The 144,179-nt window shown below is 26.6% G+C and overlaps 1 protein-coding gene across 1 annotated transcript; it reads right to left on the bottom strand.

Moving 5' to 3' along the window:
* Positions 1 to 40,282: 40,282 nt before the first annotated feature.
* Positions 40,283 to 138,017, bottom strand: LOC132931625 (protein O-mannosyl-transferase TMTC1-like). The gene is made up of 15 exons (XM_060997514.1): positions 137,233 to 138,017; positions 118,139 to 118,316; positions 114,528 to 114,601; positions 107,746 to 107,886; positions 107,107 to 107,179; positions 106,385 to 106,488; positions 95,309 to 95,498; positions 92,594 to 92,715; positions 91,884 to 92,057; positions 91,447 to 91,560; positions 72,705 to 72,848; positions 72,213 to 72,412; positions 70,203 to 70,338; positions 66,976 to 67,153; positions 40,283 to 41,764 (listed from the first exon to the last, which is right to left on the bottom strand). The coding sequence occupies exons 1-15, from the start codon at positions 137,601 to 137,603 to the stop codon at positions 41,726 to 41,728; spliced, it is 2,238 nt and encodes a 745-aa protein (XP_060853497.1). The 5' UTR covers positions 137,604 to 138,017; the 3' UTR covers positions 40,283 to 41,725.
* Positions 138,018 to 144,179: the final 6,162 nt, after the last annotated feature.

The following is a 144,179-nucleotide window of genomic DNA, read 5'->3' as shown; positions in this document are numbered from 1 at the left end:
GTAATATACGTACCTACCATAGATCGGCGTTAACGAAATTCTGGAAAACAAAAGTACATATACATTTATCTCTATAATAGCTGTTTATTTCAGTCACCTTTCGTATAACACCCAACGTGACTATACTAAATAATATTATTATCGTGTCATGCCCGCTCGCGCCCACCGTTCGGCTATAAATTACTATACACCGGAAGCAGCGAAAATAACTACGGGCGAAAATCGTTCATCGATTTTTATTCCGCGTGATTCGACAAGGCGGCGTACGTGTGTTTTGCAGATTCCCTGATCTGTGCGCGCCGGCCGGGTAGACGAACGAACGCGCTTGATTTATTTCCATTTGCTGTGCGCATATAAGGTACGCGCGCGGATTATATTATTATAAGTTCTACTATATCCGAGCCCGTCTTTATTCCGAGGGGGCGGGTGTGAACCGGAGTGAAAAATCGGCCCAAACGATCGTGAAATTCGCCACCCTCGGCTAACGGGACACATCGTCCAATCTCTGTATCAATCCGTGTACTACACAAAAAGTACCATGTAGGTAAGTAAAACGTACAGATCTAAAATTAGAATCATATAATATTGAAAATATTGAAAAATCTTAACGGTTTAGTCGTATGATATAGCTCCGGGGGTGGGTTTTTCGCCCGAATTCGGCGAATGTAGTAATATTATATTCATGAAAATGGTGTAACGAAATCAAGACAAGTCTGATATGGGTATACGTCGGATAAAAGGGTTAGACGTAATATATATATATATATATATATATATAGGTATAGCTAGTTTTGTGAGTATAAATCAAATTTGCATTCGAATAAAATGATTCCGAGCGGAGCTTGAACATTGCAGTCTGTATTATAGATATATCTTGTCCAGCGGCAGTCGACCAAAAATTTCAGACCCGTGAGTGATTTTGTGTTCGAATAAAACTCATACCGCAACTATACGATAACAATTATTTAACCGGATAATACGTGTATTATAACAAATGACACCGGCTGGATTCGCCGCCGTGTTCGTCTATACGAAACTTCCTTCACAGATATCGTTGCTTTTTTTAAAATTTTTTTTTTTTACTATTTTAAAATTGATAAAGCAGCTCGTTCTGTGTTCTATTTCCACATTTTCAGCAGCCTACATATAGAACAGAACCATCGTAATGTTTTTTTTTTTTTGAAAACTTCGTCGTCGATCACTCTACCTCCCGCTAATTGAATCTGAAACCGTGTAACTCGTACTCACAACGTACGGATGTATATTACATAGTAACTAGAGTACCTAGTCCAAAATTCCTGCAGACGACCAAAACTATAGTTTTTTTGTCGAATCTTTATCGTTCGTCAGCCATTTCACCCACCACACGACTCGAGAACTGGCACAAAAAGAACACAAGTCACAAGACATATTATATAATAATTGTGTACGTTATTATTTTTTTTCATTCGACGAGCTGAAATAATTTCGCTCACAAATATCTCTCCGAAACGTAATAAAATATCACGTTAATATTTTATCGATTACTTCCGACAACAGGTTTTATGATAAATTAAGGTGTCGCCATGTTGGGCACAACTTATGAGCGTACAGTATATCGTATCGTATAATATGACGTGTTTGCGTAACACGCATGCGGTCTGGTGGAGAAATGGTCGCGCGTTTCCTTAAATCATCATGTTTTGAATGATAAAAACACCGTTCACGGTACATCGTTTCATCCCGACATAAATCAAACAGATATACATATCATTCTCGTGGCTTAACCTTTTTATAAACGATCATAATATATTATGTATACGTGCATGTATTCGTCATGCACGCATTATATTATATAATACCCGAGTATCGTAATGAAAAATAATGATGTTTTGCTTGCCCATTATTGTAATAATAAATATTCTATAATAATATTATTTATATAACAGCGATCGAACCGATCATCAGAAATACCTAATGCGTAAACCGAAAACAAATAGTATTATGCTCAAATTTAAAGTAAACATATTATTATTTTTTTTTTCTATAAAATATGTACGTTATTATACGTTTAACCGATAACAATAACAATATTATATTACAATAAAACATTGTCATCGCGTTTTACTATTTGGTTTTTGGAGAGGAATATTGCTTTAGTCGTTTATAGTTTATTTCTTGTAAACTTGTGTAGAACGAACGTTGCTGCATATTGCCTAATGGCCTAATGACTGTATTAAAATGTAAATGGTAACTAATGGTTGACTAAAAATGATTTGTTGAACTATATACAGCGAGAAGGGGGAGGTGGAATAATTGTCACTCAGCATCTTTAAGTTAGCCAGTGAGTCGGAAAAAACTAGACTTATCGTAAATCAAGTTCGTTACCAAATTAAAATCTATTGTTTTAACGGATATCTCTGAGTATATTGGTCAAAGATAATATCATCATAAACAATTTCAAACATCTATGATATTATAATAAACTTCTATGTGTTAGGAATTTATGTTTAAGCGTGTTATTAGTTACAGAACACGGTAAATCAATATTATAATATATAGCAGGGATAGGCAACTCAATACTACTAGAGGGCCAATTTTTTCAAAGTAAAAATCTAGAGAGAACGTGAAAAGCAAAAAAAAAAATTTCAATAAAATGTACGTTTGAAATTTAAAGTTAAGTCCAATACTAGATGCACATTTTACGATAAACATTATGTCGGTTTTATAAATTTAATAATAATAAAACAAAATACAGAAAAATCCTAAAATTTTATACTTTTATAAAGTAATGTGAAATGTAGCACGGGCCACCGAGCCAGTTAAAAACGGGAAACGAGCCGCCAGTTGCCTATTACACATTTTATGAGGCGTTTAATATAATATTATTTAATTAAAATCAATAAGTGATTAATAAGTAATAATATTAGTAAATGATAACGACTAAACTATAAAATAAATTATGTTTTTTTTTTTATATTTAGTTTGATGTGCGATTATAATAAAGTATTGTTAATACAAAATAATTTCTGATTCAGTATTGTTGGATTACGTGTAATCGTGTTTTATAAAAATGCTGTCAATTCGATTTCATCAAAATTATTACACTTATTAATTTCGATAAACATGAATATTAATATAATATTCCGAATAGGATATAATAATATTATTCATTAACCGAGGTTTTAGAATAAATTATTATTATTATGTACGGATTTGACCTCATAACTACCCGACACATTGTTACTTGTCATAATATTGGTAAAAATAATAATTAATTTATATTAACTAAGATTTACACAATTTATTTCATATGATTTAAAGATATTTATATGTCTTGTTGTCACATAAAACTAGTACCTATACTGTACACAATATAAATGTACGTACAACGTCTTGATGGTGGTTGATTATATTTGAGATAATTGGATAATACAAGATGTGTACTTATTGATAATTATTAATTAATAATTACTAATTAACATTTAACGCTTCAGATTGGTGAAATGGAATCCAATTTGTATACTCCGAACACTTATTGTTTTGTAATATGTCATACGATTAATTATTTTTAAACATTTTATTTTATTTTTATTTTTTCAAAAAAAAAAAAATAAATAACTGAGAAATTCAAATTTGAAACATTATTGAAACACGTAAATATTCAATTAGTTTAGTCAATAATATTACTCAGTAAATATGTATATTTTTTTAATTACAGTACACTGTTATGTATTTATTTTATACATTTATACACTTTAGGAAATTAAATATTTTGATAAAAACTATAAATACATATTACATATCGCATTGCTTACTTTTACAATTTAGAATAGGTATCAGTATTTCATTATGTATTTAAAATCAAAATAAATTATCAATAATTTCATGAAACATATTATCATTTTGTAATTATTATATATTTTATTTTAAATATTATACGCTATGTCTATAGCATTATTTCGCATTGTAGTAAAACTATGTAAATTTCTTAGTTGCACAGTCAAGTCAAGATATAACTCTAAAACATTGATAAGTTTAATTTATTTTCTGTCCTTCGTTCCCAACTAAATGTTCAATGACTTAAAAAATTTATGCCTAATTCATTTTTATCCTGTCAAAATTATGTAGCATTTAGATCAATTAGATATGAATTAAAGCAATAATTGTTAAAATATTATGATTTCATCTAACGTTCCGTATAAATGCGTAATTTTAATATAAGCTTCATAACTATATTAGATAAATTTTAATTTGTTTAGAATTATATACCATATAGTATAATAGTTCCATATTAATAATGTTTTATTGTTCATAAATTAATTAATACATATAATTATAATATACTCACAGCAGTGAAGCTATTCTCACACACTAGAATAAATCAAATGTACATTTTCTATGATACAAAGTTTTTTTTATTGTATTATTAAAATGTATTGAACTATTGTACACAAGTGCACAATATATTATATAAATATAAAATATATATTACGTATACCGTAAAAATTGATTTCTTACTGCTATGAGTTCGAATAAATTTCATACACAACAACAGAACAACAGAGTACAATTTGCGTTGTTTCATCGATACTCTTAAAATATTTAAACATAATATACTAGTGTACTGCACACACACACACACACACATACACGTACTATGTGCACAGTTCTATATGTGCTTGCAATTTATCTAACGTTTCAATAAATTAGTTGCCAGTTCACACACACACACACACACATACACACACACATGCATATAAATATATTTACTCGTCTATATTTCAAGTGTTTGATGTCCGAGTCGAGTAATGTACAGTGATATTGGAAGTTCCACATTTGCGAATGGTAAAGATTATTACAGAAATATATACTATCCACAGCTGTGTATTTACGTCGATGTAATTGAGTTGCAATTTCGCTAAAATGTTTTTAATACTATTTCTGTTCTGCCTTCATTAATTTAAGCTGGACGCTATAATATAAATGTATATCTACGTATAAACTGCCAGTTACTATATATTTTTCGTGAAACAATCGATGTCAAATTAATCTTTTCATTTAATTACTTACATTATCGGATAGACATCGTACAATATGATGATGCTTATAAATAGGTAATAATAAACAGCATTGCAAATTGTGTGCATTTTTAATAAATGTCCGAAGGACCAGTAATATGAAATATATTATTATACTATAACAATCGTTTAGATTTTTTTTTTGTTTTGTTTTCAGTTGTTTATTCATAAAATAGGTTATCGAAACAGTAATATTTTTTACATTTTGTAGAATTTCCAAGCCCATTTTGGCATTTAAGAATATAATAACCTATTATAATATTATTAATTAATATTATAATCACTAGATTTTATAAAATATCTAAATTTATATTAAGACAACTTGTTCATACTTCAAAGGCAACGGAATAAGGATAATAAGTATTATACTTCTACAAGGGGGTTCGTCTTAACAGGTTCTACTACGGTAATCGTATCACAAAAACCAACAAAATATTTTAATAACTAAGCACAAATATGAGATATTTTATTATGCAGTTATTTAATAGAAATAATGTTGACAATTTCATCATAAATAAACTTACAATGGGAGCCTTCTTATTAATTATAGAAACAAAATTTACAAAAAATAAATCGCACGCTTAGAGTACGATTAAATTATCGAGTAACACAAAGTATACACTAATCATTAAATCATTGTTTAGGTATGTAAAAATAAAAAATAATTTAAGTACTTATTACAAGAAAGTATTTTCCCTCACATTACAGTTATTTTAATTTTTACCGTGCGAATCGTTTATTATTTATTTATTTATTTATTTATTTATTGTTTGGTGTCTTTCCTTTAGACTATTCAGTAAGATAAACTCTTCTTTTTCTTTAACGATCTCCCTCCAATTGATTCTTTTGTCTACTCATTTTACATATAATATTTTCACATAATCTTATAATCACCATCTTATAGATATGCCATACCTAGTGGCCTTTTAACTGTCGGGTATTCTGCAATTAGCGTTTTTATGACGGTATCATGAATTTAATGGTAACCATCATGTCCGACCTATGTCAATCCGTTCTTCGTGATTTCCTGCGTAATTCTTAGCCACGTATTTTAGAGTTCCTCGTCTCTTATCACTTTCCTTCTTTCGAATTCTTTTCAAATGTTTTCAGTCTCAATTTTTCCGTTATTCTCAGGGACCGTATATTGGAGCAAAATACAATGTCAGGTCGTATATTCGTACTAAAGTCTTAAATATTTTAATTATTGATTTTTAGGTATGGTTCTGGGTATTAAGAGGGTTCCAACACCAAAATAACATATATTTGCCATTATTTATTCTTTCTGATGCCTCTGTTTATATTTCATTGGGTTACAGTCGTTGCCAGATAAATTGACACAGCAGCGGCGGGCTAACGAAAAACCAGGAGTTCTCCGTACTTGCGAATGTTATTATCGAAAATATATCAATAAACTTACAGTTGTTACAAGACATTTTAAAACTGATTTTACGTTATTAGTTTAAAATAAAATATTTTCGAAATATTCTTTCATTTTAAAACAACAAAAGTAGAAATTTTATTAATTAATATTGATAAAATAACAATGACATCTTTATACACACCGCGACTAGTTTGGGCTACACCCACTGAAAAGCGCCGCCGCGTCAATCTATCTGGCAACGACTGTAAAATGACTCCTAAATATTTAAATTATGCTACTCTGTAAAAGATAGATGTATTTCCGTGTTTCTTCTACTAAGTGAATAATATATTCAGTTTTGTTGTTATTAATTATATAAAGCCAAGTCTACCCGCAGCTTTCAACAGTATTTTACATTGTTTCATCGCCATTTCTATAATATTATCTTTTAAAATAGTTTATCACCTAACTTAGGACATGCTTATTTATATTTCTAACCACTGTCTTCAGTACTAGATACCAGGAAATTGGGAAAATTGAGTCTCCTTGTTTCAGCCCTTATGTCGGTGATTATTTAAATGTTAAAACAATGTGATGTTGAGTTTGTTATTTTAATTTTTCATATGTGTAATTTTCCATGCTAGATTCTACAAGGTATATTATTTTCTAAGGAAATTTGAATTCTTGAATATTATATTAAGCAGATTAGGTTTATAAAAAGTATAATAGTAGGCCTTATTAAAGTCAACAAAAAGTCGTATTCCTTTAATGTTTGGTATATCTGTATTAAACTTATAGTTAATGTTTAGCGAATGGTATATCTATTCGATTGAAAACCTTCCTAATAATCCACCTTTGGAAATTGGTTTAATTCTATACAGAATGCTGTAAGCCAATATTCTATACGTCACGTAACCAATTTGTGTAGTGTGAACTGAATAAAAATATAATTTATATTGTATTAATTTTTAAAAGAGAAAATTTTAATTTAAAGTTTCATATTTTTTTATTACTTGCTGTAACAAAATAATAATATTATTGAGTAATGCACTTTTTAGGTATAATATACATTTTATTTATAATTTCTAGTTATATTTTGCACGTTTATTTTGTTCCCAATTAAAGTTATAAAAATCGAGTTTCCACGAAATAATAGAAATGGCGCAGCGGCGAAACGTTGTAATTTATAATATTATGTATTAGACTATAATCATATTATATGAAACATGCGAGACGACTAGATTAAATTTTGATTAGAATAACAACGTGCTGCTTGGGCACTGCGCACATTATATATTCATATGTAAATGATACAAAATAATAATGCCAAATACATACGAAAACATCGTGATATTATGATTACTATGGATTCTTGGATATCTACAACCTACTCCTCAAATCTTAAGATTTAATCATAAACCAACCACTATGCGTACACAGTGAATATACATCGAAAGTATATTATAATTATTATTTTCTAAGAAATATAAAATTTATACCTACAGAAGCACAATACAATACCGAATACAATACATTATACATTATACATTTATATATTAAAAAAAAAAATAATACATATATTAATAAATGAATAAACGTCGAAGAGAGAAGCCACTTATTAATAATAATACTAATTATTAAAAATATAATACAAATTTATTTTAGGTAATTGAGGAATAATAATATACAACGTAAGATTGTTTTGAAATCGATTTTTATACACATTTCACATAAACTGAATCATTAAATATCTAAAGATATTATGAATAAATTACATAAAAACATTTTTATTTTTATTTTAATTATAATTAAAATTAACCGTCACCGTTTTTAGGTATACATTGTACTACACACAGCATGATACGAACTCTGATTTTTCAGGACCGATAAAACTGGAACTGAACTTTTTTTAAATTTTAACTAAACTGAAACATACTGTGGTTAAAATTTAATAACGAACTTGAGTTTAATTCTAAAAAAATGCTTAAAACTTTAATTTAAGATAATACGCGCTTTTAAGACAGAGACAGAAAATGCAGGTGTGATGGCGTCTTTGATATTATTTTTAATTATTTGTCATTATAAACCAATAAACTGATTCATGATCATAATTTCAAAATTGATATAATACAAAATAAACGGTTCTACAGACTACAGATATGACAACTGTCCAACCATTATTTGTCACATTATGTATCATAACAACAAGACTCAACAATTTGAAAATTTATAATTTAAATTTAAAAATGTTTTGGATCAGCACAACTATCCTCTCACCACCAACACTGTAATGGGGTCATAATAATTATATCAATTATTAATACGTATACATGTGTTTTCGGTTTATAGTCATTTGTGGTATATGCACCGTCGTTTGACTGCTGAATACAGGAGTATTATTGCCATCGATTTAATTTGGAATATTTCTGTCCCCATAAAACGAGGATACAAAATAGAACACACTAGAGAATACACACCATACAGTTAGAATTTAATGTTAGACGTGCGAACTCGTGGTTTCTGACAATTGTTTCCACGAACAATACGAGTAAAGGACATGTACGACGGCGTATCCCATTGTGCTGTGTATTACGACTTACAGCCGCGCGACGTACGTATAGTGTATTAAATTATTTTCGACTTTCGATCAGTTTCCGAACGACCCGACGTTGTAACCTATTTCCTAGGAAATGTTATTTTCTAAGTGATACAGCATGTCGCAATAATAATAATATGAAAAAAAAAAGGAACAAATTGACAGTTTTAAACGAATATATTTTCACGAGAGAGGGTTTCTATTTTTTTATTTTTTTTTTCCAATAACACTCATCCTAATCAAACGTTTAATTGACATTTTTAATACTGCAGAATGTGCCCTTTATAATATAACGTTTATACCCGTGTACCAATAAATAATAATAATAATAAAAATAAAAAAAACCTTGAAAATGATTCCTGAAAACAATTAAAGTAATTTTACAAAATTACATATAGAAACATCGGTTAATTGAAAATGTCGATGTATACAATAATTAAACGTTAGGCACACAGTTGTAAGTTTTAATTATAATTTTGAAGTATTAAATCGGTTGATATTCAATATTGAAGTGTTTAAAATGTTATTCTACTCGTTATAATACAAATATATATACTCTACGTCTTATAAACGAGCGCGAATGTACAAAATATTTTCATATTATTGTTATTATACGTATGTATAATATGTCATGATGGAAAACGTTTTTATTAATTTAAAATTTACACCGTGGAAATGTACATTAAAACGTATTTCGATAATTATTGATATAATATTTAACGATATATTATATTTTATAATATTTACGAGGCATAAATTATCATGATTTATTATATTTTTTGTGTAATTATTAAATTAAATATAACTTACTTATTTTTTGAATAACAAGTTATATGTAACTGTAAATATTAATGGTAAAATTTAAAATTTAGAGAAAAAAAAGATACAAAATATTTTATTTAGTTTTGAGCAAGAACTAAGACACGGGTTGTTCACATCCGTATTATATACAATTTTAAAATTAAAAACTCATTTAAAAAATGTTTATGTTATATTGTCAAATTTGAATAATTATTTATACATACAGTTTTTAACAGGTACTTTACAATTCAGGAATATCTACTTGATGTCGTTATTACTTATTATTATTATTATTATAGTACCTATAATGCGGTACCTATTCATTATATTATGTTTCAACGGAGACAATTTCGCAAATAGGTTAAACTGATTTAAAGGTTAATATCGATCTAATACTTACTCATAAATTTACTATACAACAATGTAGGTAGGTACACTTAAAGTTATAATATGTATTTATGCCACAACGACGGAACGTAATCACATGGATTGAATAGAAGAACACGTAAATCTGATGTAGTTACGCCTTTATATTATATATATTATAAAAGGTAATCCATTTAAGTGTCTACAGTCATTATTTCTAATAGTTTAGACTTTTTTGTTACTATTATAATCTTTGCATAATTTGGTCATTGAAAAACAACGTTTTTGAAAAAAATTTTATTTTTTACAATATAACGAATATTGATATGATTTTTTTTTAATTTTTTGAATGACAACATATACCTACAATTTTAATTTCATATTTTAAATCAGAACATTTTTTGGTGAATTTTTATATATATATATATAAATAAAGTTGCACACGAGTCGTTATAACACCATTATAATAGTTAAGTAGTTATAGAATTAAGTAAGTATTTCAAATATTGATGAGCAGAGTAAGTGTGTACAAGCTGTGCGGTACCGTCCAACATAATATTGTATATTATGCCAAATGTGTATCAATTATTAATATTATTATAATAGCGATTTAAATAATTAAGTAGATATGGCGGTCTTTACACAACGAAATTAATTTTGTGTTAATTTATATTTCTCGTTAATAATGTTGAATATGCATATTATTATATTCTTTCGGAGGTTTTCTTATGATAAACATCAATAATTATAGGCACACTTTGTTTTGATGAAAATAATTTTAATAAATGATTTGGTCTTTAAAAATCATTGAAAACTTGATATTTAGCACAAATCATTATGTAGCACAAATCAACGGTTTTTGTCCTGATTTAAAATTGAAAGTTTGTGTTTAGCACGCTCACAGCACTGTTGAAGTTAAGCCATGAATAACTTTGAAAGGGATTGAGTGCAAATTACGGGGTTTACTAGACGAATAAAGTTTCTGGTTTGACCTTGAAATTTTAAACGGGTGGACTTTGAACATAGAAATGTTGTAACTCTTTTCTTATTAAACAAAGAGCGCGCCTTAATAAAATATGTACTTGTATTTTTTTTTTCTTTAAATACATTAATTATTATGCGCATATAGAACACGAAAAAGTTCTTACAGTTAACGATTTAATATTATTATTACACTACCTAATGTTATTAAAGTTTTTGTGCGTCTCTAAGTGAAGTAAGTGATATACAAAGTATTGATGAGTGGCTTTTGGGTTAAACGGATTTCTACGTCTCCTTTTTTTTTTATTCTGAAAGCAAATGCTATTATTCCAGACTAATAAATTTCGAAACAAATATTTTTTGCATTTCTCATCGTTAATTAGATTTGCGATTTTTTGGTAGGTATCGGGAAAATAATAGTATTCTGATATTAACTGTTCGACCAAATTCGATAATGCACTTTTGTATAATAAAATATTATTATTTATAATTTTTTTCTTTTTAGTGTATAGATAATAATAGATATTAAATTTTTTATTACTGTTGTTACAGTATGTGTTATCAGGTCCCTACCACTCATTAATAGTATATACTATACTATATCTATTCTTCTACCAATTATCTGATAAATAGTAATTGTATAATTTAAAAAAAAAAAACAAATGCTAGCGTTCTGTATAATGTATTATAAATATTTTGAAGTTGGAATTTTTTCACATAAAAATAAACCATATTACCTAACCTTAATATCTATTATACAGTGCCAATATATGAATTGTGTATATGATATTATACAGGGCGTTTAAAATATTCGATGACTGTTAAAAATCGGTGTAGTATGACGTTTTTAATTTTTTTTTTTTTTTTTTTTCATTATTCGTCGTTAAGAATTATTTGATTTTGCCGAGTTTTTCTAATGACGTGAAAAGAGCTCACCTTTTATTTTTTTTCTCATCGTCAATTTGAATAATGGACGTAGTTCATATTTTCCTATTTAATCACCATCCACCAGCGGCGTCCACAGTATGCTTCGTCGACATTTTTCAGGGTCTGTTTCGTTTCTTTATTATTTATGATCTTCTTTCCGAGGCTATAACAATAAAACATTTCTCGGTTTGCCGACAATTTTATTTTTTTAAACTCATGTTTTTATTTTTTCGGAAGAGAAGGAAAACTTTGATTAAGGAAACAACGTTTTTCGTGTACGAACCGACGACTGAAAAAAAAAATGAGAAAAATAAGTACAAGAAAATTATTACGTTTTGGATACTAACATTAATACTCAAATATTAATTTATCTTCAACCCTCTCCCGTCAACGTCGGCCCGGAAACCTCTGGAGACTTTTCCTTTCGTGCGAATGAACGTTCAAATTTAGTACGACTGATCGTTTTTCTATAAATGAATAATGATATACCTAAGTCCTAAATGTATACATCACTTCCAATGCGTAGGTAGGTATATTACTAGATATTGCACAGTTAATCAAATCTTATGAGTCACACGAGTGTCGTAATAAAAGTGTACCATGTATTATTATTGCAATATTATTATTTGCACGATAACATTACTCGAACAAACATTGCGTAATTTAATTTGCTGATTATTCGTCCCAAAATAACCGAATTTATATTTCAATGACGTGGCGCTTTCCTCCACAATGGTACCGTTGATTGACTTTTAATTGACATTTGATGTTTTACAATTATTTCTAACCGATTTTATTGCATACATTTCACCAACCATCAGCCAAATAACTTTAATATATATATACAAATATACACACACACACACACACACACATGTATATATATACACACATTATGTACTTAAATTTCCAAAAGCTGGAATAAGCCAAAGTTTATTCAATCGTATATATTTATTCATTTTGATATAAAATAATCGATAAAGAACAATAAGCAGCATTCACAGTGTTGTAGAATTTGTTTGGTTATTTTTTAATGAAATACATTTTTCTTAATTCAAAGATTTTAACCCTAAAAAAAAGCTAGTACAACTGATTATCATTCCATATCAGCCTAAATATCTGAGAAAATAATTTTATTCTATAAAAGAATAGTTTCAACTTGTTGACTTGTTGTAAAAAGTCTACATTAACGGAAATTAGTGTGAGTTTCAGTTAAGAACAACATTTAATGTCAAAAATATGTTTCTTATCAAATAAAAATTGTTATTACCTATAGTACGTTGATTTTCTAATTTCTTTTAAAAATGTCATATCTTAGTACCTTACCATTTTTTTCCCCATTAGTGTAAAATACAAGATATAAAGAAAGAGCGGAAACTCACCAATTAAAATTTTGATCAATACATTATGTATATTGTGTTTTATTGTTGGTGTACATCACGAATCATCTAATCGGTTTTGAATTTTTTTTTTTTTCTTGATACACATTATATTATATATTAAAAAAAAATCATAATTACATTTTTAGATTTGAGAATATTATAAGTAGATACCGATATTTTTTTTTTTTTTGCTACATTGCTTACCTATTCCTGAAATATTATAATAATATTATAAAATATTATGAGTACCCATAGTACCTATATTAGTATTGCACAAGCATTTACAATTTTTATTTTACAAGTATGTAGTAATCCCATGCTAACCAGATACCACGTATTGGCCAATTGAAAAAAATTATATAAAAAATAGTATTGAATAGATTACACATTATTAAGTCTCTATTTTAATTAAAAACCACAATATAAAAACACTAACTTATGTCGAAAAAGTTAAATTAATAAATAAAAATAATATAACACGGAAGTGCATACCTAGCTCAACCTGAAGCACTATTAGTACTGTATAATTTGACAGGTATTGAGTTCCGTATATTCTGCGTGCACATGTAGTTTGCAACGTTTTATAAACACCAACCATTAAAAATAAACATATTATTTTATATTTAACTCTAAGTGGCCAACATACGTATATCTAGTCTATTTCCATGTTTAAATTCAATCAATAATGTGTATTAGATTAAGTTAATTTAGGAGTTGAGTGCAATGTGCATATAAATACCATTTTGATTAGCATTATAATGTGCAATCATTATTAAATACGATTGGCGATCGTCGAAAACGAATTAACTCCGATGTTCATTAACTATTGCATATAAACTTTGTTAATATCATAAAACCAAAACCACGTTAATGAATCAACCCCAACTTCTCTCACGCACTAATAATATTCAGCATAAAAAAATTAAAAATTAAAGTAACGAATTCAAATGTAGGTCATTTAAATATTTTTACGAGTTATTGCACAACATTTTTTAATTTTTAATTTAGTGTAATTTATTATTTAGTACATATATAATTGTATTTTAAATCTATTTTAATGTTCTATATCTAATATTGTGTATTTATTATATATTTTTTTAAATTTATTGATATAATTATAGTTATTGTACGACTAAAATATTTTTTATTGATTAATCAAAACATTGTTTACGAGGAATCGCTAAGAATATTGAACCGTAGTGTTTATTGATTATAATATGTATTTCACCATTAATATATAAATGTATTTCAAAAATAAATTATAATTTTTTTAAATTTTGTTCTTATTTATGTAGACTTTACTTCTCATTATCATAATATTATACTCATAAGTCATGATTAATTTTTCTTGTGCTCAATAACTGTCAGCACTCAACTGTCGTAAATTCTTATTCAAACTTCAATGTTTTATAATTAACGAATGAGCAACGGTACAATAGAATTCGGTGAACTGAAATAATTACGCGTATACAAAACAAGTCATCGAGAGAACAACAATATATCATTGCATCAATGACCGTACGAATTATTTCCAACAAAATGTACAATATTGATCGTTATGTTGTAAATCACAAATTATCGCAATTATATTATACAAAAAATACATAATATTTTGATATTGGCTGTAATTCCGAATTTTTCCGATGGCAAATATCAGTTTTTAAATATTTGAAACGGAAAAAGGTTTTAAAAGTATTTAAAATACTATTATGGTAATTTAAATATTTCGTTAGGAATAAAGTTTTCAAGTATTTGAGTATTTACATCAAATACTTTTAAAATGTATTTTATATTTTTACCCAAATCTTCGTAACTTCCATAACTAGCCACCATCGACACAATCGATCAATATCGTATGCCCACGTGGTTCCGTTTCTCATGTATATTATAAAGCCACCGTCGTCGCGTACACATCTATTGCTAAGTACGGCAAAATGTATTATATTGAAACGGACGCTCGAGCATCGGTGCATAGTTTGAAATTGATAACATATAGAAAATCGTGGAAACCCCGAGCTACGCATTATATCGGAAATTTGCGTAGTGATAGTGGTTCGAAATAAAATATCAAAATTGAAAATAAACGAAAAAACCCGTTGTTAACAACCTGTAGATGATATGCTGTTAATATACAGTGTTTTAATTTGTATTAACTGTTCGACTATCCTTCCATCGCGTTCTGCTTCAAACACCTAATTTCCCCTTCGTCCAATTCATTACTATAATGTTTTAATCTCTAATGGATAATGATATACCTTTCCATCAAAAATTGCCATCTTCTTTAAACTGTTAATTATTTTTTATCGGTATACCGTCTTTATTATAACTCGTCTTCTTTATTATGCAATTAATAAAGACTTTTTTTTTAAAAAAAAAAGCATAACAAACCACATGGATGTTTGTATTATATTATATTATATTATATTTATGATTACCAACACTTTAGTACAGCTATTTTTAATGTGGGCACATTAAAATTTTATCAGCTCTTTAAAATTGAAAATACCTTATTCTGATTCCAACCTATGCTGGCTTTCATCTTCAGTTCGGTTAATAAGGACAGATTTTATATTATTAATTTTTAAGGTTGTGTGAAATATAAGATTTAAAAATAAATAATATAATATACATATTTTTTTGTTTACACAAACATCGAAATAATTTATGTAAACTTTTTCAGATTTAGAGTGGTGTTATCGTATTGATTTAAAAATTATATATATTTTTAGTCAATTATCACTTCAGAAAAACAAAAAACAAATTTACGCTTAACCAGTTTTCCACAAAATTAATTTATTAATTTTGTTATTATTCAAAAAAGAATAATCCTAGTTATTTGAAATTTTAACTATATGTTTGTGTTATCATTTTCTATACATAAAGTAAAGTTTTAAAGAATTTTTGATATTTATATTGAGCTATTTATAGATATGATAATTTTTTTTTCTATAAATGTGGACAAAAAAATATTTTTTGGTTCAAAGTTCTTGAACATTTAATAGAAAATCCTACACAAGTTTTTCTTGTATCTATTTAAACATTTTAAAAATACAAAGTTGCAATTATTTTAATTTACATTTGACGTTTAGATTTTGATAAAAATCGTTGAAATCATAACAATTTACAAACTACAAGTATTTTTTTTTATAAATTCTTCAATTTGTTTATCTAAGATTTGAAAATGTATTTGCATTTTACTCACGATTAAGGTAAAATTGATTCAAAAGTTAATAACAATAATATAATATTGCACAAATTGTATTTATTTTAATTATAATAATTATGAAACATAAATAATATTATAAATGCAAAATTTTTGGCAAAAATTAAATCAACCTATAGGTCAATAGTAGAATAAATTACTTTAATATCAATATTAAAAACATATCATGATGAAATTTATTTAAATGATATAGGCCGTCAGTCGGTCTCCACTCAGAATCGTTTTACGTAGAGAATGATATATCATTGAATTAAAATTTAACACACTCATTATAATGACCCACTCGACACTTAATATACTATAGTGGTATTCACTTAACCTCCTTTTATTAAATTTATTAATTTCGGTGTTCATGGAAACCACTTTATGTGGCAAATGGATCTGGTCCCAACGTTCTCACATTAAGGGGAATCCTCCGTATTCTGGTTATAATTGAGTAGAGATTTTTTTTTTTAATTACTTATTCAACAGTTCATAAAAAATCGCAATAACTACTAATTGAAAAATTAAAGTTTTAAGGCAATTTAATAATTTAATATTATTAATATTATTTATCAATAAGTTAGTTTTATCCGTTTAATTTTGTTTAAACAAATAATAAATAACCGTATATTATGTTCCACTTATTACTATGTTAGAATATCATAAATTTACATTTATACAAGTAGACTAAAGACTGTCATATTACGAACCAACATTCAAATATATTGATCCATAGTTATTAAAATATTATAAAATACAAATTTTATAATAATTACAATTTTGAATAATAATTAAAACACTATTAAGCTATGTTTATTTTCAAATGTATAAAATTACCAAATTTTATTAGATGTTCTTATTGAAAAACTATTCATAATATAAAATAAAACACACGATTTTTAGTAAAAGACATTAGTCCTTATTTGTGATGAAAATCAGTGAAATATCTATATAGGGTACAATATAAATATGTTGGTGATAAAGCTTAGTCCCAGATGACAAAATCATAATATAATAATATTATTATGACATTTCACTTCGAATGAGTAATATTATTTAAACAGTATTAAGTCATTACAAATTGAGTACAAAAGTGTGATAATAATACTATAGAAATGATGACGAAACGTACCAAAATACGAGTTAGAGATATTAATATTATAGTCCGTCGTAACAGCGTATAAGATAACTTGTGGCTTGTATAGAAATAGAATAAACACCGAAAGGTTTTGTTTTCCGCCGTCATATTAACTGTTCTGTTATTACAGTGGAATTGTTTTATTATGTTTTTTACAATGTTCATATGGTGTGTCTACTTCGAATTATTCTGACAATAATAATGGTTGTGAACGCTCAAATTAATTGTTCATTTATTTTATTCCACGGTGGTGATAAAAAACACACACAAACACGTGCTGCTTTACTGGAACTCCTAAAAAAAAAAAAACCACGAACAAATGACTACCTATATTTGGATGCAAATATATGAGTTTCACTCGTTACAACAGGCTGCTACACGCCTCCAAAACACGTTCCGCACGCGGTTTTAATACAAAACCGTTCGCGAAAGCTTTACAAAGTATGTATAAGTACATCATTTGAATATTAGTTTCGTTTGGCAAAGATGTTTCTGTACACATGGTGGAAACGCGCGCATTCAGTATGTTCCATATCGTGAGCGCCTGGGTAACAGCCTGGATATTTATGGGGCAAATGAATATTTTATTTGGAATGTGTTTGTTTTAACGGTGATCTATCGGCAATGGGCACGTGGGCGATATATTAGTATACATTTATATTGATTTAAATGATATAGTTTACAAAAAAAAAAAAAATCATAAAACTGTCATTTTTATGAGTAATTTATCGATTATTTAATACTGAAAATATTGTGGGCATCGAATAGAATTTGAAAAAAAAAACAATTTAACTACTCATAAAAGATAAATAGTTATATTAAAATTAAAATGTTGTATATTACGTATATTTGATGTCGTCGAGGACTATTTATTTTAATAACTACCAATACTGTTTAATACTAGCAGATAGTAGGTATTTACTAAAAGTACGAAAATACGATTGCATTTGCTACTTTTTCAATTCCAGCTTTAATCCAGGTATTGAATATTAATCAGCAAAAGAAAATCTAACTAATGGTAGGATTTAAAATGTTAATTTAAAACGAATCAATTTTTATAATCCAATACTTAGTCAAAGTAACGATTAAATTTCCAAAGTTATACATTTTATTTTTTAGTGCAAATCGTGTTTGAATGGTCCCGAGAACGTTTCAAAGCTGTAAAACTCTTATTTAAATATACACTCCAAGCTTTAATAAATTAGCTGGCATAAAGTTTGTAAATTAAAAAGTACACACCACCTGTTAAAGAAAAACGAATGGACGATGGGGTAATAAATAATATAATATAGATCAATACATACCGCTTGTTTGTAAAATCATTTCGGTACACCAATGAAATTCTCTTATAATCGCAAGAACATCATTATAAACATATTCCAGACATTGTTCTAACAATCATATCTTATACAAAACGAAAACAACAAAAAACACCCGTTCACTTTTGACGTTAAAATTGTGAATAATATGTTATTGACACGCTGTTCTGCGGACCTATATGATGGACTCGTGTGTTTAAAGCAAATAAATAATATGATATTTTTATATTTGATTTTTCACAGATCATATACTTTGATACTTCTACTAAAAGTTAGTGCAGCCCAGTCCACGACTTCAGTACTGGTCGTTATACACAGTTATCTGTCAGGCAGGTATAGCAGTATCGACGACATTGATTGGATTCTCGGTCGGTCCTGTTATTGTATAATGCAATATTTCCGATAGTACATTATATGGTGTCGTAGTTATTCGTCTGACCTAACTGGACTAATATTTTTGCTTTTATTGCAGCTAAACTCGTTAAAATTAAAACCGACACACTCGCACACACCATTAAATGTACACCATACTCGGTACTCGCTGCACATGCCAGTCGTGACCGAAAGAGATCTGAAAACATAAATCATAATATTATTATACGGCGATGATGGCCGAACGCAATGTTATAATTTTGTTATATAGCTTCGAATAAAACGATTTAATTGGCACGGTAGTGTGGACGAACTTAAGTGCATCGTAAAACAAACGAAACGCAAAGAAATTTAGCTGATAATGATAGATATTCTCCACAAAAAAATGATTGCAAAATATTCAAAATATCTACGGAATGTACGCGTCGCCAGGTAATACAATTAGAGATCGCCATAATTTTTCTGAAATCGTAAAATCTTGTTAACGAAACAAACAACGTTCAATTGTATGCTGTCTACGCATGTATCCCTCGAACGCATAATATAATATTAAATCGATTTTGAAATGGATTTAGTACCTATTACAGCTATATTATGCCTAATAATAATATGCATTTTACTTGCGTTTATTACTTTGTAGGTATTTTATAATCGCAATTAATTGCGATAGTATTGGTATTGCTTTAGGTGTTTGTATAATAACACTTTACTTAGTCTTTAAGGCTTAAGCACTAATATCATTATATGTTTTAATCGCTGCACAAAACAACATAAAAAATAAATATTGTCAGCATTCGACAATCCTCAAATCCATTTCCTCTGGTGATATATCAAATATGACATTTAAATATAAACAATAAATATCACTTGAAATTAATAAACTATTTTGAGTTTTAACTGATACGTGTTAATCTGTTAAAAAAAAAAAAAAAATAAACAGACAAAAATATAAGCTTTGCTTATAAAAACTAAAATAAAAATAAATTTATTTACAATACCAGAAAGAAAATATTGATATAATTAATAACACACAAAAATCTTAGGTTTATTAAAATAGAAGTAAAGTTACGTAATATTGTGATCATAATATACTACATTTTACAAATAACTCTTATTTGATATGTAAAGAAAAATTAGTTTGGGCCCGGGTTGTAATATAACATACATATTATACACAAGTAAGTAATGAAAATATGTATATTATATTAAGATACACTATAACATAATAATGATAATATAAATAATACGCGATCGCTCGTTATTGTATTAAACGTAAAAAGAATGAAAAAAAAATATGTTTGTTGGAAAGATGACGTGTCTATTTACAGTTAAAACGAAAAAATAAAATATTATATTTAAAAAAAAGGTCCTCGTAAGGTACTTGTCGCTGGCTATAGTAATAAGTGACACTGTATCCGACGTCTGGGAAATTTTCGATTTTCCCGGCGACGGCGTCGGACTGTATTTCAATAAAGTTCATTAGCGAATCAGAGTCTAGAAATGCACTATTATAATACGCCTACATACAACACATTTACAAAAAGTCGCGATAATCGTACAATAAAACGTAGATTCGTCGCCATCTAAAATGCTACGGCACATCCGATCCGACCAAGTCTCGAACAAGGAACTGCCACGCCGTAGCGCTTTGCACGGTCCGTTATTTTAAAGACCAGGCCGGACTTAAAATTTAAAGAATATAGAGTAGACCGGAACTGGACTGCTGGTTCCATCTTAAAACATTTTGGATCGTTTATGGACCGGACCGTAAGGTTCAGTAAATATCGTCCCAGACCGGACAATGATGTGTTTTGTATATTACACTGGACATATTTTATTTTGAAGTGAGTTATCTATAGTATTTATTATCAGTGGTATACGTAACAATAACTTATTTAGATTTCAAGAACCGCGATTGGGACCGAACCGAACCGGACTGAACTAGGTTAATTTTCTTTTTTTTTGAAATCAAGCCAGACTGAAAATAATGCATTTTATCTGAGGACTGGACTAAATTACTACTAAAAAATATTGAATCGGACCAAACCGACGATTCAATAGTTTTTGTATGTTATAGAACCGTACTAGACCGGACCATGCAGAGCACTAGGCGATGGTAAAGGACGTCGTGCCGGTAAAGGGTGCAGGAATTCGTTCGGGGACCTGGTCGGTTGGCTAGAACCCGGTTTGAAACCATATACCTACCGCCGACGTAGATTTACCGCGGTACGGAAAATCGCGCGTTAGGGGTGGGTTTCGCAGCGCGTGGGCACAACCCTCACCTCTCCGCCGGAGACGAAATCGACGATACGACGATAAAGAGCACTGACGAAGCGTCCGGCAAAAGGTCATACGTTCTCCGGCAATTCGCGACGGGTTAGACCCACGCGGAGTTCGACCCTCCGGCGATGGCTGTAGCAATACTGCCGGCGTGGGGGCATATCGATTTCGCCGCGACGACACGACGATGACGACTCGTCACGACGGCGGCGGAGACTTTGGCTGGGGGTGAGTGATGATCGGGGCCGCTATAGGAACGTCAGCGCCGCCGGACCCGCGGGAACTCGACTTTTCTACTCGGCGAGCGGACACCGGACACGGGTCGCCGAGGCAAAATCTACGGCCGAGAGTATATTACCAAACTCTATTTTTCGTAGTCGCGCGGCTCCGGTCGCCGCTGATTGCACACCGTCATAATTATCTTCGTTCGCCCCGCGCGTTTTTTTTTCTATACCAAAATATTATCGTGTTCGACATCGATAGCCAATCTCGCAATGATATAATATTTTCTTATTTTTTTTTTCATCGTTCTCAAATATAACGATGTTGATACGGTTTCGTGTGCCACAGAGTCACGTTTTTTTATTCGTTTTTTCTTATGGTCAACTTGTTCAAACGTTTTGATTTATTTCTTTTTTTCCTATCAAAATAAGGAAGGCGACGAGTGAGCGGTATTGCTCTGCTCTGTAAATTAGGTTTCGAGTGGGTCGCTGTCCCGGCGGGTATATTAAAAAACAGGTGTATGAACAAACAAGAACCAGATCATCGTCGACGTGCAAACCATGCAAAACGATAAATAATTAATAACGATACGATATGGATCTATAGTATTGTGTATAACGTGATGAGTCGTATGGCCTTAGACGGCCGTGTACAGTCTATTCGCGAACGGATATTCAGAACAATACCATTATTATGGCGATGTATATACATTTTATTGTTTTAGTTGTCATGTGACGACGCAAATAACCGAGACATAACTATAATAATATTGTTTTGCATGCGTTTAAACTTGACGGAGAGAGACAGCCTCGTGCGATTATATTATAAATATAAACCAAATCGTTTGTATTTTATTATTATTATTATTATTACTGTTCATCCTAACATCATGTCAATATAAATAATATGTGCATTGTATCCGCACAAACGAGACGTTTACTTTGGCGTTTGCCAGTATAGGTTTTACGACGTTGTCGCAGTCTTCGGAAACGGCTTCTTTATGTGCGTCGACGGCGCTATAGGCTACAAGTCGTTTATAAATTCTGAGAAACAAATTGCGCGGATATATTATTAAAAACAGAGAAATAAAAGAGGTTTAAACTTTCTACGAGTCGGTCGGTCGGTGTAATTTCAAACGAAACGTCGCGCGCGTAATGGTGAATTCGTAATCGGAGAACACATATCGTCGTGTATACGCGCATATTACTCGTATATATATATATATATGTATATATATGAATATGTATATATATATATATATATATGTATATATATGAATATGTATATGTATATACTATATATATATATATTATTATGTGTGCGAAGTTAAATCGCCTCGAAAACACGTGGTTGGTCGAAATCCTCTTAAAGTGTTACATCGTCTTGTATTATTATTTTTATTATTACGACGGTGGCGTATTGGCAAACATTTTCCCGAGCATTGGAAAACGTCGCGGAAAAAGTACTCGAGTTCTTAAACAGGCGGAAGGTTTTACAATTGTTTTATTTATTTTACTAAGTTATATAATATTTATATATATATATATCACATTTTGTATACAAAACACATATTATATTATTTTTACAATGTTTTGATTTGATCTTTTACGAACGATAAAATATATTAGTTATAACTTATATGAACCTATATTATTACTTTATAATAATATATACATGCATATATTTTTAAATTATTACTTACAAAACAACATTTGGTTCTATTTTTTTTTTTTTTACAGTTCCGCTAATCAGCGGAATTCTTTAGTTTTAGATTTGGGTCGATTTAGAACTACTTTTCTGTCATTTTAATAGTGTTTCTATATGTTTTTACCACAGTTTTCTATCTTATTAAGTTTAAAATCAAGAATATTATGAAAATTGGTTATTATCATTAGGTTATTTGTTTATTTTTACTTTTAGTAATAAATGATACGGAAGTATGCAAATATTAGATAGTGTATGAAAAACTTATGTTATAATATGTAGAAGTAGTACAATTCTAAATATTTTTTTTTCAAAACATTAATAAATTTAATATAATGGTTATTAAACAATGAACATTAAAGTTATATTCTTGTACAGTTATAATTTACTATTGCCATATAACATATTATATTTAATACTATTATTGATGTTTTCGGTATTATACTACCGTCTTGATATTAGATAAAATAAATTAAAATTGTGTATAAAAATGTATTTGTATATTCTATTCATTTTTTTCAATTTTATAATTAATCTACATTCTATACAATATACATTACTGAAGTATATAAGATGTATGCAAATATTTACAGTTTTTTTTCTTAGAATGATTATATATAGATGATGACGATGCAGTGAGTTATTATTGTAATGTGCATGCATTATATTATGAGAGTTCTATATTCTATAATTTTATCATACGGAGAAAACTCCTAATTGCAAAAAAAAATAAAAATGAAAATGATGAAGTACACAGATTTATATATGAGTAATTTATTGAGTATTGACGAATACATAATAAATAGTTGCTTAACTCGTTAGTGACAATCAACGATTTATGTTTAGAAATTGTTTTCTTTATATAACTCTGATTTTTAAAAATTACATTACTGTAATGGATTATGAATAATGTATACCTAATATAAATTATTCCTTTTTTTTTCTCGGACTTAATTTATTTAATCTATAATAAACGATTATTTCAAAGCTTGATTTTCACAATTCTATTAATTTTTAAAAATTAAACTTCTTTACATTTTCACCGAATATTAATCTAATATAGCTAGTAATTTTGAAATGGATCGTAAAATGTTGCACTTAACTGTTGGTCAATACACAAAAGCGTGGTCATATAAACGACACATGGTTACACGGTTAACAATATATACTCGTATATATATTATATATATATTGTATGTATAGATAGTATCAGAGATCGTATCATTCCTACGTAAAATATACTATGGAATATTTTATTGCCGTGAACGTTGAAACGCGGTAACCGGTAACGACCCGGTCCCGGCTGTACCTCTCGTTTTTAACTTTTTTTTTTTTTAATATCCTAGTTTTATAAGCGGGTGTACGTGCATAACTGCTCGTATATGCGATATAGAATCTAATCGTCTTTAATAGAGGAACATTATAATAATAGCGTATACTATGGAAATATACGCCTTAATAAAAACTCAATTTCACATAGTGGAAGGGACACGATAATTAAAAACGACAAAAAAAAAACTCCCAACCCAACTATTATACTATTATCTCTAATTTTAAAGACACTTACAATATAAACACGGTGTATTCAACGTTCGCGTGCACACTACAGCTGACAATCGCGCATTGCTCGGTGGCCGTTTATAATAAAGCACAAAAAGTAAAGATCAGCACCAATCGTCGGTAGGAAACTAACGACTTTTGAAATAAACAACATTGAAGATATTTAGGGATAACCTCGTTGTCACAAATCACTAGTCAAAACTATTGATATATATATTATATTATTATGTATTACGACATAAAATATCCACTTTAACGTTGATGGTGGATGATAGTGTGGTAGAGCACGTTGTAATAAAAATAATAATATTATGACAATGAAATGACAAAATAATAATATCGATTGGTGACGTATCTGTTAAGTGCTTACTGTGTAATACTTGAGTAAGATGTGTGTATCGACAAGAACTGTGACAGTGTTTAAATTGTTATAACATTAAAATCGCAGAAGGCTCGTTGCAATGTTGTCTGCTGATTTTTTTTTTTATTTCTCCCATTTTTTGTCTGACCTGCAATTTTTAAACAATAATACATTGGTATCAAACTGTAATATCACTAAATAATTCAATATTGTTCAATACTGAAATAAAATGCATGAAACAACTCATTTAGGTACATTAATGGTGTCGTGATTTGCTTATCTAAAAATAAAAAAAAACCTGTAGATTACTATAAACTTCTATCATAATTGATTATTATTTATATTATGATCATTCCTATTAATACATTTATTATTTTAATAATTAAGTTTATTGTTCAAACTTGAAACAGATGATATAACAAACAATTTTGAGAAAAAAAAAATTAAAATAAATGGTAAAAATCATAACATACAAAGAATGATATTGAGTAGAGATGGTCCGTCAGTCTATTATTCTAAGGATAATTGATAGTTCATTTAACATTTATATTATTCATTTATTTTTCTATTACCCATACGCTGAGTTGAATTCATTATTATTATTATTATTATTTTAAAATAAATTACATATTTAATACTGAGAGATAGAAGGTAAAATAATGTTCAGTTTTTCAAAAACTATATATTTGTTTAGTAAAACAGAAACGAGAAATGAAAATTACCCCAAATTAAACAACTTTCACTGCCGTCCTATAAGTTTGGCAAGGGATGCGACGCCGACTACTTATCGCCGACAATTACGGTACCTCCAATTACGTGTTGACGTTGGTGAAATGCTCTTGTTTCGTGTAAAATGTATTTTACTATATTATAATATAATAATTATTAACTGTGTAAAATACTGTCTTATTATTTATTTACTTACCTTAAATATTGTAATTATTACGACAATATCACGTAACTGACATTATTTTCAAAATCGACTTTTTCGTAACATTTTATAGAAAATCATGGCTCAAATATTTTATATTCTTTGGAATAACGAAAGAATATCATAATATTTTAGATTTAAGTAAATTTTCCAATGTCAAACATAACACAAAAAAGTAATTTTTTCCAGAGATAAGACGTCGACCTATTATAAATACCTTTAATTAAAAAAAAAATTAAATTGGTTAAATTTTGAAAGAACAAAATAAACTTCTATTTCAAAAAAATGTACTCGTAAGTACACATTATTATATTTAATTAGAGATATTAAATAATAATAACTATTCCGTAATATGCCGATCGGTTATAGTTTTACAATAGGCATGATGTGTTGATTTGAAAGTTACCGTTCGTGAATAGTATTCACCGTAAGTAGACTTGTATGTGTGATATTATAATAATATAATGTGTATCGTATTGGACAAAATACAATTTATACCTATAACTTTTCTGCAATCATTACATTTCAAAGATCATGATCTGTTGGTATTTTTCTGGTATTTGAGCAATTATTAAATTTCTAATCTATAGAATATTAATATTATCACGTTTTAATTTAAGTTTTATTGTTCAAGAATATAATCGCATCAATTTTTGCATAAATATAAAATATTATACTATCATAATTGATTTTTGATGTTTTAAATAATTAAGTGCCATGCCACATCCCATTGGTTATTATAATTTATCATTTCACATTAAACCATATTATTTTAATATATATTTTATTTAAACCTCCTTTATGATGTTGAACAGAGTGATTGTTTTGACGTTAATTTATTGTTCAACATATTACATGGACGTAATTGTCATTTTGGTGTATTTTTTTTTTTTTTTGAAAATGTTCAACACCTTTCCCTTCTAACAAACAATCATATTTTAATAACACAGTACCTATAAACTTTAAATTTTGAAATAATTATGCATTCTTTTAACTAGGTTTTTTTTTTTAAAAAACGTTTATACGTACATATACCTAAATTAATGTTTCAGATAATTATGGTCATCTTAATAAACATGTACACTGTAAAGAGTAATTCTTTTATCATGAAACATTTATTATTTTAAAAACCATTAATGTCTTTAAACATTTTTTTCTTACATAATTAATAATAGAAATAAGATAACAGTTTTTATAAAAAATATATATATTTTATCGCCATATTTTTTTTTAAAGGTAACCTACGTTTTTAATTTAATATTTTGAAATAGAATACTTTTTTAAGTATTACGATATAATAAATAAAAATCGAAATTCGGATAAGTAGTTTTTAGTTTTTAAGTTTATACGAACGGAGTAGTACACTAGCATTTTGTTGAATATTCCCGTACCACTTCACTCAACTAACCTAAACTTTACATACTTATAATTCAAAAACCATTTTTTATTTTTTATAATAACTTAGTTATTATTTGTTCGCTATGATTGTTATTAAATTCAAATCGTTCACAATATTTACTGCAGTTATCTACTAAATGTTGAGATAATTTTAAAATCTATACTGTACTGCAGACAGACATCCCTATTTTTTTTTTTAACTTAAAAACTGACTTATAGTGTAAAACATATCATTTATGATTAAAATAATACACTGTAGACATTATGATGATTAATATTTATGTCTGTGAATAATGAATCAGTCATCATTAGACAATATATGTATATAATTAAAATTAAAATTATAATAGATATCCATCGGACATATTAAGTAATGAATTCAATACTCTAATTTATCATTTGTTTATAGATACCTATTTATCCTCTGCCCAATGGAAGCTTTAAGATAAATTACACGATCCATTAGTCACAATTGCGGTGCCTACACGATTAATGTCAGCTTAAAAAATATTAAAAAAACATTAATATTCATTCCATAAGTGGCACACATTAGAAGTATCGTATAACCTATTATCTAAGACTAATATTTTTTGTTCATTATTCTTAGTTATTATTTTTTTAAATCTGTATTTTTACAGGTACACTAAAATAAAAAAGAACATTTTTTTGTAATTATTTAATGGTAACTGAATATTTTTATTAAAAACAACTATAAATATTAAAAAACAAAACATGAAAATTGATCCGATAAATGTATTTTGGTATACAATAATAATGTATTGTATTATAATGTACGCATATAAGTAAGACATATAAAAAAATTCAATATTATAGTTATAGTTAATAACGTGGAAGTTTTTATAAGTACCTATACACAAAAATTCTACTGAAACAAAACTAAATATTTGTAAAATACCATCTAAAATTATTCCAATTAAATGTATTTGAGCATAAGTGCAAATGTATACGTATATTAATACATTTAATAGTAATTTGTTCTCGTTGGTTTTTTGGTATCTCTCGATATTTCCACGTACTACCACCATTAAGTTAAGTTTATGAAAATTACCCAACCCGGCGGTGTAGTGGATCAAACTTACTGTTCTCTTTCACTAATACCAGAGACTTTATTATATGTATATTAATATCGCATATTCATATTATCAGAATGCGATGAACCAGACCAAGACAAAGTTTAATTAGTAAATTGTTTTAAAGACTCAAGTTGATTAACAGCCAACAGGCAGTTATTCCGAAATTCTAAAACCATGCATTGTAATTAAAGGGGTATTTCAAGGATTTTGAGATAACAGGGGTTAAAAACTATACCATGTCAAAATTTGAAATAACACTAGGAAGGTTTTAGGTTTGTTTTTTTTATGTGTTCAAAATCATTTAAAAATCCACAGTAGAATTTTATTTATTCATTATAATATTATATTATACCTAATTAATATTATTATTTTTATAATACAAATATAACACGTATATTATTCATGTTATTGTGTATTATTTAAACTTTAAATTTTAAAGTAGAAAACGGTTGTTTTATTTATCTAGGTTTAGCTCCTCCGAAAATTTGTATTTTAATTTAAGTATTTAGTCTTTTATTAATTATCTAATCTTTAAAACACAGTTATCGTTATTTGAAAAATAATTTTTAAAGTTTAAACAACGATTTATTATTAATTTGTTATCTATATCAGAACACCCGCAGAACAACATTATTTAATATGTAACCACATTTTGTTATTTATTTAAAAAAAATATTTTTCATTTTAGTAATACATGTACGTATTATTAGATGTGTAGTAAAGTGGATGAGAAAAATATGATATTAGTATCTGAACAGGTGGCGTGGGACGCAAAGCCCCACACGGGTCTGTTTCATTTAACTACGTAAATCCCCTCCAAGTAAAAAAATTTGAATCGTGCTTATGTTCTATACATTTAAGACTTATCGTTACCTACAATCTATTCGTCAATAATAAAATTAATGGTAATTAAATATTTCGATGAAATTAGTAACATAAGTAACAGGTGGCTCGTATATATAGTCTTAAAAAAAACACGTACACACACGCACGTGTCCGAACGACCGACGATGTAGATCGACGTCTGACGAACCCGGCGCACTACTGCATGCCGAATATAAATTATTATAATTGGTCTCATTGAATTATACCATAATAATATATACACACACAGCAACGACAAATATTAGGATTACACGCCGCTGCGTTTTGAAAACCCCACGAGTATTGTATAATCCTTGAAATAACAATAACAACTTACCCCGAACGAGCGATCCACCGGTCGCCTCGTCGTAGTACTACAGAGGATATTATAGATTATTCGCGTATAGACGAACAGACGTTTCTTATCCGAGTAAGTGTTCCGCTCGCTGCCGGGGCAGTTTTAATATACAAATTGATCTGGAGATGCGTACAGCGTTCGGTCGTCCAAACATCTGCGGACGATATAGCGCATTAAAGTCGGTTTTAAATTATTTATGACGGTCAAGCGAAACCGTTTTGCGAAAACGTTTTATAACGCAGTAACAATAATAACAACAATAATAATAATAATAATAATATATGGAAACGAACCGTACGCAATAATTAAAATATCGATTGGAAACGCGTGCGGTGTATCGATTCGTCTGCAAATCGAATCCGATCGCCCCCTCGTCGGCGCAGCAGCGCGATACGAGTACAAACCACCGACTACAATGTTTTGCCATCGCTGTCCCTGCGCATTCATCACACACACACACACAAACACACGCGAGTAAACGACCGCTATGCCGCAGCCGCATACGTCGCATTAAACATGTACGCGACTTTATAATAATATAAAATATATTATTACAGTGTGCTGTGGTAGTACAACGACGCGATTCGTTCGGATCTTATAAACAATTTACCGAAACCCATTGGCGTATAATATTATGCAAACCGGTGTTTTTTTACAGAGTAAACTTCCAATGACCCTCCCGAGCGCGGTAAATATAAAATGTTTATTTTCGCGTACCCGCAACACGATAATATAATATACGCGTTTCGTTTTATTTTTTTTTGTTGTCCGCGACGAATTTACAAAATAAACGTCGTCCCCGGATAATTTCACGGCGGTCGTTTAAAAAAGGCGAAAAAATAATATGACAAATCCGACATCAGTACCGACGTGTTTTGTAAAACCGTTCCAATGCGGCCGCGTTATTCACACTTTGCCATATTTTATTACAAGTCATAAGTATTATACGTATAATATTATATGGTGGGGGGGGTGGACACGATTTGTTTTCGGACAGCTAGTGAAACACGTCGTATACTCGTTCTTAAAGGTTTTTAAGTATTTTCACCGCGTTACACGATATTATAATATTTTATGGTAAAGGTTATTTACATCGAAACTTCGATTATTATTCTTACCTGACACCATTTGGGGTACGGATAAAACTATGATATATTATTTTTGTCTTAAATAAAATATGTGTTTTACATGTTACTAAAATTATAAAAATGTACTAACAATACTTTTAAATTATTTAATTAAATGAAAATTCAATTGTTCACAAATTATAATGTACTATATACGCTTATGACAGTCGGTGGACGGGTTTGATACAAGCAAATAAAAATGTAAGCATTTTCAAATCTATATATTCGCGCGTGTTATGTTTTGAACGTGCTTTATTTGAATCGGCCCCGAACTACATTTGTTCCGTCAACATTATTTCTCAAACTTTTTGAACACAACTCAAATTGTTTCAGCGATAACATAATATAATATATAACCGAAAAATCCTCGACTTTTTTTTTCAAATTTATATAGTCACGTGTTTGTTTTCGTTTCAGACATTGTATTAAAGGAAAAATGCACAATAATGTACACGCGCGAAGTTGAGTACTGATGACCATATAAATGTGCACAGTATACACGACGATAATATATGGTGGTTGTGACACGACGTATCAACACTATACATGGTTAGAATATAAATAATATTACACAATAACCATATTGTATGGTCGTGCAATTTCACTAGTGTTGTAGATAAGAACATTGAAATATGCTAATAATAATATGTGCCATAAATATTCTATTGATGTTTAATAGTACACGATAACGGCACGACGATAGGTGGCGTGGACGGAAGTTAGCATGGATGTCAGGATGATGGATAATCGCGGTTTCGCAGTATATATTATAATATCCCTATATATAGGTATTATTATAACGATGAACTTCGGCGGGACAAGGGCTTGGAAAAAAATCGGAAGTGAAGAACGGTGCGGCACTCGGGTTTTCGGCTGCACGGACGTACACTGCGTATACACGGATTTCAATAACATATTATAATAAATACGTTTCTAGATAATATTATATGGTTTGGCGTACGAAATTGGGGCGATTCCTACCATAACCCACAATAATTACTAATATATACTATATATGCCAGGGGTGGCCAACCAGTCGATCGCGAGATGAATTTGAGTCGTCGATCGCGACTCCCTTTAATATTTCTTGAATTTTTGAATTTTTTCTGTAAACTTGTATATCTTTATATCAACGAATATAAAAATTATACTTAGAAAATGCAATAAATAACTATGAAAAACGAGATTATACACATATATCGAATAAAACAAGTGTAACACGCATGTTCATATATAATATACATATTTTTTTTTTTTATTGACAACCTTTTTTTTTTTTTTTGGTCGATTGCGAAAACCTAGAAAATCTCGGAGGTCGATCGCAAGTCTATTAAAGTTGGCCACCCCTGCAGTATATGCGACGTCGACACGTCGAGTTACCACGCACATGATTTACTGACAACGGTCGGGTATAACACATATCCGTGACATTGTCCTGTACCTATTTGAAATGTATTTGACTTATTTTTTACCGTATTCACTTATTATATAATATTATATTATTATATTAAACTGCGAGACAAACTGCAGTCACGTGTGTGTTAAAAAAAAAGAAAAAGAAAACCGATTGCCATATAAAATACGACTCCAATCATATTCATGAAATCTCGATCACCCGCCGTATACGTATACGAATTTCGCTAGGTTGGCGTCTGATCTCGTACATTAAAAAAAAAAAAAACACAACACAAAGTCAACCGAGTAGAATACCTAGCCACGCTGTTTGCTCCTGCCGAGTTATTTGTTCAAAGTGCATACTCACGTCAAGTATATACATATATACATATATATACGAATAGATATATTCGCGCGAACGTGTGTGTATGTGTGTGTGTGTGTGTGTGTGTGCAAAGTCCCGTTGCTGCAGCTTTTACTCTAATAAGAACAAAGACACGTACTGAATAATGCATTCGTCGTAGCGCAGATCTCGGGACGCGTAGGTGGTGGAGACGGTAAAGCCCGAGGAAATAAATAGTGGTTAGAGAAACACTTCAGAATAATAATAATAATAATAAAAACGGAGCAAATCGCACAATCAAAGAGTGTCGCATTAAAAGCTCCGAAAAACAATAATAAACCTTCTTTGGAAGATTTCCGCTACGCCGACTCACTATGACGCGGCAAACCGACGTCGCTATCTATAATACCTACACCTGTTATAATATACGTAATAACATTTTAATTATCGTCGCATAGACACCGACCGTATTATATTATTACGTTAACACACACGAATGTCGTATATATTATAATATAATATAGTCTGAATATTCTCATCCGGTCCAGAGGATATAAATAAGCAAAGCGGTCCCCGAGCGCGTTTCAGCCGGTGCGTCATTTTCAGTTTTTTTATTTTTTATTTTTTCACTCCGACAACTGCAGCAGTTTTCTCCGCTAATAACAATACACTATAACAGTATAAGTCGGAGTATTTTTCTCGAACGCATCGCACTGACGCATTTTTGTTCCACCACTACGACTCGTCTACGTTTACGGTTTTATACGCACATATTATATTATTATTATACTTTACACGACACGATTCCTCGTGTATAATCGAGTTGCACACACACACAACACCGGATACGTCTAATCGTAATGCACTGTGTGTATATGTATACATGCACAATACGAGTGTTATACGCGCTCTCAATGCGTCCGGTAAACACGCGGGGGCGTGCGATATAGAGATGTTCAAAGAGAGTTAATTCGCGCGTCTTACTGCGTCGCCGGTCGTATAATTATAAAGATATCGCGACGATTGTATATTATAATATTGTGATACTGTTCCGCTCGTGCTCGACGCCGAAGACGACGACGGCGGTCGACGACTATCGAGTTCCCGGTAAATTCCAAATAAACCAGAATAGACGTGTTTTTTATTATTATTTTTTAATTAATTACGACGTCCGCGTCATTATACTTTGAGGTAGTTTGCGCTCTCGCAGCCCTTAATAATTATAATGATAATAACAATATAGTAACAGGTAAGAATAATAACACGACCCGTCCACGGGTTAGGTGTTAGACGAAAACTCCTGAAATGAACACTGACTTCCCCCCCCCATCCCGTCTTCCACGACTTCCGCCGAAATAACAATTAAATTACATTTATACGTCACCGCCGCCGTCGTCGACACTCGTAGTCGTTTATACAAACATTAAATGACGACTCAATGCTTATAATTAACGTGACAGCATCGCCGATTCCGCATTCCCGAGAAATATAAAAAGTCAGGTCAATTGGGGAGGGGGGGGGGGGTTGGGCAAAACGCCGCTCGTTGTCTACTGTAAAAACGCCATCAATTAGTGAGACTCGCGTTCATTGGCGTATGCACACTCGTGAATAATGCGTTTACACCTGTACCCCGCACATCGAAAAATATAATTATTACGTGACAATGCGAAGATATGATTTTTTTCAACCGTAGGACCCGTATTCGGGCGTGATAAATAAGTTAAATAGTTAATAACTTTTAATTTTATGGTGTATATTATTAAAATGAATACAATTATCTACGGTACAATAATAATATATTGTATTTGTGTATTGCACCAGAAACGTATAAGCTATATCACTTATAAGGTGCTACCTATATTTACCTTCATAAATTATAATTCTGTTTTAGTTATATTCAATATTTTACTCGTTATGTATTTCCACTAATCCGATAATATTATAACGTTAAGAGAATCCCTTTTTGTTTGAACATTTTTATTACAGATTAATGAATCGTTTTATGCACGTGGCCCCGTTTAAATCCTGCAAACCCATAATATTAAATTTAAATCATTTATGTTTTATACGTAGGTATAATATTATGTCAATGTTGAGATTATGAAACTAAATCGATTATTTTATAATTGAAAAACAAACCGTTCTGAAAATATATTAAACAATAGTTAATGTTTAAGAATACTGACTATGCAAAATAAATATTTGAATAGATAGAAAACACGACGATAACATTTTACATACCTACCGGCTGTCTTGTTACCAGTTACTGTAAAACCTTTGTGGTCGAGTTGTTGCACGTATAATTATCTACAATAAAAATGAAATAATTATTAAATCTATAATGTCTATCGTCATAAATTAAACCTAACTAATTACAGTTGTATTTGTTTCTGGAAAAGACCTAAATAACTAACTGTTGAGTCTTGCAAACTCGCGAATAATTCCGTTAAATGGTCGGGCAATAATAATATGATGAACATCGTCATTTTTTTAGCGTCTTGCGATAATCGTTTCGATGCCGCGGACGTCATACCGAAGATTGTCCAAAGTTTAATACTCGCCATCAACTGGAATATAATTACAGACGTTCCGAAAAAGAGAATGGCTAGTATTTAATTCCGGTCACGCATTGGGGAAAAAAAAAAAAATCACTGATCGCTCGCGCACGTGATGATTTACTTGCCCGAGGTGGCAGCTTATAAGCGCCAAACGGACAAGTCGAACGCACGTCAAAACTCAAAAGCCACAACGAAAACTTTTCTTTTTGTTTCTATAGTGGCAGTCCGAATTTTTCGAGATCTCAATTTTTGGAAATCTCTCCATCAACGATGCGTGCAATCGTCTTTGTCAACGGCCGTCCGATTACTGCCATTTGCCGGAAGCATAATATACATCAGCTCTTATATTTTGTTAATCGTATTATAAAGGGTGAGTGGTATATATGTAATACAGTTTTTGTTCGTAAATATAATAAAATGCTCTGTACGCGTAAAATACGGTGTAGTAATACCAAGTAATTTGTTGGACGTGTCTCGAATTCAAATCGCTCAATAATTATTATTATAAGATGATTTTGTGAAAAATATTAATATCTACAAAATCGTAGAAAATTTCATCGACGAGATTACAGTGAGTTTGAAAAAACCATAATTGATAATATTGAAACGTTATTTATAAATACGTTTTTAAGTGAAAAAATAATGATCTCGTGATAGTTCTCAACGTACAAAAAATAAGGTTATACTCAATAGGTATAAAGATAATAATATACTCATAATGACGATATATCAATACATGTATTGTTATAGTGGGTATAAGCAAAATACATTTTTAAAAAGCTGTTCAAAGATTGCTTATACGCATTTAGAGTAGTGTCATAAGCGACAAGCCGACGACTACAAAAATATAACGATTATCATAAAATTGAATGAGTAGAATATCCAGAGAGATTTCCCGAAAATCTACTTATGACGAACACGTCATGTAAAACTTGTGCACAAATTCTTTTTTCCGAAGAAATATCCATAGAATATTATATTTACATCAAACCTCATTTCGCAGTACTACATTTTTTATTCAATTATTGGGTGTGTACTGTTTGTATTTTAAAAAAGGTTTATTTTACAGGTGAGATGAATTTGACACGTAGCGTTTGTCCCTCTTTCTGAGATGAAATCCGGCTATTTTATTATTATCGACGTTATCCTTTCGAATTGTCCATGTTCAATATAAATCGATATAGTTACTTATTTATCCATTTATTATACATCAATGTATTTTTTTAATTAATATTTTGAACTTCACTTTTGATTTATCATTATTTTGTTTTACGTGTGAATCGAATCAATGAAGAAAAATAAATTATTAAATAAAAATATATTGTCTAATACTCTAATATATATATATATTATATGTTAAAGTTAATATAATGATTAGCGTTAATCCACAAAATAATAAGTTAGTTTATAAATTAACCAAACAGTATTATAGTAGGTATAATACTTCAGTTAGTTATTTTGTACACTAATATAATCATTACATTAGAATATCAAAAAAAAATAATACACACATTGTCTTTGTTAATTGTCATTTCTCTGTACCTACAACATAAATACTTAAGTCTTTAGGTAAGATTGACACATGGTCGTCACACGTCATACATATAATCGGTTATAATAATATAGGAAAAGTATACAAATATAATATATTGTCTATTATTTGTATTATATTGTGTTAAAAACGAGTATATATACCCACGTATTTAATGGCAGTCGTGACAAAATTACAATCATTTTAAATGACTATAGATCTAACCTTCAATATTTAGTTAAATTATAATAATCATAATTATTTTGAAATAATATATTCATTTAGGTATACAACTATAGAATACAAGGAGATGCACTATTAAAAAAAAATAGATAATAGCATTTATTTTCATATTATTATATTATAGTCGTATTATTGATAAAGTGCATTCAAATAATCGATTTTTTTTTTGTTTTAATTTTAGTGACGCAACTATAAGTTATATAAAAAAAAAGGTATACTGAGATGCAAGTCAGCAATCACCTGGTTACGACCTTTTCTTTTTTTTTTACCAGGACTCGACTTACCTATTAAATAAAATCCTGGATGTAAGTAGTGTGCACCGGAAATATTATGCAAAATAGAGGTTTTTTTTTAAAAAAAAAAAAAAATGTGTTTGTTCTTTAACACTTCATCCCCTTCGCCGTAGTTTGTTACGTGTACACGGCACGGTGTATGAAACGTATATTATGTAGGCCAAATGTTAAACCTATTCACCACACGTTAATACGTTGTTGTTAGGTATAGTAGTGGTCACGGTAGTAGTTTAGTAATTAGTAAAAATAGGTATTTGGGAGTAATAAATGGGGGCTCGGAGAATTATAGTAATAATAATTATCGAACGGCTTCCGTGCACACGCGTAACCATGCGGTTATAAACAGTATAACGCACTAATCGATTCACGAACAATAATAATGATAATAATAATAATCGGATACTGTTAAATTTGATCCGATGATACCGTAGTAGTAGTAGTAGTTTTGCTATGTACGTATTATAATGAATAATTGTACGAGGTATATAATAATATTATATACATTAGACGTATAGCCGCGTCCAATCTATAAACATGTAACTAAGATGATTCCATCACCTCTGCTCAGTGGCGGTTTTGGGGGTGAGGCAAGTTAGGTGCCGCCTGACCTACAATTTTAAGTAAAAAAATACGCAAAAAGTATCATTTTTGGCCCACCGATAGCATATATTTCGATATTAATTTTTAACGTTTTTATGATTTTATTTGAGAAAAAATTCCTCTTTGCCATGTTTAATAATATGAAATTATCATATTTTATTATATCGTAAATGGTAAATCATATTATCGTTTAGTGTTTATTACCAAAAAAATAGTGACAAACCGATAAGAAATGAATGAAATAATTATTACGTAAACAAACGCTGGTGTTTCAACCGGCGGCAATGTTCCGATGACGTCAGCAGCTGAGGCTCCGTTCATTCCGCCTCGGAGTATGGTACTATTGTGTACACGAATTATTACACACACAAGCGTATGTACGCGAATGCACGCGACCATTAAATAGGTAGAGTTGCGCATGCGCAATGAACATCGGAGGCTCGACTCGACATTGCCTTATGTACTAAAAATAGACGCGGTATACGGAAATTATGGTCAGCCGGCATTTCAACGTAAAAACACATTATCAGTAAAGTTGTTATTGTTACAGTCGAGACACGGGACATTCCTAATTAAACCGTTGTAAATTGTAATATCTGTTGATAATAATTTTATATTTATCATTAGTCATTTGACATTTCTGTATTGTTCAAATTGTTGCTACTCACATGGGTCTTACGTTGGTTCGTTAAAATTATTTACGAGTGCTGCAGTTTTTTTTGTTAAACATTACTTTAATTACTGTTGGAGTTATGTATCCAGTGACAGACGTGGTAGTCATGTTGTTGGAGACGCCGTTTCGACGTTGGAATTCTGATACTAAAAATGATTTACTAAAAGTTGGTAAGCCTATTCCGATTTTGTCAGCCTTGGCTCCTGACAAGAAACCAAGTAAGGTATTCTGTAGGTCATTTAATTCAAATTTATATCAAAAACGCTCTTGGTCATGTGGAAGTCATTATATACAAAAATTATTTTGTTGGCCATGTTTGTTGTTGGGTAAAATGAAGTCTGTGTGGAATACTACTGGGTATTATGATTTAAAAAATTTATCTAGGGGTATTTGTATACATCAATCATCAAAAGAACATATTCATAATCATTTAAGATTAAAAAACTTAGAAAAAAATTGTTTTACTATACTAGATGTTGTTAATGAACATGGTAATTTGTTTAAAAAAAATTATAATCATTTTTATGTTTTTAAATTACATTTATTGTGAATTCTAATGTTGTATGGGGGGGGGGGAGGGTTGATACTTAGGTTGCCTCACCAAAAAAATACTACCAGAACCGCCACTGTCTCTGCTGCTATTATACAAATAATAATACTATAATATAATATTATATATACGCTTACCTACCGCGGTGTAGATTTCACAAACGTTTAGCAACGTCGCACGGTCGACGGAAGTCCACATAATGATGGTATATCTCTGTCTCTCGTCCAACTACGACGGTCAATCGTGTTTAATATTATTATTATTATTATTTTAGACGCGTTACAGTTTGAATTTTATTTTTCTATTCGGCGGAACAAAAACATATTCCATTTCCGTACGGATATATCGAAATAATTCAATAATAATAATATAATATAACGACGTTATTAAAAACGTAAATATTATTTCTTAGAATATCATGCGATAAAACAAAAACGAGGAATTTATCCATTCCACTAAAACATCTTGTTTCGATAAAAGTATGCACATCGACTCGTGCATAATAATATGGCTACACTATTCGTAGGTATAGTAGGTATTTCGTAATAATATCGTCTACCTGTAGTATAGAGTCTGCCGCCAAACCTTAAATTCATATAAAAACGGAAAAACATAGCGTACGTTTTGGACTGCACTTATGTTTTATTAGATTTTCGTATTAAAATAATTTATTTATAATATAAGTCATAATGTTAAACGTATTAAATGTATAATATTATATGTAATAATAAAATGTATAATAAATGTATTTAAAATACCTATATATTATATATAGTATTATGATTTATATGATACAAGTGTGTTATTAATACAATGAGTTTAGAACATAATATTTATAGGTAATATTATTAGTAGGTATAATTTATTTAAAAAATATATATAATTCAAAATAATAATTATGGGTTGGTCGTCGTACAACATTTCGTACCAACATTTATGTATTATAGTTTATATTTTCGAATATTCGTTATTATTAAATTTTAAACGCGCAGCAGAATCAATATACGCCCAAACAATAATTGCTTTTTTTTTTCTCATAGAAACGCACGAGTGCTAATAAAGAATTGACTGATAAAATGCTATTTTCGTTAATACAAACTCGTCCTGTAAATAATAGATTTTAATATGTTGACGTTTCGGCGTAGTTGCGAGTATTTGTTCAGGGCGCGCAAGAGACCGATGAATCTCGTGTCTGGAAAACAATAACGGTTTAAAAACTAAAATACATTAAACATAAAAAAAAAAAAAATCAGACGGCTGGCAATACCACCATGTGGGGATTTATTTATTTTTTTAATTTATATTATAAGCCGACTGATACGAAATCAAATGTTTACAAGACGGTACGGATACTAATTTTGAAAAGTAATCTGTCGGAGAGAGGAAAAAAACGATTTTCGTTTTCTCGTTTTATGCGCTACGGCGAAGAGTCTGATATTATACAGCCATCATATTATATAGAAGTGGAAAAAAAATAACGGAGAAAAATAATTCTGTCGTGTTCTTTTCGCCGCAGAGAGGATATCACTGTTTTCCCCGGCACGAGAGGCCGTAATACGCTTTGTATAATATCAGAACTCCACATGCGCGCCTCAGACTTAAGTAAACACGTTTCTTGTTTAGATTGAGTTACATTTCCATTATCAGCAGATCTCCCTGTCCCGGCCATATTTGTTTTTAACTTCTCGTGCTCAGCGGCTGGTGTCGGCGGTAGAAGTGTCTGTCGGATGAGGGTGGCGGCAGAGTACGAGGGCTGCTGTGAACTTTGAGTCATAATGCGATTTATTCGGTAGCAAATTTCAATTTTATATAAATAAAATCACTATATTATTATACAAGTCCATAATAAATATTATTTCAGTATACAATGATTATTATTTTTTTTCTTATAACATAAATTATTATTATTATTTATTTTTTTTTTTTTACGTCGGCTACAGTTTTATTATTTATATAATATTATTATAGGATAATATATAAATATAAATATAAATATATATGTATATATATATAATGAACGTTTATTTTATTTCGTATGCCCTTTCCTCGTCCACAGTCCTGGTCGACTGTTTTTCTCCGCCATCAACCAATCGAAGACGACGTTTTCTTTATGTGTTTTTTATTAATCCAATATCACTTTCCCGGAATCATCACGTGGGATAGTTGTACACCCTGCAACAGTGACAAGAAAAAAAGATATAAATAAAAGTCATAACTACAATTTTATAAACACTGTATACAATTCGTTCATACGGTGTTGAACGGAGATTTCCCTATTTCGAACCGCGTGGGGAGATTTATCGCTGACAAAACAATTTTTTTGTATGTTTTATTAGTTGTACATTAATAAAGTTTGTGAAAATGCACCACCTCACGTCGGCGAGGTATGCGACAAAGAGGCCTATTAATTTGCAAAACCAATAATCGAAACAAATGTAGATTTTCAAATCGAGAAATATATAAATACAAAAAAAAATAATACTAATAATAACAACATCATATATAACTGACATTTTATAATAGTGTACGATAGCGTGCAAATAAAAAGTCCATATCGATATGTAGACAATATAATATACAACACTTTTAACATTTTATACGATATCGTTTACACGTTAATAACTTTAACGATATTGGTATTATAGGCAGAGTAACTGTCGAGTTCCGAACGATTTTATCTTCGGTATGAATATTATAATATTATTATTAGACTCACGCGTTATCATACGACATACACCAATATAATAATAATAATAATAATAATAATATAATAACAATAATGATAACAATACGAGCTGTCACTGCGGATATCCGATACAGAATACGTGTCCGTGAATCGAGTGTAATATACGCATATTATACATATTGTACATTATAATAGTAATCGCGCATATTGTTTCATAAAATCGATACCTTTCAATCAAAATAGGAATTATACATAAATACAATGCGAGTGACATGTTCGTGTTATGTACATATAATACATATTTTGTATTCCATATTATTATATAGATATCATTTAACATGTAAATTACATTCCAATAATAAATTGTATATAAGAAGGAAAACAATTCAATTTACAGAACTCAATTTCGCTTAGTAAATTACCAAGTAAATAAAAAAAAACTGCAGGTTACAAATTTCAGTAAACAATTAATAAGATATTGTTTTCACGGAGAATTATAATAACAGAAAAAAAATCATTTTCAAAAATAATACGTCTGTGGTTTTACTTAATTATTTATTTTAAGTAGAGATATTATTTTTTATTTTACCGGTGTACGTAATCTTTTCTACGTCACACCGTCATTTTTTTGACCACTGTAACAAAATTGTACTTAAATTTCATTGTTTTATCATGTAATCGATCAATAATTTACTTCCCTAACGTTATAACGGTTATCGTAGTTTATAAGGGTGTAGTATACTTTTTACTTTTTAGCGTTGTGACTGTCTTAAGAGAGTGCGCGCAAAACAGTATGTATTTTTTTGATTAATAATAATTTTATTCATATCTGTTGGATGGCGTATTGTATAGGCAATTTAGGTGCACCGATGTGTAGGGAAACAAAATATTTAATATAGGAATAATAATATTCATCACGACGATAATAACGTGTCAACAACCGTGCAGCGTTAGTTGTATACTACTTTTTAAATAGTAAGCGACAGCCAATCGTCAAATTGAAATAATAAAAAAAAATCACGAAAACGGAGCGACTGTTTCAGTAGTTATAATAAATTTAACTGTTCTTAATCAATTCGTCGTGTTATAAAATATACAACCGATTCAGTTGTTTTAATTAATATTATTTTTGAACATTTCATTTATACGTTTGACTTATTTCAATAATAATCTTAATAAATGTTTTAATTCGATAGTAGCAGAAACATGGGGATTATGACGTGTATTAAACCACTAAAAAAAATAATACACATTAGGTACTATTCACTATAGAACTAACTACACTATATAATTGCACACATTTTGTACGAAAAAAAAGTATGTTTTTATTTCAAGTACGTAAAATTGCGTCATTTTGAATAACTATTATTCCAGTCTCCATAGCTTTATAATGAACCGAATGATCGATCCGTTCTAGAATTGTGTCAACGAGTATTTTTTAATGCAAATTTAAAATTACATTATATCGATGTACACGAATTCGAGAAACGATATTATACTCATATACGAATAACATTTATTTCAGACATTTTTTTACTATATAAAGTACACCCGTTTGGTATTAGTTTACTATGATATTCTAACGGGCAATAGAATACTATCAGCGTGAGTGTAAATTGTATTATTACAAATGAATTTAATCTTTGCCTGAGGATTTACGAGTTTCATAGACATTATGTGTTGTAAACCGAAGATAATAATTTAATACAAGTGTCACTGCGATGAAACTTAACGCACATAAAATAGTTCCAAGTGTTGTGGATGAGGGTCGGTTGTCATTGATTAATTATTAAAAACCGCCGGTCTACCTGATGGGGGTGGTTTTTGACGAACAAAGGACGTGCAAGACCGAATACTTTTCAATAATTTATCGGGACGGCTTTTGACGCGTTTCTCTAGCTACTTCCGGAATACCATTGAGTACTGAGTGGGTTACACTTTTTGATCCTGTATATGCATTAAAAATGTTGTTTTATTTTACGCACACGTAGATACCTTGTAATCGGTAACTGGTCGATATTTCCATAATACGTACTATTCGTTGAATAAATATACAAATCAAGAACGGTTCTGTTTTTTTTCTTCGGCATATTTAAAAACTTCGCAAACGTATTAGAAATTTAGAACACAGCGTACAGTTAAACGTACAGTTTTAAACTAGAAACGTACTCTACGTTTGCAGAATAATCGTCAATAATAAATCATCAAACAGCCCGGAGAGTTAATGTTAAATAATTTACAATATCGGCAATTTTAAAATATTAACTTGGTAGTTCAAATGCACGTATAATATAATAATATACCTACATCACGCACTATTTGGTAAGCTTAAATAAAATAAAAGTAATAATAAATCGATTTGATAAAGGACGAGCGTTTGAATCATCTTCTCATAGTTCGAAGCGTTTCTTTGTACACCATACTATCGATATTATTCTCTCTTGAAAAAAAAAAAAACTACTACGACGACGACGATTAAATCACTACCTTGCGGTCGACCAACCTTTCGTCGTCGGATTTATTTCGTCTATCCGCAGCAGTGGGTACGCATTGCGACGGAATTACACCGTCGCAATCATGGACGGCAATAGGCCACCGCATCGTCACGATCTATATAATACGCGCCGCGCGTAAATATCGATTTCGTAGTAATATTACTATGGTACGAGGCAATTTTACGGCAGAAAATAAAATTATATTTACGGAAAATCTCAAATTTCGATTATTATACAAAGGACGCATTTATCATTATTATTAATATTTATTATAGATTATAGTAGGATTTTTTCATCACTTGAAACTCTTCAGTAAATTTAATCATGATGGTAAACGCATTATATACCTACCATACTTATACCATAGTTGTATATAAATGTTGACGAGTTAATGAAAAAAAAAAAAACGACCGCCGCCAAGGTAGTCGTACTTCTTTATAGATTATAATAGGTTCTTAGTGTAAATCTTCATCGAATTCAGGTCACTGTAATGGATGTGTTCAAATTGAATGTTTTTGAATAAGAAAATCGATACTGTTCGGTGACGCTGTGTCAACGTCCAGTTCTAATGATATTTTATAATTTATTTATGTGACTGTTAAAGTAATTTATTATCATTTTAGTTACACTTTAGTTTTTGTATTTTCATCTATTTTTTAAAATAATAGTAAACGAAGTTGAAAGACCCCTAAAGTAAAATCCCTTCGATTATTATTTTTAAATATTATCTAAGATTGTTTGAGGTAAATCGGTATCATTATATTATGTCATAGTTAAAATTGAATTGAACAATTTTTATCAAAATTCTTCGAACATTCGAAAAATCTGAAATATTATTTAAAAATATGCAAGACCAAATTTCATATTCAAATTATTATATGTATTTCATTGGAAGGTAACTGTTTTGATATAATTTGATATAAATTAGTAATATTTATAATAAACACCTATTTTTTTGTTAAGTATAGATGTAATACGTACTATTGAGTTATCTATAATAAAATAATATATTTAACTATTACTTTTATATTGCTGTAGACATAATATAGTTGTAGACCATCAATGATTGTGGGTGGATTTACGGTGCACATTTTTATTTGATAGGTTATGATATATTATATTTTACTCTTTCACACGATTATTTAGTGCAAAATAGAATCGCCGTACGTGCAGCATTCTTGGTTTTTCATTGTATATAATAAAAGATCACGTCCATTACTACTCACAAGTTCGAATATGTAATGTATAAACGGAGTGATTATATTTACGCCAACTAGGTAAGTTATATATTGATAAATGTGCATTATTTTTAAAGCTTTAAAAAATCATAATATTTTAAGTTTTCTATTGTTGTCTGCGGTTTTTATTCCTGAAATTTAAAAAAATTAAATACATCTCATATATGTCTAATGGTATTACGCGGTTTACGATAAAAGAATCACTCTGTACACAGTATATTTTTGAGGGAAAAAGTGTACAAAAAAGCTTGACGGGGTGGTTTATAACAGTATAGCTCATAGGGCGTCGTTGGTATTATTGGGGGACAGGGTTTCCGTGTGTATGATATAATATATACTTCGACCACTTACAAGACTTTTCACTTAGCCAGTTTTTGGTGTAGTCTATACATACACGCATTTCAGCGCTACAGTGCCGGTCGACGTGTATTATACATATATATATATATGTATTTAGAAGTTTTCACGCGAATTGTAGACCGGATGTAGTATATTAGAACCGTATACGCGTCGCTACTTCCGGATACAACGAGCACAACGATTTTGTGTAGATTATACGTATATCGAGAGTCGCTCAAACGTGTTTTGAGGAATAACGATAAATAGCGATTGATGAACATGTCTAAGTCGACGAATGTCCGCGACAACGACCTTCTTAATACTCTTTCATACACGTATCGGTCACTAGATAAAAATAATATAGCAGGAGACCAATACGATATTATAATAGTCGTGTAGTAGTGGATTTAAGTTTGTTTTTTAGGATTAAAAGTAATTAAAATAAAGAAAACAATTCACTATTCACATAAGCCGATTTCGAAAAGCGGTCGTCGCGAGTATAATATTATACCCCGGAAGAAGATATATACTTTATAAGTGCCTACAATATTATACATGACGTGTGCACCCCACACACACACGCCGCCGCGTGTTGTGCCGCACTGAATCCGATTTTCGTCGATTGTGTGTATTTTAGATTTATCGGTATCGCTTCACTTGAAATATAAGTGAAAACCGTTGTAGCTATATAATAATATAACGTATAATACGTACATCATACATCCAACACTAGACTAAGTAGGTACGCGCCTATAACAGAGTATTAGAGTCACACAAATCTATACGTATTGAGAGCTATTCAAGGTCGCCTCGACTGTAATTGAAATAACATACGACACTGTAGGTATAGTAGGTACTCTGCTGCCGGTCCAACGACTGGAGCAAGTTTATCCGTGAAAGTTTTTTAGAAAAGCGTCAAAAAAAAAAAACTAGCGAAAAACACGTAAAACAATGAACGAATGATTCACCCGTGTATGTTAAAAAATATAATAATATACGCTTTTGACGGGACCGTATACGTGCTGCAGTGTGCGCGTAGGAGGATATTATTATATGGGGCAGCTTCAGGTAGTATAAAAACAGTTTTTTTTTTCTCTCTTCTTTCATATATTCATTACGAACCTTATTCCCATAATTCATTTTTAACAACGCAGGCGGCTGCTCCGCGTAGCCCCTATAAATCGTGTCCTTTAATCCTTTTACAGCCATATTTCTCGTTGTTAATAGTGAAAAAGGTCGGAAGGAAGAGACCTGAGCTAAAGTCGTAGAAAAAAATTGTGTATACTTTAGTAATAATAATAGTAATAATAATAATAATAATAACAACAATAACAACAACAATGACACGGAAATAACACGTGTTTAGTTATCTTCTGAGAAATTGTTTTTACATTAAATACGTTTTCAATTACTGTTTCTTGCTGTAACAAAACCCTTCTGACGATAATGTGAAAATAAAATACTTGAAATCTCATACTTTTAATAGCTTTGCACTTTATTAGTTTCATTATATACATTTTTTTCGCTTATTTGAGTATATAAAATATTATGTATGTTGCATGTGGATATATTTCATAATAAAAAAATATTGGTTTTATTGATGAACAAAGATTAATGAAATCATTTAATATCGTTGAATTTGTATCATTGAGTTTTTTATTTAGTTTTTGAATTTTAATGTAAAACTTTAAGTATGTTCTAAGTGATCGTATCTGAGTACAATCAACGATTTAACCATAAAAACTTCAAAGTATCCATTACCATTAATGTTTTAAACTAGTTTTTTTTTTATATAAAACAATATTTTAAAGTAATTTATTACGCTCACAACTATACACTTTAAACCATGAACATAAATTTAGTAAAACGGTGTCAAGATAATTTCGAGTCTATAAATACTCACAAAAATTTATATTATATATTGTTATGTATAAAACTTACTTTAAGCAAAATATATGACAAATTTTTGGTCAATTAACGTTTTACAGTTCAGCAATTTTTCATAATTTTAACAAACAATTATTTATAATACTCTAAACACTGTAAAATATAAATTATTTGAAGCATCTTACTGAGATAATTGCAATCAAAATGGCATGATTAACTGTTAATCGTATAGGTAAGTAAATTTAAAATTAAACTAAAACCGACATCAATGTGTACTCGATAAGAAACAAACTACCAAATCTATTGGTACGATAGTATGGCGAATACAGCTAGCATACTACATAAACTATTTTACGTCAATCTATAGTCTATAGTTCTATACGGAATTTCATGAAATAACTCATATAAAAAAAAAACATAATGTGATACAAGTAACTATAATAATATTATATATTAAATAAGTTTAAAATAAACCATTAAAATTATTTTTTATCCACATTAGGTCAAATTTGTATTCCGTTAATGCGATTTAGTAGGTATATATTATGTCGCATAAATGTCTTGTAGAAATTTGTAGTCCTAATCACTGATTTCGCGTCAATGTTTTGAAATTTAAGCTTATGCGTTAAGTTACTGTTGGGCGGAGCCGCATAATTATATTACGAAGTACTATAATACCTTTACGGGTAAGATGATTATCGGAAATGTGACTTAAGAAATAACGGTGACAACAAGTTTAGGCGCATTTGTCAAGAACAGAACACTTTTGGGTGTAAATTTGTACAACGTTTGGGCGTAATATTTCCTTTTTTAATAGCATGTTTGGTCACATATATTTCTTTCCTTAAATTTGCATATTATACTAATTCAAGGCCTATTAGCGTTTACTAGAAGACACCACGAGGAGGTTGGCTCATAGTTTCCATTAATATGTTTTAAAACATTCTAATTTTATTTTTTTTTTATTTCTAATATATTATTTTTGTTTGTATGTAATTGTTTTATTTTTAAAGCAAAATATAGTCATAATAATTTTAATATGTAACTAAAATCGTTCACCGTGAAAACTTGCATAAGAGTATTTTTCAAAAAAGAGGTTTTTACAGTATTAAAAAAAAAAATATTCGAATTCGTCTTCGCAAATAAAAATTAGAGGGCTCAATTTTAAACTTTTTAATGTTCTCTTAGTAAAGCTTCTGTAAATAAAAGTATTAATTATGTGGATAGTATAACACTTAAGTAACTAGGTTAAAATACATACATTGTAAACAAAAAGAAACAGAGAGCATAAAATAATGCCATAATATGTTTTTATAAAAAGTCTTTTGATCACAGATTCTTGAATTTTCTTGGGCCTACAAACTATAATTCCTTACCTGTTGATATAAAAAAAGATACTTTTAAAAATGATATACAAGTTAAAATCCGTTCTGAAATGAATTCTTGAAACTTATGAGTACCTAGAATTAAGTCCCAACCTGTACTAGAATATATTTTTTTTGTATTTATTTACATTCCTTTTAATCTCAGGTCTGTAAATAATTGTTCTATTATTTTTTTCTTCATTTGTAAATAACAAATATCTGTGTTCATAATGTTATTAATATTAGCGTAATTAACTCTGTGCCTTCACCACAAGTCAAGCTTAAAGAAGATATTCATAATTTCATTCCTATTTATATTAATTAAAAATTGTATACATTTTTATCGAATAAAATTCAATAAAAAAAATTTTGTTTTTCTCTTTTAGATAAGTGTCTCAGCATTTTTATACACATTTTAATTTTTCGTCTGTTTCTTTTCTTAATTTATATATTATTTTTCTTTCAAAGCTGTTTATTTTTGAATTGAACTCCTCTTTAATTTTCATCAATAATTTTAATATTTATAATATTTTTAATCATAATTTGAATGGAAAGATTCTGGTTCATATAGTATTTGATGCAGTAATTTCTAATAATCAAGACATGATATACAGATCAGACGATTAAGCACTTATTAGATTATATTACACAAGACTTGAAATTACCAATTACAGTTTTGTGTTTGAACGTGTTATACATTTTTGGGTAATTTTTTTATACACCGCTCGAACGTGTTACTCCTGAAATAACAGGTGTGATAGGGTTGGTGCAAGGGGAGGCATTTGAAGATAGAGGGTAGTTGCGGACAAGGATATTATATATGCGCGTGGAGGGAGGCAAAGAAAAAATCTCAGTAGTTACATTAGCGTTTGACCATAAAATTCACGTCACGCGCACAGGTATTATGGTAGGTACTTGTGTCAATATTCAAAGCTCGGCCGTGTCGCCCCTTGCAACCCGTCAACACTGATGCGCCTTAAAAACGCCATCAGTATTCAACAACTGCAGTGGACTTACCCTCGTAAAAAAAATAAAAATATAAATCCCTGCTAGCAAAGGGGAAATATTATTACTGCGGTACGTGGATTGTGCAAAGGGCAGTGGGACAGGGAGCGGAATATGTATTTTGTCATGTATACAATTTTTTATATTACGACACGAGCAGAGCGGGACGGTTATGATGGAAAGGAGGATCGCAATGTCCGAAGATTTTTGTTCACGTGTATCTAGGATAATAAAAATTCCGTTTGCATAGTATCGCATCACGAAACTCGGTGTGGTCGTGTCGGTTAATATGTTTATGTGTGTCCATGTGTGTGTACGCGCGGTGTAAGTCGTGTACGTAATTTTGATTTATAAGGGTAATGGAGCGGGGGAGGAGGAGGAGGGGAAAAAATTTTGAAAAAGGGAAAACTCGTTCAGTTCGAAGGTTATTGTTTGACATTTTACGCCTTTCTTTTCTCTTTTTTTCCACCGCCGTAGCGCGGCAAACCTGATTACGTGTGGAAAACGTGAGAAGACATAAATAACTGACACGCCACCGGCCAAGGACTCTCAGCCTTCCAGTACCAGTGATAAAATTAATGACACTAAAACGGTGCACGAAGCGCGTACGATCGGATTGGACGAGTTTTCCTTAAAAACGAAAAATGTATTGTTATTTAGTCACCTGTCTGACTGCTCACATTCACACACAGCGAATATTTTCACTGTAGATTTCTATCATTATTATAGTGTGACCGACATCATTGCGCAAAGAACGTTAATCGCGAGAGACGGTTAGAGAGAAAAATAAAGAAACACTATTTCTGTAACTTTTTTAAATGTATATTCAACTACAATGATTAGGTACCTGTGCAGTGTACGTATACAAATATATATAATATAAGTTTTTTCAGTAAACTAAAACTGACTTGGAAATAAAAACAAATAATCAGAATTGCTTATAGAAGTACCTCATAAAGTATGCAACCGGAAAGTTGTAAAATGGAAAACGCTGCTTATTTTGTATTTATAGTGCAACTCCGACTGCGGCGGTGGACTGTAATTACAAGAGGATATCGGAATGGGAAAAAAGAAACGAGGGCGTATCGGTAATAACGAACCGATAATCATTATCGGGGCATTTTATTACCTAGATAGTATAGATAATAATATACTGTCTAACTGTCCAATCTCAATAACAATAATAACAATGAGAACGAGCACAGAATGATATCATTTATACAGGTTAATTTTTGTAAATCACGAGCACTCTGAATAATTAACGAATATTTTTTATGCAAACGTGTAATTTTTTTTTTTTATTACAAAATATTATTAATCACCATATTCATCGTTTTAATGATATTATAAACTATATAAATCGTATTTATCTATACAGCTAAATAATATAATATACTTTAATTATTTAAATTATTTATATTATTGTATGAATTATTGAAAACGTTTAAATAGTTAATTTTAAAAGACACTGTATTATGCTGTATAGTAGGCATCATGTGTTCTTTTCATTGATGTGTTAAATTTAAATTCAATGATAAATCATTGCATTCGAAAAATGTTTCTGATCAGAGAACGGTCCAATCGTCCTCTATTTCTAAGAAACACATATTACATATTTATATTTTACATGCGAATGCGTTTATATACCATGTTAAATTCTAATTAGTATTTTATTTTTTTTAATTTATCATTTTTCTATTAGTAATACGGCAAGTTTAATTTAAAATATTATGTTTATTATTATTATTATTATTTATGTGTATCGTGAACATTTTGAATATTTTAAATAAATTATTTAAATATGTTGAAAATGATGTCGATAAGAATAAGAATAATCATATACAGCAAACATTGAATATTCTTATCGTACTTTCAACGATTAAGTAAATGATAAAATGAAAGTTAAAAACTTCAGTCAATAACTTCTAATGGAGCTATATGAATATATCTTTTTTTTTACATTACCGTTGTTTTGTTTAATAATTTTTATAATTTGTATCCAAAAACTATTTTTGTTTGTACTTTTAATTCTATACTTGTATCTTTCAGATACAATTTTTGCTCGTATTATTTGAACATGATATTCTGAAGATCTGATTTTTTAGGTCTATCGAATTGTAAAAATGTTTACTCGCGAAATTTGACTAAAATCTGCAGGGCAGTAGAATACACAGACCCTTTCCTTTTTAACCACATTTCTCAGATCCCACGGGATGGAAAATGTTTGAGCATACCACTGAGGACGTTTATGGCTTTTGATTTGTAACATAATCCCAGGTCTTTTTATAATATTACTTATATCCATATTATATTTAATACATATTTTTTTCATTTTTTGTATTCCGGCCAACTTCGGACGGCCAAAACTCTGGGACCATAGAAAATATTTTAGGTTATACTAATATATGTACATCAAAGTACAATGTATAATATTATTATTACGATGGAAATAATAATTTTAAAATTAAAAAAAATAATTCTTGGTATGAAAAAATAACAGTTGAGCTTTTTTTATAACTAAGATGGGAATAACCAAACTACATAGTTGCGTTGAACAATTATTTATAGAGTTAAAATTTAATTAATTTATCAATTTGTATACATATGATATTTTATGTGTTTTTAAATAACGAAATAAATATTCATATTAGTATTGCGTTAACCCGAAGATAAAAACAATAAAAAAATATGCTTATAGTGTATATTTTAAAATAAATACATTTTACTCAGAAGAATCACAATTTTAAGTATTATAATTTATTAAAACTCTTATTTATAACAGTTGATATTCATTTTCATAGTAATGAATACTTACAACTTGTGAATTAGCAAAATTCTGATTTAAAGATAAATTTTAATGGAATTATTAATACTCCAACTAAAAATATAAAAGTGATTTGGTATTATATGTAATTGAAATAAAAAATTTCGAACATTTTAAATAAATTAAGTAATTTCTGAAAATGTGAATAATGAAACTTAAAATATTATTCAATTAAATGTATAATATTTATGTTAATGATGTCTTGAATCAAAATTAAATATAAATTTATATTTATTTAGACACGATTCAAATTTTGACGACGTTCAAAATAAAAATATTATATTTTTTAATGAAGTTGAATAATTTGTAATATTTCAAAACAATTTGAGAGTGTAGTTACAAATTAACTTGAAGTAAGTAAAAATAATATATAAATATTATATAACTACACCAATGTTTATGAAAAAAAATAATAATAATAATAATAACAACATAAAAGCCTATAGAAGTATTTATATTCGCGTTTATATTCATTTTACGGTCTAAATTCGATATATTATACATTATACACACCCATATATAATATATATATATCTTATATATATAGTAATAAAACGGTAGTTCCGGTTACGTTCGGCTCTGTTCCGACAAGCCGTATATAGTACTATAACAGAAATTGCTTTGTAGGCGAATAACACGCATTTTGTGTGTCCCTCCCATTCGATGTCAATTTCTGCTCTGGGCTTTGGGGCGGCAGTGGCAGTGGTCGTAAATTTTAATTTCAAATGGTTTTTGGACGCGCCTGGCTATTCCCACACCCCGATGTAAATAGCATCTTGATGCGACATTTTGTCTAGGTCACGTATTTTACCCACTGAAGTTTGAAAACATAATAATAATATACAACATACAGTATCGTTTGTTCGAAACAATATCGGTAAAAATGTTTGTTTTCAGACATCTCCCGACACAAAAATATCTCTGAAATAGACATTTCCCAAAGAAGAAGAGTACTCGTATGATATGGGTCCACCCTCTCGGCAACGCGAAGCCCTCTCAATAACGGTAGATTTTCTCGTGGCTAGTTTCGTATATGCATTTATATATTATATATATATATATAATATATGTATATAACTATAGTCATGGAGAATAATAAAAATAATAATATCCATATTTCCGTGAACCAATTCATTTTTCTTTTTGGAGAATAACGTTTATAAATTATTGCGTCGGCGTTTTTAAAATCTGTGGATTTCGCATTATGATTTAATCATACAGAGAGTATAAGTTTATAATTAGGAAAATATACAATTAATACAATTATTATAAAAACAACGAAAAAAAAGCGTTAAAAAATGGCGAAGTGATGTAAATTAAAAACCATTCTCGCTGTGATAACAATTAGGACGGAGTTCCTTTACACTTTTAAGAATGGCCCACGCGAACGATGGCCTTTGATAAAAAGATAAAAAATAGACCATTATTTATCGAATTTACGGCGAGGATATTTAATGGAGTTGCCCCGAGCGTATAATGGTCTCGCACTCAGCCCGCGCGCGAAAACTCGTTTTTGCGATAAGAGTCCCGAGTACCTACCCACCGATATTATAACGTTACAAAAAAATAAAAAAATAAGAATAACAACAAAAACACTTCAAAATTAAATATTTCGCTCCAATTAGAAAATAAAACAAGACATTAAGCATATTGTCTTTGGGGAAACGAAAAAAGAAAAAGCGAAAAATAATACGCGTTGTAGATAAATAGGTATGGAATATTATCATAATAATATACGCGTGACGTTAAATTTATTGTATTCGTATCGTATGTCGTGTTAATAAATTCGAAAACTCGGAAAGTGTTGTTAATAATAATAACGAAGTCAAATAGAGGCGTCTGTTAATATAACGCAGTACGTGCAGTGCCTATATAAAATAATACAATACCTACTGCATTAGTATACATTCACGAAATACTCATATTTCAAATGGTATTTAGTTTCGATGTAAAACCGTTCTTTTTTTTTTCTCTAAAATTATTTCCTAAGTAAACGATATGTACACCTATATGGTTTTCACGTACACGATTGCCGTAATAATAAAGACATTTCCAAATTGATTCACCGAGACAAATACGAAATTGTCAGATACCTAAAACAAGCGAATTTTGTTTTAGTGCACTGTGTAATGAGTTTTTGAATAGTCGTTTAGTTTTTTTTTTTTTTGCAAATTAACACTATACGAGTAAATACCATATTTTTGAATATACATCAGGGTGATTCACCAACAAGTTCATTTTATTCTTTATTTATTTTTTTTTATGGCATTTAAAGGTTGTATCAAAGCATAACAAACTGTTAATAGCTAACCAAATACTCGTTTAAATTTAAATTAAGTAAAATAAAAACCATCGTCTTAATAATATTTACAAAATAAAAGAGGGAGGTTTCGTCTGAAAACATTTTGTACTAAACACGATGTTTTAAAAGAATACAAGTATTTAAAAATATGATTCTAAGTGTACTCAAAAACTTAAAAATCAGAATTTAAATAAATGCATAATTAAAAAATACACTAAGGGTTATCATACTTAATGAATTTCTCAGTATCTATTTTATTTAGCACCTATTAAAATGTATACATTACTTACATTATTTCTGTAATCCATGTATTATGCAACGCACTATAGCTTTTAATTCACACCATTTGAGTAGGGAAGGTTGAAAATAGCATACTCTTTTTTTATTAAAAACGACAACTATATTAATGGAACTGCATATTAATATAATAAGAACACAATTTATTTGTCATTCTCCGGTGTGATATTATAGTAAACGTCTGCATTCGTGTTCGTATTTATTACTGTGCTAATGCATGTTTGTTAAAATATATATATATATATATATATATATATAGCGTGATATTATGTTATGTTGGATTAAATGCAATCTTATTAACTTTTTAAAAAACTCCATACATTATAATAATAATAGAAGTAATAAATTCTTTATGGCTTGTTGAAAACACGTCACTCAATTATTAGTCACTAGAGACTCAGAGTACTCGAATAAATTTCTAGGAGATCTAAAAAGAACAAAAGAGAATAATAATCGGAGGGTGGATATCAAAATTGTATGTTGGCATGTTGGCTTAAAGTTCTGCGGAAGCCTTAAATCAAAATAAAAACGATAATCGATGGGATATCAGCGAAAACTTGATAACCTATCTTTTAATCAATTAATAGTAAACGTACCTATATATTAATTCAAATATATTTCACATATCGTGGAAAAAGAATAATATCCTAAGAAATAAAATGTAAACAATATTTAGTTTTAGTTCGTTTTTAATTAAAAAAACGCAGGGATACAATGAAATAATTTTATTATTAAATCTTCCCGCATTGGATTGAGTGGTAACTGTTATACAGGTAGTTGTATTATATACATTTGTCTTTAATTATTGTCCATTACGCGCCCAAATCGTTAACAATGCTTATCACAAGTGTGCAGTAGGGAGATTATGTTCTTTGTTGATCGATATATTTATACTTATCAGTAATAAGTTATTACTATACATATGCATGCCACTAATCTAAACTTATCCAATATGCAATTATATGTTTATATTCCCAGTGGAGTGATGGATACCAGACGACGTAATTGAACAACAGTATGAAACGGCCCCGTGAAACTATGCATTTTTTACAATCGAAACTATGGCGTCCTATATTTTAAATTTTATTTTTATTTTCTACTCAAGTGGTCTTCAATATTGTACCTTATCAATCAAGGAGAAATGATGTGCAATACTTTTAATTCGTCGTTTTTTTTTACTTATACACATATATTTATTTATATTTATTATTAGTAACAGCTATAGTCATATTGTCGAAAGCAATCAAAAGAAAAATTATCAATCAAAGAAAAATATCTGATATAGAAACACATAGGTATTAAATAATACTTAATCATTATTAAGTTACCCTATAATATCATATAAAAACCATTTTGTGGGTGTGATACTTTTTTTCCGTTTATGTTATTTAACGTTAAAATACAATCGGATTGTTGTGAGTAGATATTTTTAAAATAAATAAGATTAATGGCTGCGGTAATCGGTAATTTTTGATTTTTTGTATCATAAAATAGATTAAAAAGTTTTTTTTGTTCAGCTTGATAATTTAAATTAAGCTAACTTATCCTCATTTATTGATAGTAAAACATAATAAAGCAATAATTGGTAATATTAAGGCTAAAACGCGAAGTTATTTATTTGTTTTTACGATTTTCTATAAAATATTGTTCATCCATGAGTATTAAGGTATTTTTATGCGTTGGAAAAAATAATAAAACAGACATTGCTTTATTATAAAATCATTAAAATAGTATTATGTATTGTTTTATTTTTTTATTATTTTTTTTCTGAAATGTCAATACTATACATTATAATTGCACTTTGAAAATAAAAAGTAAACAAATATAATAGATTTTGTAAACTATAATTATTATATTCGTTCATATTATGCATTTTAATCCAATATAAATGAACTGATTCTGAAAAAAAAACTATTGTGAAAAATTAAAATACATAAATGAATTATTAATTAAATTAAAACAATGTTTATGTCTTTACATAAATTAAGTTATGTCTTTGTTTGTATGTGAATGCAGCTAAAATATGTCATTGACTATGTCAAATGATTCTTTACTTATATTTTTTGTCTTCTTATGATTATTCATTAAAATATAATATTGGTTAATAATATTAATAATAATAAAAAATCTTAATAAAATATTTAAATCTTAAAAAACTAGAAAAATTATTAGTGCGTTTCTAAATCTATTTCAAACCTTTGATATCGTCTGGCAACAAAGTAAACTTTTAAACTAAAATTTATAAAATCTATTTTTTTTTTAAATTATTAAATCACTGTCTCAAATGACACTCACCACAAAGACATCTAAATTACGATTATACAAAATGTGTTTTGAACCTTCTACAAACTTCTTCTATCCAATCTCTATGACTATTGCAACCACCCCATCTTCCATTATTTTTTTTTTACCATCTTAAGAGATAGACGTCTTAATTGCAAAGTACCAAGTGTTCATGTTTTATATTTGAATAAATAGCCTCACGCATTTAAGTTACATTAATAGATGGATTCATCACAGAATACTAAATTACCACCTATTAACCACATCACTTACACTGTCTTATTGTAACAAATAAACGTAAGAGATTGTTATAGTTATGATGAAAAAATAACATACTATGATCCGGTGATTAAATAAAAATTTAGTTCCAGTGAATATATATTTAAATTATGCTTGTGAGTGTCGTTTTAAAATTTTTGTCGGATTTTGATAAAAATTGTCTATATTCCATCAAAAGAAAACCTTTTAATTTATTTTGGTCGTATTAGGAGTATAATATTTGCTATATTACAATAAACTAATAACAAATTAAATGTATTATATTTACTATACTAAAGCATACATATATAATATATATATATAGACTCGCCATTATAAAAATTCGTTTACCAAAACGAGAAATTTAATGTTGGATTAAATTAGTTCATATTTGACTACTATAGTATGACTATATGAGTACTATATGAATGGAAAACATCAAAAGAGATATTTTAAGATCATAGTAGTTAGACCACTATTATAGTGGTTAAGCGCTCAAAGGCGTTTTGTAGTATTTTAGTTAAAGGCAATTCGTACAATATTCCGGTAAAAAATACAATAAAAATATACAAGATACAAAAGAGGAAAAATAATGATGGTCAAAGGTTCAGAATATTAATTTAATCAGTACAACATTTCATCTTAAATAAATAAAAAAATAACTAGTGTAATTTAAATACTCTGAGATGAAAGATGATTTATGGTAAAAATGTAACAAGAAATTTTTATTTCTTTATTTTCTTTTTATGTAATAAGAAAAATGTGTATTATATACAAACATAAATGGATTACAGGTGCCTAGAACACTATTGAGAATGGCATTTACTAAAATATAGTAAATATGATTAAAACATTACAAATCACCCAAGTATACAGTTTTAATGTAATCCAACAATCATGGATACATCCTTAGCAAATAATAAAATAAATATTAAACTTTCGTTTATGGCACGCTGAAGAAATAATGACGACTTCTGTATTGAAATAGAATCTAATCTAGATCCTAATTGGTATTGAATTTCATCATTTCCGATTTATTGCAACTACATAGAAAGGTATGAAAGAAAAGAGCGACTAGGTTTCATGTTACATATTCTTCAAGGAATCGACGAAATCAGAATTTACTATACGTATAAATGTACATAAAATGGTTTAATGAATTTTTTTGGCAATGCTATTGATTCCGAGTTTAGTAGTCTGTACCCAACGATAGGATGCTAACAAAGTAATATTGTGATTCGAATTCTACCCAGAAATAGCAATAAAAGCAACAAATTCAGAAAATTACATTTTCTGACGATTTTAGTTATGCAAAGCACGTAAACAGTGTTGAACATCGATATATGACTACGAAATATTTTTTTTTCTATGGTAAAAAAGTTTGTATTCATATTATATTTTTTGAAACTATACTTAAATATAGACCCTCCTTATTTAAACCTTATATCGGATGATTGCTTTACGTGTTATATTGAAAAAAATTCAATAAATATATTGGAATTCGTTTGCATAATATAGTAGTTGAGATACCAAACTTGATTTATTTTATAACTAAAACAAAATCGAATGTATAAGTCTATTTTGAACTTAAATTAATTAAAAACAGATTAATTCCAGGTAAATTTAAACAGTTATTTAAACGATAAATAATAATTTAGTAAATATAAAATATTTTCGTTACGGTTCGGGTATTTTTTGTGATAGTAGTTTAATTTTAAGGGTAATACAAAAATAAATAAATAATAATAATAACTTAAATCTACTAACTAATGAGTGTAACACTTCTAAATCAGGGATGTCCAACCTTTTGGGAGACTTGTGTCACATAATTACTCGAGTAAAAATAATTATAGACCACATTTTCCAAATGCATATAACTACAAAAGGTAAAACCATGATATTATCCTTTTTTTTATATAATAAATTGTATTAAAATTAATAACTAAATTAATGCATATTAACATACTGTAGTAATGAATAGTATGTATAATTATTAGCTAAGTATTCCTGCATTTTATTTTTGATATGACGTATAGTTTTGTATACTTGGTATAGATATATTTCTAATAGTATAAGTATAGTAAGTATGTACTATCAATCGATAGTTTTGGAATTGAAAGGCGGGCAATAACATGTATCGAGAGATGTAGCCGATGTAGGTTGGATATCATCCTTGCTGTAAACGGATCATATAGGAACTTTTAATTTCCGTTTGGCACTGTGAGAATATTTTTAGGAATACGAAATAATATCACGATGGTATATTACAGCTAATAAATACAAAATATATTATTATTTTTATAGGAATCAATCTTTTGAGAAATCTGATTCATTCAAAAAATTGTTTGTGTCATGTTTAATTGCATTTTTTGATATTTTGTACTATTTAGAATGGATATTTACAATTCGTTTTAAATAACGATGAAATTATTGTAGTAATCAATATAACTACATTAATCTAGACTTTAAGACATAAAATTAATTTATTTTTTCTGAAAGTTTTGGTTTTTAGGACAAATCGGATTTTTCAATAATTGACTGATTCAATTATTTGGTAATTAATTACAGTATGATTCATTGTAGTAATATAAAATTATAAAATATATATAAAATTGTAATTAATAATTAGATATATAATTTTCGACATATTTGATAACGTTCAGGTAACAAAAAATCACGATTCTTTCAAATAGTTAATAATTATGGTAGAATATTAAAAACATCTCAATTTGTTATTATGTTATAATTCTATAAACATAAATTAAATATAATTTGCGATAATTTGTGTCTGTTATACTCATTTTGTATACTTTATTTAGTATATTTTTGATAAACATTATATATTATCATATTAAACATTGATAAACTTTATTACTGTAACATTAAAATTGTAAAAAAAAGTATAGGTTTTTTAATTATTGAGCTTATTAAAAATATAATTCAAGTTTATATATATATATATATATATATATATATATTATATTTAAACCTATTGAAATTATTTTTAATATTATAAGATTAAACATCATATTGAATTTTAAATTTGTATTAGATTAAAAAAAATACGAGAAATTTAGATGTTTATTATACGAGTAGTTTAATATTGTGTATACAATACAAAAAATCATCTGATTGTTTATTCAATTTTTATAAACAAATTGTTGGATTTAAACTTTCAACTTTATAACAGAAAAAATCTAATTTCTTAGAAATATTTTTTTGGAAATACATTCAGTTAATTGGAAGTCCATAACATGCAAGTTTTATTATAAATGTCATCAAGTTACTTTAGTGAATCACACTACAGATCAAAAAAATGTAAGTTATAACTTTATAAGACACAAATATAATATAAAAAGGTTGGAATACCAATATATCTGTGTTATATCTACAGTGTTAAATGGTAAAATACAAAATACAATCGTATACCGTAAACAAATATCGTTTCTGATTTTAATTGCTTTAAATATTTAATCCGTGAGCATTTTAATAAAGATAATATATTCTAGTAAATAAACCACAATAACCTAAGTCTAGACAACAACATCATCTCGTTTATAGTAGATACAAAGAACATGAATCGTATTATTAATTGGGGATTTACAAACATACGGTATTAGAAATCTGAAAATGACTTTGTATAAATAATATAATAATTATTTAATCTGTAGTAAACATTATTTTAGGAATTAATTTGATATCATGATATAGATGTGTAATGTATTAAAAACAATGAGTCAGTATACTAATATTTATTGTATATACCTAATAATTGTTATAACTTAAAAAATTTCAGGACTTACATAAAATAGTGAAAAAATATTCGATTATAATATTATATATTGTTATTTTGTTAAATGTGCAGTGCTTCCGATCGGTAGGGAATAAAGATTACGAAGACCGTAGGAAATATTAGAGTAAAATAATCACGTATTGGTTGCAAATCAAAAACTGAAAATTAATGCAATTCAAGAAACTATAATACTATACCTGTTACCCATAGAAATTCTATTAAAAAAGAAATTGAATTTTTTGTTGAAAAATGATATAAATATATTGTGTAGGTATAATAATAATAATAATGTTAAGGTATAATACGAATTCGCTGGGTCATCACTTCATAATATTATTATGCTCAGAGTGCTCAGACACAGGCGTATAAATGTTTTAACGTCGACCGTACAACATTATGGTTTACCCACATTATGAATCATCCGTGCGGCAAAAACACAATGTTTAATATGTTTTTTCCAATCCATTTTATTAGTTCCCTTTCAGGAATCCAGCAGGAATTGGCGTGTGAACACATACAACTATAATATTGTATTATAAATAATTAATTATTTACGTGTGGTACCTACGGTAAACTATAAATCAGTCATTGAAACAGTGGAGTAATTGGGTAAAATACATAGGAGAAAAAATAATGTGTAATCACCAAAATTAAACTATAACCTAATTAACGGTTTTTAGAAAAGTTTTTAAAACTCATTTCATGACTTAGAAAAAAAAATAAAGTACCCAAGTTAAGCAAAATTAAGTACACAAGTGTTCATTAAAAAAATGTATTGTATTTTGTCTAAAAACCATGTGATGATAATCTTGTAATCATAATATTAATTAAATAGTATTTTCGTATTTTTTTGGTAATACAGATAATGCGAAACGTTAACAATAATATTATGTCGATATATTATATAAAAGTAGAAACTTTAAAATTTACTTTAATGCAATAATCCAAGGAAAAAAACATTTTTGTATTAAAAAAAAAAATTATGTTAAATAATTTCATTACTTATTTTGGAATATTTAATGATTTCTACTAATGGCATATCTTTGGTAGACAAATGATACATTTACCCGTGCAAAAATTTCAAGAAGAGGTAAGTGCATGTAACTGACTTCGATTACCATTTATTTGCAGTAACTATACAATTATTAAACTAAATTTTTATTTCACGTGAACATTATATTTTTATATATAACGCTATTTTTTTGTATTTTATGCATATTATTTTTCCACGAAACTCTGGTTAGACGTAGTCACATGACGTAATGTAATCACATTTTTTTTCTCACGTGACTTGTATATAAATTGTTATTTTACTCTATTCATTACAATGTACTATATACGACGTACGAGGGATATAGGTACGTCAAGTATCGTCAAAATACACACAACACGCACGCTCGCACAGAATCTTCCATTCACGGTGGCGTTAAAGGACTTGTCGCATAATGTTTTTAGACATGCGGACACAAACAACGTTACGGTTCGTTACAACGGTATCTGCAGTCGGGCCTAAATGTATAATAATATATAGTGTACGGTACCGACATACATAATAATATTGTATACCTATACCACATTGGTCGAAAAATAAAATTGGCTCTAATTTTTTGCTGTTGAGTACAAAAAAAAATAATGACGATGACTCGATATAACTAATTAACGTAACGGTAGTCAGTAAACAAATAATATATTTTGAGCCATATGCGAGGAAATAATACATCGCATTATATGTTGCCGAACGTGTTCACAAGTACTCATATATCCTATTCATAATTATAATAATCTTGCCTGATATTATTTTAAAAATCTGATATACTTAATATAAATTGTAATTAATGTAAGAAAAACATTTATTTTTTAAGTTCTTATACAATTGTAATGTATTTTTTTCAACTAAGAAAATTAAGGTATTTAAAAATATAAACCTCAATTATTATTATTCCACTTATGATGGTTTCTGCAGATCCCCATGAACTGTTATCAATTTAATGCTTAAAATTACTCTAAATCCCAAAGTGAACATTGTGATGTAAAACTAATTTTTCGCATTAAACAATTAATATGTTATTCTTAGTATAAGCATTTAATCTTGCAGTATATGTCACAGAACCCTATTACTGAAACATGATGATTGATGGGAAAACGACACTATACACGAAACGTTCGTATTGGAAAAAAGTTGTGATGATACCGATTACTGATCGGTTTTTTAATAGTCTTTCAGTCGTAAATTGAATAGAATTACGATAAAATGAATGTTGTGATATATTCTTTACTTGAGTAATGAGGCACCAAAACAGCGAATCCAAAAAACGTGTAGATTTTTCATTGGCAATAAAAATCGTTTACTTATAATTATGATTATATTGCATTACTACTACGTGAAAGTGAAACTACACTATTTTGACGAGTAAATTAATTTAAATGCATCAACGAAATTAACAATTATATCGCTGAAGTGCAATATGTCACCTTAAAAGATTAGAATATTCACTCAACTTTAAACCATATGTTGACAAAGGAAACAGTTTAATTGCATAATTTCAGATACCTACTTTTTATCGGTATGGCAAGTAAGATAATAAAGTTAAAGCAACAAAAAATGAATTAACTTGATTAAATATTAAATAAACTTTTTAAACAAAACTCGTTTATTTTTTTAGAAGCAAATAATTAAAAAATAGCTCGTTAAAATTAAAAAAAAAGTTTAAATTAACTCTGTTTTAAAAATTCTAGCTCGTTAAATCCAATCCTTAGTCGCTGGTATAGTATATTACGCGTAATATACACGAATAAGTCAGCGTACTCGTACTTTCAAATTCTCGCTGATGTTTCTTTTTTATTTTATCACATTATCATATTTACAACGACAACGAGCTATACTATTACGATGTACGAAAAGCTTATTTTTTTTAAGCCAAAACAATAAATTATAATAATAAATGTTAATCGATGTAGGATTTCCGAAATAAGGAAAACAACGCCAAAACAAGTACAACACGGCCTCACAGTTCACAGACATAACCAGTAAAATAATTAGATATAATGTCTTTATGTTTAAAAAACCGAATTAAAGCGCAACATATCATATGACGTTATAGATAAAACATTTAATTATCTTTTACACATTATAGAATATAATAACAACAAATAAATGTGTAAAGGATACAATTACCGTTAATATTATGCTCTGTATATTTGATTTAATATTAATAAATATAGGATACCTGATTGTGTATTTTATATTTATATAAGTATACAATAATTAAAGGTATATAGCACTGAGCTCACTAAAGTATTTTATTTTTTCAAATGCTTTAACCCCAATTATATGGGTTATCAATTTTTCAATTATTACTTAAACGGAATTATACCAAAATGCTGAGATACTGTTTAGTACTGAAACAGCGAGATACTACTACTAAAATGTTAAATATTTGTATGTTTAGTGGACACCACATTATTTAAATAGTTTGTTGATAGGTAGTATACATCAAATATTTATATTTAATTATTTTATAGCGATATTGATTTATTATACTTCAGTACAATACGACACAATTGTAGTATCATTAATGCTATGTATGATAAGTATTACGATATACTATATTTGTGTTATGGTATACTACTATCACGGTATTTTGGTAAAGTATATCGGTTTTATAGTATTTCAGTACGTATCGGTATGGTGGTATAATGTCACCATACCAACACATACTTTATAATATCCAAAATTTAATGTTGTACCAATTTTATAACTCAGAAGAATCAGGAAAAACGAAAAAATTCTGTGACGTATTTTGTGAAATTGAATACAAAAATAAGTTAGTGGATTTTAACATTTTTAAAATAATTTACAATGTTGTATATTAAATATTTAGGGTGCTTGAAAATTGTTTAAAAGAATTGTTTCCAAAAAAAATTTAGTAATGACTTAAATTATACAATTCCCTTGAACAACAATTATATATTTAAATTATCAAAAAAATATTATGTTCTGAAATATTATCATATTATTATAAAATTGTAGTTATTTAAAAAAATAAAAACTTAAAAATAGTAATGAAAAAAATAAGTATATTTGTTTTATAAGGACATACAATTATTAAAAAAATATATTTTCAAAAATGTTAATAATTTTTGAGAAAATAAAATTTTACTTTTAAAAGAACCACCTTATAAGTGTAAATTTACTGTTAAACTGAATCTGAATAAATGTCTAAAAAAAAAACATGAGATTTTAAATAAAATCCATGGTAGGTATCATCCTATCTTAGCATTTTAAAATAATTATGAATTAATAACTTTTTTATAGATAATAGATATGTGTTTATGTGTAAAACCACGATAAATAATTCTACAGTCCCGTGAAATTGTTTGCTAATAAATCAATTTATTTGCACCATCGTTGCTACAATGTATACCGTGTTATAATTTTTCATGGAAGGTTGCGTGGAATAAAAACGAATCGGTGATTAGGGGAGGGGGAGGTTGAAAAAAGTTAAAAAAGTATCACTCTTTATCACCATTCGCCGTTTCTACCACTGCCCATCACAGTGACTACGCGCGCATGCACAATAATTATTCTAGTCATAACAGAGGTTAAACGTACGTTGCACATTGACATTTTGCCACCGGCGTTGCGTCCTCGTGGCGGCTCGCCAGCCGAAGGTAGTGGTGCCGTGGTTTGGCCCTGTTTGTACAGCTGCCATCCCTTGACGTAGAGATCGCCGGCGAACACGATCCGACCGCCGCCGGGCACCGAGTGTCTGCGTCTCGTCGACTGCCACCTGCACCACAATAAAGGTCGACGGACCACTGATAATTATTAAGGCTTTTGCGTATTGTCCGCCGCAAGCGGATGACGTTAAATTAGATTTACGACGAAAAACCCGCCTTTACCGTACGTTGCACTGTTGAAACAGAACAATATATACGCCAACGATATTGCAGTAACCCTGCAGTGTGCAAAATACAACAGCAATAATATGTGAACTCAAAGACGGGTTAAAAAAGTAATTTAAATAGTTTGAATTTAAAGCAAAATAATGTATTGTTATCTTAAAATGCTACGAATGACCTACGTATTACATTAAAAAAAAATTTAGGTAATAATAACATTTCGTATACATTATACTACACGGTTTATTGCGATATAAATGAAGCTTTGTATGGGCTGCAAGCTAATTCTGTAAGCTGTAGCGTATTTTTGTATGTGACCCATTTCAACTTTTGCATTTAAGTAAATTATTCTAGTATACACAATAATTCTTATAAAATATACGTTTTTAAAAATGACACTTTGCTATGATGTACGAAAAAATATTAATTTTATTTGATTAAAATAAATGTATTATATTATAATCGATAATAATATCAATCAAATAAAAATAAAATCAATGGGCATAGATTTCAACTTCAAAATTTAAATCGAAGTAGGTGGATGATTGTAATAATTACACTTTAAATTTATTTATGTATTTATGCATCACATAAATGTTTTAGTATTTTTTGATAAATCGAATAACATTTATTTCTATTAAATATCTAACATTTGTACAATAAAAATATGTATACAATTGATTGATAGAAAAATATGAATCAATAAGAGCTAATTTTTTTAAGGATGTACAACTGCATTGTTAGTGGTAAGACACCCGAAACTGAAGAAAAAATTACGGTATTATCAGTACAAGCACTTAACCGTTATTGTTGTTCGATTTTTGTTATAAGTAAACAAATACAAATATATTATATTGAATACTTCTATGTTATTGAAAAATTATGATTAAACCTTTTGCAAACCATGTATTCAAAATTATAAAAATTTAATTTATAAATTTTTATTTTTATTTTTAATTTGTTTAGTACATACATACAAATGAGGTTATATTGAAGAGTTCAGGGGACAAATAAGCCCCATTGGTATTTTGACTAATATAGAAGGCAGACTTAAAAGTCCAAATTATCCATAACGATTACATCATTTTATTACAAAAAATATTAAAAATGTTATAACTTTTTTATCAGACTTGTATATATAAATTGATTGATTAACAAAAATGTTTTAATAGTTTTTTTTTTAATTTTATAACAAGTTGAACTTATCTCAATGTATAGTCAATTTTTTATATTTAGTCTAGAACTTGATTAGGCACGATAATGAAAATAAAATCTACATTAAACATATTAATTATTATTACAACATGTTACAAATTGACATTATTTGTAATATTAGAAAGTAATAATAATTACAATATTATTATAAATGTATTAATACAAACATAAAAATAAGACAATCATCTATCACTTTTATCTTTAAATCAATTAATCCACTTTTATAGCCATCAGATATTTCAAACAATAATTCAATATCTTTCTTTGTTCATCCCTATTTATTCATTTTTAAAAATTAAAAAAATAATAAATCAAGTGAGACAAATCACAGATAATACAACTTCAACGCGCGAGAGCGTAATAATGAAATATAATAGTCCGTGCTACGTAGAATAAAATTATGATATAGTGTATAATAATAAATAATAATATACAACATAATATTATTATCCAAATGACTAATGGGGATTTTACGTCAATTTCAGTTCTTGTTAAGAATATTTTATTGATGACAAAATAAAAAAGTTTATTTTACGAATGTGTTTTTCACTATATCACGAAAACATTATGACATTAACCGGATTTCTATCTATATCCATTTATTTTACACTTTAGCAATTTCTAAAAATACATTTTTTCAGATTATCATAACGTGGTAATATCCATTATGTTATCCATTAGGTATACAGAAAAATACCTAAACTTAACCTTATAGCAAAACTAAAAAGTTCGAATATTTAATAACGAAAAGATTATAATAATATGTTTATAACGTATTTTGAAATATTATTCGCAAGTATAAACGTTATGTTACGTCTTGTTAAACGAAATAGTTTTTATTGGAAATTTATGTTTAATAAAACTTTATTATTTTTTATATATATTTTTAATGTATATTATATAACATCATATAAACAATGTTATATAATTATGCGTATGCATAATATCGTTACAATTACAATGATTATACAAATAATGATTTTAGTTTTTAAATTGAAATTCAAAATTATTCAAAATATTATAATGCGTAAACCAAACATAAACATTACAACATTATTGTTATTTTTTTTATTAGTTTTACTATAACATTTAAAAAAAAAAAAAAAATATATTAATAATTTTTTATGAACATTTCAATTGTATTTTAATTAGCAGTTTGTACTAATATGTTATTCTTTCATTTTTTCATGAGATAGAAGTAAAAACATAAAAGTTGCGTACATAGTATATTACATAAAAAAAGTAAGAATAATATTTTATTCATTTTTAACCAAAACATTTTTCTTTCGAAACAAAAATAATAATATGTGCTATGTACCTTTTGATATTAAACTCGAGCCACATAAACTGAATTTAAAAATTTATGAAATGAAAAATGAATCGAATAATCTAGAATTCTAGAACTAGGTACTATCTTTATTTATACGATCAATTAGTTAAATTAATTTAAACCGTTTTATTCCCGAGAATATAATATTTATTATTTTTGTTATAAATATAAAAAAATAACGATACTAGATAGTATAAGAAATTATCAATAATTAATTAATTTTAAATTATCATTGATATTGCTATTTTTTAAAGCTGTTTGTGAAATTCAGCTATCCCAATAGTACTTCTAAATTATAAAATATTTATAATCATTAATGCATGTTGTAACTAAAATTATTTCTGTTTAATTAAATATATATATATATATATATATATGTATATATATCTTACCATGTTATAAGTCTGTAAACTCTGGATCTTTGCCCTCGATCTCTAAGTACACGGGCTAAACCCAAAACAGACTCCCTGTGCTCCATATTCACAGCCATGGCTCTTTTATAATAAATTAAAGCCTCAGCCACACGACCTAGAAAACAATTATTTAATCAAATATACCTACTTAAATATGCATGTAATTGCCTTCAATATTATATGCGATTCATAAATAGATACGCATTAATATTGAATATTTTAATTAATTAAACTAAATGAACTAATTGAATTAATATTAAATTCAATTTTACTTGATAACATATATAATATTATGAAACATCGCAGAGTGATTATATCATCTATACGTTTGGTAAGTTGGATGGCTACTTATTCGACGAAAAATATATTATAGTTTATTTTTATTAACCACTGGGTTGGTAAAAAAAATAGTAATAGTAATTTTATTAATTTACTTTAAGTGCCTTTTCCCTGCTTCTTTTATATTTATTATGATTTTATTTTCTAAAAAGAGATGACATGTTTCTTACATAATAAGGCTTCATTACAATATTGGCCTTACTTTATATTCGATTACATAAGAGGCTTTTCTATGAGAAATAAGGTATATTTCTCAATAAAATAATTCTATTGTCGGATTACGACAAAACGGGAAAAGGTAAAACGTACCTATCATCCTTTACAATAGGATTTTTTTCCCCCATAGATAGTTTATATTGAAGAAGCCAATTATGTGTTTTTGAAGTTTTTTCAGTTAAATACAAACGACGTCCATTGTTCATAATATTAACTCTGAGGTAAATTTAAATAATTTAAGTTGAATAAAATAATAAAAATAATATAGGTTAAGTTTGAATGGTTATTTATTTGTGTCTAATAATAGTAATATTATTTATTATATTATTTAAAAATAAAAATCAGACCATTTGTGGTTCTTATAGTATTAAATACGCAAATAGTATATTAAGCATATAATTTGATATAATTTAGATTTTTCATTAAGCGTTTCATAAGTTGTAACACAAAATAAAGATAACAATAAACTTTATTATTGTATTTAAGCTTGTTTTTTGTATGTAACGTATCATTATTATGTAGTTAAAAATTTGTAAATTTACTTAACATATACACTTGATTTTTTTTTTTAAATTACATTAAATATTAATTATAACAATGGAAAAAAAAATGTTTAATATTATATAATTTGCATAAATGATTAAGTATCTCATTATTGTCATTTGTTGACAAATTTTAATAATGCTTATTGAATTTATATTTTTAATTTCAACGTTTTACTTAAATATGAAATTCAAGTTACTATTCGGATGAGTAGAAAATAATTACATCATTTGTGAACAGTTTCAAAAGTTTTATATAACTAATTTTTTTCGATAAACCCATTAATTAATGATATTCATATTTTATTTAGTGAATACTGAAAATCAAATTTATTTGAATTTACTGTCTGGTTACTGAAAAAACCATGTAAAGTTATTCTTATATTTTACAAGTTGTTTATTATTTGTTATAAATTATTTAGATTTTAATGGTGATTTTATTTATGAAAATTAGATTCTTAATTATTATTAAAAATAATAAAATTTCAACGTGTATTCATTATCTCATATGAACCCGTTTTTTTTTTTATTCTAAACTATGAAACTGAAATACATTATACATTATATTTATTTAGGTATAATAAACTATATTTATTATAATATTTTGTTGTAACAATTTTTCAAAATTATTTAAAATTGAACCAGACGCTATTATTATAAGAACCACATAAAGTTTTCAATTATTTATTAACAGTAAGCATTGATATACGTTCAAGTTAATTTATACGATATACATCCAAGGGTCTAGGTATATAAAGTGATGTATAGTACCGAGGTTCAAGACTATTTTTTTATTTTCATAAATAACTTTAAATATATTTGATCAATCGATAAAATATATACTGGACAATACTATACGATATTCTCATATAAAAAGGTATACTGTACTCACGGTTATCACGAAGCCAACGAGCATAACGAGCTTGATGTTCTGGGTGTTTAGGCTGGTAGGCAGCAACGTGTTTTAAAAGTCGCCCAGTTTGGCTTCCCGTATGCAATTTGGCCAATAACAAGTATGCAGCTGTGTAACCGTTGTTTAACATAAGACATCGTTCCAGCATAGCCACTGCATCTTTAGTCCGGTTCATCAACCTAACGTTTATTAAAGTTTAATATATGTATTATATTGCACATATATATGTATATATTGTATTTGTATGTATCGTATATTTAATTAACAATAACGAATAATATTAAAAATTATAACAATAGTAGTTGTAGATTTTTCAAAGAAATAATAATATACTCTTTTTTACAGAGCTCCTAAAATAATCTACTTTGAAATTTTAAAAATTACAAATGTTAAGTAAAAAAACTTAATCTGCAATACCATGAAAAAAAAATCAATAAGGAAAATATTTTAGAGCTTAAATAACTATATTACCTGTAGACTTGACCCAAATTGTAATGAGCGTTAACGTGCCCTGGCGAGTATCGGATTGCGGCTAAAAAGTGGTGTTCGGCATCCCTGGACCTTTCCATCAATGTGCCTAAATTGTTGTGTGCACTCGCATAAGACGGCCATAACCTAGATTGTAAAAATGTCCAAGGTAAAGTATATCAATATTTAAAATTTAAAAATACATAAGCTGCAATAGAAACAACAATTCAAACAAATAGTTTATAATTCTATTAATTTTGTTTATACAAGTTTTAATTAAATGACTTCGTGATTCGTCATGATCAAGTCTTAAAAGCAATTTAATACAGACAATGCATATAATATCATTATACTGCAAGTTATGTCATGTGCGGAGATAATATAAAAATAAATGCAATGGATTCGCTAATAATTGAGTTATATAATGAATTTTAGACTCGTTTAAAGTATAAAAATTACAATAGAATTATTTTATTCGACAAGGGACAAGATCACTTCAGTTTTCTGGGTAGATATTATGGCAAGTTTTCTACTGTGTCTGATACAAACCAAAAAAAAATAAACATTATATCTGTTTAAGTGTATTCATGTTATATAGTGGATATGTTTTTATTTATTGAGAGCAATACCTGTGAATCACTGTTATAGATGAAGAAGAAATATTTTTAAAAATAAAATAATGTATAATTTTATACTTTTTTCTTTTCGTATTCATTCACCTTTATTATTATTGAATAGTGGGTTAGACGATTTTTTATCGAGAACGCCGAGTTTCAAGTGAACTATTTTATTAGAAATTTGCACGACACGTCTTACGCGCCAATACGCCATACACAATATAATATTCCCGCCATACAATGCTAGAACGTCGACTATGTTTTTTTCGTTCTGTTTTCGTTTTCACGCAGCAGACACGACTCGAACATTTGGCCGAGCGTCACAGTAATAATATTATGCAAGTAGGAATAAAACACGTCGTCTGCATCCGACACGACTTACTATGTATAGGTACATCGTATATCCACCGTCATCGTCGCCTGGTTGACAACTACGACGACAACGACAACGAAGAAAATCGATTTGTCTCGCGCTGTTTGTCCGCGACTCTAATGGAAAAAGTGTCATCGGCGGAATCCAATTTTGGACTCGTCACAACAATACCACACACACCCACCCACCCACACACACACACACACACACACACACACATACACACACTCACATACTGCGTTTTTTTTCGCCATATGTTGACATAGTATTCCTCTCCATCTGCGAGCAGCGAAAAACCTCTTTACACTTGTTTGCATAACCACGATAGCAGTTTGCACGCGCGCGTGTGTATATCATATCAATTCGCTTATCGGTTTTGATCTCCATATAATGCTTATCGAGAAAATATAAAAAAAATATAACGAAACACAAACCGTTGGTGTACACTATGCCAACATAATAATAATAATAATAATATGTAATATGTTAACCCGAAAATCTCTTGTTCGACAGCACGCCTTTTCGCGTTTACGTCATACGCATACATATAATCGTACGGAGTCTCGTTCGTCATTTCGTGATATGCCATCGACGTCATTAGATGGTTGACACAAACGAGGGTATATATATAATCCGATATCAGATACACAGAATATTACGTTATGTTCACGAGGCGACGAGTACAGCGTGGCAAACGAGCCGATACGAGAAAAAAATGTCTGTTTGCCCTATCGTCGGGAGCGGCGACGGCGTTCTTTTTTTTTTTTGACACCCTGTATACAAGATATTATACATAAAAATGATTATAATATTCACCTGCACCATAATCCCACCACTAAAGCTCTCGTCTCCACCACTACGTGTCTGTTCCTGATTTACACACACACACACACACGCACACACATATTGCGTATGTATTATACGGCGTGTAAGCAGGTTAAATCTATAATTTTTGTTTTTTTTTTCGTCGAAGACCAAAAGAGTGATGGATGACGTGTAATAATTTCAAAGGGCTAACTCTCATAAAATGGGTCGTTTCATCTTTTTTTAAGCTCCGTGTTGACTGAGCGTTTTTACACGGTGAATGAATAGTTTAATATAAGTGTCCACACCAGATGGTTTTTGTCGAGGTGTAAACGAGCTTTTTTTTATATATAGATCAGCAAATTTAACATGCATGTAGTTTTTGTTCGTCATCCTTGAACCACGTGCATCTACTAATTTCTATATCGACTTTATCTTAAATAAGTACAATTTATTATTATTATCACGTGTGATAAATATTAAATTATTAAACACGTATGCTCGTGGAGTAGAAATTTTTATAATTCACGGTAAATAAACACAGACTATATAAATTTCAAATTGATAGGTAATATTAAATTCTTCTGGTCGTACACCAGGTATAACTTCTATAAATTATATTTTAAATATTATAGTAATCAATTATCGTACAATATAAAAAATAATAATAATAATACAGACTAAAGAACATAATATTTTTTACGTCAAACAATTCAGTATTGTAAGTTGTAACAAACTAATTCTACATTCCGTTTGAATTTATTGTTAAAGGTTTTCGTTGCATTTTTAATATCGTGAAGGAAAAAATGCGTAGTAAGATGAAAATGAAAATTTAAAATGTATGAGTACCAAGCACTAGTGTAGGTACCATTGATATAACCAACACATGTGTCACGTCTCACACAAATAACTTTCATTGGAGTTCTAATAATAATAATATATATCATAATATACTTGTATTATAATTTATCACTGAAGATAAACCATTTATTAGGATATTACATTTGCAACATCATTCAAATTTCAAGCAACTTACACTTTTGTAAATATTTAGCTTGAATCAAGAACTTCAATGTGCATCTATAAATATAAATTTTTTTTTTCCTAAGCATATGATATATCGTTATACGTCGAAAATTGAATACGTAATATATCCATTGGGATCCATTTTCTTCCTTCTTTTAAGTCTTTAGAGTTTCATATTATTCATTCTGGTTTTTTTCTATTTTTTTTTTTATCTGGCACGCAATGCGCCGCATATTTCCGGTACGTAATAAAAGTTGAAAAAGCGTAAATGTGAATGTATTTTTCAGCTTCTGTGGTTTCCTCTCTATACCTCTTGATTTTCACACACGCGGGCGTACACGTATGTTTATGAACTGCCCGTCTGCACATACGCACTCGCGCGTAATCCATCTAGGCGTGGCTTTTGCTCAACTTGTAAATACGAATTCGTTGCCGACGGCTTATTTTATTCACAACCCTCTGCTATGCAGTACACGGACATATATTTTCTATAATATATACACACACATTACTCACGTCTCTCACTCTCACGTATATTATATTATGCACATGCATACATGTGCTGCCATTGCATGGTTATTGAAACTGCGGTCCGGTAACATCCGGTGTGAACACGAACAGTGTCTGAATAGTTCTAATGTTTTGAAATGTTTCTCATCTTAATCAAATATATCATACTATTATACACCACGATGATAATTATTTGCAGCATGTCAATCAAAGAATAAATTATCATTTTAACGTTAAAATTATATTTTTAAAAACACTTAGATAACATTATCAGTATAGGTATTATAATATTATTATTATGTATTATATTATATATTTTTCTCACAGAACACACTATTTTTAGGATAAAATAATCACCTAACGTTTTTTTTTCAAATGTATCCAATTATCACCTATGTTTATTGTTTATATAAAGTAAAATACACTTTTACAATTGAGATGAATCTAGACCAAAAAGACTAGGTTCTAGATATTATAAATATTGAGAAACGAATTCTGATCAGGACCTAATTTCAATATTTCCGAATCACTAGAACCTATATATTTTCGATAAAAAAATATTAGGTCTAACTATAATTTTTAATTTTTTTTTTTTTTAATTATATATTATTATTTTATTTGAGAATACAAATCAAACTGATATTAAGCTGAAAATAAAAATACTGTTACTCTTAAAAAAAATAATAATAAATTAATAATAATATATTTATATACATATTTATTTATTTAAAATTAAACCGGAACCAGAATTATTTCATAAAATTATATAGTATCAAAACTAGATCCAGAACCAAAAACACTAGTCATTGATTTATGAAACAATTAATCATTTTAAAAATTAGATTCAACTGTGAAAATATTGGTTTAAAAGTTTCGAATTTATATAAAATACATAAATATATAAGAAAATAAAATAAATTATATAATGTGTTGGATATCTAAGAGGATAATATTAGATTTGAATAGATGCAAACAATTGTTGCGCTGTGGTTATAATTTAGGGCAATTGAAGATGGCATGGGTAATGTCACGAATCGTAGGGATGTTGAAGAATATTCAATTTCATGAAAGTTTATATGAATTTAAGCGAAGTATGATTTGGCCAAATCAATGATAAAAGAAGATGGTAATGTATTTCCTAGAGAGATTATAATTGTTAAATCAATGTCGAAGTTAAAAATACATTCTATACCAAGTGAACAATAGAAAAATAAGGTGAGAGAGTTTCTTAGTATTTAAAATGTAATTGAGTTATAAAAATCCTGAAGTCGAGATTTATATTATACCTTGGAATTTTGAGTTATAACTTATAACTCATATACTAGTCGTCCGAATTTAGAATTCTAAATATCGAAATACTCCGAATAATACTCTGCTTCAGAATATTAATACATTTGAAAATATAGGTCGTCATTCAAAATTGTAAAAACTTTAAAAATAATAATACAACGATTAAAAATGTTAAGAAATATGTGTATATGGCTGGGTACCCATGATAATTTAATGTGAAAGTTTAATTCTGTATGTTAATTTTATAGGTATTATATATTGATTATAAAATATGAAGGCTGTGATTTGAATATGTTTGATGCTATTATAGATAAAAGGCAGAAAAGTGAGTCAATGATTATAAGAAATATTTTTAATAATACACCGTATTATATGAAATGTTTTTAATATTAAAGTTAACTTTTCTAAACAATTGTTTGTTAATTTAAAGCAGTATCTGAAATAAAAATAGTTGATTACTTGTGTGATCTTCAATATTTATGTAAATTGTAATTTCTAAATATTATTATTTTTTCTAAGTAATTATTTCAATAGTTATTAAAAATACTGACTACAATATAGTTACTAACCTTACCTATTTTATGCTAAAACATGTTTGAATTATTATTCTATTCAATTTAATACTAAAATAATAATTAAATGTAAAATGTATTATTTTAACTGAAATTTAATATATCAAAATAAAATAAGGTCAATGGAAATGAACTCATATCTATACGTATTACGAAATTCATGTACATTTATCTAGTTTCCATTGCCCCAGGGAAAAATAAAACCCCCCTGTATTTAAAATGAGGTGGATTTTTTAGTTTATTATTTATTATTATATTTCGTATAGAAAAATACTGTGCTTGGTCAGATCTCCTGTTTCATTGAATTACGAGCCTCCTGGTCCAGACTCGGATTACCCATTAAAGCAACTATATAACAGAACATTTTCCTTTATTTAGTAATGAAAAAAAGTATATTTATTATTTATGTTAATAATTTATATACATATGAATATACAAGTACGTATATACATATATATTATTATGTATACTGTATAGCGTACGTGAGCAAAATCTAATCGGTAGCGTTACTTTAAGCATTGAGTAAAATATTTTGAATTCACTTGGAGTCAAATTAGTCGAATTTAAAATTATTAAATATTTTTTTACATAAAATATAGATAAAATTGTTACAATGTTCATGTGACTGACCATATATACAACAATAATATTAAAACGTATTATAATTGTCGTCATTGTCGACTATCATCGTTTTATGTATAGAAATACTTTTATTATTTTTTAGGTTTAACGTTATAATTTTTTATACTATAATTTATATTATATTTAAACGTTATGTAGACTTTATGAATTTAATTTAGTTACAAAATAAGACAAAATTAAAAAAGCTAGTTTTAAATATTTTATTTGATTGCATTAAAATTTAAAAAGATAAAACAATATCTAAAGAATATAAGCGAGCAAATATAATATAATAAATGTATGAATAAAAATAAAAGTTATTAATTACATATGTATTAATTTTTTTGCAGGTATATTTCTCCAGGCAGTTAAGCCCGAGCTTGGAACTGACATAATTGAATAAAACAAACTTCTATAAACTCCCTTTATTATCATATCAAATTAAAAAAAAAGTATTTCGTTGTTACATTCGACACATTTTTTGTTTTAGTTTTCTGTAAAATGCATTTTTATAAACTTCATAGGTTATATAGTATATTATTCTGTTTATAACTCTACATATAGTATAATGACCTTATTTCACCACATTATTTTTACTTTAGCTAACACGAATATCTATTATAAACTTTGTGCATTTGAAATCGATTGTAGAACCTATTTACATGTTTTATTTTACTGTGAAAAATAAAAAAACATACATTTTGTTTTTTTTTTTAAAATGAACTACTTTCAATATTTAGAATAGAAGGATGTATTAGAACGCCACCATGTATTCCGTAAGGAGTTACGCCTTATCGATTTAACGGGGATAAAAATATATACTCGTATACATAAATAAGAATACTACCACTCCAACATACAAACACATTTAATCCTAAGAGCCATTTTAGCAGGTGATGAAAAAAACGGGTTGAATTGTAATGTAAAATGTGTGTTTGTATTTTTCAGGCTTCCAAAAAAAAAACATGCATATTATACACTCTGAATATGATGTTGTCAAGAGACAAGAACTAAATCCGCAGCCATAACAATGCGTTTAGTCTGTGCGTCCATTTATGTTTACAGAATCCGGTACGTGAACTTTCTAGGAAATGCTTTGAAAGTTTTGGCGATACACGTGACGACGACCACGAAGACCTCGAAATTCACCAATTCCACGTACATATAGACGTACGTTGTGTAAAACTGTTGGAAACGTCGTAAGTAACTAGATATATTATATTGTCACAAAACGAGCGAGTTTAAACCAAACACACATGCAGAAATCCCGTGAACTCTTGCAAGCGACGTAAACGATTTGACCGGAGTAGAGTAGAGAGGGAGGGAAAAAATGCTAAAACAATTTTTTATCCGAGTATTTTCACTCGATGCAAGTACACAACAAATTCAATTTCCCCTCATGCCGTTGGCGAAAAAGGCATAGGAAAACGTTCTATACCCGGCTACCCCCGACCAATCCACCCACTCCTCCTGTGTATAGTTTACGCATAGTTGACATGTAAAACGAGCAAGGCGGTAAACAAAGTTCAGACGGCGGCGGCAGCGTATATTCTATTTCATCGTCTTGACGTGTATACATCCAGTGTGTCGGCGCACTGCACGAAATGACACGTAATTTTAAGCATGAACGCTCTTATCCCATTTCAGTCCAACATCAGTCGTCCACCCAACCTACACCCTTACTATCCACACAACCACCACTTCTCCTTACATAATATATATGTGTGTGTGTGTGTGTGAATTCTCATTGGATCATTGTATTACAGCACTGACGCCACAACACGAAATATTGCTTGAAACATATTGGTGGGAAGGATTTATGAATCGAAGTCCTTCGCGAAACAACCGTCATCCCCCTCCGTTACCTATCTCGTAATACAGTGATATAACATTCGAATACAAAATGATTACACGACTGCGTGACGAATGTACACCACGAGGATCGAGTCCACACAACCACCGCCGCCGCCACCATCACCATTCACCACCACTACCCCTATCACGGCACGCGAGAAAAGGCTCAACGGGAATAACAATAAGACGTTATATTATTATCCCGACCGAAAGACACACGACAAGTCTACGAAAAATCTGACAGTGGAATAAAATTAAAATATTATACTGGGATTATGCATAAATGTACAGGAGTTCCATCAAATAATATTCTATTTCACCTTTATATGCGAATGTATCCTTCTGACACTTGTCATTCGTTTGATAAACATAAAATAACTAAAAGTACATTAATGACAATAATGGATATTCGATGGCAATTCACGTGACAGATTTTACATTTCAAACATAAATATAAGTTATAAGCTGTGTGCAAAAAAAAAATTACTCATTCTTTAAAGTTTCAATTAAATTTTAACAATAATAATAATTTTTAAGTGAAAAATAAATGCATATAAAATAAACATAAATTATTATTAATCTTAAAATAATAAATACAGTATAATACAAACATTGAATGCCATAATATATTCGTCCACAGAAAATATAATACATATATTTGAAAAGATAGAATTTAAAATATGCTGATTGTGTGTTCATTCGCAAGAATCACTCAACTTTTTGGTATTCAAATCAACAACAGTTATTATAAAGTTTTTAGAATTTTGATATTGTAATTGATTGCGAGCTTCTGCGACAAACGACAGTTGGCAAATATGAATTGCTAAGCTATAGGAATTTAAAAATATTGAACTATACACTGAATACTATTAAACAAATATTAGATAAATGATTTCACAGCATTGGTGAACAGAAGTAACAATAGCTACTAATAAAAAAGTAAAGTATTCATAAGGTACAAGTACAAGTACAGTTTTAAATAAAGAAAACCTATGAATTATTCAAAAATAAAATAAAAAGCTCATGCAAAAGAATACATCTTGATAAAGTATGAATTAGAAATGTTTAAATCCCTCAAACAAAACGGAAAATCGTCTACGATAATTAATTAGTTGGAAAAAAATGGTAAAATAATTACTGACTTGTTTATGGTATAAAATATGGTTAAATACTTTTTTTTCAATGAAAAACCAATGAAAATAATTTCGGAAATATAAAATCAATATGTGGTAAAAAAAATAAATAATAAACAGGTGATTTGAGACGTTTTGTAGAGAGCATTGTATCAGGCAATGAAGGTTTTCTAGATAGAAACTAGCTGATATACTGATATATACTGCTATAGTCAATAGACTGGTGCACTATGTCGATAATATTATAGTTTATTATGGATGAAAGTTTCACGGGACTCGGGTGTGGTGAAGATTGAGCCACTATTAAGTTGATGACGGGTCACAAACCTCGTGTAACGACCTGACGTGCACTTAACGTTGGTTGCTAATAAAGACTACAAACTCACTTCTCTGTGTCCTATGATCGCTGTTATATTTACTTAAATCAACACAAGGTCATAATATAAATCACCTCTCGGAACTGTGTCTTAGTCGGTTATGATGAAAATGTACTCAATCGTTTATTGTACCGATTCGAGAAAATATTTTAACGCAGTTTAAAATAATAATAATAATAATAAAATAAATATAATATTAAGGTTATGAAGTTTCTACATATGATATTCAAAACAACGATATAGCGTTTAATTGGTAAAAACTATGCCGTTAAAATAATAAAATTAGGTATAGCCAAAAATGTTAAAATCCATTTGAGTAAGTTAATTATATTTATTTTTTCGCATAAAAATACAGGCATATAATTGTTTCTAGAATTGATTGGATTATTTATATATATTTTTTTTAAAAACACAAAGATATTACCTTTTTCGTATCAATGTTTGAAGTGTATATTTAAGGTATAAACATTGACAAAAAGTTAAAATCTTTTTTAATAACTGTATTTTTAAACGGGAGTTATCAAATATTCCAGTGTTTGACTGTAATAAAATATGTTGTATTTTCTATAATATTGACTCATATTTTAAATATTAGACTATTTATAAAAAATTAGATAATATTTGTTAGATAAATCATTGATTATTTCAAAATTTTTCAACTTTCATTTTTGTTTAAAATATAATACACATTTTCAGGATAGATTTTCAACAAAAACAGATAAAAGAGTTTTATCTGAAATCTTCAGTTTAATGAGGGTTTTTGAGATGTTTACGATAATAGTCGAGGTATTTGGTGGTTTATGCTTGTCACTGCAGTTGTAGCATTTCCTGTTTTCGTATTTATTCTTAAGTGGCTTCTAATGGACTTCTTTTGCTTTTAAGACATAATAGTTTATTTCAAAAACTTAACATTAGGTCAAGAATTTGTTTTTTTCATTGTATTTCACTAAGCAATAAATCGAACTAAGCCATTTGGCATAATGTACAAGTAGTAAAAATATATCGTTTTGAGTATAATATTGGTCCAAATTACATTTCTAAAGTAAAGTATAATTCCCGTAAACATTTTTATGACATGCACCAGGTGTTTTGAAAAGTATCTTTGTAATATCAATATTATGCATGATTCCAATAGTAGTTGCTGAAAAGTAAATAAAATTCAACTTATATTAAGCCATTGAGGTTATTGGAACATAAATAATGTTTAAAATTGTCTGTTTTAAATTGAAAAAAGATTGATGTATGTAAGTAGACAAATGTTTTGCTTTTAATTACGGAATTGGTATAAGGTATTTATTTTTGTTATAAGTGAATTGTAATGTATTATTTGTACTCTCTCTCTCTCTCTGTTTTACGTGACTTGTTAAATTAAAATTAAACTGCCCAAATAAAGTAACCAAATAATCGAACTAGTTCAAATTATTTAGTATTAAGTATTTTAATTAGATTCTGAGCGAAGCAATAATAAATTGTATTGATTTTACAATGATAAGTGGTTTTTTGTGTATGAGTAAATAATAATTTGCCCATAAAGTACTTCAATTTTCAACATTAATGGTGATTTTAGACAAAAATTGGATCTAGTTTTTACTATTAATAAATGTGATTAAAAATATTAAATATAGTATTATTTTTTTTAAGTTTAATTGAGAAAAAAAATATTTTTACACTAAAGAAATTTTAAATTTTTTATAATTCATAAACAAATAACCACAATAACTACACTTATTCGCCAAGTAATTTCATAACCATTAATAATTTTCAAATTATTTCAACTCTTTTTTAAAAATAATAGTAAAAAAATCTTTAAATTGTAGTGCAGGTTTCCTAAAAAATAATTCATTTTTAAATTAAAAAATTTTAAAAATGTGTTCTTACAATATATATTTTCTAAAGACTTAAACTTAGAATTTTGTCAAAATTCGTGAAAATATCGTATAATACATGTTATTTTGTAGTTATAAATTCATAACATTTTTGTTTATACCCAAGATTTGAAAACTAAATATAAGGTCCTTTATAAGTTATTCAATATATATATATATTATATAAAATATGTATGATTTTCAACATTTTTCTTCTTATTTTAAACTATTTTGATGAGTATGTCCAATTTTTATTTATTTATTTCACTTTTTTTTATAAATATCAATTAACAATAATTTGATTGGTCCAAATTTTTAATATATATTAAGAGAATCTATACAAGTTTTTCTTATATCTATATAAATATATAAAATATATTTATGTACAATTTTTTTTTTGTGTGTATTTGAAGTAAACGTTTTGATGAGATTTTACTAATTTAAACAATAAATAACGACAAATTATTTTATTGAAATTTGAAAATGTATTCGTGAAAACTTAATACTTTTACATAATATTATATAATCGTCAATTTTACTATACGCAATGGCATTTATTATTTATTTTAAGATTAAATTTATTAATTTATATTATTAATCTATTTTTGTTATTGTACGATATTTATATTAAGTTAAAATGAAGTTTAGAGTTATATCAATTTTTTTATACGGTATAAATATATATTATTAAAATAATTAAATACTTCATTATCCGAGAAAAAAATATATCAACCTACTGTAACATTAAAATTAAAATAAATGGTTTTAATAGCTATACATATAAAAAAAAATATATCAAGAAAATATACATAGTGATATTATAGTCTAACTACTCTAACTGTTTCTGCTCAAAATTGTTTTTTGTAAACAATAATTTATCATTGAATTCAAATTGAACATATCCATAATAATGATCCATTCAACACCTAATATCAGAGTTGCACCCATTTTCCTGCCTTTTTTTATATTGCATTTTTTTTACGATATTTCAATCACGTATGTATACAAAATATTTCAATTTAAAAACGCTCATTTATTATATGCAAATTTAAATATCGTTAAATTGCCATTGCACAAACATATTTGTTGCCAATAACATTAATTTTAATAATAGATTAATTAATTTTAATATTAAAGCTAAAAACAAAAAATTGGATATCCTTTTAATGGTAATTTGCTATGGTCAATGAAAAAAAAAAATTACCGACATCATAGTATGAGATACACATCAGATATGTAACTTTGATTTTATAATTAAAGGTATTAAATACCGAACAATATGTAAGTACTAAAATATAAGGTAAAGCATAACTATAATGTTTTGTTTATACAAATAAACAATATTTTTCATCAATACTTATTGTAGAAAAATTAAGCATCAATATAACACTATTAAATTCAGAGAAATCTTTGACTAAAGCAATGATTTATATTAAACATTTTAATGTTATTAAGGAGCCTTTGTATTTCTGAAAGGTATTAAAATTAACATAACTATCTGCACTTATTATAGTATACTGAAACAAATTAGCAATATTTTCTATTTTATAAGTTTTAAAATGGCACTAGGTACTTTTTTATCAGTATTAATTTTATTAAAATAAACAGTGCACAATAGTAATGGACTCTATAGTATTAAAGTACATAAGAAAATTATTGAAAAAGTTTCACAGTTTTAAACCTTCAATAATCAAGCAAGCTCTGTTTCTTTTGTTTTGTCGTTTTTATGGTCAGTTAACTACGAAGGGGAAAAAAACTTTTATATTGAAAGATAAGATAGTGATCTTTGATTGCAACTAAAAGCCGATTTTTTCTCATACGCTTCTATTAAATAAACTAAAATAACTCTTAAAAAAGGAAGAATTTATTTTAACAAACTTAATTTAAATAAATTTATTAATAATAATATATAAGCGTTTATTATGTGTTTACTGGTCGTTTTAAGTTAACAATTGACACTAAAAAAACAAGCCAAATAAATAGTATTTGAAAAATGAATAAGATTGTTTATTTTTTTTTTAATATTTTTAATATAATATTATGGTACGTATCGAGTGCAATATTAACTAGATAATAAGATCTATATAAAATATTTTAAATACTCGTAATAATATAATGTATTTTACAGTACATTTATAGTAAATGTGACAAACATATTTATATAATTACATTTTTTTCTTAATTTTAGTTAACATGTTCAAGGAAAAAAAAATATTAGAAAAAAAATATCTTGCTAATAATATGTATGATAAAAATATTTGAAAACTTAATAATTCAGATTTTACAAATTATGCACTACTAAAAGAAAGTAATTCATGAATGATATTCATGTATTTTTAAAATGGAAAATTTAGAATTTTAATAAATGTTAACTGATTCATATAATATAGTTACATAGATCTTATAATATATATTGTATATAAATTATAGTAGCGAATACCGAATACACATTAAATTTAAATATATAATATAATCTCAGTATTCAATAAATAATTAGATTTCTAAATAATTTTTAAGAAATAAATTTATAGATTTTTATGTGTATGTTAATATATTATCAATGTAGGTAATCATTTTTACTAGTTTATTAGACATAATAAGAACGAAAATTCTCATATTAACCTTTATAAACTTTAAATATACATTTACTTCAAAGTGCTCAATGAATAAAATGTCGGATTCTCTAAGAAAAATAAAACCACAGAAGAACCAGGACCACAGCTAGATAGTCGCCAATTGATTTCCGCATGGGGGTCAAATTTTTGCATTATCTTATAACTTTTTTAATTAGCTAGGAAACTTCAAAGTTTTACTAAACTATTGAGAATTGTTTTCGATCTAAACAGTAAAATAAAAACTAATTTCATTACACTTGTTTTAACAATTTTATAAAAAAAATCAATACTTAAAAACTTTATTTTGTATTATTATAAAATTATATATTTATAATTATATAAACAGTATAATTAACTACGTTAACTACGATTTAACTAGAAATAATTTTTTGAATTCATACATTTTTTTCAAATGTTTACCTTGACTAATATATTCAATAAAAACTCATATAAATATTATGTATTTATAATCAGAAGTTTCTTAAAAAAAATGAACAAATACGGGTGCAATGGCATAATAAAGAATGCCTACATAACTGTCATAAACGCAAACGCTGAAAAGTTTATTATTTTTAATATAAATATAATATTCTCATATTTTATTTAAAATTATTTTTTTTTAATTGGTGATTTATGTTGTTGTTTAATACTTAAAATTTAACAATTAATTAAAAAAATAAATAATGTACAATAACTATCTTATAATAATTGTGTATGATACAAAACAAATACGTTTTATTTATTTACTGTGCTATTAATTTTATTTAATTTATTTAAGTCTTAAATGAGTTTTCATATTATAATCAAATATATACAATTCAAAAATTAAATGAGAATAATACATACATTATAAAATATAAATATTGTGATTTAAAAAAATGTTCATATTATATAAAATAAATAGTAACAAAATAATAAGAAACTGTTGCATTTCAATAGAGTTGTGTTCAATATAATACGTCTTTGTTAGTAATATAACTAGTTATAAATATAAACCATTTGATTTAGTATCAGAACTTTCGAAATTAGTAATATTGTTAAGAATTAAATCATAATATACATATTAAGTATATTTTAATGTTTTATCAAATCAATTATAATATAAATTGTACTATTTTAATATAAAGTTATTTAATAAAGGATTACAATGATCAAAATTATTTAGTTAACATAATTATAATATTGTTACGGTGGAATTATTGTTATATAATACTATAACCATAAAAAATCATAAAATTGTTTTATTATTCTTATTTATATAATGTTGTAACATAGAAAAATAATATTACATAATTTTAAAAACGTATTATACTTGTTTATAGCTTATTATTAAACATTTATGATTAAAGGGAATACTTATAATCAAATATAAATTATGCGCATTTATTATTCTTTGATATTTTTTATTTTTGATGAATTGTATTTTAGTTAAATATTTACATTGAAAATTATTTGAATCAAAATACTCCATTATTTTTTTATAACTTCAATTATTATTTGTATACAATTATTTTGAAAAAATTATTGTGTTTGATTTATTTGCGGTTGAATATAAAGTAATAGACTGAGAAAGTTCTGTCCCTTTTCTTTAGAAAAATTGTTTTATATTGTTAGCATAAAATATGACTCAAGAGTGTCTACGGTCTTGTTACAATACTATAGAAGATGGAAAGTAGACTCTTGTGGCTGTAGAATGATACATGTTTCAGTGCATTATCTAAAGCCAAGAGACGAGTTTTCAGACGAAAAATATCATTCAATTTGTCAAACCGTTAAGGCAGAGTTGACATATCCATTTCAAAACTTACACGAGTGTAATATTATTATCGTTTAAAATTATTCCACACTTTTTTCCAACTCTACACAGGGGATCTTGTATACCTACCTGAAAATGGGATTTCACCTGATTTATTATAGCAGAGATGTTGACAGAGAAAATAAAACAACATAGAAAAATGAAAATTGGTCGTCATCTGGTAAGAAACACATGTTGGTTATTTTGTAATTGTATTTTGTATTACAGTTTCTAACAAATACAGAAACTTCAATATCATTAGCTTTTAAATAAATAAACGGTCACAAAAAAAAAAAAAAAATATATGTCCAGATAGTAGTGATTGTTCGTATACGTCTTCAGCGTTATAGTAATAGTAATAATTAACACATAAAAAAGGAAAGACCGTGTAACAATATATTTACAAAAACGCAAAGCTATGTTTTTATAACTATTGATTATAGAATAAACTATTGTAAAATCAATGTCTTAACTATAAAGGTATTATATTTTCAATATATATATATATATATATATATTTATTGAGTATTAAAAGAAATTATATGTATATTGTTATTATTATTTTGATTAGTAATTGTAAATGAAATATACAGTGAAGCAATAGATGAATGAAACAGAATGAAACAACTATCAAAATGTGTTAGGCAAACATTCTCCATATTTTATGTTGAATTCTAAAGATTTTATTGCGTATTTATAGCAGATAATAAAAATAATATTTAAATATTCACAATTTTTATTTTTTACTTATATATTATATAATACATTTATACCTCACAAAAAAAAAAATTATTTATATAATTTAATACAATTTTCATTAATTTTGGTTCTTTAAAGTAATAATAATTATAATAGGAGTGTAAGTGAATTATAAATTTATTTATTTTGTTTTTTTATTGATGGTGATTGTTTTTATAAATTATTTAAACGAACGTATCTTTGGTAACTACTAAATAATATTTATATGGTAACTGTTATTGATTATTCAAATATCTTAACTCTCAAATATTAAACAAACAATACTACTAATATTTTTATTTATTTTTTTTTAATAAGTGGGATTTGTAATACATTTTCAAAATAAATTATAAATTAATTTACCTCATTGTTTTATAAAATAATTGTTTAACACATAATGAGTATACAATAGAGTCCAGTTATAAAATATAAAGTGCAATTTACTTAGATTTCTCCGTAAAAAGAATTATCCAACCATATTTGTATTCTGGTATATTATTCAATAACAACGCTACAAGAGGGTCAAAGCTAAAATTATTAAATTATTGCATTTTTTTTATTTTTTCTCCATAGTGGTATAGTATATTTCTAAAATTATATTAAAGCGTAAACTACAAAACTTTTGGCAAGAAAAGCGAAATTTATCTACTATTTTTTTTCCATCTCATTATATCAACAATTTAATTTGTACTTGTCTATTCAATATTTTTTTTTTTTTTTTTTTTTTTTTTAATATTCTAATGTTATTGTAACTGTTAAATATTAAAGATTTTTACACATTTGGTGACATGATTAAGTTATGTAAAGAAACTTAAAGCTTATTTGTGAAAAACCTTTACACTGTAGCTTAGTGTTATATGTAAAGTCTTAGACCGGATGGACGATAAGGGGATTGTTTGGCAACAGGAAATGAATACTCGTGTTAAGTTTACAGGAATGAGAAAGTGTACAAAATCATACTGCTCTTAATAGTGTTTTAAATATGTGTGTTGAATTATTTTACATAGTACTCGTAGGTATTTAAAACAACATCAAGATGTTAATTTGCATGCAAATTACGAAACATGAAATGAATGAACGCATTTGTTCGAAAACCATCATCATCGAATTTCTCACGAACTCAGTTTTTAGTTGTAATCACTGTGTGGAAACTAAAAACCCACATATTCTCTGCAATTCTTGGCAGTATTTGAAAATGCCTCACAGAAGCTGAATGATTGTTTAAATGCTGTGGCCCGAGGGGAATAAAATTCACGAAAACGAATGATTAAAAGCTTAAAAGTTTGTCAGACAACAAAATAGAAAATATTGTTTTAGACAGACAAATAAAATAGAATTATAACAAAATAGTAAATGAACTACAATTTTTACATTTAACTTTTATGCTTTCAATTGACGGTCATATATTTAAAAATTATTTTTGATATTTTTTTCAGAAACGCGCGTTTTTTGTTTTGAAAAACTTAAACAAATAATTGAACGAATGTGAAAGGTTATAATGTAAAACATAACATATACATAATATCTTAATTATATAAAAAAATGTTTAATACCAAATTTGAAAACAAAAATTATTTTAAAAGCTTTATGGCTAGCTAGGCTTTTCAACATTGTTTTTAATGTTTTAATCTTCACTAATACATAACTGAAAACGATCGTTAAAATGAAATGTTGATAAAAAAGCAACTTGTTTGAAAAAAGTAAAATAATTATAATAAAGCCTAACAATTGAAACTATTAAACACAATGTAATCAAGCGTAGTGAAGCCACTATCAGTAAGAGGATAATATAAACAAAAACGTATAATTTATGCTTCACCGAAGTTTTCGTTATATCCCAATGGAGCTTATTTATATTTTAACATGTCACGCATAACAGCGGCAGTTTATCTTGCGCTTTGTGCACGTTTTAACCTTTAACAGAAAAACAAACAGTCCTCGGATCCCTCGTCATAAATATTGTCTACGCGCTGTTGGAGTATCTCCACAATAAAACTCGTTTTTTTAATACCCGACCGTCTTCGTGAAAAATAACCAAAGATAAAAACAGAAGGGACGCCGAGATATGGTTGTCTTTTACGTCTTGCAATAATAATTATTTTCCGGAAGACAAAAAAATGTTCGCATATATATACATACACACATTTTAAAAAATGGCTTGAGATACCCGCCTTCTTTGTGGCTTTGAAACTGCAACGACTTTTCATTTTTTAAAAGCAAAAGCACGTTTTGGAGATAGAGCGGTCTTAACACTAAACAACTAAAAAAACTAATACAAACGCCGCTGTCAGCATCCACAAAACGTCATAATCTAGAAGTGTTTATTGCTATACGAAATTATAACTTTTTTTTTTTGTAATCTAAATTACTACGATCATATAATTATAATTTACAGAGATCATAATTCGTCAGTACTCGCAATTTCCAATTGTAATTATTGTTCTCATTTAATTCTGGTAAAAGTTTTACGTGTATGTAGTGTGAACAAATCATTGTACTTTATCTAACATTATTTATGATTTTTTTTTAGAGTAAATGCGTTTTTAAAGTCTTACCTTAACGCCTCCCTGTAGTGATTTACAGCTGTCTGCGTGTCCCCTACGTCCCTTTGGTAATTCGCCCAGTTATAGTGCATTTTGGCATTGTGTGGCAAAGTCTTCAAACCGGCCCTAAAAAGCACATCACTTAATATACTATGATACAATATATGAACCATAAGGGAATTTAAGATAAAATATGCATTAGGTACTATTGATTTTTCTACGTTACATTTTCATTTAAAAAAAAAATCTAAATTTAATTTGTCAAAAAAAAAAAAAAAATTAAAAATTATGAAATTACAAATATAAACTATATTTAATCAAAGGAAATCAAAAATAGTCTATAATATAATATTTGAAAATTAATTATATCATACAATGAACAATCACAACAGAATATTTATCGAAAATTGATTAATTTTAAAATTTTTGTTGTTTCTGTGTTAACTTACTTAATAATAGTCGGTCTAGACATCCAATCACTATTCCTCAGTATGGTTCTAGCTACAAATATTAAGAGTGTGAAGCCCACAAAAAATTTCGTTGTTACTACCACCCAATTTGATGATTTTTTATGATTCAAGAGTGTTTGAAGTCCATATACACACAACAAAATGAGTCCCATACTGTAAATAAAATTAATACATTTTTAGTAGGTATATTGCTACAAAATCTACAAAAACTTAATTAATTAATTAATTTAAAAAAAAAACTTGAATTATATAAATTAACTTAATACAATTAGCAAAGTATTTTAAGTTTAAAATTAAAACGGAAAAAAAAATATATATATAAGTAGGTAGTTATAAAAAAGCTGTGAAATAAATCATTTATAATTTATAAATTTAATAAATATAAATTTTTTTAATTTAATATAAAAATTATTTTTATATGAAATTTAAATGTATAGTTACTTATAAGGCTATAAATATATAAATAATAGGAATAATACAAAATTATTATTATTATTCATGCAATGTATTTTTATTTTAGATTATAATTATAGTGTTTGTTGAACTTTTATATTAATTAATAAATTAAACGAAACAATGGTGACATTTAAAAAGTATTAATAGGTATATTGTTCCTTAATACAATGCGATTATATGAAGTAAATACAATGTACACCATAAATAACATCTTACATTTTAAAAATATTTACCTGGGTATGTAAAGTACTCTTTCAGCCACCACGAACCCTACTGTCACTAGAAGATTTGAAGCAGGAATGTAAGGGATAATAAGTAAAAGAGCTGCCAAAACTGGAGGACTATGTTTTTGTGCCTGAAAATTAAAATACAATATATCTTAATAATTTGCAATCAATAAATTACATAATATTGTATACATTTATTAATATATTATACTTATTCTGTAATTTATATTATACGATTTACATCATAAAATTATGATTATATTTCAGCTATTATGTATGTAGTGTTAATACTTACACACAATTATATTTGATATAAATATTTATATAACATGGCACTAGTGAGAAAGTATGATAGCTAGATTATTTGAAAAATATGATTATTATCAGGAATGGACAGTGAACAGTTGAGCGGAATAATAAATTAAGAAATCGTTGTTGATATCCAGAACGAAAAATCTAAATAATATTATATACATAAATATTCTTTGCAACGAACTTCTACCCAAATCTATAATTTGATTAACTTATTATTATTTTTTGTTAACGCCATATATTTTATCGGCTTTTATGGTTAAGCCCATAAACGTAAATCTAATAAAAATCTGGATGTGGGATAAAAATAAAGTATCGTGTACGACAAAATAAATAATATTCAACATTTTTCCACCAATGAAAAATGATTCAAATCGATTTAATATTTATGACGATATTAATTTAATATAATCTATTCAATTACAGAATATATGAGAGTTTCGGAAAGGTGAGATTTAAATTCCATTTGAAGGTCGCGGTCTACGTGATACATGCAGTATTTTAGCCATACTAGACGTTATAATGGGTTAGTCTAAATAATATGTTTAGCTACAACGGCTACATAAATAATAATCCCGATTTCTTTCAATGTTTGAAGCAACAAGACAGAGTTTTTATCATAATTATTATTTGGAGAACAAAATTAACGGAAGCAGTGTCGATGTACGTGCTCAGTGGGATAAATTACTAAATGCTTACAACAGCGGACGGATACAAGGGACGTTATTTTTTTTCACGCAAACAATAACAATAAAAAAAAACTCGAGGTTAGTGTTCCGTAAATTGAACCCGCGAATACAGCGTTTTATATTCCACGTATATTTTTCCCCTTTCCGTAAAATAGACGGAATAATATTATAATTTTCTGCCAATGGGGAATTTTACGATGGAGCCTAAAATTATTTTATACATATTTGAACAGCGTAAAATTTCAACGCCAAATTACTACAGAGGTGGTTGGTTATAACCGTTGTTTTCATGTGCATATACATGCAAGTCCACGGGGAATTCAAACGAAACCCAACGAAAGCCCCCTATAACTGTATACCACGTCATACAGATTGAATATTATTGTCTAGATGTGTGTCAATTGGTAGCAATGAACTATTACGTTAGTTTGATATATTATAGGTATTTACGTTCCGCAATATTTTAATACAATATATCCAAGTATAATGAAAACGGCGAAAATTATGAAACAAACTCATAGGTAGTTACTAAATAGCACCATGCATTGAACAGTGCTATATATATTAATAATGTGAAATAATGAATCAACGTATTTTGCATTGCATACATCGTATTACATTATTATACATCATCAAATTAAAATCATATGGTAAAGATAATCTATTTTTTTCTTACGCTGTGCGACTTCCGTGTACGCTTGACTATGTATATACGCTTAATTTAATGTTCTTCATCCGTTGACCTATTTTGGCGTTTATCTTTGCCAAAATATTTCAACCAAATGTTAACGAGCTCACCAGGTCGACCTTTCCCGCTTATCATTAAATGCCTCCCCGAATTGATTGTGCATAAAATTCCGGTATCCGTTTTGAATTAAACTAACATTTACCCACCGCCACCTTCGCTAAAATGAAAACAGGAACCCGAAAATGTATTGGCATCGGGTTGAAGTTGGTCATATGAGTAGAGAGGGTAAGCATACCGGTCCAAAGATGCAGGTTTAAGGACGGAAAACATAACTCATGAAAGTCCACCTTCCGAATTCCTGTTAGCACTATAGAGTGTCGCATACAAAATCTCCCTACATTAATTATGGCCATTTAGTTGGTTACATTACCTCAACGTAACGTTATTATGTTAGTTTCATACTTTTGTCATGGAAAATATCATATTAAATTTAAGTAGTTGAATATTTATTTTTCTAATGAATTTGAAATGTTTTAAATATAAAATTATATTATGATACTCATAATTTTTAAATGTTTATACTATTAATTAAAATATGATAAATTTTAAATTTCTAAAAAAATATTGTTCAATTAATATTCCTACAACATCAAAAGTTGTTTTTAATCATATTTTGCAAGTTTTTTTTAATAGTCACTCAACTATTTATATTCGTATCCATACCCATGGATAAAGAAACAGTCAACAACAAATGTGTTTGTGAAGTTTTTTGTTTATAAACTTGATCATGTTAAAAACTCACATCATAAATTATTAAATGCGTTAGGAAAAAATATATTACAATAATAGTAAAATGCAAGTTAATAAAACAATAGTAATAGTGAAGTTTTGAAATTAATCTTTGGAAATTCAATAGACACAAATGTTGAATGTTACTATAATGTTAGTATTTACCACGAAAAATATAATATTTTGACGAATAATAAACATATAAATATAATGTTATGTAGAGTGAACAACTGAACAACTTACGTCCATGTCGGATAATATCTTGCACATAGTGCACAGCAAAAATGCTGCAGCTACACATGTCCCGATGTTTCTGATATCGTTCAGAGACGTGACCAATGGTAATGAATTCATTTGCCAGTCGTGACTCAATGCCGACGGACATAACATCAGCCACAGGTTGAATGCAGCAACATAACTATAGCTGAGGAATCTAGAAAACAATTTTTTTTATCAATTTAGTATATAAGTAAATTACTTGTGATCAATCACATTTAATTAAATTAAACCTAATAATTAATGAAATTTATTATACTAATTTAAATAATTATTTTTGAATATAAAATAAATAAATTGATAATCAAACAAACATTTTTAATAAAATATTAAACAAAGGATTTAACGATTAAAAAATTATCAATTGTGTATGTAATATGTTGGTATATTATATTTTATATTAGTATTAGGTAATAAATAAAAAAAAATCATATTATATTTTTTTTCTCTTCTAATTTGAGCATTAGCTGTTGTTTTAAAGTGCTTTAACAATATTATTTGAGTTTTATTAGATATACCAAAGATCTATCAATTGTTTTAGTGGAAATACGGAATCAATGATCACTTCAATCTCTATCGTCTACGGATTATTGTTAAATTGTTAGGAAACAAAGATATTGATGATTATAACTAATTATCTGGAAGTAATTCAATTTGGCACAAACAAAGAGTACATGTTAGTTTATAATATGTAATATTCAATAATAAATAAAATATAATATAGACAATATTTATAAATATATAATACTTATATATTTAAGGATTTTGTGTAACATTATAGGATTTGAAGCTTATGTTAAAATGTGCAAGTTAATAATTATTATATTATAGTTTTAACATATTTATAATTATTAATAATATTGAATCAGGAACTTTTACGAAAATACTAATTATTAGTTTTTAATATTGTAAGGTTGTGGGTGATAATATATGATTTACGTTATGAATTTAGGATTCATCATTTTACATATTCTATACCACATATAATATTATACACCTTGCTTAATTTATTTATAAAAAAACAAGGTCTTTTTTTGTATTTTTATTTATTACGGTGTATTCACAATACACCGTTTTAAATATTACTTTAAAAACTTCATTCGGAAGTATGTATTTAGGTAGTAGTTATTATTCGGGATGCATAAAATTTGAAATAACCGCAAGAAAACATGTAACACCGGGATCGTAAAATGACGTATTTTTCACCGCTCTACAGAGAGCAGAATTTTGTTTCTCTTGATTTTGCTACCTTTTTTTAATGTTACTTGTATTTACCGATATTCGAAACACGTACGGCTGGGTAAGTAAATTTGGTAAGGTCTAGGGGGGACATTAAAACCTTAGAAATATTCTTGGCAACGATCCCTAGAGAATATAGACGAAAGTCCGCAAAATCGCAATGACATTTTTTTTCTAGTACACTTCAATATAAACAGTATTGCGAATAATATGAAAGACCACGTTATGAACAATTATTTTACATAAATCATTACGTTAATTCTAAATTCTTACAAAATATATGTTGTACATTTTATAATAATTCATGTCCATTATTAATATATTTAATCGTCTGCAGTATTTGCGGATTGACAATCTCTGTGAATTATACGTATTTAAATTATAATTAATTTTATTAAATAATAATATTAAAATATTAAATACGGAAACATAAAATGACTGGGGTAATATGTGTCCTCCCACAATTTCAAAAGCAAAACGTTACGCTACTAAGCATTAGTATAATATATTGGCATAAAAAATTTAAAACTATTGTCATTTCGGTCGCTCTATAAAATTAATATTGCGATTTTTTATTTTATATAAAATAACTAAGGGTAACTCTTTCAATAGAAGTGGTATTAAATTATAATGAACACGGTCACATGAAACAAGGTTAGTATTAAATTCCAGTTAAAATGCATAGAGTTTAAAACATTTTATAACTGTATAAACCAGACTGTGGTGAAAATTGTCATCTAACTCTTATATCGCAAGTATAGTTTAAACCACAATGATTTTAAAACGACTTTCCGATATGTTGTATAGGATACTTTTGTAGTGATCCACATTTCCCGATTGAATGTAATAGGATTAAAAGCAATAATTGAAAACAATCTTTTACGATTCCTCTTTTGTTTCAAATAAGATTAATGGCTTTTAATACTCGAGTTTTTGAAAAGTAACATCTGAGGCCTGTTTTGTTAATACTTTGATAGTAATCAATACCAAACATTAAATAAAAACTTATAAATTAAAACTATCTTTTATGGACAAATATGATTGTTATATTTCGATGTATTTCTTACTTAAGAATACCCTATAAAATTATCAACAGATATTCGAAAACCATTCCAGAAGTATTTCAATAATAATAAATAAAATGTATATAGATTTCAGAAGAAAAAAAATAAACGGAATTTTTTAACGTTTTATATTTGGGTATTCGAAAGGGTAGTGTAAATTACTGTAAAGGAACCACATGGTAACACAAAATAAAAAAATAATAGTAATAACGAATATACGCAGTTGATGTGGTATGGTGATGATGCTCTATCACTTAATAATTACGGTCGTAAAATGTTTTGAAAAAATAAATGATTTGATATATTCCTTCAAAAAAAAAAAAAAAATGCTTTTCCATCGTTATAATAAATCACGCATCTATATTCTATATACAATAAACCTTGTGGTGGCGAATCATAGAATTCTAGTCATTGTGTCATTGCTACGTCAAATGTTACTATAGTAATATTTAGATTGGTCACCATATCCATATCCTACGTATACACTCTTATCATACGGCTCGAGCTTTACTTTTTTTTTGTACGAAAATGTCTCGCATTCGTCCCCCGCTATCAATTCTTTGAATATCCTTAATTTTAAACAGACAAAACAAATACCATCTCGCTCTATCTAAAAGACTTGGCAGTCATCCCCGTTGGACTGAGCCCAAGAAACTCTGAAAGCCTAAAAGTCATTAAACTATGTTTTTGTCATTTCCTAAATTAAGTATTGACTGATACTTTAGAGATATCATAGAGATATATTGATGTAAATTACATATTTTAATTATCCTATAATATTAACAATTTATCTTTTATATTTTTTTAGACAACGTTGGCAAAAATAAAATTCTAATTAAAGTTAAATCAGTATTTTATTTATATGCACGAGCACACGGTTAAATTAGTAATATATACATATGCCATGTAAAGTATTTACATTATAATTATAGTATTATCATTATTTTATTTCATGAAAACAATCTAGATCAATATAAAAAATGTAATACAGAGGAATTTATTTACTTTTTTATGGTGGAGTGTGACTGATTTAGGTCAAAGTTAAACCAGAAGCAAAACTATCTCACTAAATCATATACAACTATAAATTATGCCTATTGGTATATGCTGAGTACAATCACTTAGAACTATAACAAAAATTAAAATTGACCAATACTAAACCAACTTTATAATACAATTGAAATATTTGTATAAGTATGGTCCAAGGAGTTAAAAAGTTTTATTATACTCAACGGTTTATAAACAAAAAATCTCAACGAATTTTAAACAAATATATGTCTAATAAATAAATTAAATATGTCAAAAATGGTTATCTATATCATATTCTACGTACATAATAAATTGTTACTTGCAAAGAACATTTTTATTGTATTAAATAAAATAATATATTTATATAATAAATTACGCATGTAATAATACATGTATGAATAAAATATTAACAAAAATCTTCTGTAGTGAATTTAAAGTTTAAATGTTATTTACTGAATGTATACGATTATGATTTTAAAATGATTTTCTTACTGTTGATGTAATATTATGCTATTTTACAACATAATGATTTTCTTATGTCTTATATTGCCAGTAAATATAATATTTACCTCAACATACTTTTTCCTTAATAACAGTCTTAAATTAGTTTCTTCGCATGCAATTATTGTTAATTGCAAAAATAGTCAGTCTTGTATTTTAAAACAATTATTTACTTATTCCTAAGGAATTCATTTCTAAAAAGCATTCGCATAATATTGCTCGTGTAGAAATTTAACGTTTAATAAAATAAATTACTGTCTTTTTTAGAGTCTAACGGAAACATGGACATTTTATTTATTTAAATTTCAAAATCATTTTTATATACAAACATAAATTTGTTTATTTAGTATTATATTAAAGTGTAGTTTCAATAGTCTTGTGAAAATCAAGGTGATAATAAATGTAAATACCTAACTATAATATCAGTCTATACTCTATATCCATTTCATTAAGTTAGTTGAATAATATAATAGTGTTTAGTTTCTCCTAAAGTTGGTTTAAAATCGTATTTTGAATATAATTTAAGTTGCATAATAATGCATATACAATACTAATAACAATATATAAGTTTACATTCCTAATCATGATATTTCAAAACTTTGACGATAAATAATAAAGCTATGTGAATTTAGTTAAAAGTAATCGTAGTTGAGCATACATAATATTATATATATATTATTATTTTAACTTAGATTAATAATTGTGTAAATTTAAAATGAATCAACTTTAATAATATTATTAGTAATAAATAGGATATTATACATTTTAAATTACTCAATCAAATAAACATCTTCACCAGAAAACATATTGATAATCAAACATTAAAATATATCAAACATTTTAATAATATTCAGTAAAAAAAAATAAAAGCAGCAATATACTAAAATATAATGTCATATGCCAAAGCTTATTACTTATTTTAATAATAATAATAACACCTATTAACTATTTAATTATACAATTGTACAATGTATAATAACAATAATACGTAAACTTTTTATTGGAACTCAAGTTTGGACCCCCATCAGGAACAAAAATATTTTGGATTATTCAACAACTGCAGAAATAAAATGTCAATTTAATTAATAAAAACATTTGTATATTTTGTATGGTATATACATTCTTCTAAACGTAAAATGTAATATACAATTTTTTTTTGTTCTATATTCTTACCTAATTCACGTGATAACATTATTTTAGTTACTTATATGTTTTAAAATATATTACAACCGCAGTGTTCTTAAAAATGAGTCAACTAGTTTAAATTATAATAAATTATTATTAAAAATGATAAAATATTAGTACAAATACAATACTACCTACTTATAAAAACCCAATAATGATAATAAAGATATGGTATTATTTATTGAAATCTATTTTATATCTGATAAATTATTCTGCATTAAAAAAATACAATATAATAAAAATAAAGATCAATTAATTTTATTGTTTAATTTTATTGTTTATATACTCATGTTAACTTAAGTTCATAAATAATAGTAAATTCTGTGAATCAAGATTGTTTAATTAACTATAATCAAATATTTGTAGATTAGTTTATTTATTAATTTATTACAACATATTAAAATTAATTAATTTTAAGAAAATATAAATGGTTGTATTTATTCAATCTAATTAATTGTTTAAACCGACGAAAAAATCAATAATCATACAGGGAAATAATCTCTTGAAATAATATACCACTTAGTCGCTAACTTTTTTAATATCAGCTGAATCAAATGAAATGTAAAGGTGGTTTGTTGTTTCAATCGAGTGGTATAATTTAGTAGTTAACTATAGTTTGTGGAGTGTTAGTAATTAAATACGAATCAAGTGGTATGACTAAGGTCAGGGGGTTTTAGATAAGTTTTAATAATGCAAGCAAGTTTAATTTAATTCTAGCCCCCGTAGAGTCTCTTGAAACCGTTTTTATGTTGAAGTAACTGAAGAGCAATAAATCTATAAGTGTCTATTATTTAACAAGATTTATAGTTTAATTTGGAATTAATTACAAAGGTATATTTTATTTATGTACTGACACAATATTTAAGAGTAAAAAAGAAACCATTCAACTCGGTTTTATTAATTTCATCATCATTGGATTATTCTTGATAAAAATTGTACACAGTTAGGAACTTGTTCAAAAAAATTATGATACTTGTTCATTGATTTATTTGTATATTAAATTTTAATTTCTATCCAAATAGTATTATTTATGGTTAATTTATTTGATTTCAAAGTTTCAAATTATAATAACTAATAAGTATGTACTATGAAAAAAAAATTCACTACTGCAATACATATTTAGCCATCTAGGTAGGTATCATACATATTATTGCTACCAAAATCACCTTAATCAGTATAACTCATTAAATATTATAAAATAGACCATATAACACAACAATAAATTATAATATTTTAATTTGTATTTATTATATTTAACTCGTTAAAACTTAAAATTATAATTTATTAAGCCTTATGTTTTAAATTAGATAAAAAAATAAATGTATGTGCTTATTAATAGTTAATGACATAATTTTATATATAAAACAATTACATGGTATATTTGTTTACGATTTTTTATTTTTTATTATAGGTTTAATTTTACATTATATAATATATAAATATATATATATATTATTATTATTTAATTTAATAGAGCAACAGTATCCATGTCAAAATACACATTGTTTAGTTAATATATTTAGGAAATGGGAATTTTTCTAATATTATATAATTTTATTTTTTTGTTAGTCTCTTACATTCTCATGTATTTGATTTGTATAATAGGTTGTTACTTCAACATTGTATATTGCTATAAAACCACAGAATTGATGTTTTTATATGTGGTATAATAATTACTTTAATAAGCCATACCACGTGGTTGTTATAATTCAAAAATTAGAAAATAGTGTAGCAATGAATTTTTGTCATGTCTCGTTTTATTTTGATATTTATTTATACATGATACATTTTTCAATATTTAAAATTTCATTTTTCAATGATGCAATTTATTTTTTTTGTGTCAATTATAAATATACATTTAATAACATATTAGAAGAAAATTAAAATTTTGTTACTTATAAATTAATTATATATTTATATTTTAATACCTAAATGGAATACGTCATAAGATAAAAAAAAAATGATAAAATAAATAATTATTGACTACAATGCATTTTTAAATGATCTCAATCATTGCTAAGAGTTTCCATAAAATTATCTATTTTACCGAGAATTAGATACGTGTATTTAATATTTTTTTATTTAAATTACTTTAGTAAATAACAGTAAATAATTAATACTTAACTTTTAATGGAAAGGATTTTTCATGAAAAGCTAACCAACTTTAGTGAAATGGACTTACGCACCAAAATCCTACAAACTAGTAGTTTTCGTTATAATAAAAGGGTCAAATAAATAAGAAACATTGAAATATAAAAAAAAATGTATTAATATTCTGTAGATATTAATATATATCTATATAAATAAATAAATAAATATACATAAATAATAATAATATAATATATAAATCACTTTTTAAATAAATTAAAATCAAAAATGCACAATTATTTGCATCCTTAAAAAAATTTTTGTTTACTTATTAACTATTTCAGATCTTTAATTGTATAATACAATATTGTAATATATTATGTGGTATTTAAGTCATATATAGAAAATTTCGACCCTAACTATAAAAATACAGAATTGTTATTCTCGTTACAAAATTGCTATAAACTAAAACTAAACTATACTAACTATTATACTACAATTATTATACCTGTATAGTGACTATTATAACTATATGCAGATCTACTTAGTACAAGAACTTTTCTTTGTAGATAATATTGCACTAAATAATGTTAATATAATAATATTTGGATTATAATTTTTTATTTTTTAATAATATATGGTATTTTTTTTCTTATGGTGTTTTATTTAGCGTGATTTATTTAACATGATACTAATTATTTTAGAAATTGAAATAAAATTTTTAGAAAAAAATTATATATTTTTTATATTTTTATCATAATTATTTTTTAATTGTCTTAATTTTTTGAAAGGTAATACAAATTTAAATTTTATAATCTTAAACAGAATACTATTTAGATAATTTCAATCAATAAAAATCTAATTTTTGACAAGTTTTTAATTATTTATAAGTATTTAAAGTATAGATGGTGGGCCAACATTTTTCCACGTCATCACAATTAACTTTAACCATTTAAGCTTTATTATTTATATTATTATAACTCATAAACTAATCATCCAAAATCTAATTTTTGTATAACATTACTAAAATACTCCAAAAATTCCAAAAAATCCTCTGCTTTGGAATTAGAAAAAAAAGAACTGTTTTTAATGATTTAAAAGTAGATAAAAGAAATATTTTCAAAAATGTAAATAGTTTAAAAAATCAATATATTACGTGAAATAAATTACCAAGTTAATTTAATAATAATTTTATTATTAAACAATTAATATAAATCACAATTATAATATACATATCAAAATAAATTTCCAGGTAATATAATAAGTCAAATTGTTTAATGCTTACAAGATCCAAGAAACTTTTAAATTCTATACTTTATTTATCATATACGAAAAATATTTTGATCATGAGTACATAGCTATTTTTCTTTATTTTTATTTTATATTTAGATTATTTGGCTTTTACATAACTTTGTATTGATTTTTGAAGTTACTTTTGTATATCTAACTAATCATAATGAAAAAAAACTTGATACTTTTCAGAAGATATTTTACTGTTTGATGGTAATAATTGCAATTATTTCAAATGGTTAATTATTAGTGATAATGTTAATAAATAATGTTTATAATCTTACAAAAATATAATATAATTTTAAAATTGTTTGAAGTGCAACTAAAATGTTTTTCAAACCTTAGAAAAAATAAAGTTACTTAATAAATACAATAATAAAAAATACTACTATTAAATATTGTGTACACAACATTATGGTTCAATCTAACAATATTATTTAATAATAAATAATACAAATTAATTATATTATACTATTACGTCATTAAATAAAAATTCGTTTTATTTTTTAGTTCAGTCGTCCAAATATAATTATATTGAATATTTACAGCTATGATTAATATAAAATATAATATATATTTTATATATTAATGAATATGAATTAAATAAGAAAACTTGTAACTTTAAGTCGAATAAAATATATACATTTTAATATATACAACAAATATAACTGAATATCAAGGTGTTTCCGAAGTTCATAGCACACACTTATTTTTGTGAGGTAAATTTACCAGTGTATCAAACACTCGCCAACAAATAACCCTTTGGAATTCCCAATGCCCATGATACCGGACAATGATAACCCCGGGTACTGTAGCTTACCCACTTGTTAAATTTATCGGTCGGCGGAATTTCCTTGTATAAATGGGTTCTGAAATATGTCCATTTTGAACATTCCAAAACCTGGTGGCGGCATAAGCGCACCCCTTTCGTACTATACTCGTCGTCCACAACAGAATTTAATATTAACTGCTTTGAATGCACATAGGGGTTGTTCTCGTATAAGATACACAATAAATTATTCGACGGGGAGCCATTTAACAGGGCAGGGCCAAAGGGATGCTGTGGTTCTTGCATAGTTATACTACCGAAACCATTCAATGGACCGAAATCCTTGGTCGTGGCCTACCTCACCGCCAATCATTGCTAAACAATTACCTTTGGCCCATTAATTAGTCGTAGTTAACAGAAACCATACTTATGTATAATATATAATCAATCAAGGAACATTATTATTTTTATTACCTATTATCATTTTTGTCATGATATCAAATAATATTGATCTGCCAACATCATATATTTTTTTTCTTAATGACTCTCTTGCGTTAGGAGACATTCCGAAATGGATCCACTTTAAAAATAGTGCCTACTCGATCTCATCTCTCCCACTAAACACCATCATCCCTAAACACTTGACGTAGATAGTTCGAGTGTCTGTCACATTAATTATATCTACAAGACTGCAATGCACTGTCGCATTAGTTTGCTGAGAAGAGAAGGTTAGGTAACGAAAGAGATTAAAATTATATATTTTTTTTTTTACTTAAAATAGGTATGTTTCACCGATGTGGGAAATAGCTACTTATCAAACAATTTGTATAAATATTTTAAGCTTTGCAAATATAAAACATTCATACATTCAATTCAAATATAATGATATTATTATAATCGTGTATTATTTACTATGGATACAATTTTCATCTACACCATTTTATCATATTATTGGGATAATAGTTTAGTTTTTAAAATGTGCATCTATTATAACTGCCTATAATATATATACAAAATTGAATACATTCAGATTGAATAATACTATTTTAAAACTTTGGGTTTGGTTACAAACTGACTATAAGTTTAACACATTTACTTTTGTTATTTTCTTTTATATTTCCCATGTACGTATGTTAATAATAATACAATTAGTTATATAATAGTGTAAAAATAATGTTATATGATACCTATATATTAATTCTATTAATTCTACATTATAGACACGAGACTACTAATTGCTGATCGATAAAATTATTTAATCTCACACAGTTAAATATAACTTGTAAGGTATATTGTCAATACACACTAGTATGCTATATGAATAGATAGTTTAATGTAAAAATTATAGATATTGACACCTTTTATATAACTGAATTTTGTATGACTACCATACAGCTGTACTAATATCGCATTATTTGAAATACTTAATTTACCTACTTTGTAAGTATTAAGTAGACAATAAATTCTAATAAGAAATTAAATCGATTCCTGGAAATTTAAATATAATATTAAGATCCTTATTATATCCAAGATATTATAAATATTTTTAAAATATATTTTTTTGAATAATATAATCATATATATATATAAGTATGTATAATAATGTTCATAATATTTAAGCCATAAATAAATAAATATACCACAATGTTACATTATTTTTTTTCTGAATGTTTTTATAAAATAAACTAAGCAGTAATCGTTTGTATAACATTAAACAAAACTTTTAATACGTTTTCGAATCTATTTGTTTTTGTTTTATTTTACTTCTTAAGTTCGTTTCACTATTTTTTATATTTATATTTATAAAAATTCGAAACGTTAAAGCTAATAAATGTTTTTCATACAGAATATTATTTCTTATTTCTAAACAGTATTTACCTGACTCTCGAGCTGTCGTGGAACGCTGCAGGATTGTCCGGCTCAGTAAATTTCGGTAAACTGCCTTGAAGCATGTATAGTCGAAACGTTAGCAGTGCAACTGTCTACAAAGTTTACATGAAATTACAATCCATAACATTTATTTAGACGAAATTAATTTTTAGTAAATTATAACAAGTGATTTTTGTTTTGTAATTAACAATATTACATTAGATTAGTTGTTTAATTTAGTAAATATAATACAGTGATAATAATATGAAAACTAGAAAATAATATTTTATATTATTGTTTTTTTTTTTTTTTATGTTAAATTATATAAAATGCTGCAAAATGAATAAAAATTATGTTCATCATACACGTGTATATGTAAGTATTTGGTAACCAAATTTCATAATATAATATTCATTTTTTATAAATAAAAAATAAGAATATCATTGTTTAAATATAGAAAAATATAAATAGTTCATTACACAAAACTATTGATGAAAGCTTCATAAGCCAAATTATTATGTTACTATAATATATGTCTATATTAGATATGAACAATAAATACAACACAACTTCTGAAAATACACACCAATATAGTATTTGGTCTCTATCAAATTAATTTTAACAGTTAAAAGAATAATTAATGTATTTAAATAAAAATTACATTTAATATTTATTCAACTAATAAATTATAATATATAAATTATATTTAAAAAATTTAATGAACAACTTACTGCTGCAATAGTTTTTGGAGCCCTTCTTGTGAATGAATTATACTCTTCAGTCTGCTTGTGTTCTACCAATGATCTAAAAATCAAAAAATGTTTTAAATTCAATGAGTATTATGATAACATTAAACATTACTTAACAAAAATAATTTTCATTAAAAAAAAAAATTATTAATTTTATTTTTATTTTTATCATTTAAATACTAAAATTACTCAGGAGTTATACAGTTCATAAATACAATTATAATAAGGTAAATACAATTAAATACAATTTTAAGTACATACGTTAACTGTGCACAAGTAAATAAATAAAAAATTTTGTTGATATACATTTTTTTAAATGTAATTTATTGAATAAAAAAATAATTTAATTACTGTTTATTGCCTATAATATAATTTTAATTAGTTATTTTCAGAAAATTTTCAAGCAAATTTAAGGAAAACCAAATAGTTAATTAAACTTATATCTTATAAACGAGAAAACATTATTTCGCACGCTATGTAATATCAATATTCGTATCAAACTTAAAATTATTCGAACCGTGAAATATAAGTCACGTACAAAATAATATACATACTTATATAAAAATACAAAGTAACTGATTTTTATTTCCAAGGGGCTAAAAAATATTTTAGTTTCCTTACTTTTTAATATGGCCCCATGAAGAGTATATGTCATAAGCCAGATTTACTAAGAGGACCATTAGCCCGGTTTCTTTGGCCAACATTGATAACGCTCCAAATGTACAGCTAAGTAACACCCGTTCTCTGCGTTTCCACCGAGTGCTGTGATAAAAAATAAAATATATTTTAGGACATAAATAATAAACACATATAATACATACGTACACCTAGTATGATAGATTTTAGAGATTAAAATGATAAATAAAATATGCTTTATTTATTTAGATCTTTATATGTCATTATTTTGGAATATTTAAACTTATAACTTATACATGAGATGAATAAATTAGAAATATCATAGATTTACAAGGAATATGTCATTTTTAACAAAAAAATCTAACACACCAAAAAATAATATGTGTTTTATTTGTGTTTATGTGTATTTTTTACAACTAATTGATAACTACAAATTAAATAAAATTTTATTTTTTATACTTTTATTCTATGATATGTTTTTTCCAAAGTACAAGGATAGATATTTATTTAAATCAAAAGGAGAGGTTATTTTATATTAGTTATAGACGTTATAGTATTTATTAAATTCGTGTTACAAATTAAAGTATAATTTTCACAGATAGAGTTATTTATTATCTCATTTTTAATTTTTTTTTTTCTAAAAGTAGCTTATTCTAAATGGAAAACTAAAAATGCAACGAGTTACTCTTGAAAAATGTTAATGAACAGTGAATATCGGATATATAATATCACAGCATTCTTCTTCCTTTCAGTAACATATTTTTTTCCATACTTCTTAACAGATTTAATTTTTAAATACGAAAAGTATTATAGTAGTATATTACTGAATCTATCAAAAATAATAACCTATATAAATACAATAATAACGATTTGTTTGCAATAAATAATTAAAACATAGTTACTATTCAGTAAAAGATTTTTCATTTTGTGTAATGTACTTTAATTTTTTGTTTATATTACTACCTATTTTATATTTTTATTAAATACAAAATCATTATGACTTATATCCTCTGACCACAGTGGAAATTATTTTTTTAAACTTCAGCAAACACTTTTTAAACACCGTTATTAAATAACAGAAAGATAATCATTTGAAATTGAGGTGTACTAACAATAATTTCATAACAAATTTGTTAATAGAAGATAAAAATTACACCATTAAAGACGTTTTTGATGAGCTCTATCGTTCTACAATAGCCACTTCAAAAATTTAACTTTTTTGAATTAGTTTCAACCAAACCGAAAAAAATTTTCATACAGAATTTATGAAAAACATTAACACTTCCGTTTTTTTACATAAAGATTTCAAATCTATTTGAAAAGCAATTTACTGAGAAAAAATAAAAATATATCCTGTCTTTCAAATAACCCTTATCGAGGTTGATAAAAAACTTCAAAAAAAAAAAAAGAAACATTATGATATTTCTAAATATAGATTTCAACAATTTATTTATATATACATAACAAAAAGCATTTAATTTATAATAAGACTAAAAAAATCAAAACGCTTTGGTTAACTGCATAACTTTTTTTTGCTAATGATATTTTTGGTTATACATCAAATTAACATTACAAATGTATACAATATTATATCTTTATTAAAATGGATATTATATTCTACTAGTTTACTTTTTATCGAAGGTTAAGCTCTTTCCAAGGAGAAACAATTGTATGTCAACACGTGGATGGACTTGTACTTAAGATTAGGTTTGAAGTTTTAGATAGCAAAATCTACATTTATATTTTAAAATTAGCTTATATGAAGCTGTACGTTGGTGATTTAAAACTGTTTACATTTAGTAAGTTGTACATAAAGTAAATTCACCAAATAAATTAAGTTTTTAAATTGCATTAGGAATTAGTCATTCATAAAATAATAACTGTTATAACTTAACAAACTTATAAGAATGTAAGAGTGTTTAATAAACACTGTTTATATTTAAATATTATGTAACATACATACATACACCACTAATATATTTATGCAAAATTGCAGTGAATTTGGCGCTCATCAGTGCTGGTTTTTTGGTTTTTTGGATATATGATTATTTCACTTTGATTGTGCTCAATCGGAAAGCCAAAAAGGTAAAACGTATTAAATCGTAACCATTTTAACTACTTTATCATATAATATAATTAAATACATTGACACTGATATTTTTTAAAAATGATTCATGGGCTAAGATTTTACAATTGCCGTAACTTTTATATGATAAGTGTTTTACACGGAAGGTTTTTCTGTTATTTACGAACACATCCACAAGTTTCTATTTTATAGAGGCTATAAACTAGTTTTATTGTATAGAGTATCGAATTAAAATAAATACAATCATAATCACTTAATGGTAAAATATAAAATGTATAAGCCCTACAAAAGTTTAAAGTTACTTTAACTTATGAAGAATTTAGATGGTAATACATACGTCTGTGTTCAAGCATTATGATAATGTATAATATATGGCTTATACTCTTGACGTACTCGTGTTTTACAAGGAAAAAACAATTTCATAATAAAAGATTATCATACATGTAGAATTGTAGACAGTCCAATCGTGGGCATTATTTAAATATGGTCTAGTCATAAGTTCTAAAGGAACGTATGTTAAATAATTAACGTAAAATACCATCATATTATAAGGCAACAGTGCCGGCTGAATTAAATTTCATAAGAAAAAATCTTCTGTTCAAGCGGGACCCTACACCTCTCACCACCATTATATACACAAGTTTTAGTTATCAGTTATCCTGATAAAAATTATTTATAATATTATTAAGCTAACAACGATATGTTGGTGGTTGTTTATCCTTTTGTATTCGTATACCCAGTAAAATATAATTATAATAATTCTATTGTCACTTTAATAATAACACCTATAAGATTGGAATTTTATTATTGTCTTTATAAAAATAATAAATATTTGAATTTTATGATTTCGTTAAAAAATAACCCACATTTTAGAAATTTGACAATAATTTGTACGTTATGGGACTTTATTTGAAAATGTGGTAATATCGCAACGAGGAAAGTGGAGATAAGACGATGCGATCTCTACTGATGGTCATATTATAAATTAAGTACCCGCCTTTATAATAAAAAATACCTACTATGATTGATATCGACTGATTATAAAATTTAAAATTACGATTTTTTCGTATATTATTCTTTATTCTTTTGACATATTCGAAACCTGGTGCGGTCGCGAAATCGGGTGCAACGCAATTATGCCCATGCAGTAAACCTATATTATAGGACAGAGAAGTGTGTGGACACTAATGATTACACGTCTGTGAGTTTAAAACGGCTCCTCCGCGACGCCACTGCGTATAATCTGCCGACCGCGTGCGATGACAAACGATCGTCGGGGCGCAAAACTCCACCGCACCTGGTGTACCTCTCACGACGACGGTATAGCGACGACACGCCCGTTAAAAATACTCATTTCACACACACACACACCCACACACGCACTTCAAGTTATATATATGTATATATAAATAGATAGATAGATACGCATGTATCCCAAGCGCAAGGCTTAAATAAATGCTCGACAATTTACTGGCACTTTGCACACAGCTGCTAATTCCTGCACCGGAGGGCTATCATTCATGCTTAATCATACTACGGCACTGCGTCGGACATGAAGGGACGGCAACCAGGGTGAAAAAAAATGTAAAAAACCATATTGCACCTCGTTACGTTCTTCAATTATTCAAAAAAAAAAAAAATAAATAAATAAATAATAAAAAGAAGTTCTCGGCTATTCATAGGAAAAAATCAAGTGATAGATGCAATGGCGACGGCGGTCAGTTATAATATAACTTTCGTCTGATTCAAAACCAAAATGTATGCTATAACCTTTACAGTACGGAAGTTCTATTTTTACCATATACTTCCACCGTCAGTAGATCAGTAAGTTAACATCAATAAACTCTTGAATTTTTGAGCCAATCAACTAATAAATAATAAGTATTAACCATAGACACAAAGAACAACAAAAATGACGATAATGTAATCGAAAACTGTTCGTTTAGACGCATATAGTTTGTTTTTCAAAAAAAAACTGCCTTTTGTTGGAGACCCTTTTATACTGATTATATAGTTATTTATTTTTTACATAATATTATTATAGAAAATTATTGACAAAATTGTCAAGATTGTTTCATTATTTTGTATTTGGTAAACATTTATCCTTAGAAAGTAAAAACTATAATGCATATTATTTTTATGAGAAAATATATTAAAGAACTTCTTAATTTGTATGTGTACGTTCCTTGTAATAATGCATACACTATATTTTAAATATTATCATTAGTAAGAGGTTAGAATATATATAATACTAATAATTAATGCATTATTTTAAATTTTGTTTATAATTTAATTTTTAATAGTTCAAATATAAAAAAAAAATGTTCATTTTCTTTAACGTAAAATACTTTAAAAAATTTAGGTATGTATAAATAGTATAATAGGTTTAGTATATATATTTGTAATATACATATATAGTAGAGTGTTGTATATATTAATATATTATTTTACAATGAATGTTTTTCACTGTGAAAAAAAAACGATATATTTGAAAAATAAAAATAAAATATTAACCAAATATTTGTTAAATTGTATTATATTTAAAAAAAATTTGAATTAACGGTTAACAAAAAAAAAATTCATATTTTGTAAGTATTATAGAATTTAAAATTAAAATGAATTAATGAAGTAGGTAACCTTTTTGCTTTAAAATAGGTGTCTAGTATAAGCCACCTCTTCACTATAATTCCTAAGTTACTAGAAAATAAGTGTTAAATTTGAACTCAATGATAATTCATTTATAAGCCTCTAAGATTACTAAGCAGTATATTTTATGATATATTTAGATTTCTTTTAAAGTAATTTATTTAAACAATTATATAATACATGGTGGATTGAAATTTTTTTTGCCAAAAATTAAATTTTTAATTAATAATTTTTAAATTTTAAATTTTTGAACGTCATTGTGTGTATATAATAGTATTATATATTAATAGTTTCAAATCCCCTTAAAAAATATTTTCAAATTATAACAAAGCAACTAAAATCCTTTTTCGTCTTTGAAATACTTTCATTTCCTAAAAATTTTAAATTTGATTTCTATAAAAAGAATTTTTATGTTTATATATATTTTTTTAAATGTTTTGATTACAATAATAAGTACCTACGTTCTACTTATATAAACCTTTTATTAATTTTCAAGCCTCAGTTATGGAAATTAAACATTAATTGAACATTATTTTTTAGTTGAACGTTTTAAATCACAACATGATTTTCAAATTTTCATTAAATAAACTTTTTATGCTTATAAAAAATAAATTGGCCTTAAATATGTTTTAAAATGTATAGTAAAAAAGGTGTGAAGAACCTTGTATTAACTTGTCAAGCTTTTTGACAGAATAATTTGTAAAGATAAAATTGAAAATATTAAATGTCTATAAATATTTCGAAAATAGTATTATATAATTGTACAACAAATTATACCTACTATGATTATATAATGCTAATATTATAAAAATTATTAAAAATCATTTATGATAATTACAAAAAAAAATAAGGAAATTGATTTTTTAAACAACTGGTTTCGTTTAAAATTTCCAATTAATTTTTCTTATTTTTTTTCTCCTAATTATTGAAAAAAGGGTGGGTTTTTTTTGCTTTAGACCACAGTTAGATTAGATTTACTACCAAAATAGATTTTAAAGCTGACAATTTAATAAAGTTATTTCACAAACAAAAATAAACATAATTTTAAAATCAATACATTCTTTGCTCTGTATAGTATGAACATACATACAACATACATACTGTTCAGTACGGTGAACAAAATTGTAGTATCTGATAATTTAAGTAATACAAAACTATGTTATATTTTCTAAGATTGATAATAATGTAAAGTAGCTATTATTTGATCGTAAAATGGTTTTATACTGACTAAACGACCGTTCTACATCAACTGTAGTTGTAATAATTTATTATTTTTTGTTTTTTATAATCTAAAGAAATATTAAAAATTAATACATTAAAATTATTATATGTACCTATTGTGTTATTTATATATGTTTAAGTATACTAAGTCATTATTTTAAATAGTATTATAGTGATCCAACGACTATTTGCTATTATTATTTATTTTTAATTTAGTTTATTTTATTTTTTTCAACATCTATTTAATAATTTTGAGCTTTCTTTGTTTACAGTTTTAAAATATGTTTAGTATTGTTTAAATATTATACAGAATATTTTTAATTAGTATTTTTTTTAATAATCTAAATTAATTTTAATATATTTTAAAATAAAATTATTAATATAAAGGGGTTTACCACTATTTTGCTAGTCAACCTAACTTATAAGTAATTTAAATAGTATATTATGTTAATAGAATAACCGCATTTTAAGAAAATGTGTTGAATTTAGTATTTACAAGATATTAAATTAAAAACAGATATTTAAAAAATATTATAAAGCCAAAATGGTTTCACTATTGGCTAACAAAAAAATAACGGAAATTTATTTCTTTCTTTAGCAAATAATAAATTGTGGTTTCAAACTAAATCTAGTTATTTATCTAAAATAAATATTTATAGTTTTTATATGACGTAGTAAATATATTTATTTCAAAACTCAATTAACACGTACACATTAAGTGTATTTATTACATGTTTAATGAACAAAAAATAAAACATACACATTGGTAATAATATTAATAATAATAGTATTAATAATATATCAATGTACTTACTCATGATACGTTAAAAATGATAATAGAAAAAATAGACACGCCAATACATCTGCTCTTCCAACGATTCCCGTTACCTGAAACAATTTTAAAATTGATGAAACATTTGTTTACTTCCTAGAAAATCTTATATTAGATACAAATATTTAATAATTAGGTACAAAATTTAACACACTTATGTATATCAAACATTAAATAATAAATTTATATTTAAAATGTATATAAAACGAAATAATGTATATATTTTATAAATCGTTTTGTATTAATCAATTATTTTTATATAGAATCATTTTATTTATTTAATATAATTTTTAAATGTTTTTAATTTTATCTGAGGAAAAGTTAAAATATCAATTTTACCACATACCTAATATATTTATTTTTGAAAACAATATTTTTATACATAAAAATATCAAAACATTGCAAATAAAACTTGTGGTTTGCTGGTGTAGATCGATGTTAAATATGGGTTGCGTTACCTAAATATTTATAGTGCGTGTACCTACAACATCGAATTACATAATAGAAACAATACTACTAAAAGGTTAGGTCCCTTTGTAAGAATTCGGCTGGTTGCATGTCATATAAAATATTGTCATAAGCACCGACAGTGTTTATAATATTAATATTATTAACGGATAATTTGGGCGTTAATCTCGAGGTGAATGAAATAGTTGAAATATTGGGAAATAATTTACAGAAAAACGTCAAAAGTATTTCAGAAAATACGTATAAGATAGTCTGTTGACATTTTAGATATATTATACTAACTAGTAATATACGAGTACTAATAATATTATTAAACAAATAGTTTTTAACTAATAAACCTTTATACTTTAAAGTTTAGACGTACCTTTACACATTTTGTTGAGTGTTTAAGTTCACATAATATATTTACAGAACATTTTTGAAATGCTTGTTTATATTAAATAATAATATACATAACAGATTTTCTATAACCGAATGTATAACACAATAACATATTAAAAATAAAATAAAAATACGTTTCAAGAGCTACTTAATAGACGTTTTTATTGATTCAGGTAAATTCAACTATAATAACTGCATATAATATAATATGTTTAATTATTGCGTTATATGTATTTATTTATATTGCATTATTATAACGCAGTCATAAATTAAAGAAATTATATAATTGATATAAAAAAATTAAATAGTCATAAATATTAATTTTTAATATTGTCTCCTTTCCTTAAAATTCGATAGATCCCCCCTGGTGATTTGATCTGGCTATTGGTGTGAATATTTGTAATTATTATTATATGCGATATAACATGACATAATATGGACATTAACACGTAGAGTGTAACACGATAAGTACATATACTACGCGTAATAATACTACACATTTTACACACGTTTTACGTGAGGTACACGAAGACTACGGAACCTTCTACGAGAAAAGGAAAGCTAACCTAACCTAACCACGTGCCCTTGTCTCTAAAAGTGCGGTACTTCGTCGACGATAAGGGAGCGTGACCGCAATGGTGTATACCTCACGAAATTAAAGGAGATTCGAAGCAAACTCCGCCGCCGCACGTACATATCGTCCAGACCTTTGACCGTCAAGGGAAATTACACAGAACAGTGTAAATTTCATCTCAAGTCCGAGTCGACGAAAATAAAATCGGCGGAAAAAAATAGAATCATCCGTGACACGCGTGATTGGAAAGACGGAATGGGGCGAGCTTTCGCAATTAAAACGGTAAACGTCTCCGGGGCACCATTATTATACCTCTATGCCTTCTATACGCATATACCGCAACTGTGGTTCTGTTGGCCGTACTGCAACAGTGTAGATATTTATTATTATTATTTCACTAAAATGTTGTCTTCGTCGATTATTTCGTGTGCTGTGTTTGTTCGTCGATGCCACCACCATCGTACGTTCAAAATAATCTAACGTTGACAACGGCGACGACAACTTTTAATTAAAATCACCCCTGGGGACTATACGAGTAAAAGCATCGCATGGAGATGGCGGTGACTTTGGCCATTATATTATACACAAAGAGTTACTGCCCCGAAAATCCGCACACGTCGTAACAGATTAAAACAAGTTCCCATCGACAGTTTTTCCACATAACAAAATACCACGTGGGGCGAAATCTCTGATAGCTGATACTATGACCTCCTGCAGAGTATCTATGAACCCGAATTAAGTTTAATTGGAAAAACTGTCGATCATCGAACAATAAATACATAAAATAATAGTGTTATATTCACGTTATTCACCTACAACAATTATTCATAAAAGTGAGGTACATAAAATTAATATAGTGACATATAAATTTACTAATAATTATTTAAATTTAAAATATACTTGTAAGTTACAAGTATATTAGTTACAAGTTACTTACTAAGTATGTAAACAATTTAAATATTTAAATAATTATGTAAATAATTGTACATCCCAATACGTTTATAAAATTAATTAAATAATGTATATGATAAAACAAAATATTAAAGCAATTACTAAGTGTCTAAGTAGGTACTAACGTAATAATTAATCAGTCATGTTAAATTAAATCAACAGAAAATAAAAGGTATGAAATATAATAGGGCGAGAAAATAAACAATTATTCATGACGTATATTATAATATAATATACAAGAGGCAAGAAAAAGTTTTCACGCATCGTCAAAGATCCTTGAACATTAGTGATAAAAAAAGGGAGTTGGCTAACCGAGGGTTGTTGGCCTTTCGTGAAACTTTTGGCCATTCATTGCTTTTTTACAAGGATGCAATAAAAAAAGGTATCAAAAAGTCGGCCAAGCATCCTAGAAGTCAGAATGCATATCATTTGAAACACTTTTATCCAAATTTTTATTATTATTATTATTATTTTTTTTTTTGCTATCTGACCAAACGTGTTGGTTTTTTACCACAACCACATCATTTACGAACCTAATAACATTAAAGAGAATGTGAAAATATTCAATCGTTGTTGCTTTCTTCTAATATTCTTGGAACAACGATAAATCCGTTAATATTGTGAAATATTAAATAAAAATTATTATTAAATAAATAAATATTTATGAAATAGTGTCAGATATATAAGATTAATATATTTGAGATAACCCGTTTTATTTACGATGCTTAAATCTTCAAGATTTCAACCGTTCACTTTCCTATAATAAATCGATTATTTTTTACTTATTTTTTAAACTAATGAATTTAAAAGGTACTTTATTGCCATTATTGTCATGCAAAGTGATGTATTCTAACTAAACATAAGCTGCAAACTTACATACAATTAACTTAAATATAAATTAATATTTATTTCAATAAAAAAAAAAAAAAATAATTTTTTTAGGTTCTGAGCAAAGTGTCAAATGTATTGTTTTTACACAAAATTGATGATTTTATTTTCTATTTGTATATTATGTGTATACTAGCTAGTAGTAGATAAAGAGTCTATATAGAGTGATTCTTTTATCAAATGATACTCACTATTTTTAAACACGAGTATATAACATTTTCATAACCGTTTATGGATTTTGAAATAATCAGTGTTTCTTGATAAAAGATTCGCTCTTTATTATAATGTTTATGAGTGAAAATAAGTGTTTATTTTTGTTTTGTTAACTCACTGCTTCTGTATGAATCGGATGGACAGCAAAAACAATTCCAGCCAAGAGTCCATATTTATGTTCTAATCCAGCAACTGAAATGCATAGACGGGCAAACAGTACACTACAAATGCCATGAAGAAGAACATTGACAACGTGAAACCACACAGGTTGAAGTCCAAATAAATAATGGTTCAATCTGTAACATACAAAATATATATATATGATATAAATTAACATCATATAATTCATTATACACAAAATTTTACCCAAATATTATATGTATTTGCAAATAAGAAATATATACTGATTACTGGTTTCACTGTTTATTATTCTTAACGAAAACCCAAATAATATTAATAATAAACAAGCCTTTACAAGTTTAGTCTTCCTAAAAGTAAGTCACGAAAATTAGATAGGTAATCCAAAATTATCTATTACTAGTCCATTGTCATTTAGAATATGAATTCCGTATCTGGATTAAAAATAACGAATAGATAATTAAGTTAATACATTTTAAAAATGTATTAAAATCTTTAGATGAGTTCTATTTTATGAAGTAGTTATTATTTTATTAAATAAATATTAATAAATAAATAAATAAATAACCAATACATTAAATAAATATTTTTTTTAATAATTACTTTTATTATTTGTTATGATTATATATTATATATGATTATATTAATTACATATCATATTATTAATATTCTAATCTAGAATATGGATATAAGTAAAATGTATTTAAATGTGTGAAACATGCTTGCAAATTCAGCAATATCAAAAAAAAATATTCAAATTTAAACAAAATATTGAGACATCGTTGTATCATATGAATTTAATTAAAGGTTGAATAATAACATTAAGAATCATATTTTTATAAATTTTCCGACATGTTTTTCTTTGCCTAGCTATTTATTTTATTCTACTGTTGTTTACAATCTTAAAAATAATTTGAAGCGTAAAAAAATGAATATACATAAATACAATCTGTTTTTTTATTTATAAAATTAAAAATTAAAATATTCAATTATTGTATACAAAGCTTCTACTAAAATATTATTATTCGACCATCTTAAAGTATAAATATCAATAAAAAATTTAAAATTACTAGCATTTATGCTATTGTTTAATACACAAAAGTTCAAAAAAGACTTATTTATTTTCAATTTAAATTGTTATATTATAAAATACTAAAATAATATTTTTGTAAATAAAGAAAACTTAAGCAAGTAAATTAAAACAATATCTGAGTTAATTTATGTAGAAATATTATCTACACTAATATTATTCACATTTAATTTTATTCTTCTAATAAAGTATTATTTGGTATGTATAATTTGTAATAATCTAATGATACTCTCTTGACTCTTAATTGGCAATTATAATTACCAAAGTTTAGCATATTTATCATTAGGGTTGTACTTCTGTTATGCATAATAATTTAGGTTACCTCTAGTAAGTCTTTTCTCAGATTGTATATTATTAGGTACTAAAAAAATTTAAAAACTAAAAATAAATCAGACATTTAATTTATTTATGTTTATAAAATATATCTAACTAATTGATCATACATCTAAATATACAATAAGTATAATATCTAAATTTATTTTAAAACTAAATAATTTAATTCCCTAAAATATATTTTACTTTTTTGTTTAATTAAACTCAGTAGATTATTTTTATTTTTATTATATATAACTCACATTTATTATTATAAGTTATTATAATATACTTACAGAAATATTTTAAGTGCTTGTTGATACATGATACAGTTATTTTTTTAAAGTATAGAAAGTATAGATATTACAAAAAAAAATATTGAGAATATAATTAATAAAGAAAATAACAGAAAAATATATTCTATTTACATAAAGCAAAATTTAATAGTAAAAGTATGAAAATTATGTGATGGAGAATAAATTTATTTAAATTAATTCAAATAATGAAGAGATATGTCTGGAAAGTGAGTAAGTGTAAGCTTGCAGAAAGTCATATTATACATAGTTTTCTGAGACTGACGACAGTCATAATAGTAATACAAATATATAATGAATATGAAGTGTAATGGTTAGGAAGACCATTACATTATTAGTTTATATTACATAATAATATGTTTCTATTATAGTATTATCATACATTTGCAATGTATTAATCGCACAGTTCCATTATATTAATTTATCTTCATAATTTATTAAAATTAAAAATAATATTTATTTTCAAAGTTCACGTTTTGTTACTTAGACGATTTTATTGATAATACATAGTCCGTAGGTTTTTCAATTAAATTTCAATGATATTTTCATAATTTATTTTTTAGTTGATAATATACTTAATGATTTAATTAATTAGCAGTTTTTTTTTTTGTTGGCCATAACCCAAACTATTTGGAAACGGATAGTCGATAAAAACTCTTTGCTCGATTTGTGATATAGACCATGCCAAACTTTTTCAACTTATAATTAAAACTGAGAGATTATACTCTCTTCTGAAATAATTAAAACTGTAGGTTATTCTGTGAAGAGCTTAGACTCTTGCGGAGAATTTTATTCTGGCAAACGATTATCCACAAGTTAATTTAAATAAAGCCTACGCAAGGAATATAGATTGCAGCAAAGTCCGAGTGCCTGAATTCCCATCCTGGTTTTCTTTAAAGAAGTCGTTTTAAAACTTTTCCCATCACGTCAACAGAGGTAAGAAATAGTAAGTAGCTACAATGTAGCTGATGTGATTAAAACACTGCGTAAATCGATTATTTTGTCAAACTACCTCCATCGTAGTTATAGGTTAATTTAAAAAGTTGTGTTGATATGAAGTTCTTTTAAATGTAAATTAAAATATTTAAAAACGTTCAGTGAATACAACCTTTGAAAATATTTTAACAGTATAAATACAAATATACCCCATCGATATCACATAAACGATTTTTCATATATATATATATATATATATAATATAAATATAATATAGATTGAGAAATTGATATTTAACTATCGTTATAGTGTACATTAGATACTAACATAATAATTATAGTCAATTTTTCCTTTTTTTTTTTTTAATACTGTAAATACCGCAATTATACTATTATAAATAAACTAGCAGCTTAAACAAAAACATATAATTATATATTCTTCACTTAATTATAAACGATTAAAATAATAAATTAATGAAAGTACGTAGATACTTTGTTGATTAAAATGTAATACTATTTAAAATATTGTATGAATAAAATTATAATTTAAACATATTATTGAAGAAGACAACACGCCAATCACCTACAAATGTGGTAATTCAATAATCATCACTAAGTAACAACAAATACAAAATATTAATTTAATGGACTAGCTTTATATTGTTCATTCAAGAAGTAATCACATTATGAAAATATGCTTATGATTGTTTAATTTTTATTTTCAGTAATCATAACAATAAAAACAATAATATACCTACGTCAAAAATGTATTTTTTTTTTTTAGAGTAAATAAAATATAATAAAATACGTTTTAATAGACAGTTGGATTTTCGTAAACACTCTTAAATAATATTATTATTATAAATTAATAACAGCTATTAAATAAGTAATGAGTTTATTGACCTTTAGCAACAATATAAAATTAAGCCCCTTCAATTACATTATACATTTAAAACATCTGATTAAGTGTTAACTCACTCGCTTGCAATTTGTAAAATCAAACTTTAATAAATAATTTGATATTTTCATTTGAATATTACTAATTTTAAATGCCGACTTATAATTATGTTATTTTAAACAGTTAAAAGAATGTTTTTATTTATATTACCGAAATAGTATGTAATAACATGAAAAGTTATTTCAGGCATCAAAATAGATAACAACATAAAAATATGTATTAATATAATAGTATAATAATACACAAACAACATATTCAATACAAGGTATTTATTGTATTATTTTGATAATAGTCTAAGGTAATATAAGTGCATGGCAATGGATACATCATTGATATTCGTTTTTATACCAAAAAAAAAACCACTAAGTAAGCCTTTTTTAACATTATATTTTTAATATAGCTAGGTAGGTGTAGTATTTAAATAAAAAATATTTTACAGACAAAACTTTAAAACCATTTTAGGTATTCGATTTTTATTATAATTTTCATAAAACTAACATTTAGTGGTGATTCAAGTTTGCATGAACAAAGTATCCATTAGGGATTATTGTTTAGCACGCAAATATGGTATTTGAACTTTAAACATTATTATCTCGCAGATGGTTCGTGATTAGATCTAGTAGGATATATTTAAGTAATTATTGCATCTATGTGATTATTCGAAAGGAATATTATAACAAAATTTTTCACAATATTCACTACAGATTTATTTTGTATAATATTATATGCCGGTAAGAGAAAATATTTTTTTTCGTTTATTTTTACCTTGAATTTTTTTTTTCTAATGAGATTCTACAAAAACGCAAAGCCTATATACGCGCTCTTTGCGCCAGGTAATCTGATTAGCCGTACATGACGGCCTGCATGACGTGCGTGTTCTGGTGTAATTTCCAAATATGGCCTCACAGACTTCCATTAAAAGAACCAAAACTCAATTATCATCTATCCCTTCCTTCTACTTTGTCCACTCTCTATCTAACTCCGCACTCACTTTTCCGTCAACAGCAAGTGGACCTTCGGGAAGAAAAAAAAGAAAAAATATATCACAACAGAATACCGAAGTTTTACCGTATATTTAATCATATTATACAACAATGCCATAGTGCCGTGAGGAATTTCTACGCTCTGTAATTATGAAGTTAGCTGTTTGTTAAGTAAATTAGGTGTAATGAAATTTGATTTGGACGAATTTAATGTCACGTTGTGAGCTCTCGTAATGGAATTATAACAAAACAACTGAGATAAAGTTCTGTATAACAATAACAATTTTTTTTTTCGTTTCTTTCAATTTTTTAAAAATAAAAACCTGTAGGAACGTTATGTTTTATAATTCAATTGTTCTGTTAATTCATACAAAATAAAATATACATATTTAAACTCAATCAATTAAATGATACTGTTTCGCAAAATAATTTTTCATGTAAAAAACACAATTTTAAAGTGTTCATAAAATGAACATTTTCACGACCGATTGATATTTATATGTAAAATCATGTTTGGTATATTTACATATTATAATATATAATATTATTATAATACCACTATTATTTCAGACACGATAGAAAAACGGTTTTGTGTTAAACTGCCACGCCAACCATTAAATTATTAAATAATGTATAATACCTATATCATTATATTTATATTAATACTTTATGCTAAACCTAAAAAAAAAAAAAAAAGAATAAACAAATACTATAATACAATATTGTTACTATGTCATAGATAATCAAAATTATGAAACATAGAAACCTAGCAATGTAATATGAACATATAGACTTAAAAAATAGGTATAAAAAATGGAACAATTATTCAAATATTGCTGTAAACCTTAAACTTTAAAGGCATCTAATGTATTTTTTTTGTTAAAAATAATATAGTACATGCATAAGCATAACTACATATTTATGTATATTTGGTAGTATAATAATATTATTAGTTTTCTATTTTTCATTAATAATATTGTTTAATATTAATTATGATTAAAAAATACAGAATTATTGATAAACGGTTAAAAATATTGAATATATTTATTAAATGTTAAATTTATAAACCAATTGTTATTCATACAAATATTATTATATTTAAATACATACATTATTGGTTTGTATACTATGCGTCTTTATACTATAACATATATTTTATAAAAAAATACTCAAGCCCAACGTTCTTCAACTGATTTTATACATATAAAGCTTAAATACTATCTTAAAATATTAAAAAATCTATTTTTCAAAACAAATTTTATTTATAAATTATAAAAAAAAAATAGGTACTAATTCACGACAGTTAAATAATTTATTGTATATTATTTAAATAACTTATAAAACGTAAACATTTTTCCTAAGAAATTTTTTTTTCAATACATGTTTTAGGATTATTCCTATGTCAATATTGTTTTGTTATTTGCTTGAATTCTGGTATGTTATGATCAAATAAAATTGACCTCCGAGTTATCTAATATTATTTCAAATGCAAAAGTTAACAGAATTTATTGATTTAACCTCAAAAGTAAATTAATTATACTTTTATTTGATAATCACATTTCATGTTTGTTTTGTTAACATTGAATGTCAAAACTTTCATATTTTGCATGAGTTGCACAGGTAACGTAGTATATTAAATCACTTTAAATAAAATACAATGTGCAAATATTAATTATTAACAAAATATTTAGGTATTAACTTTCAATTCATTGTAAATTATTCAAATAGAATTTAGTTTTAACGCATCTTAGTCTTTATAGAACTTTAAACATTTTTATATTCTGAAAACTACTACTATGTACATAGTTTATTTTTTAAAAACAACAGCAAAGCATGCAAAAACGAAATGGAAACTACCTTTTTTTTTATATATATGATATTATGATATACAATATGGAATTTTTAAATAGTTATCTTTTTAACATATAGGTATATAAATGTGGCATTATAGATGTCAAAGTAATTCGTTCACGTAATTGTATTTTCAGACTGTTAGTTTAAAATTGATAATATTGTACATGACCACACGGGGTTTTCGTTTTTTAAAATTCTAATTAATTTCATTACAACCTTTGTATGTATTCTCATATCATTTTTTTAATTATTATATAATTAGTATTCATTATTCATGAGGCATTCATTAAAATATATGTAAGTATATAATCTTTTAATGTACATAACAATAATACCATTTCTTATTTCATTAATTAATTTTTCTTAAAAGTGTCTTTGGCCAGTTAGTTTTAATTTAAAAACACTCATTCTTTAAATTACACATTAACTAACATAAAAAAAAAAATATTAGTTTTAATGAGATGTCTAAAAAAAAAACTAAACAAATATTGTATATTTTGTGACAAGCTGTAATCGACCTTCATGTAATAATAATTATCGTTTTCCTTTTTATTGGTTTCTCCTTTATTTCCTCTGAGTTTCTTAATGATATTGCCAAAAAGACTTTTGTCAACGATATTTTAAATGACTATTGGGATTTCTCCGTAAAAAGTCATTATCCTATAGTTTTTATTACACTTAGTACACGTTTAATAACCTAAAATCTGTTTTTATCAAATACGACTATAGAATATTAAGTAAAATATTATGCAATGTGTAATGCTATTTATTAAGTTCTCAAGTAGCAGTTAAATATTATATTATAATAAAATCTATAGATTAAAACAAAATAAGTACCTACAGTCTTAATATTTAGATTAAATATAGATTAAATATAGATGAAGTTAAGTTATAATAAGTAAAAAAAGACGAATAAAAATTATAACCAACAATTTTAAATTAAATAGATTATAATATATTAATTGAATACACTGTAGATTAAATTATAAATATTGTTATCATAACCGTTGGAACCTAATAACCTACTTCATATATTTTTTAAACATTAAATGAAATACCCATATTATATATAAATACACAACCCCAAGATCATATACGTGTTACATATTTATCGCTACACACAATAATATTTACCTATTTATAAAATCTTAAAATCATATTTATTTTATTATTGTAGGTATCTTCTGTTAAATATAATATAATATAGGCCCTAATTAAATTGCCAATTCACAATAATTAAGGACACCAGAATAATCTATAACTTGTTTTTTGGTTTAAAGAAAAACATTTATTCGATTTTATTTACTTCAATATTTCTGTTGTAGTGTACAAAATATTTAGATGTATGAATTATACATTAAAATTCTTAGTGCAATAACTGTTTTTTTGATAAATTAAAATAGGTAATTGAAAGAAGGTATGTAAAGTTAGTGTGGTTAAGGCAAAATAATACTTATTGTTCCCTAATTAAAACCTTTAATGCTGTGTTAAAATTGTATATTATTATATTAAACAAACAATATTTTTATTTAATTTACTTTTTTGATTAAAGATACGAGAAATTTAGTAATTTTCAAGACATTTTATTTAAATTATAACCAATAATATAACTACAAATACCTCGAAAAACACTCAGTTAAATATAGATCAAAAGTGTAATGATAAAAAATGTAATAGGTCAAAAGAAAACATTATCCTTCTAGATTTTGAGCAGAGCGTATTTGTTTTACAATAATATGTTTTTTAAATATTATGTTTTTATTTAATAGTCTTTGTCATCATTACTTTTTTGAGTAGTGTTGAAAAACCTTCAATATTCCACTTGGTCCTGTGAGATAGTTTCTGATAGAATATTAAATCTAGTTGGTATACTTTGTGATGCTAAATGAAAATAACTCCCAGTAGGTAATTTTAATAATAATATAGAAAAACCAAAATTTATGTAAAACTGGAATTATTTACACAACACCAGTTTTTCATATCAGATGTATAAAATTATAATTATATTATATCATTATCAAAAATAACGATTTTTATTGCAATAAAATTATGGATTTTAAGTAATTAAAATATTATAAATCATAGAAACTTGATGCTCTTTTGGACGCATTTTTTATTTTATTAGTACAATGAAATGTTCAATCTATATGAACTAATTTTAAGTAACTTATACTTCGAACTAATTTACAATATTATATAATAGTATATTAGTATTAAAATATAGAGGCTAATTATAAATGTATAAGTAAACAACAACATTTATATTACATTTCATAATATTATAATTGATAATAATTGATTATATAATACAATATTTAAATATCGTTAAAAATAAATTTAAGTTAAACTCACAGTATTACTAATAAATAACTTAATTTATATAGGTACATTATAATCATTTATTATGATTTATGATGGTATTCAGTGTCATTTTAATAAAGTTTTTTTTTTTTACTAATTTAGGTATTTAAATCTTTCCTTAATTGTAGGATACTAATATAATAGATATCTTAAAAAAATAGAAGCGTATAATCTCCACTTATAATTGGTATTCAAATACATTGATTTAGTATTAAATACTAAAATCAAATTTAACACACCCATTTAAGTGACCTTATTCAATGATAAGATGCATAGATAATATTTACTATACAGTTTACAGAGCTCCATAATAACTTTTTATTTTTAAATTACGATGTATTATAATACTTGGCTATAAAAACTACAGTATAAGTTACGAAATTAAAATATTAATAATTTAATAAAAATTACAATTAATAAATATCATGAGAATAATCAAATAAATACTTATTGAACATTGGGTAATATACATAATAGTTGGTACACAAAATCCAATGTGCCACTGATATATTATTATTTATAGAATAAAATTTTGTATTAAGAATGTATAATACCATTTTAAAGTTTAAGACAATTAATAACTATAATAATTCTTATTATTCAAATTGAAATATACTAAATTGATAAATAATACCTTATCACTGCATGTGTGCGTGTACTTTAATAATTTAATTCAATGCTCTAATCTGTACTGTACTTGTATATACGTATACAATATATAGCATACAAATTTTACAATACATATTATGATGACTTTTAAAATGTGTGTGTATGTGGAATAAACGTAAAATAAACCCAAAGTTCTCTATTGATCACTTTTATAAATTTAATTAGAATATAACAGGCTATCTACGCTATATTACTGTAAATACAACTTAGTGTTAGGATTCTGTCAGGATAAAGTTTTAACATTTTTAAGAATACGCTACACCTGCATACATTGTTTCCGTCTTACTAACGTATAGTATAGAAGATTTTACGTTCTGAAGAATTAATTTAAATTCTTTATGCTTAATATTTTAGTGAATTTATCCATTGTAAAATTAAAAAAAAGGAAAATTATCTAATGAACCTTACAGATTGTTTTTGATATTTTAATTTTAAAAAGAGTTATATACAGTATACAATTTAAAATTGTTTGTGCATTATAAAATTTTCATTGCTCTCTTTAAAGCTTAAATATAAAAACCGACGAGGTTCACTGAGCAGATAATAATCTCACTTTTTAATTTGATAATAACTAATAAGCAAATTAACCGTGATATTGAGCATGAATCAGTTAAATGGATTCTTCAGAACGTTCAATTTTATATGATATGCGTTAGAAAAGCGAATGCAATGCATGCGGGTGTACCATATTCTAAAAAAAACAAGTGATTAAAGAAAGATTTGAATTTTTTTTAGTAAAAAAAAACTTTATTAAAATGACACTGAATACCATCATAATAAATTATTATAATTTACCTAGATACTATTTATGTACAAGGTATTATAATATATATATTTAAATTTTATAAAAAAATTAATAATATATTATTTATTGTATTTTAAATAATTCATTTTTTCAGTTGCTTATGAAACGATGTGTGCGTCTACTGATTAGTTTACATTAAATACCTATTCTTAAAGAAAAGTTAATTTTTTAAATGAAATTAATACATTAAGGTGTGCGTGTTGAAATCAAATAGCCTATTTAGCTTGTACTGTACACCTGTTGTAGTACCACTATCGTGTATGTTAATCGCGTGTGGACGAAGCATAAATTAGATTTATATCATGTAAACGAATAACATTTAAAAAAATGTTATATATATATTGTATCATAGTATACGTATATATAAATTAAAAGAAAAATAATATTATAAGTTATTTCCAATAAATGAGAAAGTTTTTAAACTTTAGAAAATTGAGAAGGACTTGCTTCTAACTTTATTCAGCGCTCTAACTCAAAACAGAATAAAAAAAAATAAAATATAAAGAAGGGCTTCCGCAAAATTTAGTATGCGCATATTCTTCCGTGGGATATATTATAATGGGCGAATCCCTAAAGTTTAAAGAATATTGTAATCGGACCATCCCTGCTCAATATTCTGACCGAGTTTTTGGTGAAATTTCCTCACCGAAAATATTAACTCTGCGTGGCAAAATGCATATGTTTTGTGTTTCTTTTATTTCTCTACCACATGTGATGCTCCCTTCAAACGACCACTCCCTAATTTTAATATTTTATTATTCTATTTACACTTTTTTTTGAGGCAAAAAGGGATCATATAAGCTATTTAAATTTTTAACAAACATAAATTTCATTATTTAATATTTAATGACATAATGACTTGTTTGTTTCAAAACGAGTCATAAACATTAAACGTACATATTATAAATATTTGTTTTTATTAATCTATTGTAATTGCTAAAACTAATAAGTAAAACATTACATTCTATTTCAATGTAAACATTTTTTTATAAAAAATAAAATAATATGTATAAATAATATTTTCTAAAAATAATCTTATTTTGATTGAAAATATTTGAATGAACTGTAAAATAAATACTAACTATATAATAATTTAAACTTGCATTTATAAAATTTTAAAATAATAACACAGCAATATAATATAGGAAAGGAAAGCTAAATAATATTAATCATTGTTCATAGTAAGTGATTATAGTTTATACACTAATACTAAAATGTATTCTGATAGAAGTGCTAGATAAATTTTTAAGTAAAAAAAATATATTAGTTTTACAATTAATTTATAATTTGAAAATTTCATGTTGGAAATTATGATAATAGAACTTTGTCAAAATAGAATGCTTGTTCCATACATAACGACATTTTAAAGTTATTTATTTGGCAACAATACACGACAAATAATATTCATGCTAAAATAAAAAAACAAACATTATAACATTTAAAAAAATTATAATACACTTAACATTTTTTATGATGGACATTTTTTTTTTTTTTGTTATAATACAATTCTATCCATATTTAACAGTTTTGTCAAAAATAGCAATGTTACACCTTTTTACCCTTTATTTTCTTTTAAAAGAAAACTTTGCTTGCCTAAAATCATATTTTATAACTGCAAAAAGTTTTTAGAGATATTTTCCACCCATCCCGGATGTTTTTTTGTGTCTTTAAACACAAAAGAAAAGTCTTAAGAAATATCTGTGTCATATAATATATATTTTATACATAAATAATAACCTAAAATGTGATTTTTAGAAAATAATTAACTCCAGTTATACAACTATTATGTTATATTTAATTTCATAAACTTTTTATTAGATTATATAATAAAATACAATTATAACTATTCAAATTTTCCCAAATTTAGAAATTAATAAAAGGTAAAATAAACACAAAATTATTGTTATGTATTAATTTAATCAAATTTCAGAAGTTAAGACTCGATTTCTTTACTAAATATTATTGATTATTAATTATTAGCTATTTAAAATATAAAGACTACGAGTAGTACCTGACTTTATAAATGTAAAATGGACATTTATGTTAATAATATAATATATGAATATTATTTGAATAAAAAATATAATACCAAATTATATATTTAAATATTATGAAAAACTACTATACATTATTCATTATTATACCTACATAATAAATTAATAACTTATTATTAAAGTATATTGCACGTTTTAAAAACTATTCCTAATGTTAAAAATATGTAATATTTCAATTTCCAATGTATATGATTTAATTTGTATAATTTAATGTATTAATATACAGAAATAATAATATTAATAATTCAAATAAGTAACAACTTATATAAACATAGTTTTAATTAATCAATTTATTTATTTTTCAACTTTGTTATCACAAACTAATCAAGCATTATTAAAGTATGACGGTTTATTTGAATACAAATCAACTATGTGATAATTTTTTTTTGCAAATTTAACTATGGCTTGGTTTCTAGTTTGTAGGATTGAAATTAAAAAAATATATAAATAAAGTAATCAGTATTATCTCGCCACACATATTATCTAAGATCAAGATTGCAGCATATTGTGAATATTGTGATTTTAAATTCAAAGTAAATGATTTATTATTGGATATTCAAATAATGGTTTTAAATGGATCTTGGTTAAAACACTTTTGCTGAAATTTCATAATATTTATACCAGCTTTGTTAATAGGTGTTAATAAGTTTATCCTTAAACTTAGATAAACAATTGAATAAAAATAAAAATTTTACCTTTTTAAAGCACCATTTAAAAATGTATTTTAATTCTTAAAGATTCTTTTTAAACGCTCCTTCTAAACTTTGTCTCAAATATGTGTTTAAAGAAAAAAATAATGAAAAAATTACTACACTCCTCGTTCACTTAGAATCTAAAATTCAATGAAAATAAAATCAAAAGCTCAACCTGAATTCTTTTTAAAAGTCAAACACTTTTGTTTTTTAAAACAATAGATGATTTACAATTTATTTTTGAACAAAAAAAAGTTAGTGGATAGCTTTGACGCACGGTTTCGTATTATATTTGAAGAGTCAATAGACTTTTTATGCATTTTTATAACATGGTAAAAATATAAGCATAAAAAATGAATGTACTTTTTAACTATTAATAATTTATTGAACTATAGTTTTATTATTTTACTATGTACAGTATACCATATGAAATATCATTAATGTTTTAATTTTTTTTTTTTTTTTAATACGATTTTATCGCAAAAATTATACCGTTAATATGAAATATCAAAATAATTGATCGCGTTTATCCACAGTATTAATAATTAATACAGAATGTAATGGAAGTATAGTGTAAATACGTTTTAAGTGCATTTAGAGGTAAATAATTGTATATTAATTCCCTACAGAAATGTAGGTAGTATGAGTTATAATATATTCTCTGTTTAATAACAGTGTTATAAATATAAAAAAAAAATATTCTAACTAATCTATGTTATTTGAATTTAAAAATATTTATGAATGCACGAGTAATAACACAATATTGACTAAAATGTTTAGAAAAACTATTATGTATAGCATAATAAGATAATATATATTTTATATCCCGAAGCAAAATATTTTTATATTTAATTAATTAAATCGAATTTCAAGTAGTTATCACTGATAACTTATCAGTATTTAAAGTTTTGTTGAGTAGAGTATTGGACCAACATGTTGCGGGGTACCACTGTGTCAAACTACTTTGCTCGTCCACACTTTAAACACTTGTAACTAATTTACTACTTATTCAAAATACTATTTTTATGAATTAAATCTATCAAGAAAATACTTTAAGCTAAATAAAAATTTGATTATTAAAACCCGCTTTTATTATATATCATGATAACATTGATATAATCTTGAGATCGATTTTCAAGTATTATATTCAAGCATGCCTATTTAATTTGAAATATTATTATCATTAAAAAATAGTGAAATGATCGGTTCCTTAAAAAACGTCAGTTATTTAGAGCTTTTGAGAGGTTCTGTTATAATATCCGTGAATATGAATCATAGATAAATAATCATAATATTCCCTATTATATTTGATGAATTCAAAATGCAATCCAATTGAATTTATATAATATGCGTATGTATTAACACAATAATAACAAAAATCCAAACATTTTTTTATAAAAACAAATATATATCCTAAGGAGAACATAGGTACAAAATATATGGTTTGTCTTTTTCACGGTAAGTATTTTCTACTTAAAACTTTGTCTAAACTAATAGTAATGCATTTGTTTTTTTTTCCTATACTAGGATGGTCACATCATTGACACACTTGCGTTATTCTTCGTGGAAAAAGGGACCAGGGCTGAAATATTGTTATTGTTAATTTGTATTTTCCATTACTTTCTCGGAATTTATATGAAATCTTAAAGTTTTAACTAAACTTAGAATAGTATGTATTTTACAAAACTAGTATGTTTTAAGAATTAATACATATAATATCCTTACAATAGTCAATAAAGTGACTTGGTAGATGCTTAATGCTAGAAAAAACTCAATTACTATAGCTATTGGAAAGTTATAATTCAAATATGCTACATATATTTTGGACTTAAGTTAAAAATCTGGTAATAAATATTAAAGTATATGAAACAAGAAAATGTTTTACAAAGTACTTTATTGTATATAAATAATAAGCATGTGAATGCAAATTAATGAAGATTAAGTAGATGCTTTAGCCAAATGTATTATATCCGTCTTACAAAATGTAAAAATTATAATAAAATACATGTATGTATATTATATTTATTATAATTTCACGGAATGTACGAATTTCAAAATAAATTTTTTTTTTTAAAACTACTTAATTTAATTAAATAATTTTATATGTCTATATGTTTATTTTTAAAGTTAAAAACTATTTAAATTATTAAGTTAAATAGTGAGATTTTTATTATTTGTCATATTATATTTTAGGTAATAAAAACAACGTGATTTTAAATAACATATAATCAAAGAGTACCTAAAATATATTTCCAGTATATCAAAAAGTGACGGATACATCATGGATGATAAGGCGTCTGTAGATGAGGTCGAGGCGACCACGGACTATTAGCAACTAATTAAAATGGCTACGACATAGTAATTAGTCGGCCGTAATATCAAAACGCTTCATAATCACCAGACTTCCGGTTTTGTCTCCGGATAATCTCAAACGAGGGTGAGCTGTTTAATTAATTACTTCTCAGGCGTGTTTATACAAATTTACGTACACATCGATAAGTGTATACCAATGAAATATAATAGGGGAGACCTGAGTAAGTTGATGAGATGGATAAGATGACTAATTGATAAAAACAGATAGTAGGTAGTTAAATTAACTTTCAAATATGTAAACGAAATAAATAGAATGATTTAAAAAAAAAAACTAAATTACTGGTTATGATTGTTGCTTTGTATTTTTATTTACGAATTTTCGTTATAATCAACATTCATATTAATTTTACAGCTCAGATAATAATTTTCTAAAGTTAGTTATTAGTATTTATTAATTTACTATATAATTTTACCAATACAATTTTATCATTATAATCTTTAATGTATATTATATTAAATACCTAATTTAAGTATTTAAAACAATAAATAAAAATAAAAATTATTTTTCGAATAATAAATGGTATTTAGTAGTATATTTTTAGTGTAAAATCAATTTTTTATTTTGGCGCCAAAAACATTTTGTTTTAAATACCCGTTTGGACATTTGGTTAATGGGTTAAATGGATTTTATTTTATGTGAAAATAATAATACGGTGCTATAATAGGTATTTGAGTTATTTAAATGGTATAATTTCTGTTTGTAATGGAGTAGAAACACCTATTTTCCAGGGCTTTTGAATCGTTAAGGGTTCTCAAACAATCAAGTCTTTCTAAAAGCTAAATTTTACTTTACAAAGTTATACGTATAATAATAATATCCACGTATAGGTAGATAATCTTCGTCATAATATCGCCATTAGTTGGACATGTGTTGTACACAATTTACACGATTATATAATTTAAAGCAAACAATATTTTGTAGTTAAAATAATATACTGATTTTTTTTTAAATAGTGCTAAAAAAATAGTTATAGCTTTTTAAAGTAACACAAAAATCAATATTCGTAGTTTTTACATATTATTGAACTAGTCTCCATCTAAATAGTAATGTATTTTGTAATAAACGCATTTCATACAAATTATACAAAAACGAACAACGGCGATAGCAATGGACTATCTATAAAACAATTTGATATTTAATATTTTCATATTTATTAATTTTTCTTAAATGTTGTTAAAATCGAGTATATAAGGCAGCTTAACACTAATGAAACATCCTCTTGAGGAGACTATAGCTATTATTTTTAATATTATAATATAATGATATATATTGTATCAACCTATCGCCTAGGGCTTTGGTTAGACGAATATTTATTTTCAAAACTAATTTTGATTCATTAACAAAGTTTGTTATATGTATATTTTTTTACTGAAGAGATTTTTAACTTTTCAAAACAAGTTTCTTTATTTTATAACATAAATTAAAACATAATAAAATAATATTTCTACGTTTGTTTATATTTCGACTGAAAAAAAAGAAACTTATTTCAGTACGTTTAAACTTCACGAAACTCAAATTCTTTAATCCGATATTATACACTTAAATATTTGTCATTTGAGTGATTTAAAAGTACAGTTAGCAGCGATCATAATATATTTAGCTACGTATCTGCGCATGCACCAGTGTGTTGCCACGTGTACCTACCACCGATTAAAATCAACCATTAACTTGCTAAAGTGACGATAAAATGTCTAAATCAGACTAACACACATTAATACTTTACTCGTCACACACTGAAATTTTGTGAAATATAATACCACCATACTAATATGTATTTATTTTCTTCCTTAAAACACGGACAACCATGGACATCTATATGTATGGAATGGTAAAGACATAATGTCCCCTCGGGTGTTGTAAAATATTAACCTTCGTACCGCAATATATGTCAATGAACATAGTTTAAAGTAAAATTATTATATTATATATTTTAGATAGTATGATGCATTCTACAAACAACGGAATACAATAAAACGGGCATACACTAGAAACATGCATTATTCCAAATTGATGATCATATTAATTAAAGTAAAACGTGGTTTATAGTTACTGGAATATTTTCAAAAATCCTGTTAAAATCAATGCTTTAACTATTGAAGAAAATAATACTACATACATAAAGGACTACGAGTTTTTTCCGTTAATTAAAAATTATCATATTTTACTCGACCTTATCCATAGGCATACCTCTTACAACATATTTTACTATAGAACGATTATTTATAGCATAGTTAGCCGTGTAAAACATAGCTATGATCTACGATGACAGCTAAAAGACTATACAAATTATATACGCTAACCATCTATGGACAGAATAAACTTAGTTGATAATATTATATAAAAATAAATTATCAAAAATAAGCTGAATTTAGAACTATTGATATAATAAATTGTGTGCCTTCAAATAAAAAAAAAATATATTTAAGTGCAATGTTTATGCAACATATTTTTTATTTTTTTTTTAAATTGAGTACCTATAATAAAACGTTTTTAAGTATATACATAAATATTTTAAAAATAGCAACAATGTGTATGTATGTAATGGTACAATTTTATAGTATTATAAAATACGTAATTATATATATGACAGTTAATCAGATAAGGTAAATATCGTTATAAAATACAATGTTCCTTAAGATTTTCGATGGTGGAGACCATATGTTTTGTTCCATTATAAATATTATGATAATATTGATATAATATAGTATTATTAAATAGATACAAGTTAAAAACAACATCAATATTGTATTATCAAAAAACCCGCCTGTCATACTACTCATACTACAGTAGCTCAGCTGACTGGTCTATAATATCGACAAGTACCTACTATAATTTTGCTCTGCCAAAGTGAAAATCAGTAACTAATAAATTTTCAAAAATTATATTATTGTAGAATATTATTTATTACAACATTTTACATCGATTTTGTTATTATAAAATTAAGCAATACATAATTTATACCACCAAAATGAGGTTTGGACGCGTATTATCTATACAAATTGTAACTCACTTAAAATATCATGTATTGTAGACACATAATTATTTTTTTTCTACATACTTATTTTAATTGGCTGGCCTGTTTAAAACATAATAAATAAATTAAATATCGTTTACTAGACAAATAAACAGTAGATAAGACACCCTAGAAAAAAATACAGTATATTATGTTTATATAATTACTGCTTAGACATAATATTATGTTTAATAAATTTATTTGGGGATGTACATATTGTGCATTTATCTAGTAACCCTAGATTAACCGACCAGTAATAAACAGTATCTACATGTTTAAGACTAGACAATCTTTTAAATTTGTATAATTCAATAAAATACATGTATTTCAATGAGTTTAATCCTAATTTTTGATTAGTCAGAATTTATATGAAAATATGTGTAACTAATAATTTTTGATTATTAAAAATGTAATATCTACTCAATTTTATACCAAAAAATGGTATAAATAATTGGTTTAGCACTAGAAAAATTATCCAGAACGTTTGCTGAGGTGAATTTAACGATAAAAATATTATTGAATAATTTTGTTAACGATCTATAGCTGTTTGAAAAAATAATAAAACCCATTTTTCTGCAGACATTTAATGGTATATTATAGACTCTGTCTTTCACCGTGACAGGGTACAGTATTAATATTGTCGTTTACGATTGGGCGCACCTGAAAGTCAGCGTAGTCAGCGGCCGGTACGATTTGTGGCTGTTGGGGTCCGACAGAGGGGTACCCCAGAAGTCGTTTGTGGCCACGCGGGCCAGCGGGCCGGTGCCCAGCACGTCGGCGTTCATGGCCACGGCCGGTATGTCGTCGTGCACGAAATCGCCACGCAGACCGTTCCAATAGCACACGGTCACGGCCACGGCGACGGTCACGTAAACGGCGACAGCGACTTCGGGCCACCCGTGTTTCGATCGGGTGCGCCTGCCGACGCCACTGCCGCCGCCGCCGTAACCGTGATGGTATTGGTGGTACTGCTGATACTGTTGAGAGTTGTTGTTGTTGTTGTGATTATGATAATGCGGTGACCCCCTCATCGTTCGACGGCCACCACCTGTACCACCTTCACAACAACCATGCCGCCGCGCGAACGGTGAGCAACGAAACAACGATAAAAGTAATATTATTATTCTGAAAATAGTGAGTAACCGACAGGGTTCGATTTAATGTTATTTTGTAACGATAAAAACAAAAAAACGATCGAATAACAAAATCGACCTTTCGAGATTCCTATTTTTTTTTTTTTAATTTTATTTTAATGTGACGATAATATTTTTGTTATTATTATTGCCATAATATCGCGTTACCGGGCCGCCCGACGTTGGACGGCACACCACGCGCGGACGACGACCGTACCGATGCGCACCACATTGCGAGTTGCGACTCTGACTACCGAGTAGCAGCGAGTACGATATACCAGCGAGTACTGACGCGTCGGCACGCCACACTGCCAAAGTTCCGACGATGCCGTCGGTGGCCGCGTGCGCGGTTACGGTTGAACGGAAAAAATAACCGACGACGTCGCTCGCCCGCCCGCCAGAGGGCGAATTGCCGCTACCACCACACATGTCCGCGGACGACTCTATTCCCACCACCGGCGTCGGCGACGTCCGAGCAATATTATTATTATTAATAATGCGGACTTGGCAAATTTTTTTTTCACATTTTAATTTTAATTTTTTTTTTTATCTATACACTCCATCTCTCACTCTTCTCGATCATTGTTTAAGTACGTGTTAAGCGCGTTGTTGTGCACGAAAATCGTGAATTATAATAATATGTTTATACCCCTACCGTGCGTACAATATAAAATTATATATTATGCAGAATATTGAATATCCTTTAAACTAGAGTGAATATTGTAGTGAATGTCAGATATCGATGGGTTTTCAAAAATGTACCTATATATATTTTTTTTTTTAAAACTTAAGCACCTAACATACTGTAATTTTAACTTTCCTATCACAATATGAAATCATCAGTCTTAGACACACGTTTTGAAGTAAATGTTTATTTTTTAAATTCCCTTTATGAATTTTAATATTCTAAATTTGTTGCATGTACTTATTATCTAACCTAACTTATTTTTAACACACGTTTATACAAAAAATAAAATAATTTAATATACCTGAAAGTAATGCATTAAAATGACAGCACAGAAGATAATACATTTTTTGTATCACTATAATAGTAATGGAGTATACACGACAATGTTTTGAAAAAATTAACAGGTTTTCTAACAAATTAAATAATTATCATAATTATTTTCAGATAAAAGTAAACAACCATTTTATAATAAGGTGATACGTATCATGAATATAATTTTATACAATAATATACATCTTATTTATAATTATTTAAAACGCTCGTAATTTTGTGTAAGTACTATTTTTATGTAAAATATCTCATCGGTCAAAAACACTGTGTAGGTACAGGTAACACTTTAGGTAACCACTTAAAAATCAGTATAATAATTTAGTGAAAAATAGTTTTCAACTAATTTTGTGTGGTATCAAAATATATCATGGGAAAAAGTTAAAATGTGCTTCAGTATGTACGGAAAAAAATGCATACAAGTGTAAAAAATGTATTATTTAATATGTATTAGTTAATAACTACAACTGTAATGATATTACCTACCTATTGCTGTTTTTGTGTATTATATTTCTTAAAAAATCGATCTAGGTATCATGCTAGTATTTTAAATTTAAATTATTTTGTGTTATCATATAGATGTTGTACATTTTACGATAAAAGTCATGAAAAATCACCCTGTATAATGTTCTGAACGTTTGATGAAATACCTACATTTTTGTACATTTCCCAATACTGATAGCTTTTGTTTTCATATTACAGAAAATATACAAAAATCTTGGGGAAAAGAATAAACAACTGTCCATTTTTCGGTCTTCCTCATTATTTTTATATTGTATCGTATTTGTTATTTGGTTTAGATCTATATTAAATACTTATTAAATATATAATCGTACTTATAGTAGGCTTTTTTGAAAAATATATGTAAACCTAATCTCTGCTATTCAATATATCTAAATGTTATCTTCACTAAGATGTCTTAAAAATAAAAATAATAATAAAAAAATGAACCGTGATTTTATTTTTAAATAGTGTTGACATATTTTAAAACTGCTTAAATTATATTATAATTAATTGTCTTTTTATAAGTAAATTCTCCGTTTAATAATTATATTATGATAAGATAAATAATAATGTATATACCTACATTTAACAATTATTATATTTAAAAATATAATGAATATTAAACCAAAAAACACTGCTATACTTGAACTGAAAATGTATATTTTTAGTGTGGTAATATTATTATAACTATAATATTGTTACCCATACCTATGTGCATCAGTTTTAAAACATTAGCCCGATTTGCCTTCATAAAATTGTACGTCTAACATGAAAAGCACTATTTCTATTATGATCATGCAGACACAAATTCTGCAGTTTTAGTAAATGAATGTTCTATCCATATAAGAAACGTTAGTATATAAAAATAAATTATTAGATATGGGCGTATGGCATGTAAAAAAAAAAAAATTATTCATACCTTCAACCTCATCTTAGTATTTAAATAAACGATACTAAGCTATATCTCCATGTTATATAATTTATTATTTCATTATTTTATACAAACATTGGTAAATTGTATAAATTAATAACTAATGTGTAAACATTTATAATAATAATAATAGTTATAAAAATAGTAATATTTACCTTAAAGTCACAACAAGTCTTTCTATTGGATTATGCATTTCCGGAAATATTTTTTTTATGCATGAGCGATTTTTATTAAAAACATGAAAAACTTTCGGGTTGCACCCTCTTTAAGTATTTAAAAAAATGTATTGACTCAAACTCGGCATATTTTTCCTTTTCTTCAAATATTCTGCTCGACTAGGTACCATTGTTTTTACTTTTTCAGTAAGTAAACTGTGAATATTTTAGAATAGGATTGATTCAAAAAAAAAAAAACTATTTAACTGATTAATTAATTATACGATTCGCATTTTTTTTCAACATTTCACAAAATTATTGAACCACATACTACATATTATATGACGCATATCACAATTAATATTTACAATTTATTCTTAATAATAATTACATAATATGTGCATCAAAGCCGCGATGTACATATTTGGCCGATTTCGGGTATAATCATACAATTTACTATAGAATAAACTGTTTTATAATTAAATGATTATCCGTTATTGAGACGAAAAATTCAGACGGATTTAACGGGACCGAATCAGCTGATATAATATTAAAGTACAGTGTGACCAACGGCCAATTTTAACCGAATGGAAAATGCATAGGATTAGGGTTTATGTTTGATTATATTATGTTCCAAGTGTTCCAATCTATGTATAGTACATATTAATATTATATTAACGAACTCATTCGAATCGAAGCTATAGATGAAAAACGTATGTTCTATGATTCGATATGATATTTTAATAATTCAACAGTGGAAAATATAAAATTGTCTTTTATTTTATTATTAGTAATTCTATTAAATACTTCGCCTTTGTCGTCGCTGCTGACATTACTACGGTGAGAATAATTATACATTTTTTTGATTTCATAACCGATTTTAGGCTAATTAGTATAAATTTATAGTGTAGGGCCCTTGTAGTTAGTAGTATGTTTAGGGGTTTAGACGTGCATTGTTGCGTATTATTGTGTGTATTTATGTTGTACACGCTATAGATGCGACGCGTCAATGATTGTCAATCACATTTGTCCGTGTTTATACATTCGACTAATACAAATCGGTGAAACTATTATAGTATTATTACAATTATCCGATGTAATTAATATTTATGTCGTTTAACAGTAAATGAATATTTGGCTCGCTGATTGACATAAAACAAATAACCGTGTATAAATCACTGTATTCGTTGAATTATATAATAATTCTGTACACAATTATATTAAATTCAAAATAATATGCTCTAGGTAAAAACTATTAATTATTAATGAATCAAATGATCAAATCAATGATATAAAGGTATTATTATTACATAAACTAAATTTTAAACTTTTTAATATATAATTTAAAATATATTTTTTTTATTTATTAATTTGTTATATAATATGATGTATCTAAAACTTTACCTACTGGGCTTTGGGCACAATAAGTATACATAGTCAATAGAATGAATATATAAATAGGTACATATTTATTTACTAAACACGTTAATGAACTAATCATTAATGCATAATATTTTCTTATTTGTTAAGCTCGGATTTGAGAAGTCATATGTTAATATTATTCATGGTTGAAATTAAAAACCTAAACAATTTTTACATTTAATTTATAATAGGTAACTAATATTTATATTATTCATAGTTTTATATAAATAAAATGCTCAGAACTAATGAGGCAAGCAAATTTAAATTAGTGATGGGTGTAAACTATGAATTTTGGATTTTAAAGAAATATTAAATATATTGTAAGTTACAATTTACTTACTTACTTACTTACTGTGTCACTTAAGTAAAAATTACATAATATAAAAGCTACCCTCAATTATATAAAATTGTATTATTTGTGTTAATTATTTAAATATTGTTCTGTACTATTTTCAAACAAGTTGTTTGAAACAACTCAGTGAACAATTATTTTATTTTTAGTAATATTTGGATAATATGGCAAAATTTTAAAATAAAATAAAATGTTAACTAAATTTTTAAGTAGTATATTATGGATATTTAACTATTAAAATGTTTTTCTTTTCAAATAATTTAAAAATTATCATTATTGTTTCAATATTAAAGTAACAACTAGTATATACGTATTTTTAAATATTAATTGTAACAAATAAAAATATAAAATACCAGTTAATATATTTTCCATACATTTTATCGATATGTTTGTGTTTTTACAAATGTGTTAAATTAATTTTTAATAATGAATAATAATAAAAAAAAAATAATTAAAATACCTTATTTTATATTTTATGAAATTTAGACCATATATTTTTATATCTATATTATGTTTGAAAAACCGCGGAAGAAGCTTGGAAACCTCGTTGGAAACTTTATTATTTATTAAATGTATTCAGTGAGACAGCTAACGAAATTGAGACAAGAAAAATAATCGAACCGTAAACCAATTTAAACAACAATTTTTCAAAAAAATCATAAATATTGTAAATATTTATGTACATTGTACATCAGTAAATTCTAAATATAATTTGAAAGTTTATGTTTTATTATCTTTCCAAAATATATTATGTAGTTGGTATAAATATAGGTTGTTAGTTTTATAATTTGTTGTATAACTATATTACACACTAAGATCTATACTTGGTGCATTTATTTTAAAGTAATAAGATGTTAGTGAGTCATTATAAAATATACCATCTTAGTGTTTTATGGTTGTTTTTGTTTAATTTACAGATACAAATTATAACAATTTGATATTTAAATATTAAATTTAATTATTCAATATACATGAACTAAATGAGATAACAATAGATGAGGAGTGAAAAATGATCTTAATAGTAAACATATTATTGGTCTATAACTAATAAATGCGTAAGTAATTTTATTATTTAAAATTAATTTTAGAGTTGAACTAAGAAAACAAGTATTACGGACAGTTATTTTTGTACATAGATTATCGTTGTAGAAATAAATCAGTTTTTTAAAGCTAAATTAATAGCTTTAAGTACCTATTAGTAATAATATTTTACATTTTAACAAAAACTGAGTAAAATATCTTTTTGTTTTTGCTTAATTTTTCGTCGAGGCAAGTCGATATCCAATTAATTGACGTCTAGATAACCAATGTATTACTGTATTTATAAATATAAATTATATTGGTAAATGATTTTATTTAATGATAATTGAAACTATATAGTATATACATTTCAAATGTAACATTTGTATTCAACTCTTTGTGTGAAAGGGTTTGTTCTTTTAACATATGTCCATACACAAGTAGTGATTCTAAATTTATTTTAAATAACATAAATCATAGTACATTAAACATTAATAATAGTTTAATAAGACTTATATGCAAGCGCTAACTCAGCCGTCAGGATAACGGTTTCCGAGTTAAAATATTTTTCGTAGTTCTCCCGTTGTATGCGGTCATCACCATGACGGCGTCAGCATGTTACATGTTTCGTAACAACTATTGCGAGGGTACGTTTATCACGTCGTATTTACGTATATACTACCCTTGAGTACTAACTTATAGAACCAAATCGATGTGATGTTTATTATATATGTACAATAATAAGTATATAATATATATGTACATTGTATATATATATATATATATTATATTCTTCTCTAGAAAGAACACACGTAGGTATTTCGTTATTTGTAACTAGTTAAAACTCAAACATATTATGTTAAAACGATCAATATTTTTTTAGCCTTTGTTAGTTGCTAGTTGTATATTGTTATACTTATATTAACATGTTTATTTTTATTCTAAAACTATTTATCAAAACTTGTCTTATATTGAGTCAACTTTTAAAGTATTTTATGTTTTTTTCTGTCAAAAACTCAGTTGATTAATATTATTATTCATTGATAATAGATTTAATAGATTTAATTATTTTGCT

This window comes from Rhopalosiphum padi, chromosome 1, assembly GCF_020882245.1.
Source record: "Rhopalosiphum padi isolate XX-2018 chromosome 1, ASM2088224v1, whole genome shotgun sequence".
Taxonomy (NCBI): Eukaryota; Metazoa; Arthropoda; class Insecta; order Hemiptera; family Aphididae; genus Rhopalosiphum; species Rhopalosiphum padi.
This window is presented reverse-complemented; position numbering and strand designations above follow the sequence as displayed.

Bases quoted from the DNA above. Each gene is read 5' to 3' on its own strand.
- LOC132931625 (XM_060997514.1), bottom strand. From the start codon at position 137,603: ATGAGGGGGTCACCGCATTATCATAATCACAACAACAACAACAACTCT. The intron at 106,489-107,106 runs GTAAGTTGTTCA...TAAACTTTGTAG, and splicing joins CTCCAAAAACTATTGCAGCA to ACAGTTGCACTGCTAACGTT. The intron at 95,499-106,384 runs GTAAATACTGTT...ATTGTTTTCTAG, and splicing joins CACGACAGCTCGAGAGTCAG to ATTCCTCAGCTATAGTTATG.